The following is a 120,414-nucleotide window of genomic DNA, read 5'->3' on the forward strand; positions in this document are numbered from 1 at the left end:
TTTGTTTTAGTCGCCTTACAGCACCTTGCAGGAAATATATCCTGACAAGAACAGTGCTTTACAATGGTCCAAGTCATTCCTGGAGAATAGTTTCCAGAAGGTGGTGTTAGAAGACCATTAATTACTACTCCCTTGTCCTTTGGCTTGTGCCATTCCACAGGGTTTCTTCTTGTCCCCATGCTATTTAATGTGGGCCTGCTAGAGAAGCTTGATTGGCAATCTGGAGTGATACAAGAATGATATTGACATGAATAAACCATTAATTTGAACGAATGGAAATCATTAAAATACAAAATTGAATCTACTGGATAGGCTGGATGTCCATTTACTCTTTGCCTGTGGTTCTCACTATCATTTGTGTCAAAAGGCACAATATGTTGATATCTTATACCCGTACTTATTTAACAAAACAACTGCAGTGGGGTCCCACCCCAGACCCACTGAGCAGACCCCTCCCTGGTTACAGAGTGACTGAGAGACCAGCTCCCACTAAAGGGACTGATCCTCTAGGCTGGAAATAATTGCTGCCACCACCTTTACTTTAGGGTAGAGTCCTTACTCCCCCTCCCCTTGGATATCCTGGGCTGTGTAGACCCAGGCCATCCATCATCCAACTAGAATCAATAAAGACATCTTATAGGACAGGTACAATTGGTGACTTCTGGGCTCCAAAGTTCGTCATCGTGGTTCTAGGGAACTTTCCTCTCTTTTCTCACAGAACATTCCGAAACACTTTAACAGAGAGGGGAAAAAGATGTTTTAATTCTCTGATGATTGCTGAGAAACAGAAGGGTTGGGAATAGGAAAAACAAATTGGACTGTAGGATTCTCAGACACACTAGAAATAAAAGAAACAACCTAACACCTCTAAGAACCTTTCCTACCTCTATCTTCCTTAGATGGCAAGTCTTCCTTAAGGTATTTCGTATACTGTAGCTTTCTCTTCAGCTTTCTCAGTCTAGTCCTCCCAATGAAGACCTGGGAAGAGAGTGCAACTCCAGCCTTTTCTGGCTGCTTTCTCTTCAGCTTCCCGCAGACAGAACAAAACAGAAATTAGCCCCAATTAACTGAGCTATTAACCCCTTCTCCCCAAAAGAGAGGAGGGAAACCCTTTCAAATTTGATTAGTCTCAGGCTGGGCCTGGCTAGCAATCGCAGGGCTCCTGTGCAGTGTTCCCTCTAATTCGTTTCATCTGTGTGCAGAATGAGTTTTGTTCTGGGCAGTAGTAACAAGGCAGGCAGTATGTGTGCACATGCATTCAGAGTGGGGCCTTCCTAATTCAATCTGAGCAGGATCTAAAATTGAGCCAGCATGAGAATGCACACATGCACACACCTTAGAGTGAATACTGCTACAGTGGATTTCTAGGCCCTGTTAACCCCTAGCCACCCACTACAACAGTCCAATGCCTAAATACAGAATTTGGAAAATAGCAAAACCAAAAATCAATTATGTTTACCCATACATATTTGTCCAAATAAGCAGATTTGAATATCTGATGTTTTGAATATATAATTCTGGAGCTCAGGCATATGAACATAAGGCTTTCAAAATGCTACATTTATTTCTAGCAAATGAATAACACTTATGAATTATATAATGTGCAGGATTACAACCATAAGGCTGAAATTGTCTTTATTCAAAAAGTAATTTATTTTTTAAAGAAAATTTTATAAGCATGTGAATTATTCAGAAAGACATACATTCAAATTTTTCTTTCAATATTATTGCAAATATAAACTTTCCAACAGTGGATTAGAGACAGGAATTATTTTTCATGTTTGAGACCAAGTACAATAATGTTGCAATAATTTAATGCTAAGTCATAGTTATTGCAGCTCTCATAGAAAAATAAAACTATCTCACAATATACTAAAGTGACAAATAAATAAAATGAAATTAAAGTTAGTCATATATTCTAAAATACACTGTAAAACAAAATACATAGAAAGTTAACCGACTTTATGGCAGTGATTTATTTCACTGTGTTTAAAAGATTATAAACAAACCATGAGAAATTACAATTGTATTCCAAACCGCTCTCTTTCCTAGAAAGATTCTACATATTAAACACTGAATTAGTAACATGAGACTCATCCAAATTTGTTTTTACAAAAGACAGTACACATGAAATACACTAAAAACAAAAATATCTGAAATCACTGCAAAATATACATTTCAAATTAAGAACTATTTTCTGTTTAAATTATATAGTAACTTACATATGAAAACAGATCATGGCACAGCAAACAGAAGAAAAACCTGATGCATCTCTATGAAGAAATAGGCATTATGATTTTCATAGTGATAGTTTTAGTGTTTTGACACTGAGGACACAGTGATAGTTTAGTGTTTTGACACTTTAGTGTTTTAACACATCTGTTAAAACTGTCCTTAACAGATGGGCTTAATGCAGAAAGTGGTTCTTTCAAGCCCCTAAACAGCCATGGGGAACCCTGATTTGGAAGAGGAGCAGGGAGCATGATGAGAGGAGCTTAACACTCTCCCTCTCTGTGGTGATTGTGTTAAGAATCGTCCTCTGAAGCAGGGATTTGTGGAGATAACAACTTTGGAGGGGATTTTCAGCATGAAAATGGAACAGGTGGAGGAGAAATGTTAATTCTCCCCCCACCACCAAGCTTTAGGACCTTAAATGGGTCACTTCTGGTTCACTTCCTGCTTTAAGCCCACCAATTAATGATAGGTTAAGGTAATGTTTCATTTTGCCTAATTGGGGTACCTTTTTTCAGAAGTGTGCAAAGCAAAAGAGAAAAATTGAAAACACAAAACAAAGAAATAAGTTACACAGGAACATAGGAAGCTGCTTTATACCAAGTCAGGCCATTGGTCCATCTAGCTCAATATTGTCTACACAGACTGGCAGCAGCTTCTCCCAAGTTGCAGGCAGGAGTCTCTCTCAACCCTATGTTGGAGATGCCAGGGAAGGAACTTGGAACCTTTTGCATGCAAGCATGCAGGTGCTCTTCCCAGAGGAGCCCCATCCCCTAACAGGAATATCTTACAGTGCTCATACACGTAGTCTCTCATTCAAATGCAAACCAGAGTGCTTCGCAAAAGGGGCAATTCATACTTGCTACCAGAAGACCAGTTGCTTCAGAAAGAGACATACATTCTAATCCTAAAAGTGCTATGATTGTGCAGTTGGTGCACTGAAGTGGAACACACTTCCAATACCTCCATAAAATAAATAACTTTGAATTCTGATCAAAAGATCCATGAGGTCACAAAGGGCAGTATATCAACATGTACAGACTGTCCCATTCAATCCAATATCAAGGGCATCTCACAGAGCTTCTAATGCCATTGCAGAATCAGGGTGTGAGCTACATGAAGGCATGGAGCAGCTGGGTCAGGCTTTTTAAAAATAATATTCTAAATCTTATGTCCAGGATTACAGAGACTTTAAGGAATCTGATTAATTCGACAATGTATATTTTTAATGCTATGAGTGGTCACCCATTCTTTCATTACCCAATTGTCATCTTCTCATGTTCTTGCCTTCTTACACTTTCCAGTGCTAATACAGTATATCCAATCATATAAAAACTAGTCAAATTGAGTGGAATGTTTTAAATGTATTCTCAACCATATATGAATAAATTCTATAAAATTGCTACAAAATGTTAGCTTTAAATACAGTAGTAATCAAGTCCTTGTTTATTCCAGTCTTTTTAAAGAAACAATTCTATCCAATTTTAGAAAGACCTCAAAGAAAACAAGATCAGAATAATTAGTAACTATAGAAGTAGAGGCCGAATATGTGCCGTCTTGGAGTTTTATGTAGTGCTGTCTGAAAAATACCATAGTCAACAGTTCTATCATGTGATTTGCTCAATCACACAGAGCAGTGGTTCTGAAGGTGTGAGGTGGGTCTTTGTCTCAATTGTGTACCCTAGAACAAAGTCCTGCTGATACCTGCTGAGCAGGAGTACTGACATTTGACTTATGCCAGCAAAAATTTTCATAACAAAGTTCAGGAACCTTGGCGGTAGCTCAAAATTTGTGTTAGCTATCTCTAAAGTGAGATCAGTGCTTCTGCCACACAACTCTATTCCAAAACTAAATAAGTTATAAAACATTAAAGTGCTAGGATGCAAAGTAGTGTTGTAGACTGACAGAAAGCCCAGTTATGCCCCAATAATCCCAACTGAAACCAACTTGGTCCTATTAGTATCAAATGGGACTGAAATGCCGCCAGTCCAAGATTTCAGCTTAACTAGGCTAGTTTGTTAATCAGTAGTTTGTGCACTTTTGTCTTTCAAAACGGAGCAGCTCTATTGAAACCTAGTCATGCTATGCAACTAGGCTTTCAAGTCAGTTTTTCATTACAGTATTTTAACCCATAAACCCCAAAGGATCAGACAAGACCTTTCAAAAAAGCTTCTTGACTTGTGAAAACAAAACTCTGAAGAAAGCAGTCTGTCTTCAGGAGTTGCATTTGAAAGTTTCATTTACTTGTAACTTGCTGATGTTGATGTTTATTTCTTCAGGCTTATCGCGTCTGTAGGTTACTGTTTTTGTACAAACAGTAGGTAAGAACATCTTATCCTTGAAGGAAAAGATATAACTGGTCAGAACATCCAACAACAACTAGCATTTTATATTCAAGAAAAACATAACATTATGGCTCTCTGACTAACAGTTACCTTTTTTGTTGAGGATACTCTATAATCAGCTGAAGATTTAATTTTGTTGTTGTTCCACTGCAGAATTATCTGACGGATTATAAGCACATTCAGCAGTCCAATCAGAAACGTAACTATAAAGATGATAAAAAAGATTCTAAAGTGGCTAGGGTCATCAGAATCGCATTCTGCAAGGAAGAAGAAAATATGCGAAGTGTATATTGTAAAATATGCAAACTGTATATTATTGCAATGGCCCCTGCCATAAAGTTAACACACCTCACACCACTCCTCATATGCTAAAGTAGGGCAGCTCTACTTCCCTCCTGCAGGTGTTAGCCTACAATTCCCATATTCCCTGGCTATTGGCTACTGTGGCTGGGAATTATGGGAGCTGTAATCCAAAAACAGCTGGGGAGGGGTCTATGTTGAGCAGGCCTGTATTAAAGTAACAAAATTACCATTATAACTTCTGCTTCATGGCAGAAAGTTACAAAAAATGCAGGAATGCAGGAAAAATGCAGGCCTGTATTAAAGTAACAAAATTACCATTATAACTTCTGCTTCATGGCAGAAAGTTACAAAAAATGCAGGAAAATACAGGAATAAGACCATAGAGCATGCCTTATTTGGAGGAAATTGCTCCTTGCCATCTTATTAAAGGAGCAGTACTCCCTTTTTGGCACTTGAGCAGGAATAATAAAGGGATCTGTGTCCCTCCCCAGAAACATTGTGACTGGAAAAGAAGAATCAGACTATTTGACATAATGGATTGCAAATGGACAGCTTGGTTTGTCACTGCAGAGCTCTTCCCGCACTGTTCCCGATAAGGCAGTTGCTAGGGCAACATTTTGCTTGGCTTCTAGAAGCCCTAAAACAGCTTTTTAAAATTCCGATGTATCTGACAATTCCGACAGAAATCCAACACAAGTGAAAATTCATTCCGACATTTCCGATACACTAGCATATACGAAAGTTGGGTTGGAATTAATCTGACATTTTCTGATACAGTCAATGTCTGATGGACTAACTCTACTGCACAACTTTAATATTTAATAAGATGCCCATTCAGAATTATTCCATTCAGGTACATAGGAAGCTTCCTGGGGACCTGGATGCAATGCTGCCCTAGCCATACCCCCTGCATCTGACGTCAGGCACAGGGGCATGGCCATATGTGGAAACAGAGCCGTGCAGAGCCATTTGCAAGGCGCTTCAGCCAGCACCAGATTTGCAGCATGGCTAGAGTGCCTTCCCTGTCTGGAAAGGCAGAAATATGCATTGCCAGCCAGGCTGGGAACCTAGTGCTGGCAGAAGCATCTAACAAACGTTTGTGAGGACCTGTCCACACAATGGAGGCTCCGCCCCTGATTCCATTTGATTATCTACATTGATAAATAATTAAATGGAATCATCATTCTGCATGGTCAACTTATTCTTTAAAAAGGACTGAAATAAAGGAAAGAGCATTAAATTAGGAAGATCTGCAGCTATGCCATCACTGATATGTATAGTGAAACAGCAAATAAAAAGAATCAACTGAATTTAGAATCTTGTGTTGCTGCTGCTAGCATCCTAACTTACATAGAAAACCAAGGACAAGGCAAGGAAAAAGTGACTTTGTTGAGTTCAAAGAAAAATTAGCTCATGTTCTCCTGACTATACATTTTAGTGCTGTATCTACTTGACCAAAGTAACTTCCTATGGCCTTTAGCATGTCTTCTTCATTATAAGTTCCACTACCCATAGAGAGCATCCAGAGAGGTCCATCTTCAATTGCCACTAGTTCGTTTGGTGGCTATTCAGGGATGGGCCTTCTCTGTTGCTTTCTCGAAACTTTGGAATGAACTCCCTGTTGAAATAAGAACCTCCCCATCTCTGACAGTTTTCAAGACTCTTAAGACACACTTATTCACCTAAATGTTTTAACTAGAATTGTGGTTTCAAACTGTTTTAATGTTTGTTTTAACTTGTTTTATATTTGTTGTAAACTGCCCAGAGACATGGGTTTGGGATGGTGTACAATATACAAAATAAGTAAATAAAGAAAACATATGAAAGTGTTGAAATTCCATTGCAAAATTTAAATAAAACAATTGTCATTCAAGAATGGGAATATCAGTGGAAGACGAACATTAAATTCACTGCAAACAGCAATTTAAGAGAAAACTGGTACAAAATGCTTTTTCGCTGGTACAATACCTCGGTGACTATTAATAAGATGGATAGAAATTATCCAGGAGACTGTTGGAAATGTAAACACCACGCGGGGACATTTTATCATATGTGGTGGACTTGTACTAAAGCTCAACAATTTTGGGGAAAAAAATTCACTATAAGATGCAGCAAATCTTAAATATAAATTTCCCTTATTTACCAGAGCTCTTTTTCCTAAATGTGACTAAACCTAGCATACCCTCTAAATATACAGAACTATCTTTAAATATGATTACTACTGCTAGGATCCTCTATGCTGCTAATTGGCGATTACAGATAACTACGACTCTGGACAAATGGCTACTAAAATTATCGGAATACACTTCAATGGCTAATGTTACAGCCTACTTGCGCTATAACTCAGATGAATCATTTGCGTTAACCTGGGAACCTTTTATAAATTTTAATATTTCACAAGGTTATCACCCACACCCAAGACTTGGCTTTTCTTGATAATGATGTTTGATTTATATTATTTACATTTTTATGTTTGCCTTAACTTTTTATGGGATAAGGGTTGGTAATTGGGTGGAAGAAATTTTTCTGGATTGCTATTTGTAATACTCTAAATACAATCATAGTAATCTGGAAGTTCAAGAGATGACAATGTAACTATGTTCTTTCCTTTTCTCTTTATTCTTTAAATAAAAAATTCTAACGAAAAACAAAAGTGTTGAAATTCCAATTTCCATTTATGATCACCCTTAACATAAAACTACATCTGATTAAATGCTCAATTTGCATTAAAGTTAAGTTTGCCCCTCAATTATTTGAAAACAGGAATGACAGTCTTCAGATCATGTACTCCAGAGCAGCTTTTAAGCTGGGTCAGGCTACTAAAGCTCTTGTACAAAGCAGAGTTTCTTAAAATCTCATTATTCAAAGATCCTTCTTGGCTTCAAGATGTGATAGCAATGTGGTCCTCAGTCCTGGACAGGGTGCCAGCTGCCTAAACTAGGTGGACTGAGAGCCAATTACCACCAATGCACACATTCATGCAATGGTAGCCCAATAACCTGCTCGCTTGGGCTGTGTAGAGAACAAAGATTCAATTTATGTCCTGGAAATTTGAAGAGGATGCAATTTGATTGCCAGTGGACATAGATCTAGTGAGCTTCCCCTGGGAAGGAATTCCACAAAATTAGGGCCACCACCAAGACAGCACTGTTTCTAGTGGATGAAACCCTTGTCTTCAGTGGTGGCAAAATTTGTAACAGGGCCTTAGAATGTGGTACTAGAGAAAGGCATGCTGTTCTGGTAGCTCCAGGTCTTAACACTCACATCAATTTTGGAGGATGAATACAACTGAAGGAAGCCCGGGCGGGTGCGCGGCTGAGGGAGTCAGTCATGTGACTTGCCTCGGGGGGGGGGAGCAGTGGGCCCCCAGACAACTGTCTCCCCTTGCCCTATTATAGTTATGCCCCTGCATACAGCAGAAAGAACTCCCTCAAGTTTAAAAACAAAATTGTTTTCAGATGTAGATTCTACTTCACTTGCTCCTGCCTGCTAATGTAGAATATGGTAGCCTTATATGGAGAAACACTACATACAGATAGCAATATCAGGCTTATAGAAATATTTCTTCTCACATTACTCAAACTGGTTTCGTCATTAATAGAATTAATTTCTCAAGGGTCTAGAAATGTCTGCCAATTACATTTCCTGTTCTTATTGATGTTCCACTTTCCCCAGAGAAAAGGGATTTGTCTTTTAATTCCTGCATGAAAACATAAATACTAGCTAGAGCAAAGAAAACCATCTATTAAACAAGAAACAGTCTGAGCAACGGTACTTCATTTCTAGGACTTCATCCCATGTGAATATTCATCACAAAAACCCTGAAAAATCAGTCCGATTGTGGTGTAACCAAGACCTTTCTGAGCACAATTCTGACAAAATGCAAGTGGAAGGATGGACAGAAGAAGAAAAATGCGATATCAAAAATATACTGCTTTGACTACATTTCACAATTCACCATTTGCTGATAGTGAGGACACATATTTAAGCTATGAGGTCCTGTATCAAGAACCACATATGCAAATCCAACAGTAGAGGATAAAGAAATGTTTCATGAAGAAGAATTATTACAGGTCTAGAGATAATTCATGGCTGGTTTTTTTTTTTAAAACTTACCTGAAGGTTGTTCATTATAATGCATCCTGTAAGCGCATGTGGTTTTGCATTGGTCAAGTGTGATTCGAGACAAATTGGTGCGAGGACAGGGCACACAATTCCTGTAAAGCAAAGTGAAATAGAACAGGTCCTTTAGTGTATTTTTGCCCTCTGGCCATAAAGCTCTACCAGCTTTGTTGAAAAGCAATATATAAATATTTGTAGTAGTAGTAGTAGTAGTAGTAGTAACAAGCCAACTGGGGATCTTAAATTTGTTTTCATAATCTTATAGTAGTAGGTTCAAGGCTGCTTAAAAGACGAGACCATCCAATGTTAAAAATGAACCATAAACTGGTGCCTTACCACTTTCTCACTGCAGTATTTGCAAGAGAAAAAGGAATGGGACTTAACAGAGAGCAAAGGCCTACAAGAAGCAGGGCAAACACTTTATGGTGGATTGGGCTGCTCCCATATCTTCTAGGTTCCTAAATATTAAGCCACAAGAAACATACCACTTTTCACTGCAAGATGCCCTGCAAGTAGGGCAAAATTCACACAAGTGTCCAAAGGTGCTGGGATCAGTGCACTTGCATTTGCCACACACACATGTTCCTCTTCCACTGCAGATCTGGCCATTTGAATTCATGCAGTGCTTTTGTAGTGACAACGAACATTGGCAACGATCACCTTCCCAGCCACCAAAGCATTTGCATTTGCCAACTTCACATTCACCATTGCCTGCAAGAGGAAAGAATGAGCGAGTAAGACTTGACCATGTTACTCACTAGGGAGGGTTCTTCTCTTCCATATCTTATATGGATTCTGAAATGATACTTCACTAGGCAGAACCCATTCAGAGGAATTTTCAAACACAGTGTCTTCCCATATTTCTCAGTGAAGCCATTAAAAGTGTTTGTCAAGAAGAAAATACTTGTGAGATGAAAAATATATTTGATTTGGCTGCAATACCAAGGCTAGGGTGAGTGGGTGGGAAACAAATTCATGCATTTGCTTTTTCAATAACACTGAAAACCAAGTATTTTCTGACCCATGCACATATGTGGGTCATAATTAAAAATTCTGGGTGTTTTGACAACCATTTAGTAAAGGAGGCCCATGAATTGATGGACAGTAGATTCAGGATAAAGAAAAGAAGGTACTTATTCATGCAATATGTAAGATATATGATGGCCACAAGCTTAGAAAACTTTAGAAATTTTCTAAGAAAGGGATTACACAAATTCATGAAGGGTAAACTTACCAACAGCAACAATAGCCAAATAAAACCTTCTGGGTTCTTTCTGAGCCACCTTGCAGTTATAGGCCTGAGGGGTGCTGTACTGAAATGACTCCAGGCTTTCCTGGATGGTAGGTCTCAGAAGGTAGTGCTGGAAGTCTGTTGCTTCACCCCATGGCTGTTCACTTGCAGAGTGCTGCAAGGTTTACCTAATCCTCCACATTATGCAACAGCTACATGACACTGCTGAATAAGATCATCCAGAGATCTGGGCTACAATGTCATCAATTCACCAATGAGACCCTCACTTTCTTTTCCATCAGGTCCTAGGGAGGCAAGAGAAAACCTAAACTGGTGTCTGGGGCCAGTGACTGACTAAATTTAGGTGAACAAGCTGAGAAGCTTAATCCAGAGGTAGTGAGCCTCTTTTCACAATTACAGAGAAGGGCTTGCGGGCGGGCTGCGGGGAAGACTGGTTTCACCTGCCTTCCCTGCAGACAGTCTTTTCCCCTTCCCTGGGCAGGCGGATCACCTAACCAGATGAGCGGTGGCTCTCCCAGCAGCTCCAGGGATCAGGGTGCTGGGATGCACTGACATGATTCAGTGCGCGGTGCATTATGGGAATCCCCCGCCCCTAGTGTGCCAGCTTGATACACAAGCAAAGAAAATGGGGATAAGGGAACAGTCACTCCCTCAACCTCATTTTTCTGGGTGGCTCAATAGGCTGGTTTGCCGCTGTGGAGCTGCAGCCTCACTGTTGGACTGAGAGTTCTGGTGACCAGGAATTAGATGTACATCCCTTCCTAGAAGAATCATGTTTGCAGCTTGGGGGTACTCCTGGATGGTCAGGTGGTCGTGTAAGCTGGAAGTACCTTTCACAAAGGCTTTGGCTGGCATGTCAGCTGCATCGTTGCCTGGAGGACACCAGGTCAATGCCATTTCTGCAGTTACATCCAGGTTAGATTGCATTTAACATGCACTACATAGGGAAGCCTCTGAAGATGGTTCAGAAACAAAAATTGGTCAAAAATGTGGCTGCCAGATTTGTTAACTGGGGCCAGTGCATTGAAGCATGTAACTCTGATTTTATTTCATTTTAAATGGTGTTTTGTTTTGGTTTTGCGCCATTCAAAATGCTGCTTTAGGTATTTAAAACCCTAAAAAGCCTAGGGTTTTGGATAACTTACCTGAGCACAGAGATCAATTTCGTGGCCATGCTCTGTGTCCCAGCACCATTGATGCTGTGGGAACAAGATAAAGCACCTTTTCAACTGTAGCACTGAGGCTTTGGAATGCCTTCCTGAAGGAGGACTGTTTGGCTGCATAGATGTCTATGTCTGATTTTCATCTATGTGTGACTTCGGGTAGGCTGTGAAAGTGTGGCTATTCCAAAGAGGTTTGGGGGCTTCTGTCTGCTGAGATGAAAATTTTGCTCAGAGCTGTGCTTTTTATTTTAAGGCATGCTATTTTTGCTATAGCTTGCATATTTTAACTAATATCTTCATGCTGCGATTTTAGTGTTGTTTTAAGATTATCTTTGATTCTGCTGTGAAATGTGGGTTATACATTCTTGGACTTCCCTGTTTCAAGGCAGTATGCCACTGAATGCTAGCTCCTTAGTGGGGTGACGGTGAGGAGGTAACAGCAGGAGAGCATTTTTGCCTTTATGGGTGCTTGTGGGTGCCTTACATATGGAATATATGAAGCTGCTTTACACTGAATCAGGCCATTAATTTATCTAGGTCAGCATCTTCTACACTAACTGGCAGCAGCTCTCCAAAGGTTTCAGGCCCCATAACAAATTATTCTCTTGGTGGCTTACAACATAGCATTAAAACATCAAGTTAAAACACATAACCCATGAAATCACAACATCCCTTCCCCCACAAAAAATACAATACAAAACAATTTAATAACTTTTTAAAAGTCAGTTTTAATCTGACTTTTAAAAGGCAGATTAAAAATCAACATTTAAAAGGCCTAAGTGAACAAAAAGGTCTTTACCTGGCATCTAAAAGAACAAAGTGATGAAGCCAGGTGAACCTTGAGGGGGAGGGGCTATTCCACAAATGGAGTACAACCACCAAAAGGTAGTTTTCTCTCTTGTTGCAGGGGCCCCTCATTTGGCAGGGGCACTTGGAGCAGGGACTCCAAAGAAAATCTTAAGGTCCTAGTCGAGATATATGGGGTGAGGTGCTCTCTCAGGTAACCCGGTCCCAAACCATTTAGTAGACATGGACCAAGAAAAACTCAGTCATGGATCCACTGGGTGGGCTTAGAGCAAGCTACTATCACTCAACCTGTTTTTCATTTCTAAAACTGAAACAATACTGACCTATTTCATAGACTGTTGTGGGAATTAACAAGGATGATAAGACTGCTGAATTGTAACTGTTGCTCTTGGGGAATAATTTGAATATGAGTACAGACACATAATAGCTGGCCAGGAAAATCACTTGGCAGGAGGCCCTTCAAATGCTATGCCTTCCATTATAGAGAACCTTCCTGATACCCGATTGCAGGTGAAGACACCAAAGGCGTCACCAAAGGTCTGTCACTGTGGGGGATAATTCTTGAAGTCAGAAAAACTGACTTTTTTTTTTTTGAGGACAGCAGGACAGTTAAATAACGACTGTAAGTGTGAACTATGAGCTCTATTCTGCCTTTTTTTGAGAGAGAGAGAGGTGCATGCTGATAACATAAATTGGTGTTGGTTCTGGTTTTTTCAACTGGACAGGAGGATGGTGATTTGAAAAAGGGGGAGGGATTTGTCATCTATGCCCTTGTCATGGTCAGATGTTCCTTCTGATGTTTAGAGTGTCAGGGGCTACATCACTCTGTGTGGGTGGGTAACCTATTAAAATGGTCTACCCCCAGCGACTGATGGACCAACGGACCCTGAGGGCTCTGGGGGCCAGCTGGTATGGCAGGTGCTCTTGAAGCTCTAGTTGCTCTCTGGAATGGAAAGATAGCTTGGGCAGTTGATACAATCACTCCCAAGTGCCCTCTCCCACCTTGGTATACACCTGAGCTGAGGGCAATGAAGCAAACTGAGAGACAGCTGGAATGTATGTGAAGGAAAACTCTGACGTATTTGCACAGCACTTTGAGGGTAAAGTAGCTCACATTCGCCATGAGTCGATGCAGTGTCATTGGGAGAGGTGTCCAGAGTAACAATTATTGGTACCCGAGGATGCGGACAAGGTGTTTAGTCAAGTCTGGTCGACCATGTGCATGCTTGATCCTTGCCCTTCATGGCTTATTACATTTAGCAGGGAGTGAATTTTTAGCTGGATCCAACAGGTTCTAAATGCCTCATCGATAAGGGGAATGGTCCCAGCTCCATTGAAGGAAGCTATTATTTAACCACTCCTAAAGAAACCCAGTCTAAAGAAACCCAGAGGATATAAACAATTATAGGCTGGTGGCCTATATTCCCTTCCTGGGCAAGGTGCTTGAGAGTGTCGTGGCTAACCAGCTCCAGACACTCTTGGAGGAAACGGACTATCTAGACCCATTTCAATCAGGCTTCAGGCCTGACTTTGGAACAGAAACTTTTTTGGTCACCCTTTAGGATGACCTATGTGGGGGCGGGGGTTGGGGGTGGGAGGAGTGCAACCCTCTTAATTCTCTTGGATCTCTCAGCAGCTTTTGATACCATTGACCATGTATTCCTTTTGGATCGGCTGGCCAAGTTGGAGGCACTGCTTGGAGATGGTTCCGCTCCTACCTCAAGGCACATTTCCAAAAGGTGGTGCTGGGGGATTACTGCTCAAAGCCTTGGCAGTTATGCTTTGGGGAACCTCCGGGTTCCATTCTTTCCCCTATGCTGTTTAACATCTACATGAAGCCGTTGGAAGGGGTCATCCGGAGATTTGGCCTGAGGTGTCATCAGTATGCAGATGACACTCAGTTGTATCTCTTCTTTTCATCAGATGCAAGTGAGGCGGTGACTGTCCTGAATCAGTGCCTGGATGTAGTAATGGACTGGATGAGAGTGAACAAGCTGAGACAAGACAGACGTACTGTTGGTTGGTGGTTCCTCTGCCTGGGTGAATGATGTTCTAGGTGGGGTTGCACTCCCCCTGAAAGTCCAGGTATGCAGTTAGAGGGTGCTCATTGACCCAGCATTGTCATTAGAGGCTCAAGTGGCCACTGTGGCTCAGAGCAGCTTTTATCAGCTTTGGATGATATGCCAACTGCAATCTTACCTGAATAGAGATAGCTTGGCCACAGTTATCTATTTATCTATCTATTTATCTATCTATTTATCTATTGTCAAATTTGTATACCGCTTTTCTCCAAAACAACCCCAAGGTGGTTTACACAAAAATTTAAAAACAAGACTATAAAAACAACACAATTAAAATATTAAGCTAAAATATAAAACAAATCTGACTAAAAAGATTTAAAATACAAGCATAAAAACTGTACAAAATACATAGCAGCAACAGTAGAGACAATCATATAAAAGCCTGGGTAAAAAGCCAGGATTTAACACGCTTTCTAAAAACTGTGATGGAGATTCATGCTTTGGTAACCTCTGGCTTGGATTACTGCAATGCACTGTATGTGGGGCTGCCTTTGAAAATAGTCCAGAAACTGCAGCTGGTACAAAATAGGGCTGCAATATTATTAACTGGGACTGGATGTTTTGATCATATTACACCATTGCTTCGTCAGCTGCACTGACTCCCAGTCAGTTTCTGGGCCCAATTCCAAGTGCTGGTTTTAACATTTAAAGCCCTAAATGGCTTGGGACTGGGTTACCTGAGAGAGCGCCTTGCCCCATATGTCCCAACTCAGACTTTATGGTCATCTTCAGAGGCCCTGCTCTGAGTGCCCTGTCAAATGAGGTGAGATGGGTGGCAACTAGGGAGAGGGCCTTTTCGGTGGTTGTACCCCATGTATGGAACAGCCTCCCCAGTGAGGTTCACCTGGCTTCATCACTTTGTTCTTTTAGCCACCAGGTAAATACCTTTTTGTTCACTCAGGACTTTTAAATTTTGATTTTTAAGACTGACTTTTAAAAAGTTTTAAAATTGTATTGTATTTTGTTTATTTCCTTTTTGGTGTGTTGTGATTTCATGGGCTATGTGTTTTTAATTGATGTTTTGGTACTGTGTTGTGAGCTGCCCAGAGGACAATTTGTTATGGGTTGGCTAACAAATGAAGTTTATTATTAAATTATTATTAGCTACAAGTTGGCAACCTTGTTTTTGTCACCAAGTGACAAAGAGCCACAGATAAGGGTGACGAGCAAACCTTCCTCAAAATATAGGTGAGAAAGAGCCAAGTCACCTTTAGTGTCCATAACAGGCATCAAATATGTGGCCATTTCGGCATCTGGTGTAAACATACCTTCCTCAGGACTCCCCACAGCAGGAGCTTCTGGAGAAGATTAGATGAAATTTTGTCAAGAGTGCTGTTGAAGGACTTCATGGCCAGGTGACCTTCCTGGACAACTGTCTAGTGTATGATTGTTTTGAAGTGCTGCCAAAGGTCAAGACACTCTAAACAGTAAGACTGCAATCCTGTGCACACATGCCTGGGAGCAAGGCACTGAATTCAGTGAGACTGACTTCTAAGTAAACATGTAGAGGATTGGCCTGCTATTTTTAGGAAGATTTTTCCTGATTAGCTTTTTAAATTCAAACTGCATGAAATGTTAAATGACTGGAGTTTTCTCTGTTGCTTAGAGCATATTGTGTTAGGTATCTAAGGATGTATTTCAATTTTAGTTTGATGGAGATTTTAGTCTTTTGCATATTGTCAATTGTTATTGCAGCTGCATCAGAATCCCTTGAGGTTAAGATGGAGGGAAAACCAACAAAATAATTAGTAGTAGTATTACCCAGGCTGGGCCTTAAGGATTTAACCAGTTACAAATCTAACTAAAAGCTTAGTGGCTGAATAAAGAGAAATTCTGGAGCTTACCAGCACACAAGTTTCCAAAGTGATATGGGCAGGAAAAGTCATCCTTTTCACAGTATTTGCCATATATAGTTCCAAGTCTGGTTGTGTGACAGACACATTTCCCATCTACACAGTCTCCTTGACCACTGCAGAATGGATGACTCTTTTGCATCTTGCACTGCTCTAAAGAGAATTCATCATTGAAACTACAGATATTGCCCTTGCAGTTAGAAGTTTCGGCATCCTGAGAGGGCTTGTCAATGCATATCCTTTTGTGGTCCATGGTGTCTTCACACCGACAAGCACATCTTTTGTTTATATTAACTCTGGTAGATTCATTGAAACCAAGGGGTTTTAGCACAACGTATTTTCTTCCTTCCGTTGTACCGCATCCTTTCATGGCAATTGATATGTTGAAAAGCACCTGTTTAAAAAAATATTTGGACAAAATATAAAGCATGTCAAAAAACAGCCCTTTTATTGGAACTTTTATTGAACTGTAGGAAAATGGAAGCTATTTCCAAATGTGTTTGCTTTTTAAAACATTGGTTTCAGAGGGAAAAGCCATCTGCAACAACATTCATGGTTTTGGCCACCATTATGCATGAGATAAGTCATACCATCAGTTCAGAATACGTGCTTGCTAAATCTTACATCTCTCTTAAGGCAGCTTTCTAAGTGACTTTCCTCTCTACATCAATATAATGTGTGGGTAGGAAAAAATGCCAAGAATTTGCACATTGTTACAGAATGATAGCAGTTTACCAGCTGCATGGGGAAGCTACTTCTACAGAAGCAGTTTCCAAGTAAGTGTATGCATGGAAAATGACACTTTGCAATCTTCACACAACCAGCTGCACTGAGGGCCATACTGGAAACCAAACCTACCTATGCAAACAATGCTTCTGGGCTCCCAAGTCAGGATTGGGATCATGGCAGGATTAAAATCCCTATCCCCACACTGTAGTCTTAATCTGGAGTGGGGTACCCCATGGATGCTGTTTACATTTTTTTAAAAAACTAATACAAAGGACCAAACAATGCAATTAATGTCATGTCTTGGCCCTGGGGTCACCATCAAAGAAAGTAATTTATTTTATATGTGAGTGTAACCGTGTGTGCAGTGGGTGCTTTTAAGAAAATACAGTTCCTGAGAAAGAACTTGCAACAAGCTACTGTTTGTTTTTAAAAGTGGGTTTCCTCTGTGAAAGTGGAAGCTGCCATGGCAAAATTTCAAAGGAACTGCACATGTGGCACCTTTAATTGTGCATAAACTGCTGCTTCTGATGATCACAGTCATGGTTTGGAAATGCATTCTAATGTCTCAAACCCACTATTGGCATGCACTGTGATTTCATAAGAATGCCTCAATCTGTGAAGTCTTCCTTGTTTTAGCAGAGAAACACTATGCATCTGCTTGTTATTCCCTTGCACAACAAGGGAAGCTGGTAACCAAGAGTTCAATGTGTAACATTTGCAGCACCCATGGAATGTTAGACACGGGGGCCGGTTCAAATGGACAGCAGCTGCTACATGTGAGAATGTCGGGGCTGTGGCAAGAACATGTCTGCCCCATCATTAAAGTATGTGCTGATGTCATCTCAGCACATCCTTTAATATATGTAAGGCGTGTTCACTGGAATCGCTGGTCTATAGTAAAGAATCGCTGGTCTATAGGTAAAGTAAAGTGTGCTGTTGAGTCAGTTTTGATTCCTGGTGACTACAGAGCCCTGTGGTTGTCTTTGGTAGAATACAGGAGAGGTTTACCATTGCCTCATCCTACACAGTATGAGATGCTGCCTTTCAGCATCTTCCTATATCGCTGCTGCCCGATATTAGGGGTGTGCACAGAACCGCCTGGCCCGGTTCGAGGCCGGACCAGCCTCGAACAGAACCGGGCCAGTTCGGTCCGGCCCCCATCGAACCCCACCCACCGGTCCGGTCCATGAACTTTAATTTTTTTAAGCTTAAAACAAGTACCTGTAGCCCCTTCGGGGGGGGGGGCTTTCTGTAGCCACCGGGGGGGGGGGGTTCCGCATGGGTTCCATCTCCCCCCACCGTCCTTCCTCATCACCACCGTGGCCGGGTAAGCAAAGCCTTTTTGGCCCTTTCAGGCCTCCGTACAAGAGAGCGGCTGTCATTTTGGCAGCCGCCGCACATGCGCAAAGGGCATTTGCACATGTGCAGTGGACGCCAAGATGGCGGCCACTCGCTTATACGGAGGCCCGAAAGGGCCAAAAAGACTTTGCTTACCCAGTTACGGCGGTGATGAGTAAGGCTGGCGGGGGGAGAGAGAACCCACACGCCCCCCCATGACTACAGCAAGCCCCTCTGAAGGGGCTACAGGTACTCATTTTAAGTTTTAAAAAAAATTAAAGTTCATGGACCTGACCGGGGGGTGGGGGCCGGACCGAACTGGCCCGGTTCTGTTCGAGGCTCGTCCGGCCTCAAACCGAACCGGGCCAGGCGGTTCTGTGCACACCCCTAATATTGGGCAGCAGCGATATAGGAAGATGCTGAAAGACATCATCTCATCCAGTCCCGGACCAGTCCATTAACTGTAGGACTGCGGACCACCGGACCGGTTCTGCACATCCCTACCCGATATAGGGGTTTCCCATAGTCTGGGAAACATACCAGTGGAGATTCGAACCGGCAACATATAGCTTGATAATCAAGTCATTTCCCCACTGAGCCATTAGGTATGGTAAGGGGTAATTCAAATGAACATTCCTCACATGCAATTAAAGGATGTGTCGAGGTTGCATCAGCAAAGTGATGTAGGGGCAGGCACATTCTTGCTGTTGACCAACATTATTGCAAGTAGAAGATGCTCTTCGTTTGAACCAGCCCATGCATAAGAATAAAAGGAAATTGAAATAATGTGTGTCAGAATTGCTCTGAAGAACATACATTAGAGAAGATGAGTGCTCTTTAAAATGAAGTATCCACATGTGGTTATCTACCTGAAATAAATGCATGCCTTTCCACTTGCTGTTCAAATATTTCTGTTGATGAGAGCTGTGATGCAAAACATGAGCAGACAGAATGTCTTGACTCTGGAAACACAAATAAATTCTACAAACCTTTAGGCAGCTACTAAGCTTATTAACATCCATGAGCAGAATTTTTTATTATTGGATTTAAATTTAAAATAAAACTCTAAAAAAGAGCAATGCAGAGTTTCTGGGACCGACAGAAATCAGTTTCTCAATCCACAAAAAGATAAACTGAAAGGCTATTCTAAAAACATTTAAAAATATTTCATCTCCTTTGTGAAAAGAGGAATGCTCATACTTCAGTTGTGGATTTCACATTTTTGCATCCCTCTAAGCCCATTTTTCTACTTCCATCAGGGCAGATTGCAGTAACTTTGACATTTATATCTTGGATTGGGTTATCCACCTGAATTTTCACTTCAGAGAGCAGCTTCTGAAACAACAAACAAAAGAATTCCATCTCACTGAATGCCAATACATTCTACACATTAGTATCCAAAAAGCACTAGCATACTTGACTCAGTGGATTTAACTGAAATGAGAAAGCTTGTCTGTCTCTCTGAATAAAAGAATGAATTGTTTTCTACACAAAAGACTCCATTGTACACCATGCCAGGGGAACTAGTAATCCTAGAGAGGAGGAGAGCCACGTATGTGTTTCTAGCTAGTAACACAGTTGTGTGATTCAGTATTTATGAAAATCCAACATTCTATTCCAATACCATAGGGCTATTTCACACATTCTTGTAAATGCAGTGAGGCACCATGTGTACAGAAGCTTCCATGCACTTGTAGTGGAACTTGGTTCCAAAAGCAAATTACAATAAGCAGCTAGGATGTCTCCTTCCAGCCCTGTCTTGCCCAATGAGCAGCCAGCAGGGAGAGTACCACCCACCTACCACTGTGGCAGCTTACTTAACTTGATTAGAGAGAGAGCAAGGAAGTCACTGTTCTAGCAATTTTTCCTCCTTGTTCTCTTTGATGGCAATTACTTTCCCTTGATCTTCAGCTTCCTTGTATTCTTCTGGCAAGTGATGCCAGATAATACCGGGTAGGAAAACAGTTGTGGTAGTTAATACAAGAAGAAACTAAGCTGCCATGACAGCAAATGTGCAGTAGCTGCTCCTCTTGCTGGGAGCATGGAGTGATGAATTGACATCAATATGGGGATGAGGACGTAGCTCAGAGGTAGAGCATCTGCTCTGAAGGCAGAAAGCCCCAGGTTCAATTCCTAGCATCTCTAGGTAGGGCTGGGAATGACTCCTGCCTGAAACCTTGGTGAGCCATTTTCAGAGTAGAGAATACCGAACTAGATGGACCAATGGTCTGACTCTGTATAAGGCAGCTTCCCATGTTCCAGTGGGTAGTAGCACCCATACCTATAGTGATGCAGCAACAGCAAGTCCTTTTTGTGAAAGAAAGAAGAGTTGTGCTGATGCAGCGGTCCTTGCATGGATGGACTGCTCCCTTTGTTCTCGTGGAAAGAGCTTCCATCAATGGAGAAGAGTACTAATCAGGATGCTCCACTGTGGTTCTATTCTCTCCCCCACTCCTCAATATGATGTTCTAGTTTTCTACACCCAAGGACTTTGTTAATAAAGGGCAGCATCAAACAAACCTGTGCACCCCATCATGCAGTCTTAAATGGAAGAGGGCTACAACCCATGATTATTCTGAATACATACACTGGCCCACAGAACAATAATGTGTATTTTAGAGCAATAATACAATCCTGGCTAGCTTGTGGTGTCATCTTATCAAAAGCAAATGTGCATCATATGCCAATCAATATATAATTTTTGTGCGCTGAAAGTTCTTAGAAACTGGTGGAGGATTTGGAACTACTTCTTTCTTGCAGGACAAAAATAAATGAAAGAGAAACCAGAAGAGTGAGAAAGTCAGTCAAAACTAAAAAAGTAACACTGGCCTCACTGTATCGCAGCTTTTTTCTAAACTTGTTTTGAATTATCTTTACTATTATAAAAGCTACTTTAGCACATTTACTTACAAAACAGGAGGATGGGATTACGAACATATATGAACACTCTGGCCATTTTACTATAGTGAAGCTGTATTTGGAGCCCTTTGTATATTCATTTTACTAGTTGTTTATTCAAAAATCAATATTAAAGAAATAAGAAATACAAGTTCACAATTGTACAAAAACTTCAAAAGCAAATACCTCGTAAGCTTCTACCACTAAATCACTGAGATTTGTTGCTTGTGATTCTATCTGTCTTGCCATAGTACCAGGCAGCAGAGGCAGAAGGTCCTATAAAAGAACAGTGTTCTATTCTCAGTTATACTGCCAATGTAAGTAAGCACTGCTTTTAGAAAACAATCTGTGATTTAAAAATACCTTATACCAGTGAAATTGGATTCCTTGGACTGCAAATATTACATTAATATTGTTGTCTATGAGTTTTTCAGAAAGTTGACCAAGTGAAGGGTGTTCCTGTAAGTCACAAAAGGGATAAATTTCATAATAATGGTGTTATCTAGGTTAAAAGTGAACAAGAAACTTAACACACACAAAGTTACTCTGAATGCTTCTATAGTTCCTGTTCTGGCAGCAACCACACTGCAAAGATAACTTACTTTTGTAAGTCACCTTGCACATTTCTAATCAAGGCAACTCATAAATGTAGACATAAACAGGGGGTCAAAAATGTAATAAATAAGGCTGCAAACTTGAGTATCAGCCTACAGTCTATCTGTAATGATCACATCACATTTTCAGTTGCACAGACATACAGGAAAACATACACAGTATATACCTAAAAAAAGAATGTTTTCAATTGCACAGGTATGCAGCACAGGGAGTTAATATATACCACAGAGTAATGTATTATTCAGCCATAAGTTCATACAGCCAACTGCCATGATTAGGTACATCATTGCTTCTCAGCTTGGATGCCATTTTGGAGTCTTTGTCTGATACAGTAAAAGCTAATGATCTGCAGTAATGTAACACATTAGTTTCCATGGGTGGGTCAGAAGGGATTCCCTACCAGGTTGCATTTTGACCTGAAGACAGATGCACCAGTGGCACATGTACCATTGTTGTTTGTTTTAGAATTTGTATAAGAGGTTGAGGAGGGAGAACACAGAGAGGGGGAAGACAGCCACACAGAGGGGAAAAACTGAAACGTGGTAAGAAATTAATGAGTTGTTCTAGGAAGAACTAACCAGCCTACTTTCCTTTCACTATCTCTACAACTGGACTAAATTTGGTGCAAATCAGGGTCCACAAGTTAGATCTCTTGTGCCTCAAATGTCCACCATCTTGAATTGGGGTGGATGCCATCATCATAAACTAAACCATTGAGGTGTCCCTGTGTGTCCCTACAGCTGCAGCAAATTTGGTTTAAATTGGTTATGTGGTTCACAAGATGCCATAAGATTAACATAATTTGTTAACTTGCCCTAACTTGGTCGACTGGATGCAGAGATGTGGGTTTTCCAGAAAATTTTGTATTTTCTATGAAACTTTTTTCTCATTTGCATAACATTGTATCTCAGAAAATTTTCCTATGCAACTTTTTCTGATGTTTTAAACAGATTATGATATGATTTGGCATGTTATTTGACCTATGTATGTAACAGAAAAAATCCTGCACCATATCAATTTTCCATGCTGTATCTCAAACGTTTTTCAAATAGCCAATAAATATTTCTTTAGGGAAGAAAAATCAATAAGGTTTAAATGTTCTACTGAAACAGATTCAGAGCTCTGTGTGGAAAGAAAATACTTTTATTGTAATTCTCAATAAATCAATAAAACGTATCTGTTGTTTCTCACACACTTTCTAGGGATTTTTCATCTGAAAAATTATACAACTTGGAAACTGCCAAGTTTGCCTAATATTGCATTGGCATCTATTAATTGAATTGTATTGACCAATGAGTTTTAGAAACAATTTAGCATGGAAAAACAAGGTAAAGGAGAATTTTCCATTTTGGAAAGACAGTGATGGGGTCTTTAACCCATCGTTATAATAGAGGATATAGCAGTACAGAAAAGAATGCAGGCACAAGGAACTACATGTTCTTGTGACTATTGTGAGTGTCTCTCTCTTTGTAGGTGTGTCAAGTAGGTCAAGGAAGACATACTGTACATCCCCTTCCCTTCACTGGACTGCTCTTTTCTTCTTCTCTACAGCTTTCATTCATACTGGAATCACCCTATATTAAATGAGTGACAGCAGTCTCAGTCTGGGACTACAGCTCATACCATTAAACACATACCTGTGAGTAGGTTTACCAGCACTAAAAAATATAGCTTGGCTAGATGCGGAGCTAGGGAAAGCCACAGGTATCCTTTAGCCATGCAGATTTTGTGGGGGAAACCCCACCCTTTAGCCAATGTGGCACAGTTCATTGATCCCAATTTCTTTAATTGTGTGTGTGTGTGTCTGTATAATTTTATTTATATGTAAATAAATAATGTATTTATATATAAATCACACACACACACACCCCTTTATTCCAAGACCCCAGGGCGGTGAACAGCAAGTTAAAAGCACACAATAAAAAACATCAGCTAAAACATCCTCAATAAAACAGACAGAGCTACAACTTAAAAAGAAAGCAGGGGGCAACTCATTTGGCAAAAGTCTAGATAAAAAGAGCAGTCTTCAACCTCCTACAAAATACTGTGAGAGAGGGAGCCATGTGGATTTCAACTGAGATCAAGTTCTGTAGCCTGGGAGCAGTCACCAAGAAGTCTCTGTCCTGCATGTGCAACAAATGAGTTTCAGCTGGAGTTGGCTTGACATGTAAAGCAGAGCCCTCACAGCTGACCTAGTCAGGTGAGTAGATCCAGCTGCAAGCAGGCGGTCCCTAAGGTCTAAAGTAGGGCTTTAGAGGTAACAACCAGCACTTTGAATTGTACCTGGAAACAGACTGGCAGCCAGTGCAGTGCCTTCACAATACGTGTGATATTCCCACTGCAGGTGGCTCCTGAAATCTGCACAATCCGTAGTTTCTGAATACTTTTCAAAGGGAATATAACTCCAGTTGTGTGACTCAACGGGGGTGGGGGTGGGTGGGGGAGAGGAAGTTGACACTTGAGCAGAATTCATTATGGAAATCATAACGCGAGCTAATTGCTTTCTACAGGTTTTACAGAACATTTTAAAATTATTTATATTCCATCTTTTCACAATCACATGTCAAGGCAGCTGTCAGCTTCAACAAACAGGCAGACTTTAACACTAATCTGTATTAGCTATTAGGCTTCTACAGAATTTATGCAGTAACACAATACTGTAATCATAAGCTGCTGTTAATGCTTTGTTGCTGATTCAATTTCAGTGCCAAGTCCATTGCTTGCAGATGGTTGCTGGCTTCTTACCACAAACTAATTTGCTGGAAAGAATCCTCCTCTTGTATGTTACCTAGGTAGAGCATCTGCACCCTTGCAGCTCTCCTTTCCCCATTCATTTTGGGAGCAAGATTTGTGTTTTTTTGTTTTTTTAAAATATAATTTTAATTTTTCAAATTAAGGAGTGGATAGAGGAAAGATACAGCAAAAGTATTCAGAAATATCGGGCAATACTAATTGGGAAAATGAAAAAAGGACAGCAACCTCTTCCCTCACTTTTCAGCACACATAATTTGGTAACTGAATAAAGAGGCAACCTTATGTTTCATAAGTACAGATAAAAATGAAAAAGAACCATTTCTATTAAAAATGCCAAGTTAACAAGAGAAAAAAATTAAAAAGGAAATTCTGAATATTTGTATTAAAAAGAGCTTTCAAAGATAATATAATATAGGTATACGTATATTCAAACAGTATTCTTATAAGAAAAATAAAGAGTATCAAACACTGGGTAGCTATACACCCTTTTCCACACTCTACCTTAAGAATGAAAAGGATCATAAAGGGAGCAAGATTTGGAGGATTAAAACAACTGCTCAACTCTACAAGCATGGTGTTTGATTCCAGTGGGCCTGATCTAAGAACATGTAGGGATGTGCGAACCAGCTCGAAGTTGAGCTGGTTCACCGTCGAACCAGGCTGGTTCGATGGCCTGCCCTTGAGCCAAAGCAGGCCTTGTTTGGTTCAGCCTCGAGCTGAAACCCCTGGGCTGGCTTGGGGGTTCTACAAGTTAAAAAAAATTTTTTTAAAGAAAAAACTGACCACTGAGTCCGACAGCCTCCAGTACTGCCGAGAGCAAGGTGGCCAATGGTTCCTCCCCCTGCCAGCCTCCCCCAGTCTCTTTTGGGCTATTTTAGCCAATTTTCGTGCCTTTTCAGCCCTCTCCCTGCTTGCGGTGGCCATTTTGAAGGCCACAACATGACTGTGCTGGCCATTTGCATGCCTGGGCATGCAAATGGCCATTGTGAGCAGGAAGAGGGCTGAAACAGCACTAAAAAGACCTGCAGCAGGACCCCTGGAGGCACATTTTCTTTAATTTTTTTAAACTGTAGAACACCCCTCTCAAGCTGGGCCCAAACTGGTTCGGCCTCGAGCTCAACTGGGGCCTGGTTCAATGTTCACAGAATCAAACTGGGCCCAGTTTGGTTCAATTCGAACTGAACTGGGCTTCCCAGTTCCATGCACACCCTATACTGTGGCTCTATCTATAGCATCAGAGTATTCCAGGAACTGTATTCCATAGGGATGTGACTTCCTAGCATTGCAACAGCTGCCACAGCAGCACCCTTAGCAGGAAGCATAGCCATAAGTTCAACTAGAGCAACTTCAGCCACACTTTGCAATGAAGATTGCAGAATAGACCAGAGCAGTAAGTACAAGACAAGTTAGTCTCAAGGTCAGACATGGAGCTCATCACAGAAATTACCAAGCGCTCTCTCTATCTCTCACTCACTCACTCTCACACACAGCTGCCACTGTCCATTTCTCACCATACTATCACACAAACAAAACAAACCTCAACTCAAGGAAGGAAGGCACCCAAATTCTGCCTTTGTCAATCTGAGGTAAGATCCAGCAAAACCAGATAGGTATAGCAGCACTAGCACAGCATATTATACTCAGTGTTCAGAGAACCACAAAATCAAACCTTCCTCCTTCCATCCTGATGTATCCTCTTCAAGAGAGGTACACTATAAGGCTTTTCTCTGCCTCCCAGTCCCTATACGTTTTGAAAATCACTCCATTTGGGGTTTCCCCCTCCTCCCTCCCCCCCGGGGGCAAAGTTGCCCATGACAACACTTGACCCCTGCTAACTGGGCAAAGAGGCACCTTTTTAACGTGCTGATTCTTTTTGTTTAGTAGGGTGGGAGTAACTGCCCCTCTCCACCCCCAGCACAGTACCCCCAGTGACTGTTCCTGGTGTCTATCTTGAGTTTCTTTTTAGATTGTGAGCCCTTCAGGGACAGGGAGCCATCTTATTTATTTATTATTTCTCTATATAAAGTACTTAGGAAACTTTTGTTGGAAAGTGGCCTATAAATATTTTTTTTGTTGTTGATTTGTATGATAATAAGTTTGTGCTGGTCAACGACCGTAATAAAGATTATTATTATTATGATAATAAGCCAAGCAAGAAGCCAGGAGATTGCAAACCAATCAGAAGTCAGTGCCAGAAAACCAATCAGCAAGGGAAAAGCAGACATCAAAAATGGCACTTGGAATGTTCAAACATTTCCATCAAAAGGGGGTTGTTCTGCTCCGAGCTCAAATCAGGCCCTTTATTTGCTGAAAACACTCGAAAGGGTGTTCAAGTTGGAACGTTTCACCATTCGAACGTTCTGCACATCCCTATGGAATACAGCTCCTGGATTACTCGGATGCTATAGATAGAGCCACAACAAAGGGGTGTGCATGGAACTGGGAAGCCCAGTTCAGTTTGAATTTAACCAAACTGGGCCCAGTTTGGTTCTGTGAACGTTGAGCTAGGCCCCAGTTCAGTTCGAGGCCGAACTGGTTTGGGCCCAGCTTGAGAGGGGTGTTCTACAATTTTTTTAAAGAAATTAAAAAATTAAAGAAAACGTGCCTCCTGGGGTCTTTTTAGAGCCGTTTCTTTCCAACTCTGAACAGGGCTTGTAAAAATCACCTTTACCTCCCCACTTCAAATGTGCAAGACTGGGGAAAAAGACTTCAACACTGCTGTTCTCCAGCCACTCTGCTGGAACCCCTCTTCTGCTCTCTCTCAGTGCTGCAAACACGTGGGTTATTATATTTAAGAGATGCATGCATAAGGGGAAGCATAAGGGGGATAGCTTGGATGACAGCAGTTATTCTAAACCACAGCCCTGATAAAGCAGATCAAGGACAAAAGGGGCAGAGCAGCTCATTGTGAAGTCTTGTAGTTGTAGAAGCAGCAGTAGTTAAAAGGGCTAAGAGGAGCAGCCTACTACTTCTTTTCCAGGTGGTTTGTCTTCCATGCAGCAGTATATATGAATCTCAGTCAATCAACAGAGTCTGAAAAAAAAAGAGTTGCCTCGCTTCACCAACAACCCCTTCTCTTCCCCACCAACCAACACAAGGTCCACAGTTCACACAGCTACTCACACTGGAAGGAGGAGAGCTGGTCTTGCGGTAGCCAGCATGAATTGTCCTCTTTGCTAAGCAGGGTCTACCCTGGTTTGTATTTGAATGGGAGACTATATGTGTGAGCATTGTAAGATATTCCCCTTAGGGGATAGGGCCACTGGGAAGAGGATCTGCATGCTTGCATGCAGAAGGTTCCAAGTTTCCTCCCTGGCATCTCCAGATAGGACTGAGAGAGAATCCTCCCTGCAACCTTGGAGAAGCCACTGCCAGTCTGTGTAGACAATGAGCCAGACTGACCAATAGTCTGACTCGGCAGGTCAGACAGGCAGCTTCGTATGTAAAGAGATTGGCATACTCCTTCCTGAACAATCCGAGCCCTAAAACAGCTTGAGCAAGGCAGAATCTCACTCAGCAAAAGTCCATGTTTCCCCCACAGATGCATCTTCCTATACTTTGGGAACCACAGTCCAAAGCTAGTACTGTATGAGTAGTATATATGAGTACATACACCTTACCATACTGGTTGCTTTGATGTACACGTTATCTTTCAAATGGCAGTTCCCATCATTAGGAATCACTATCCCTGCTAATTTACTGTCAAGGGCCAGATGAGAAGTCTGATCTGTCATCATGAGGAGAAGACGCTTTGCTTCTTTGCGCCAACCAATATCATTCTAGGAAAAGAAAAAAGAAACTCTCAGCTTTATAATCGGAAAATTCAAGTGAAGATGTGGCATTTGAATGTGCTTACATATATTGCATTGCATAAGAAAATGTTCTATTTGAATAAGGCTTAGAAGTAGCTGAAACACTTTGGCCAATGTTTCATTTATATCAATCATAAGACATTTACTGACTTAAAGAGGAATCTAGGATGTACCCATAGTCAATACTTCAGGGATTTGGTAATCTGAATAGATGTTGTAAAACACATATAAGCAAGATTCCATGTAGGAAGTTCTACACTCTTGTGAAAAAAAAGATTTTTCAGCCAAGCTCACTCACACTAGCGGTGTGCACGGAACCGGCTGGTCCAGTCTGGTTTGAGTCTGAACTGGACCAGGCCAGTTCAGTCTGGCACCCCCTTGAAACCACCCTTCTGGTTCAGTTTGTGGGGGTGATTCTCAAATTAAAAAAAAATTTTTTTAACCTTATACCCTCCAGGGGTGTTCTCCAGAAGCTCCATGGACCCCACCCCACTGCCTCAGAAAACACCACCAGAGGGGGGTAAGTTTTTTTTTAATTAAAAAGGAAGGAAGAAAAGAAACTCGTGAATCACTTGAATGGGCCGGGGGGGGGCATGTGTGTGCTGGTCCGGGGTTGGACCAAATGGGATGGTTTGGTTTGACCCTGAATCGTAAAACCAAACTGGTTCGGCATGTTGGACGTCGAACCTGATTGCACATCCATAATTCACATACACCCTTCTTCCAAGAGACTATTAATTAGAGACTACACACTTTCGTGATTATGTGCTTGGAAATTGAATGGAAACTCCAGTGTTCATTCATAAAGCAAACCAAATTGTATATTACCATGGAGCCAATACCTTATGCTACACTTCATTAATAACCAATTTATTATAAGGAAACTTATAGAAGATGATGCCAAAGAAAGAGCTTCTGCTGTAAAGTATGAGGAACAGCAACCAATGTGGTCTCTATCTTGTGCTTTTCTGCAAATGGTACAGAAAACTTCACACAGGTGGCTATTGGGACGTCTTGAGTGGATATCATGCTTGTGCTGGTTGATCTGCACGGGCTCCCCATTTGTTTTCAAGTCAAGGTGCTGGTTTTGACTTTGAAAGCCCTAAAGGCTTAAGTCCCAAGAATCTTAAGCACCCCTACTCCCACAGGGTTCTTACTAACCAGCAAGGTCTTCAGATTTGGCCTTGCATAGCAAGCTGCCATCACTTATGCTGGCTCATTTAATTCACACATGATTCTTCTAGTCAGACCAGGTTCTGGAACATCCTCTCCTAGGAAGTTCATTCTGTCCCCTCTTTTCCGCCTTCAGGTTTTTGTCTGGGTTGTTGAGAGAGTAGGCCTGGTCTTTGTGTTGTTAATAATCCAATCTCTGTTTTTACTGCTTTTGCTGTATTTTATTGCATTTAAAAAAAAATGTTTTGGGGATTTTGATTTGTTGCAAGCCACCCTGAGATTTCATCAATAAGACAGAACAAATACATTTCTTCTCTGTAGGTAGTGCACACAGGGCAGGTTCATATTTGGGCTGTGCATAAAAGATGTGTCTTTAATTGATTTTTAACACTTTTAATTTAAAAATTATAAGTAAGAACAAAGTAGAACCGAAAAAGGTCAACAAATATCACGCTAAAGGAGTCATAATCTACATGGTATTGGCCATGTTTATTCAACTATAAAAAACTATAAAAATATATTGAAAAATATATTTTAAATATAAATATTTAATCTATTTTAAAATACATATTTAATCATGACCAAGCAACAGATAAAAGCCACCTAATGGTGGTGAAGTGGGGTAGTAACTTGCCTAGGGAGCAAGGTTGCTGGTTCAAATCCCCGCTGGTATGTTTCCCAGACTATGGGAAACACCTATATCGGGCAGTAGCAATATAGGAAGATGCTGAAAGGCATCATCTCATACTGCATGGGAGATCACAATAGTAAGTTCCTCCTATAGTCTACCAAAGACAACCACAATGCTCTGTGGTCGCCAGGAGTCGACACCAACTCGATGGCACAACTTTACCTTTTAAGTAACAGATAAGTTAAATAACTGGCCAGAGACCATGGTGAACAGAAACCAAAAATGTGACCCACCCACCCCCACCGCACCACAGGAGATACTGTGGATGCTCAATGTTTCACAGTGCCAAAGGCGGTACTGTAATAATCTGCAGAGAGTATTAGAGGACCATTCAGGAATGCAAACATGAAAGAAAAAAGAAAAGAAAATACACATTCATATATTTTGCCAAATTATTAAATCTTTTGTCATGAATTTCCTCTTACCTGGCACACAGTGGCCTGAAGCATAGCATCAAAGCCTCCTTCGGGTGTGTCAATATTCCCAGAGATTTTTTGATTCTTAACTGCACTTTGGAATTCTGCTATCTTGTCAGTCAGTGATAACACATGAATATAGCCATGAGGAGGCATACAATCTAAGTCATAATCACTGTTTGGAAAAAGAAAACATGCAAAATTATATTAAAAGTATGTTTTCAGAAGGACTCGATGTCTGGATAAAACAAACCAGTCAATAACACCTGTCTGACTGTGTAAACAAGAAATAATAAAAACAGCAAGTGCCGCCTTTGTAAAGAAGCAGATGAAACAGTGGACCACCTAATCAGCTGTTGTGAAAAGATCACACAGACTGACTACAAACAAAGGCATGACAAGGTAGCAGGGATGATACACTGGAACATCTGCCAAAAATACAAGCTACCTGTAGCCAAACATTGGTGGGACCATAAAATTGAAAAAGTGGTAGAAAATGAAGATGTAAAAATATTACGGGACTTCCGACTACAAACAGACAAACATCTGCCACACAATACACCAGATATAACTGTAGTCGAGAAGAAAGAAAAACAAGTGAAAATAATCAACATAGCAATACCAGGGGATAGCAGAATAGAAGAAAAAGAAATAGAAAAAATCACCAAATACAAAGATCTACAAATTGAAATTGAAAGGCTGTGGCAGAAAAAGACCAAAATAATCCCAGTGGTAATTGGCGCCCTGGGTGCAGTTCCAAAAGACCTTGAAGAGCACCTCAACACCATAGGGGCCACAGAAATCACCGTCAGCCAATTACAAAAAGCAGCTTTACTGAGAACAGCCTATATTCTGCGACGATATCTATAACAATTGACAATAAAATTCTGGCATCCCAGGCCCTTGGGAAGGACTCAATGTCTGGATAAAACAAACCAGTCAATAACACCTGTCTGACTGTGTAAACGAGAAATAATAATAGTTTTTAGCTCTAATATACTGCTTATTACACAGGGCTGCCCTTAGAGAGTCCTGGCAGGGTGCAGGGCCTGGGGAAAATCAGGCAGTGGAGGGGGGGGGCTTCCATTTAATTTTAATGTGGGTTAAAAGAGCAGGGCTTGGGGGCGGTCACCCCTTTGCCATGCCCTAAGGACAGTCCTGTCATTACATTTTGTATATGTCTCTCAAGAGAAAAAAAAGACACACTTTGAAAGTAGTATTAATTAGCAAAGACTGCTGAACATGTGGAAATATGTCCCATGGCAAGAAGGTAAGTTGCAACAACATTTATTGCTAGGGTCCAAAGAAGCTCTTGTGAAAAAGCTCTGGCTGACATGTTCCGCAGAGAAACGTGGATGGTGAGAAACCCGCCTACCCATTCAGCTGCAGGGCTCCAATACTGTATACGCGGTGACGCTGCTGTGCAAGAGGCTGTTGTGGTACAGCTCATCCTTACACAACTGCATGTTGTGCAGTACTTTCCTAAGTACCTTCCCCTTCAGTAATGATGACCAACAACTTTACCAGAAATAAATATGGCTTAAAACTCTGGGGGGTTACTTTAAGAATATGGGATAGGTGAAGTTTCTCTTTTAAGTGTTCTTCAGCACTAAAGAAAATTAAGTTCATGTCACACAATAAGATCAACTTGCAAAGTTTTATTTGAGGGATACTATTCTTCCAGAAAACCTGAACATAATACCTATAATGTGGTAAGAAGACTGCAACTTTAGTAAGCTAAATGGTATTTGTCAGCTTAGATCTTTATGTGGGTCAGTAAGCCATTGGCACAGAAGCAACTCATGACAGAAATACCAATATAAGTGTTTGTTTGTATATTTGATAACCACCTTTCTCCCCAAATTTAGATTAAGAGGGTTGTTTAGAACTGGGGTCACCTTAAGTGGTGCAGTGGGGAAATGTTTGACTAACAAGCAGAAGGTTGCCAGTTCGAATCCCCACTGGTACTAGATCGGGTAGCAGCAATATAGGAAGATGCTGAAAAGCATCATCTCATACTGTGCGGGAGATGGCAATGGTAAACCCCTCCTGTATTCTACCAAAGAAAACCACAGGGCTCTGTGGGTGCCAGGAGTCGAAATCGACTTGATGACACACTTAGAATTGGAATGTGAACACAATACCCTTTGGATTTACATAGATGTATATTTAATGCTACATACCTGCATTGGTTATGAATTCTGCCTGGGTGAATACTAATATAAGGTGACACAGTCTTATCCACATAGGATCCAAATCCAAGCCGTAAATCAAGAGAAATATTTTCCATCTTTTGAGATAAATCAAGTCCAACAGATCTTAATTTTTCTATGTTTTTGTGCATAGATGCCGACACATCAACTAAATAATACAGATCCACAGGGTACTTTTCGAGAGGGTGAACTTTCAACATAAAACTGGCTTCAGAGTCTGGTATGTAAAAAACAGAATTATAATCAAACTTTCAAAATGTTCATAATGATATTTCTTTAAAGTCTGGAAGCACTTATTTCTAGCACAGTTTCATTTAGTTTATTCTATTAATTGTAATTCCCAATTGTAACTAAGCTTTAAGTTGCCCACATCTATCACTTCATAGTATTTCCTTCCCATGTCATCTTTTCAATGTTTTATTTTAGACTGCAAGTTTATTGTGGGCAGTGATCTCCCTGCTTTTGCCTCTGTAAACACACCATACACTGATAGTACTGTACAAAATAAGGATTTCTTTTTATAAATGGCAGAATATGACCAGAGTAGAAGAAATCCATTGGATAAGAGCATGGGAAAAAAATACCGAAATTCTTCTCCACAGAAAACTGGACTGATTTTTTTGGCAAGGGGGGGGGGGGAACGACCCAACTTTTTTGGTGATCTGGGAAAATTACTCCCAATGGGTTCCCAAGCCTTGACCAGCTATCTTCCTGTGGTCCAAATCCACTCACTCAAGTTCCTCATTTCTTAATTGCCCTGCAACATTCAATGGGCTCATCTCTTTTCTTAACCTCAACCCCACTGTCCCTTTCTTTACCTGCCTGAACTACTGCTGCCAGAAGTAAAGAAGGCTAGAGATGAAGAGGTTCCTACTGCCCCCCCACCCCACTCCGCCCCTTACATGTTGGCATTTTATTTTTCTCATCAGCAGGAGTTAAGTGCTCCTCCTTCTGGTGATGAAGCAAATAGCAAATGCTAGTAGGAGCAGTTTTCGAACTGGTGGGAGATGGGGTGGAGAGGCTGCAGGTCATCCAGTGCAATTCACAATGCCCACTCTCTGGCTCCCCCAACTTTTAGCCAATCTCACCCCCTCTGCAGCCTTCTAAAAACAGTTGCTAAGGAGTCAGATTCTCCTCCCCCATAATCTGAGGCAATTTTCTTAACCTTGGGCCTCCAGATGTTGTTGGACTACAACTCTCATCATCCTCAGCCTCAAAGGCCATGTCTGGGGATGATGGGAGCTGTAGTCCAACAACATCTGAGGGCCCAAGGTTAAGATCTGAGCACTTGATAGCAGTAGCAGGATGAAGCTGAAATCAATCTATGGTGGGTAGACTGGGTCAAATGCACAGACTGGGCTGAAGCCCCTGCATAAAAGATGGCAGGCAACAGATTTATCATGCTCCTCTTGCCCACCCCCAAATTCAGGGATCCTTTTTAACAGACTCAGAAAAGGGCTCTTTTCCTAGGTAAATTGTTTCAATGGGTTACCTAGGTAACATCCAGACTAATTAGTCATGAGTAACACTGAAAATACTGAGACAAGTTAGTTATCTCATTAATTTCGATGGGACTTAGTAAAAACTAACTTAGTCTGGATGCTGCCCAGTATATTTTAAAGTAAAATATCTATATTAAGCCAAAATATTACATCTGATGAGATGCATGATTCAAATAGCAGCTCTGGTATAGATTTCTCTAGAAAGAAATATAGTCTCATAGTGAGAAAATTAAGTGCGGGAGGAAGAAAGTGAACAAAATTTGCCATAATGCCACTAAATGAAGAAATATATAGAAAGAAGACTACAAAAGTGATTATTTGAGATGGAGAAGCTATAGATACATAAGGAAGAAAGCAAAACATGAGTGTCAATATCTACTGTATTCACTAATCAATTTCTCTCTCTCTCTCTCTCTCTCACTCACACACACACACACACACACTGCTTATTCAAAATTTATTTGTGAAGACATTCAGGTATTCTGCAACAGATTTCAGTTTTTCAAGAAAACCATTCAATAACTCTCCAAGGTGCATATTACATCTAGTACTAAAAGATCATTCCTGCACATGCCCCCTTTACACCTCAGCAATGAAATCTATCTGGTATTATGCAAATTAATAACTATGATTCAAAATGTGGATGAATTTGCATACAAGTTACAGTCATTAGTTCAGGGCTGACAGTTTCTCAATGGACCCATTTATCTGCTTCACAAATGGGATAGCCTCAATCAGGAAGCTGAACTACACATTTAGGTTCTGTTTCAGTTTAAATTCATCCGTAGTTCTCAGCTCTACAGCTCACTGCTTCCGGGACAGCCACAATGACAGCCCAGTTCTACTTGAGGAGCCAAAGAATAGTCAAGAGAACTGCCAATCCCAAAAAGCTCCCCTCTCCCTCTTCTCTTTGGCTTTCTGCCCATGTCCCTTTCTTTGCTTCAGTCCTAGAGACAGAAACAAAGGCTCTTGCTCACCACATTCAGAAGAATCTCCTGGACATTATTGATCCATTCTGAATTAGCCATTGGGTTTTGGCTGCGGGGGGGGGGGGGAGCATGTGGGGGGGAGGAAGGAAGACATGGGGGATGCTTTGGACTCAAGGCAACAGAGGTATTATCAGTAAAAATAAAATAATGAAAACCCTCCAAACCTCTCTCTAGCCTGATTTTTGGATAAGGTTTTGTTCAATGTGTTAAACTTCAGAAGCATTATGTTACAGGTATAACAGGTAACCATGTGAAATAAAGTGCTTTCACTGGCAAAATATATGAAAACCTTGTAATAATTAGTTCCTCATCTACCCCGCCCCCCCCCCCCCCCACACACATTTGCTGTTGGATTATATCAGTATAAGAGAGAGAATATAGAATTCACTGAGATCACATACTGAGGAGATTCTCACAACCCACGGCTAAGGGAGCCTAGCCCACTTCCCACTTTTTTTTTTTTTTTTTTTTTACATTTTATATCCTGCTCTTCCTCCAAGGAGCCCAGAGCAGTGTACTACATACTTAGGTTTCTCCTCACAACAACCCTGTGAAGTAGGTTAGGCTGAGAGAGAAGTGACTGGCCCAGAGTCACCCAGCAAGTATCATGGCTGAATGGGGATTTGAACTCAGGTCTCCCTGGTCCTAGTCCAGCACTCTAACCACTACACCATGCTGGCTTGTGTGCTGCCATGGGAGCCACGCAGCTCCCAGCAGCAAACCCTCCTAACTCCCTTCCCCTTAGAGGTTAGCGGAGTGACTGCCCTGCTAACCCTGTCTATTTGATCGTGTATTGCTGCAGCGTAGCTCCGCGCCATGGCAACACATGAGGAGACCCCCACGGGGAGGCTGAAACAAGCCTCCAGGCCCTGGGGGCGTCTCTCCAGGTGTCATGCCCCCTCTCTCAGATAGCGAGGAGGAAGGAGATGCTGACAGCCCTTCAGCTGATGCAGGGGTTACTGAGGGGCAGAGCCCGGCTGTCGATTCCCAAGAGATGGCTGAGGCAGGTCCGGTTGATGTCTCACAGCAGGCACAGCAGTCTGAGGCAGCAGAGATAGGGACTGACGAACCGGAGAATGAGCTGTGCATGCAACCCCCATTGACTCCACAGCAGAGACAGGTCACAAGGCGGCAGGCACAGCTAGAATCAATCAGGAGAAGTAAGCGCCTCTTGCAGAGGGCTGATAAGCCTTGAATCCCTGCCAGCTGAGAGTTATCAGCTTGAACTATAAAGCACGTCTACAGCTTGCAGTTAACCGCTGGAAAGCAATGTATGTCATCCCTAGTGTCGACAGCTTTCAGCCTGAGCCAGAGAGAGGGAAATATTTCTGAGCCGTGTTTCGCTTCTGCTACCCAGTTTGATCTTTTGTGAACTATCATCCTAGACTTCACTATCGGGTGGCCAGATTACTGACACCAGGAGTGCACGTGCACGGGGCACCCTGGAACTTCCCTGGGGCATGTGGCCCCTGATCCCTGCAGCCCCCGCCGGCTCTGTAATGGAGCCAGCAGTCATGTGGGCGGCTGATCCAGCCACCCAGGATTGTCTGGGGATTGTCTGCGGGGAGACTGGGCTAAGCCCCGCAAACCCTCTTAAGGCGGGTCTCACTGATCATGAGACTCGCCTCGCTGACTAGTTAGTCATGATGAATGAAATGAGTGGAACAAGTTAGTCAGGAATAACAAGACCCATTGATTACTTCATGGGATTTATGACTAACTCAGCTAGTATGTGAAGCCCTGGAGCTCTGCAAATGGGAAAGTAAAACAACTTCTTAATTTACAGGTATATTTTATGTAGTTCATACTACAAGTATAGATTTATGCCATTTGAACAGTAAGCAAGTACAGGTCATAAAAGAGAACAAAAATGTACAGTTGCAACAAAACCAACATAAGTATACAGCAATCCAAATATATCAGAGTCAGGTCTCCTTAGAGCAACCTATCATGTGAATATTCATAAAGGGAAAAATGTTCCTATTCTGAAGCTCTTTGTGTCAAAATATACTTGCAGCTGTTATATGGCACAGAAGACTAGGAGGAGAGTATTTATTCTAATTTGGAAACAATACAAAATCTAATATTGGGAATTGTTTTGCGTACTACTAAGTGGACACCTATTCCCCCCATTCTGTGAGCTGAAACCAGCTTATTGCCAATAGGGATGGGAGAATCGATTCCGGTCTAAATCTATTTGTACCTGAATCTAGCTGATTCAGGCAATTTGGAGACTTAACAAATTGCCCCTGTGGTCCATTGGCTAGATTTGGGTCCAAATCAAATCACACCAGATTCGATTAGAATCACTTCGAGATTTGGATTCCTCCCATTAATTCCCTCAGATTCCCAGCTTTCATTTAAAAAAAACACCAAAAACTAAGCTTTAGCCCTTGTAGAAGTGGAGTTATGGAGCAAAATGTGTGATCACTATTTTTCAAGTGTTTGGATCCTTTGGTGTATAACAACATTTCCTCAATGGATCCCTATGAGGATTCATAACACACCTTCATTTCTTCTATTCATTTTGATTGTCTTTGGACAGTGCCAGCTGTCAACTGCCATGTGCCAACTACACCCCCCTCCCACCCGCAAGGCAGTGGGGTACTACTCGGTTTATATACTAGGAATGAATGTTTAGACTCTTTGGTGTCTAACAACCTTCCTTCATAATGAAACCCTATGAGGATTCATTACACACCAAATACTCTAAACACCTCAAAAATTCCTAATATATAAACGGAGTACCCAGTAGCTTGTGGGTTGGGGGTGGGGTAGTTGGCACATGGGATGCCACAAATTCCCCACCCCCACCCACAAAGCCGTGGGGTCAAAATGAATAGAAGAAATGGGGGTTTCTAAAAACTCCTTTAAAAGAATCTAAACATTTCAAAAATTCAAAAACAAAAAACAAAACTGAGTACCCTAGTGTGTGTGTGTGGAGGGGGGTGGTGTAGTTGACACATGGCAGTTGACACTGTCCAATGACAGTCAAAATGAACAGAAAAAATGAAGGTATGCAATGAATCCTCATAGGGATTCATTATGAGGGGAAAAATTTATACACCAAAGAATCCAAACACTTGAAAAATAGTGACCACACATTTTACTCCATAACTCCACTTCTACAAGGGCTAGAGCTTAGTGTTTTGTTTTTAAATTAAAGCTGGGGATCCATGTTAGGGTTAGGATAGGGTAACTTTGAATCCCCATTCTTTCCTATGGTGGAAATATACAAAACCAGCAAAAACTAAAATAAAAAAAATCATTAAAAACCAACCAAATGCCCCACTGCCTTGAAGTTTGGGTAGTAGGTGGCACCCATGGGGTCCTACCCACCACCCAAACTTGGTGCCCCAGGGGCTTTATAAGTGGTATTTATCAATCCAAATCAAATCAATTCCAAATCAAATCTGGGGTGAATCAGGGGGACAGATTTTGGACACAAAACAAATCAGGGGTGATACAATTCAGGCACAAATAGAATAAAATAAATTGATTCATGCACATCCATAATTGCCAATTCAAATGAGAGCATGTGTACATTTTTAGTTATTGGACTGAAATTCAAGATATGAGAGAAGGAAACTGCCAAAACACTGTCTACAGCAAAATCTTCTTTTCCTTCCAAAAGGCAGAAAGCTTGTTACAGAAAACAACTAATTTGATAGTAAATTCTTTTCACTTTATCCCAACGTGTTTTCTTCTTGAAACATATAGCATACACAGCATGGATCTGATTAACATACTACAGCTATTTTGTAGGGGTGTACATGGAACTGGCTGGCCTGGTTCAGTTCGGGTGTGAACTGCACCTGAACCTGACCGGGCCAGTTCAGTCCGGCACCCCCGAACCCCCACTGGTTTGGTCAGGGGGGGGAGGGGTTGCGAATATTTTTAAAAGAATTTTGTTTTTAAAAAACTCTTTACCTGTTGCCCCTGGGGGGGGGCTTCCTAAAGGTTACGGGGGTGGTGGTCCACAAAGGTTCCCCCTCCCCCGCTGGCCTCCACCGTGGCCCATTTTAATAATCCTTTGTGGCCCATTTGGGCCTCCGTATACTGGCGCGGTGGCCATTTTGGAGGCCGCCACACATGCTCAAATGGCCTCTGTGAGGCCTGGCATGGCCTCGCAGGAACCATTTACGCACACACAGTAGCCATTTTTTCCCGGCGGCAAAAAATGGCCGCTATGCATGCGCAAATGGTCCCTGCATGCCAGTAGCATCAAATTTCCTCTAGTGGAGGGAGGGAGAATTTGCAATAAGCATGATGACAATGGACACTGTACTCTAGCAAAAGCCAATGAGACACACACCACTGCAAGAGTAGCTCAGCATAAGCCCATTCATCGTGCAAGGAACTGGACAGTCACTGGACTACGCATCCAATGGAAGCTGCAAGTTTCCCCCAGCTATGGTTGCAAAACTGACTACATTACCAGTCCTGCTTCTTGTCAAGGAATTATACCATTGCCTTAGGTATTTTGCTACATATCACTAGCACAAAAGATGGGATATAAGGGGGTTTATGAAGTCATGCCACAATGCCTTAACCTGGCAGCTCCCACCACTTACACCATAATATCCACTTCCAACAAAACCAGCTTGCCTATGCCTCTCCACTCATCTCACCAAGGAGACCCTAGTGCCATGGCAGCAACAGGCAGTCTCAGTGCACAGTCAAGGAGCTTAGTCAATACTGGTAAAACCAAAATATGGGGAGGCTAACTGGAGGCAACCTGGTCAATAACTGAGGGTGAATGAACAAGTCAAGTACCCCACTTCTCCAGGGAACCCCACTCCATAAAAATGATTTGAGCAGCTTCACAAGTTTGGCACTGGCAAAGTGTTTGACTCTTTGCCATTGCTATGTTAACTATGCACCAGCTGCAAATAGCCCCACTGAAAAACTCCTGTACATACCCAGCTAATATGGCCAGATGCTCCCTAAAGTCAGCTCTTGAATGAACAGGAATTCAATGTGCTAAAACCCCACAAAGTGTTGGTGGTTTGTTTTGGTTTTTTGCAAATGAAGTTCACACAGAGGTTCCAAACTTTCAGGCAGCTCCCACAATGTGAAATACTTCTATCATGAATACAGTTTTTGTTTCCTTTCCTTTAAATCATCACTTTTAATCCCTAAGAGTCTGGAACACCAGCATTATGAATAAACAATAACCTACTCTATTCTGTTCTGTATTAGCATCCCACAGTAACCGTTTGCAGTGGACCAGGCTCATACCTGTGCAAGTATAAAAGTTGTGAAAGTGATCAGGATATGCTCAGAATTCTACTGCAATTAAGAGACTGAGAAGCTATCCCAGTCAGAGATCTTCAGAGACTGGCAGATGAGTTCCTATGAAGCTTTGTGATGCAGGTAGATAGCTATAATAGAATTCTAAACTCCATGTTGCTTATAGCAAAAGAGGTTAGATAAATCTTCACTTGCTGAGAAGAGAAAGAAGTTTATAATGGAAGAGCATCAAGGAAGGGTTTCATTGAGCTGATAAGGCAGAGGGATTCCTTCTCATCTAATTGGGCAGAGAATGTGGACTGTGCCATAGGCAACAGCTGGTGGCACATGTGCTGGTGAATCCCTCAACATAATCTGTGGGGAAGAGTTTATTTTGTAGACTTAAATTCTTCATGTAATTACAATCTTCTATTAATTTATTAAAGTACACACTCATCTTGAATATGTGATCTTTGGCCCTGTTCCACAAATTCTTACGTTGATCGGTAAACTGCATACACAAGGATTCTGCTTGGATGCACCGATCAGACAGCTGTGGCCAGATTCAACAGCACATTTTGGAAGGGGCACTACATGCACACACCCCTTTTACATACATTGATTGCAATCTAGAAGGGGATCGCTGCACAGAAACCTCACTGGAATTGGGCCATTTAGGCTAGTAAACACACAGACTACCACCTACATGCATGCAAATATGGAAGAAAACAGGTTGGCTGACATCCGGTCTAAATTGCTTCCGAGTAGTCCTATGAAATTAAATAGTACTTTAGACTTCCTAAATTGTATTATTGAGTAATTTCATCTGGATGTCAGCCATTGTTTGCAAGAACAAGGCTTAGGCATGATGCAAAGAAAAGAGGTCAGAGTACTACTCCACTCTGCGCCCCACTCCACCTCTGCAACCTGCCGGTCATGAAACACCTGAGGACGTTTCTCTATCAAATCCACTATTCCAAGATTCTAGCATTATTTATAGGGCTGTTATTATTTGGAGAAGATGGTAGATCACTACCTGGAAAAGTCAACAAGCTGCATGCTTGAAAGGATTTGATTTCTACCTTAAACCTTGCTTCTACACCCATCTTTTCTGACATTAGACTTGTCCAAGATCAAACATTCATTCCAAAATTTAGAAACACATGAAGCTGCCTTATTCTGAATCAGACCACTGGTCCATCTAGCTCAGTAGTGAACTAGGCCATTGCTCCAGTATTGTCTGTATCAATCGGAAACAATTCTCCAGGGTTTTAGATAGGGGTCCTTCTTTGCCTTAAGAGATGCCAAGGATTGAACCTGCGACCATCTGCATAAAAAGCATGTGTTCTGCTCTTCCCCTATTTGTCATCTGTTATTCCATGAGGGAGAGAATCTACAGATTCAGGGCAAGATAGTAGCTGCTGGCATGGCAGTGAAATCATCATGTTTTCTGCAAACTGAACTGAGTGAAGGATCAAATGCTTCCAATCATTTCCAGGAGAAACCAGCTGTGCATTGGGCTGACTCCTGTAACAATGACAAAGTCATATCCTTTCCCACCTCACCATCCAGTTACGCAAAGTGCTGATTGGCTAGCTCTTGTGTCATTCGTGAAACCACTTCTCGCTCTCACCCAGAGCAATGTTTCAAGTTAGAACACAAATGGATAAGCTTTCTTTAAAAAGCCACAGTAAATGTTGAAATGAGTAAACATGCTGCTGGGCATGCTGAAAAAAAGCAGCTTAAAAAAAAGAAAAGCCAAAAGCTTGTCCAAAGAATTGGAGGCTTGGTGGGGAGAGATCTACATTAAAGTTGAAACCATGGACATGTCTCAGTAGAGGAGTGAGGGAAAGGGAGAGAAAGAGCAGAGAGTGCCTCATGTGAGAGAGGGATGTCTGTCATTGGCCGAAGAGGATGCAATCTGTCTGAGATACACAGGCAGACACTGAGAAGATTTGGCTGAAGTGAAAGGTAACTGAATAAAGAGCTATTTGCTGCTAATTATCCCATTTTCAATGAACATTTAATGGAAATTACACAATGGATAATGACAAGGAAAACTGTGAAAGCCAACTGTGTTGCACATTAATAAACTAGACAAAATATAGAATGATCACTAAAGTAGCATATCTCAATGGTTCTTTTTTTAAAGTCTAAGATGAATCAAGAGTGCTTTCAACTCTTCTTTTGAAGGGTTCTGTAAGAGCTCTCCAGGACTAGATATAATTTCTAGTATAAAAAGCACTTCTCTTCAATCTGCCAAATACTCAACTTAAAATATATTAAACGAATGTTTTCTTTTTGATAACCAAACCTGGACGTAGCTGGATTGAAACCTCTCCTGGTGTCACTTGTATATTAACTTCATTGCCGGATACTGTTACATCGGCTTCAGGACTTTCTATAAAATCTGACCTGCAGCCTCTTTTGATTAAATGTAAAACTATATCACATCGGCCCTTCTGCTTTGCTTCAACCATGAAATCCTGTTTCAAAAGAGGAATAAAAATAAGAGTTAGAGAACCTTCAAGTTAAAGCAAAACCTTTCTTTGAGCACAGTCATGTAATCAAAACAGTAAGGTGTGCCAGTATAATTATACAAAGTGTAGTGGGAGATGTATGTTCTTTTTGTTGTTAAAAGCGAAATATTAATCAAATTGCAAGAAGGATTTTAAGGGAACTTTATATTTTCAAATGAAGGAGGGTTTTGAAGAAGAAAAAACTGAACAAGTGGCATTTTTCAGGGTAGACAAATCAAGTCAATTTAAAATACCAAGGGAAAAAAATCACTTTAAACCAACTTAAACCACTGATTTAAGTTTTTTTAAAAGTCCATGTGTTATTTAGATACTTTCTAGATAAAAGTGGAATTGGTTGATCTGCAGATCTATTTATATTGACTCTGAGCAAACAGTAGAGATCAGAAAGTTACTAAGCATAAAACAGAAGGTCACTCAGATTGATTACTGGACAATACTTGCAGTCATTTGTTGATCACTTGCTCCCATTATCAAGCCATAATTTAAGTATATGAACTGCTGATTACTTTCATCCTCTTTCATAAGAGGGTCATAAACATGGTTAAAACATTGTTTTAAGATATCACATGTATGCATTGTTCTGATTTTATTTTAAACCAGTTTATACAAAAAATACAACAAATAAAACTTTAAAATCCAATTTAAATTTTAAAATTGTGACCATAAAAAAAAGAGTCATAGACTCTTATACTGTATATTTGGCATTCAATTTAATAACATATGCAGCATATAGAATTTTTCTCATTGTAAATGAGTTTGTGCTATGATCAATAAAATATATCTAGCTTTATTAAAATATAAGTAGTTCTAAGAAGAACTTATGGAAGCTACTTTCTACTTCTTTTAATGGTGTCTCTTATCCAGGATTGACCCCCACCCCATGTGCTGTGAATTTGGCTTGAGTCTAAATGTCAGCACATGGCTTACAAAGGGATGTCATCTATATTTTGGTTGACATACTGAAACAACAATGTGGACTGGCATACCACCTTATCAGGGTCCTCTAGGACCCCCTCCCTTGGAATGATTTAGATCCAATTATAAAAAGCAAGCATTCTGGGACACACACTCACACACAATGATCTCATAACCCTTCGGAAAATACACTAAAGATCCATTTTTCAGAATTCTAGCACAACATATGTGTATGCACTAGCTGACATCCTAACCCAGCCTCACGTTTTGAGAGGCTGCAGGGACATGATGGGAGCCCTTGTGCAACTCCCCCTATCCCCCTGCACAAGAGCAATTGTGCAGGGGCCCTTCTACTCTGGACACTCCCTGTGCTCTAGTCTAGAGGGGCTCTGTAATATTGGAAATACAACAATGACCCCCAGTGACATGTTTCTGATGTTGCAGAGCCCTTCCAGGGCATGAGGAGTGTTCTGGGGTTGAAAGGTGCTGCACAACTGCACTCACACAGAGTGATGGGGGAGCTGCACAAAGGCTACAAACTACATACAATGGGGGTCCATCTAGGAAAGCTTGCATACAGGTCACTAGGCACAGTAAGCAATGGATGGCGCGTGCGCATGAGAGAGATTGACCAAAAATTCTGCCTTGCATCCTAACTCTAACACTCATGGAAAAAAGTTCCAGTATAGGAACTTCCTTGCCCCCTCCTGCACACAGTGGGGTCCAGCAGTACCCAAAAAATCATGCCCAAGGACTAGGGGACTCTCAGGAACATGATGGGATGTGCCATGGGGGACAGGGGAATTGGTGACAATTGCTGTTGCACAGATAATAAGGTTTTCCATTTGTACGAATACAGGTAAGGCTACAGCCCTCTGAGTATCCTTAACATCTGTACATATGCAAGTTATAGGTTGGACATTGTTTCCTATGTGGAGTGGTGAACCATAAATAATAAGGAATTGTAGACTTTGTAGTTGGGATATAAACGTCTGCTGTAAAATCTCACGTCAACTGTGCATAAATTGCATCAAAGTTCTTTAGAGCATATGCTAGGATTAGTTCTAGTTCAAAGTCTCAATTAGCAATTCTTATCCCCAATTATGTAAAGCAATGAACTACAAAGGTCTGTTTTTTAAAAGCTGAGGTTTTATTTTTATTTTTTTAGTGGAATCCATTTGTTTGGTTAACCTTTTATCAGGTATAACTTTCTTCCAAACTCCAAAAATGAAAGCCAGACATAGTAAGCATGTTAGGTGGCTGTTGTTTTTTAAAGAAGATACCTATGATTTGCCAGCACAGCCTCTAAAATTAAGATATCATAAGCTACCGAGAGAAAAATAACCCTTATTGGCTGCAATGGGAGACAAGCTGGGGCCAGAGGCATTATCCACTGAAGCTGCATCAAAGCTGAATTATTTGGGCAGCAAACACATGTGGATGGGGAGCACAGTGGCACAACTCTTATGCCCCAAGGATCGCTATAGCAAAAGGGTGTTGATTCCTATAATAACAGGGATGCTCTGACAATATAAGAAGCAACGGCATGTTTTTAAAAGATTCAGCAGCTCATAGCCAAAATGAATTAAAACTTACAGCCACTTGCAAACACATGAGATACCTGCAACCACTCTTTAAAGCATTAATACTGAGCAGGGTTTTTTTTTAAAGAGGAATATCTACATAGATGGCAAAGGAAGCTACCTTATGCAGAGTCAGACCATTGGATCCGACTCTGATTTATTGTTTTAACTGTTAATTCCATATATGATTTAAATGTGTTAAATTTTGTGTTTGTTTTTGTTACTATAAACCACTCAGAAACGTTGGTAAGGGGGCAGTGTAAAAATATATTCAATAAATAAGTAAGTAAGTAAGTAAGAGCTCAGTCCCGTTTATACTGATTGGCAATGGCTCTCCAGGTTTCATACAGGTCGTTCCTTGTCCTACCTGGAGATGCCAGGAATTAAACCTGGGACCTTCCACCTGCAGAGCTCTTCCACTGAGCTATCCTCCCAAGGCTTGGGAAGACTGAATACCCACATTGTTCCTAGCAACGGAAGCGCTGTTTTTGCTGGGGCTCTTACAGTGCATGTACTGCGGACTCTTGATTAATAGTGGGGAATGCCACACTGCCATGGGGAGCACAGCTGGTCTTGTGGTAGCAAGCATGAATTGCTCCCTTTGCTAAGCAGGGTCAACACTGGTTTGCATTTGAATGGGAGACTACATGTGCGAGCACTGTAAAGGGATGGGGCTCCTGCATTCTTGAATGCCAAAGGTTCCAAGTTCCTTCCCTGGCATCTCCAAGATAGGGTTGAGAGAGACTCCTGCCTGCAACCTTGGAGAAGCTGCTGCCAGTCAGTGCAGACAACACTGAGCTAGATGGACCAATGGCCTGACTCAGTATAAGGCAGCTCCCTATGTTCTTATGCCATTAGCCCTTTTTAAAAACAGCGGTACTTTTTTCAGGATAATCTGCCCATTATAGATTCAAGGATGTGAGCGTGACAAACCACAGAAGTAAATACGTTCTATGCCATTGACAGAAAAGCAACAAGGGTGTTTTGTTGTTTTTTTAAATGGTGGGATGAAGCTGCATGATGAAACTCGAACTCCAGGAATATGAAAAAGTTACAACATATGCAGCATGTTATAATCTCCTTCCCTCCCTCCCACACCATTTCCCCCTCCTCTACTCCAGCTATACATCCCTGTATTTCCAACAATTATTATTTTTGTTTGTCAGTGCAGTGTACAACAAAGCAGTTGAAAAACAAAGAACAAACATTATTTGAACAAGTTGCTGTTCTTTCCTGTAACAATTATTACATTTTTCATGTTTTGATGCTTCAAACTTCTTTTGTTTTAGAAGTGGCAGCTAAGCAGATAAATACGCAACAGGACAACGAATACAGAGAAACAGCATACCTCTTGAGCACACCATCCACATTCTGGCCCTACAGCAAGACACTTGGTGCATGTTCCTGAATTTGAGATGACACATCTGTTTTCTGCTGTAATGAAATACAGTATAAAGCCAGTTAGCAATATGCAGATCTCTAATGGGGTGGGGTGGGGTGGGGTGGGGACAGGACACACACAACACAATCTCTACATGTTAAATGCTGATTGCGAAAAGATTTAACAGTAAATAACAAAGGTTGTGATTCAGAGTAGGGAGACACTAAGAATGCTGTTAAAGAACATACATACATACAGGATTACTGGTGCTTTGTGGATAATCAGAATCGAGCCACTCTACTTGGTTTAGAACCCAATCCTCTGAGCTGCTACATCAGCCCTTAAGTGTTTAGCAGCTACAATCAGACCTATGGGAGTGTAGTGGGGGTACACAGAGAACTCAGCGAAGAGTCTAAAGCTTGTGCCTGCCTAGCAAGCTCACCCTTGAGTATGAGTTTTGGCTCTTCCTCCATCAAATAAAATAAAATAAAAATAAAAATGACAGAGGGATGGCTGTTGTGATAATTCCCTGTGTGGGAAGCCCTTACTTGTTTAGGCTGTAGCTTGCACGTGTGCCTAACATGGCGGGTTCCTTTCCACCCCAACTGCCCAAATCTACAGCTTACTAAATTTTAATTCCACCTTCCGGCCAAAGCTCATAGCAATATGCAAGACTGCAGAGCAAGAGAGGCAGAGTATGAATGTTTGGACCAGGTCCTGGCAATTTTGTGGGTATGCTTGGGTACTACAACTGTTGTACCTGCCACCTATGGAATTTTCTGTCCTTGGATTTCATTCTCGTTAGTTCATGTTGCAAGTGTTTTATTTAAAAGTGAAAGCTGCCTTGCTTTCCTTTTCTGCAGGTGCCAAATATAAAGGGCCTACAAGTGGCAGAAATTCAACTCTTATTACCTCTTACCCTTGGTCATCTATCATAAATGATTTCCAGTGAGTTATGGAAAATGCTCTCTCCCAGCTTTATAACCTGACCACAAGCGATTAACTACTGTGCCTATCTACCTTACAAATAACCATACCCTTCATATGTGTGATGCCTTGCTGCCTGCATTTTTAAAATGGCAGTGTGCCATCCACTATTTTGGATGGCATGTTGGAACTTTGGAAGATTGCCCTTGCAATGCAATCTGTAGTTCTTTGTTCTGTCAGCACTCAAGAGCGTCCAGTGTGGCAACAACGAAGTACTACTGTCTCCACATCCCTAAAGCCACAGAACTCAAGAACTAGGCCATCTTCTCCAGGCCGTGCATTGATACAGGACTGCTACTGTTTGGCTTTTCACAGTTAAACAATGGGCTAACTTTAGACATGAGAAAGTAGGCTAAAGTGCTCAATGCCACCCTTACTTCAGTGAAAAGGTGAACTGCAGGGCATTTGAACAAAACAGATTAGGAGAGGTATGGCCAGAGTAAGAGTATTCTTCCAACCATACACTAAGAGTTCAGCTATATGAACAGCAATGTCACAAGCTACAGCTTCTGCTAAACTTTTTCTTCAGACTGTATGTGGCAGTTTGTATTTAACCGCCCCCTCCGCCCTGCCACCAATACACAAACACACTTAAAACTTTCATCTACACAGAAAACTAGTTGACCAGGGAGAACAATTTTCATCTAGCCTTCTCAATGACAGAGAAATACTAGAAAGAATCCATGCTTTTTGCTGGTGTAGTATCCAGAGAAATTGATAAAAATAGGCACAATTATCCCCTCTTGCATGTGTACGCTTGATAATAGGGAAGCCCACGCAGACGAAAACAGCCCTGAATCTGTGCACAGAGCTGCCAAAATTGGCTTGCACCCAACCACTTTCTCATCAATAAATCAGGCATTAATAAAGGATAAATCTACTAACAACCATAATGCATTCAGTGGTTGTAGTAACATCAAGAAGATGACACCAATCTGGAATGTCTGTAGATGACTCCCTACAGGAAGTTCATTAATACAAGTCACACATTTTTAAAAGTGAGGTGGTTTATATAATTTCTTTCAAATAGGATTCAGAATTTTTTAGTTTAATATTTTGTTCCAATAATTTCTTATAGAAATAACATTTACAGACATGCATTCATTCATAAAGTATTTCTCTTTTAGCTGCCAGCCTATTTTTTGAAAAAATAAATTAGAACCAAGGCATTACTAAATTAGCTGTATTTTTTTTAAACTTACACTAAAGCTAGAAATATTTTTATGAGTTGGCTTAGTATAGAACAGAGACTTTTCTTGCCATTTTACCAAAGAGCCCAGACAAAACTGAACCACCATGTTGCCAAAAATCAAGAGGCAAGCTTCTACTGGTTTTAGTTAAAAGAACCGATATTTGCCAAAAGGTATTTTCAAACAAGACAAGCCACATATTGGCTTAAAGAGAAACTGCACAGGCGTATATACATAATAAAACTTAAATGTAGTTGGTTAGATCATGTTCAACAGTATATCAAATTATGCAATCAAGAAGAATTACACCTCAGTTCCCTAAATGAGGTTTAATGGCTCCAAGTATTGCAAGAAGGAGCACTTAAGAATTAAAGAGGGAGTACACTTAAGACAAGACCAAGCATAACGCACTTGAACAGACTTAGTTTGCATGCCTCACATACTATGCAGGCCACAAAATGTTCAAATTAAGTCTACCGTTTTTAAAGAACTTAATACATTGCCCAAATACTATTGTTAGCACTCTCAAAACCCATCAGCCATGAATGTTCAGTACATAAAAGTTGCTGAATCTACACAGAAATATTTCTGTTCCCAGTCTGCATGAATAAGGGTGGGAAGGGTCCTCAACATGGAAAGCAGGAGGAAGCAGCAGACAGACTTACACTGATGTGACTGACAGAGCCTCTCTCACTTTAAGCATAATGCAAGCCAAACACCACTGACCATGGAACTCCAAGACTCTGGGTTCCAGGGAACTCAGGCATAGGGGTCTATGCCCTATGTTCCTTCCATACTACTGTCATCTACTAAAGCCTCCTTATGCCTTTTAATATCTTTTATGCCTCATGCTGCCATGTTTTTAAAGTCTTCTTATGCCTTATTATACTTGCACATCTCTTCATGTTTTGTACTTTATGCTGGTCTAAGACTGTAACAAAAGTGATTTGAATGTGAAGCCAAATCACAATGAAAGTTTCAACCACCTATGACTATCTAGGGATGTGTCCAGTTGTCCCAGAATAATAGAAGATGAATGGTGGCAGTCAATCATGTCAAAGTCAATGATATGCCAGCTGCGTCCGTTTCTTGAGTTAGACGAAATCAAAACAGTGGTACATCTGCTGGTAACCTCCAGACTGGATTACTGCAATGCGCTCTATGTGGGGCTGCCCTTGTACGTAGTCTGGAGACGACAGTTGGTCCAGAATGCAGCAGCCAGGCTGGTCTCTGGGTCATCTAGGAGAGACCATATTACTCCCGTATTGAAGGAGTTACACTGGCTGCCAATATGTTTCCGGGCAAAATACAAGGTGTTGGTCATAACCTATAAAGCCCTAAACAGCTTGGGCCCTGTGTTTTTAAGAGAACGGCTTCTTCGTAATGAACCCCGCTGCCTATTGAGATCATCAGGAGAGGTCCGTCTGCATTTGCAGATGGCTCGTCTGGTGGCTACTCAGGGACGGGCCTTCTTCGTTGCTGCCCCAAGGCTTTGGAATGCGCTCTCTAGTGAAATAAGAGCCTCCCCATCTCTGACATCCTTTAAAAAGTCCTTAAAGATGCATTTCATCACCCAGGCTTTTAACTGATATTGTTTTGAATGTTATTTTTAGAATATTGTTTTAAAATTTTTAAATTGTGTTTTACATTTCTTGCTTTTAAATTTTTGTTTTGTTTTGTTTTTGTTTTTAATTAATGTTTTACTTTTTAATCTTGTTGTAAACCGCCCAGAGACATAAGTTTTGGGCAGTGTAAAAATATGATAAATAAAATAAAATAAATAAATAAATCAGCATTGTCAAATACAAAATCAAGGCAAGAGCTATTAAGTAATTGCCACAAAAATGCACATTCCCTATTTCTAACTAGGTAAGGTAAAGTGTGCCGTCAAGTCAGTTTCGACTCCTGGTGCCCACAGAGCCCAGTGGCTTTCTTTGGTAGAATACATGAGGGGTTTACCATTGCCTCTGCCTGTGCAGTGTGAGATGATGCCTTTCAGCATTTTCCTATATCTCTGCTGCCCGATATAGGTGTTTCCCATAGTCTGATAAACATACCAGCGAGGATTCAAACTGGCAACCTTCTGCTTGGTAGTCAAGCATTTCCCCACTGCCCCACTTAAGGTGGTATTTCTAATTACTAGGATGCATATTTTGCCATTCCAATCAGTATGCTCTAAGATTAACATATCATCAGAACCAATTAGTCAGATATTATCAATTGACTTCCTCTTATTTGCCATGGCCAAATACTATCAAATATTACATGAAGGCAAGGATTTAACTGTGTAAATGACAGCTCTCCTTTTCAGTTTTGGGAAATTGTGACCACCCTCGTCAAACGCGACCCAAGTATCTGCGGTTTGGTGGGTTAAAAAAAAATTGGTAGTTTTGTGGGAGGGGATTTCCGGTGGTCCGGGGAACATTTCTGGGGTTCTGGAAGTGATTCTGTCTATTTTCTACTATATTCTGCAGTCTTCTCGACCACAATTTCTCGACCTTTCTTGACCAAACCCATTTGCCATTGCTTTCAATGGCTCTCCAACCGCTAATTTGCCAACCGCAAGGTTTTCCAGGAACGGAACTCTCACGGTTGGCGAGTGACAACTGTATCATGAAACTTCTGTAACTGGCTACCGGTTGTAACTGCAGACACCTCTGAACAGAAAAATAAATTGACGTAAGTGTCAAATGTTACTGCCTAGTACCCATGCTTGATGCAGGAGCCAGGGAATTTCTCCCCTACTCTTGCTCTGTAAATCTAGAAAACCAGTAACTGCTGGAAGAACTGAAGCTGGTGGTGTAAGTAAAAACACAATATATTGCTGCAAGTGATATATTTTGTTATGGAGAGTCAGAGAAAGCCAAAGTGTTTTTTTTAATAAAGTTTGTTTGTTTGTTTGTTTATTTAACATATTTTTATACCGCCCCAAATACAAGTTCTCTGGGTAGTTTTAAAATATTTGACAATCTTTGGCAGGTCAAATGCTTAACCTGAGCAAGCTGAATACATGAAACTGCCTTGTATAAACTCATACCATTGGTCCATCTAGCTAGGGATGTGCAAGCTGGTTCAAATTCGAACTGGTTTGGTTCAGTGGTTCGAATTCAAACTGAACCAGGCATTGGATTTGACCTGCTGGTTCGAATTCGAAACGAACTGAGCCTGGTTTGATTGGAACTGGTTTGAACTGGTTCAAACTTCCAAAACTGGTTCTGGTGGTAGGCAATACACCCATGGGTGCCAACTACCACCCAAACCCCAAAGCAATCGGACACTCCTATGATTTTTAAATGGTTTTAAAAATTATTATTATTATTATTCCCTATTTATTATTATTCCCTATGTGGAGTACCCAGGGATGCAAAGGGGTTTGGTGGGTGGTAGGCACCCAGGGGTGCCTACCACCCACCAAACCCAAAGGCAATTGGGTGCCCCTACTATTAAAGGTGAATTTCTTTTTTTAAAAAAATCCCCATAGGGAATAATGGGGATTTGGGGCTGCCCCGAACACCCCCCCCTTTGGGTGGCATGGCACTCCAAAGTGGGTCTGGGGGCACAGCAGGGATGGCCTCAAGCCCCTGGGATTAAATAAATAAGATATGGATTTTTTAAGGTATTTATATTTTCCTTCCAATTTGCAGATTACTTCTGCAGCCTGCAGATTTTGCAAAAACACTTTCACTGATTGAATTGCTGACCTCAGGTCAGTCATTAAGCAATTAAGGTTATCAGTGCTCAGTGTGTTCCCTTGCACCTTTCCCTGCATGCAGAAGGTCCCAGGTTCACTCCTTAGCATCTCTAGGTAGGGCTAGGAGAGACTCTTGCCTGAAACCTTGGAAAGCCACTGCCAGTCAGTGTAGAGAATACTAAGCTAGATGGACCAACGGTCTTACCTGGTATAAGGCAGCTTCCTATGTTCGCATGCTCAGTAAATGAATTTGGAAGCATTCATCTGTCAGTATATTTGGCTTCTCTGAGGCAATATTGGTGAAGCCAGTTGCTAAACCTTTTTTTTTTTTTTTACTGCCTTGTATACCTCAAAGAATTCTCAGGGCATGGATGGATTCCTCAGATGCATGAAGCAATAATAAGTTCCAACTACCTCCTGGGAAGGAATTGGGTATAGTCTTCAGAACTGCTATGCTTGTGGAATTGCTCCTTGTATTATCTAAATGTCAGCTCACAGAATATTTTTCAATGGTGTCTGTTCACATGTTTAGCTGTCAGTCAATTGCCAAATAAAACAATGAAAAACGTACATGCATCAATGAACCCACTTTTTAAAAGACATCTTTGCAGCATCCTTCATAAAAGTGTCATTCACAGCACCTTCTGTACTGTCAGATTTGTACACAACAAGAGTTGTGTTCAGCTGCAGAACTCTCAAAGCGAGACTTACCTGCATATAAAACGGTGCACAGCCACAGGGTCAAAATAAAACACTGAGGTGCACAAATACAAGAGGACCACTACAGGTTTCCCCGCAAAGTTTTTTTTTTTAACAGCTTGCTCTATTTAGCTTCCACATTTAAAAAAGAAGCTTTCAGTTCTGTTTGGGTGGCTACTCAGTATGGAAAAGCAGAAAAAGCTCCAATTGTACACGAGTTACTGCTTGCACATATGAGTCACCTGTGAGTTACATTTACCTACCGTGTTTGTGCAGGCAAGTTTGGAAGGGATACTGGTAATTATAGCTTTTGATGAGGAAACTGAGAAAGACTAAACTAACATGTTATTGGTACATATTTTATAATATGTATGAATGCACGGCTCATCATATCCCAATCAAAACAGATCCATTTAGCAGTTTTGCCATTTAATAGCTCCATTAAGCAGACCCAATGCATTTATCGGTTTTTCAAAAAACAAATCTGTTCCAAATGGGTGAGGTACTGTCATTTTCCTTAAGGTGTCACCAGGAATGCAATGGGACCCATAGGTCTCTAATCAGGCTGCACACTTAGCATGCCTTCCCTGACACCCTCCCCCCCCCGCCCGACACACTTTATTGAGATGGGGGTAGGGTCATGGTGGGACTCTCTATGAGGTCTTGACATTACCATGCATGTCAGCAGCATGCAGAGACATCAGAAATGATATGCATGCTGTGGTGAGTATGTGCAACAACCTCTAGATCTTGAAGCACTAGCATAGCAGTTCCCAGCAGCTCCTCCCACCTCAGGAAATTTGGAAAGGGGTGTGTGCCAACAGGAAGGTTCCTGGGAACTGCTGCAGGCCTAAAACAAAATCAATTTGGATTGGGTGTGGATGCAAAGTGAAACGAATCTGAAGAACATGCTCCAGAAATCCAGTGTTCAACCCCTCCCAATTTCAATGTTGTTTGCTCCATAACTAGTAATTTGGCAGGAGTTTTGCCATGATGTGGTTTGCTTATTTTAAACAAACTGAAATAGAGCCACAGCTGAACCTGTATGCTGTTGCCTTGCCTACCTCAAACAACATCTGCAAATTAACTTCTGAATACGTTAATTGTTTAAACTTAGTTAAGCTATGAAAGAGAAGGAATTCCCAGATTCAGACATTCAGTTTCTTTTCCAGCTAGCTAAACTAAAAGCATCCCAGAGAATTTGTTTTAAGTTGTGAGATTAGTTATAAATGCTTGCTGACCAATTTTTTTAAAAATGCAGATCACTTGCTGATAGTCCAGGAAACGTCCCTGAATAGAGGATTAATGGTCAAGAACTGGAACTAACAAAATGAAATTCAACAGAGACAAATGTTAAGATCTGTACTGAGGCAAACAAAAACAAACAAATCTCACATGCACTGATATGGGATGAGGGATACCAGCTTGGGAGCAATGCATATGAAAAGGATCCTGATCACACAGTGAACATCAGTCAGCAGTGTGATGCAGCTCTAAAAAGATTATTGTGATTTTAGGCTGCATTAATAAAACCACAGCAAAAAATAATAGTAACAGTTTCACTTTATTCTCAACTAGTCAGAACTCATCAGAAGTGCTGTATTATTTTAAGAAGGATGTAGACAAAAAGGGTTAGGAGAATAATAATGAAAATGGTCAGGGGTCTGAAAAGGAAGTTGCATCAGGAAAGGTTAAAGGAATTGGCTATGCTTAGGCTGAAAGAGAGACTCAATGGTGGGGCACGATATTTGGCTCTGGATGCTACAAAAGCATCAGGTGCTATCATGTCCCCTTTTGGATGCTACAAAAGGGGAAGAAAAGACGGACAAGGGGGGCATGATAGCACCTGAAGGGCTGTCATACAGAAGAAGGCAAAGACTTGCTTTCTGCTGTCCCAGAGGACATAACTAAATCTTACTTATGCTGGTCTATAACCATAATACAGATGACTGATTGATTGACTAGATCTTACAGGCTTACGTTACAAGAAGGTAGATTTCAACTGAACACAGGAGTAAGCGCCTTAATGGCAGGAGCTGTTTGACAATGTAATCAATTCCCTAGAGAGGGTGGTGAGCTCTTCCTTTCTAGAGGTCTTCAGGCAGAGGCTAGGCAACCATCGGTAGGGGATTCTCCAACTCTGGATTTCCAGCACTGAGCAGGGGGTTCAGGGGCAGCCAAAGGTATTGCGGCATCTAAGACAAGGTACCAAAAGCTGCCCTGCCCCTGGTGGAGGGCAGCCCCTTTTCAAAACTGATCCTTGAAAGCTTTGAAAGTTGCATGGGAAAGGCTGCCAGCAGTTTCTAGCTGTGGAAGTAACTTATCTTAAGCAGAGGGTAACTTACCTTAAGTATCAACCTGCTGAATGCAGTCTCTGGACATTTCACTAAAACAGTACTGTTAATTAAATACAGCTCAACAATGAGAAGAGTGTGTTTATTCAGGCACAACAAATTAATTGTGTACTGCTCCTTAAGTAGTGTAGTGGTTAGAGTGCTGGACTAGGACCGGGGAGACCTGAGTTCAAATCCCCATTCAGCCATGAAACTAGCTGGGTGACTCTGGGCCAGTCACTTCTTTCTCAGCCTAGCCTACTTCACAGGTTTGTTGTGAAAGAGAAACTCAAGTATGTAGTACACCGCTCTGGGTTCCTTGGAGGAAGAGAGGGATATAAATGTAATAATAATAAGTGCAATTTGGCCTCAAAACTCCTCCTGCCCTTTTAGAGAGGGCAGGAGAAACCTTGCTTCAGGCCTGCATTAATAGACCTGCCCAGGAGTTAAATTACCATACTGATGTAGAGCCTGAAATCAGCTGTCCAAAAGGAGGAAACATGCAGAGGAAATGGTCCCTGGCTGACATAATGGACAGCCCTGTATCAATGTTAGGAACCTACTTGGGCTGCTGCACAACATGAAAGACAGCCCTGAGAGTGTAGCACAACAGGGCTGTTGTGGAATGACTTTAAAGCACTTCTGGGCAGTCTCCAGGCATTTTGGGATGGAGTTTTAAGTCATTCCCCAGCAGCCCATCACACTACACAGTCAGAACTGCCTTTTATGTTGTTCAGCAGCCTCAATGGGTTCCTAAGATCGACGTTGGGCTGCTTGTCATGTCAGCCACTGCCTCAATTCTTTGAAATAATTTTAGAGCGTTCATATTCATCACAGCATAGTAAAAAGAAAATATTCAAACAGTACAGTTACAAACTACCAACAACACTACAGGCATGCTCTCTTGTGTGAAAGCAGCCACATGCAGAGGGATCACCATAGGACCCAATGCAGCTCTACTCCACCTCAAAACTCAAAGTAAATGTCATGATGGAGTTTTGAGTTGGAAAGGAAACACTAAATAGGGAAATGCAAAGCATGCTTGACCCCTGCCCAGGTAATCTCAACGGCTATCTCAACGGTCTATCAACGGCTACTAGTCCGAGGGCTGTGGGCCACCTCCAGCCTCAAAGGCAGGATGCCTCTGAGTACCAGTTGCAGGGGAGTAACAGCAGGAGAGAGGGCATGCCCTCAACTCCTGTTGTGGGCTTCCAGTGGCATCTGGTGGGCCACTGTACGAAACAGGATGCTGGACTAGACGGGCCTTGGACCTGATCCAGCAGGGCTGTTCTTATGTTATGTTCTTAATACGCAGGACAAGGAAATTCACACATTCAGGAAGTGAATGAAGATGGGGGAATAGAAAGGAAGAACTCTGTTGCACCATATGGCAATCCCACTACACTCAGTCCACAAGGGATCATACCCTGTCTGTACTTAGTGACATGGCAAATGAACCCCAAGTTAATAGTCTACCAATCCCCCCCCCAAACCTGTACTAACCTGGTTGCCCCACATACCTACGATAGTTGTTGGTGACACACTGGTGGTCTGAAAGAGTGACCCAGTTATTTTCCAATATACAAAAGCTTACCTGAGTAGTTATTATTATTACATTTATATCCCTCTCTTCCTCCAAGGAGCCCAGAGCAGGGTACTACATACTTAAGTTTCTCTTTCACAACAACCCTGTGAAGTAGGTTAGGCTGAGAGAGAAGTGACTGGCCCAGAGTCACCCAGCTAGTATCATGGCTGAATGGGGATTTGAACTCAGGTCTCCCCGGTCCTAGTCCAGCACTCTAACCACTACACCACACTGGCTCTAGTTGCCTGGAAACAATTCTTAACTGCAGGTGATCTGGGAAGTCTTCAGTTAAAGACTAGGACACCATTTGTAGGGTATGCATGGACTGTTTGGTGTGGTTCCGTCTGAAGTCGGACCAAACTATGTCAAAGTGAAAATGTTTGCTCAAACTAATCAGCTGGGCCTGTCAGTTTGACAAACCAGCACAAAGTGGTTCACAATCAAACTGCTGCTTAAACCGGCCTGATCGGTTCATGAGTGAACCGGAACTGCACATCCCTAACCATTTGACTTAAGGCAAAGTATTGAATCCAGCACTGAAATGTTGGAACAAACATAAAATTCTCAAAAGTATTCATTTTATATAATCATTAAGAGAGAATTTTGGAGTACAAGAACTATGTTCAAAGAACTAATCTTTGTTTACTTTCACCAAAATACTCCACCTCTGTTTATAGCAGGATGGCTAACTTCTCAGGGGTCACTATTCACCTCATGGGCTGTACACTGATTTTGCTGCACAAAATGAGCCCTTTGCAGGTTGTCCGGCTCCACAATAAAACTGGCACCATCTAGCAGGAAGGGCTTCCCTGTTATGAAACACGTGTGCTCAAGCATAGCATTACATAGATGTACGTGCTTTTACATATTAAATATGCACTGCATGTTGCAAACAGGATCCAAAAGAGATGCAACATTAAAGTGCAGAATCTCTCTAACTAGAACACATTTTTCTTTTGAGTGGAACTATGGCCAAACCTTTTTGCATACCTTGATTAAAACTTGGCAGTACCATCAGGAGTCAGAATAAGATTGCATCAAGGCTGAATGTAGCTTGCAGAACATCAGCTGGCTATTGCACACATAACAGGGATGATCCCTTGACTGCCATTAAGAGGTCAAACTGAGTCATGGGACTGCATGCTCCCTTCCCACAGTCCTTTCAAAAGCAAATTCCTCTTTCTCACCTTGATTATAGATAAGATGGGCACCAGCACCATGAAATTAAAAAACTAATCAACACCAAACTCCGTTAGGAATCCTTATTAAGTGGGGATCCTTAACTTGCTAACATTGGTGCAGATGTATCTCATCTCAACCATATATTAATCACAGCTAAGACCAAAAAGGAAGTTTGTTATGCTGAAGGAAGAAAGGCAGGGCTAGAGAGAGAGAGAGAGAGAGAGAGAGAGCGAGCGAGCGAGCGAGCGCATGTCTCAGATTGCTCCTCATCTCAAACGTGAGCTATAGTTTTGTTTAATTCACATGTACCTGTATGTACAAAGATGCACATACAGGTGTGTGTGTGTGTGTGTCTTCACTATGCATACATGTTCAAAAGGGATCATCTTGGTGACATACGTTGATATCATAGCACTCCGAATTGTTCTAGAAATGAGCCCCTTGTGATCATATGCCTAAATTTAAAATACATGAACTCACTTGGAGACAGCACATCACTGTTCTCAACTTGTATAGCCATTTTGCCTTTGCCTCCCTTTTACTATGCCTCCCTTTTACTATGGTGTTATTTTGTGTTTGTGGTCATATATTTTATTGCACCGATTAAATATGTTTATTCAGCTTCATGGATTAGACTTGCCTTTAAGGATAGTCACTCCTGAGATTCTTTTATTAGTACTTATCAAAACATTTTAGTGAAGACAGATTTCAATCTACATAGGACAAATATTAGGATTTCTCCAGAGAATAACTGAATGCATGTCCAACCAGAGTTTTGTCTTTCAATGGTAGTCTCAAAAATTTCAATTCAATATAATGTGCTGTTGTGAGTCAGAGGGCTAGAGAGGTCAAGACATTAGTCATCCCTTCTCTACTGCTCTGACACTATCCCTTTGGTACATAGACTGCAACTCTTAGGGACTTACTTACTTCCTGCCTGACCTGGCCAATTCCTCTTCCGTCTTCTTCCCTTCCTTCTCCCTTGCAACATGCAAGCTCCTCTCTCCCTGCACCATGTGTGCAGAGATGCAGACTCCATCTGCATCCAGCTAGATAGATAGATTAGAGATCCTATCTCCTCACTTTCCTATCTAGAATGGAGTTCTCTAATAAATACTCCTTATACTGATTTGAAACTATGAACTGGCTCCAAGTTATTTTACTCTCAGCATACATGCATGCCTAACCAAATTCTGCTATGTTGTGCCTCTGTGCACTCTGCTATAATGGAAAAGGTTTTCTCTTACCAGAGAGAATTCCCAAGAAGTGCAACAGAGAGTCAGTGGGTACAGAGAAAATAAAGTTGACAAGCCATATTATGACAACTATGGGGATAGCTATACTGCTGTTCATCCTTTAAGAAATAATGGCAGATGTACACTTAGGCAACAGGGAAGCTGGGCTAGGGTTAGATTTATTTATTTGACATATTTTTATACTATCTAAAACCTATGTCTCTGGGCGGTTGTAAATCCCAGTGAGATGTAAATCCATTCCCAATGATGTTACCTGTTCTTAAAATGTTAAGAATCAACAAGGGTTAGGATCACATTTCTCTTCCAGACAATCACCCAAGATAACCACTGGTGAAAAGGAAGGAGAAAGAAAAGGAAATAATTTTTCTTTCTACTGGATTGTTTTGCTTCAAGACTTCAGGGAAAGCAATAGCAAAACTGCTTGAATACTAAACAATTCATACCCATCAGACTATTTTTGGATTCTAAATAGGGGAAATTAAGAGAAAATTATTATGCTGACTTGTCCATGTGGGAAAGCTTCTCAAAGAATAGCATGTGCTTGATTAGTTTTCCTGAAAGAATGATTCTTTGTCCCTCGCTTTAAAGTAATTTCTTCATAGGAGGCCTCTTTGTATACCTTAGAGAAGTAATGAGGTATGAAGCATTTTGTCTTAAAGTGACTGGATACTGGGATCAGATGTAACGGGATTGGCAAATTACCACAGAAACAAAAGACAAACACTTGAGCAGCACATTTGGGGTTTTTGTCACGCCACTGGGACAGATCAGCTAGCATCTCTTCATGATTCAGTCAAAGGCACTTTATCTCCTCATTTCCAACTGCCCCATAAATGTCCTCAAAGCATTTTACTTCCTTAGGACTTTAAAAGCCCATTCAGAAAACTCAGCAGAAAAAAACAAGCCTTCTTTAAAAGGTGAATAGTCTGCTGTTGTGGCGAAGGCAATATACTTGCTCAGGACAAGGTTACAGATGACAGTGCAATGCCTACACGGGGAACAATGGACAGAAGACTCCCTGCCCCCCGCCCCACTTAAGGGACTCTTCAGCAACCACCACAAAAATTCAGTGGGTCCAAACAGTTGAGGCTGCTGAGTGGAACAAGCATTGGAACTATCCCTGCCCCAGAAAACCTAGTCCCAGTCCACAACTGCTCAGCAACAAGAAGTCAGCACTCATCAGGAATAAGGGTGTTTTTTTTAAACCTATTTGATGCGAAGTGAACTTAACTATGCATGCTCCAAAAGGTATTAATTCTGATGCATTGCATGGTGCAAAAGATTTCCCTCATTTGCCTTGCACTGGATCCCATACAGGTAATATCAGTGCATGAAAAAAATCAATTTGACTCATTGAACGTATCAAACAAAGAGGTCTTTTACCAAGTTCAGCACAGCAGCTTAACATTAGATAATGATTAATTTATGCATCACAAACAGCTAAATTGTTGAACTTTAGTCTGCTTACTAAACTGACATCCCATTCTTAGCAAAGACATTGAAATCGCACACTGCCTAGTGCAGTGCAAGCATGCCAGTTTTGATATTTGTTGTTAAATGTATTTCATTTATAAATTCATCATCACATTTTAGAACAAGCCAGACTGTTTTATGCAGTGCTCTTTAGCATGTTTCATTAGCAGAGGTTCTTTTCCTAGTATCAGGTATTTGTTTCAGTTGGCTTAGCTAAACTGCAGTTATCCTTTGGGTAAAGTCACAGAACAAGAGATCCTTTGTCACTGAGCAATAAAGCTGGTCTCTTTATCAGCACTCAGAAGGCACTTATTCTAGGACTTGCAGCTTTAGTACACTGCTGTAATGTTATGTTGTACTTGCCATTTCACCCCAAATTAAGGCTTACGTTCTGCCTTCACTTAGAATAGGTGGACAAGAAAAACTTGAAATAATTAACTATACTTGTAACACAAACTTGTTTATTTTCTCTCACAACTTCATTGGCTATTACAGACTCCAGGCCTTGATTGAAGAAAAGGCTGTAAATTTGTTGTGTTAGCTTATGCAGAAGTGCAGAAATAGCAATTCATGAGATTTAGAGGACATGGGTTAATTTCTATTTACTTGGGGAAATGGCTTACTACAGGCCTTGGCAAATTCTCTTTGGATCTAGGAGCCTGCTCCACAATTTAGGAGTTGGACAATGGATACTTGACAAACTTAACTAGACTTTGTAATGGACAGTGTGGGAGACGAGGGTAAATGGGTTTCTCCTTATCCTTTACAAGGAACATACTTATTATTTTAATCCTATTTTTTAGAACATAGAAATAGAAACTTAGAATAGAAATAGAACTTAGAACAGAAACAGGGTTGCTGGGACAAATAAATATTTTCTTAAACAACTTTGCCTCTGAATACCCTAGTCAAGATGCCACAGTTAGATTTCTAGGTGCCATGGCTCCCTGGCACCTGGGATTTGTTAATGCCTGGTTTACTACCAGATTACATACTGCCAAAAGTCCTCTTCAGACATTATTAGCAGAGACGTTATATTTGGGTACAGTGTCTCAAAGCAGGTTTGGAAGTCTCGCCCTGTCAATCAATCCTGCTCACCTTTCAATCAATCCAGGCAGCATGCTACTTATGGTTACAATGACATTTGTTCAAAGGAGGACACACTGTAACTGAGATGGCTGCCATTTCCATAATCAGCAGCCTCAGGCACCCTGAAGAGGACTCTAGAGAAACAGGGTCTAGCAGTACAGTCATCAATCAGTATTGTCAAACAATTCAAGAAAATTTACCACTAGGACTCCACATTAGTGAGTCCTAAGAGGAGAGAACATCAAACAGAGATAGAAGGAGTACAATGAAAATCTGTACAGCAGGAATGTCAACATCCAAGAAACTCTAGAAGATATTCCCTACTTGCAAGAACCTCTAATACAGGAAAATGAAGTTAGATCAGCATTCCAGTCATTACCAAGTCGGAAGGCTACAGGAATTGATGGAATAGCTACAGATATATGGCAGGCAACAAAGAAGAATCAGTCAAGGCTCTAACCAAACTATGCCAGCAAATTTGGAGAACGACACAGTGGCCAACAGACTGGAAGAGGTCAGTCTACATACCCATACCAAAGAAAGGAGACGTAACAGATTGTGCAAACCATTGCACAATATCCTTAATTTCAACAACAGGTACAGCAACCAGCCTCAGAATTGATAATGAAGACATTGAAGTGGTGGATAGCTTCTGCCTTTTAGGATCAACCATCAACAGTAAAGGATCAAGCAGTCAAGAAATACGCCTCAGACTAGCACTTGATAGGGTAGTAATGAAGGCCTCGGAAAAGATATTCAGATGCTCTGACATGTCTACACCTACAAAGATTAGAATCATTCAGACAATGGTTTTCCCCATGACACTCTATGGATGCGAAAGCTGGACTCTGAAGAAGCAAGACAGAAAAAGTATTGATGCTTTTGAACTTTGGTGCTGGAGAAGACTTTTGAGGATACCATGGACAGCCAGGAAAACAAACAAATGGATCATAGAACAGATCAATACAGAATTTTCACTTGAGGCACAAATGACCAGGCTCAAACTATCATACTTCAGACACATTATGCAAAAACCCAGCTCCCTTGAGAAGTCTATAAAGCTGGGAAAAGTTGAAGGAAAGAGAAGAGGACAACCAGCAGCAAGGTGGATGGACTTGATTACGACAGCAATGAATGCACCACTGAGAGACCTTAAAGGCCAAGTTGAAGACAGATTATCCTGGAGAGAATCTATCTATGTGGTCGCTAACAGTCGATACCAACTTGACGGCACTTAATCAATCAATCAATCAAGAGAAGAGAGTGGCCTATACGATTCCCTGACTTTAGGGAACTTTCCTCAACCTTAAGCTGGAGCTTATTTATGTGGGAAACTATGTTTAGTTCTGTTTTTTCCTGCAGCACTTCATTTCTGCAAAGTAATTGCTGGGTTCCTTGTCATAGCCCCTTCTAATTAGATTCATCATCTAGGTGGTATATCCATAAGCACTTGCATTGCTAATTCCAAGTGTTCAAGTCATGACCATTTCCTTAAGTCATATCATTTAAAGGCATAGGACTCTGTTACACAAGTTTCTGCTTTCTGGTGGTCACTCGACATGTTATGAGAACAGCCTGTTACAAGTTGCACCCCTCTATATAATTTGGAACTGCAGGCTTTCAGTCTTTATCTTGACTACTTGGTCTCATGGTATTGTGAGCCTTCCACATGCCCATGTTTGGTTAGTCGCTTAGCACAAGCCATATGGGGCAGGTAACCCTAGATCATGTAGGACATGTAACTGCAAGGCGATTCCCTCATGCCCCTCTCTGTTCACAAACACAGAGAAGGGTGCTGGCTGAGCAGTCATGACTTAAGAAGAAAGGCTATTTCTCAAGAGAACAGTAAAACTCCTCTTTTTGTTGGCACAAAGGATTAGTCTCACCAAACATCTCTACAGGAACTCAGATAAGGCTGTAACACTCCCACCTGACTAGCACAGCGTTAATAGTCTGGTGGGGACTAGAAGAAGTATAAAAAGAATTCTGATCTTCCCACCTGGAAGGTATTCCTGACCCACAAGATAAGTTTTGAACTCGCCTATTCACTCTGTCCCATACAGGTTTTTCAAACCATTCCACTTTATTGTTCCCCAAGATTGCACACACCCATGAATGAATCATACAGCATGTATTCTTTTGTTAGCCACAGACATCCTCCCTTGCAGCCAGGAGTTGTGACCCGTGTTTGGCCGGCATGGGTTTGCCTATATCTGTCCCAGATGCCAACAAATGGTGTGCTCCTTCTTCGAAACCACCATCTGCATGTACTTTGGCTCTGGCTATTCCACCTGCCACAGCTATTGCTCCATCTTTGCTTCCAGCTCCTGGTTTGGACCTATCTCCTGATCCAAACCACACATCATGCTTGGCTGAATTAGAGAACGATCCTCCCCTGGATTTCCCTGGCTGCTTCTCTGGCTCCCTGGCTTGCGAGTGGCATGCCTGTCTCTCCTCTACCCTGTCCTTCTGCTTGGTCCCTGGGAAGAAGAACCCCAGTGTTCCCTATCCTGTAAGCGTGACAGACCCACAAACGGATTTGGAATAAGGTATTACTAAAAATCTCCCTCCCTCCTCTTCCTAAATATGAATCTGCAATTCAGGTTCTCTCTCTGGCCACCCTTAAGCTATTCTGACTTTTAAGCTAAAACACCTTTTCACGAGTCTCCAATTTATATTGCTAGTTGAGTTTTATTGCCTTTTACCACCTGCCTAACTATTTTTCATTTCCTGTACCCCAATAATCCTTAAATAAATCTGATTGCACCATATTCCTATATCAAGTCTTTATTTTCAGACCAAAGCTTTGCACAAATCGACTCCGTAATGGACTGTTCACTCCAATCTTGCTAATTCCCCACTAATTCTCGCTAATTCCCAAAGTAGTCACGGGATGTTCCACCAGCATTCCAGAACAATTCAATTAACAATGTTTACTGATTTATTTAACATTTATATTTCGCTCTTCCTCCAAGGAGCTCAGAGGGGTGCACATAAGATGTTCAATGTGTTCAAGCTTGACACACTGCTTCAACAGAAAAGCACTTCTATGCCAGAAACAGCATGCAAAGTAGAGATGTGCAAGACATTTTGAGCTCAAAAAGTTTCAATTCAAAATGGGCCGTTCCGAGTGTTTCCAGCTCGAACCCAAAATAAAGGACTTGTTAAAATAAAGGACTTGTTTCCAGCTCAAAACAGAATGACCTCATTTTGATGGGAATGTTTCAAGTGCCATTTTGGAGGCCTGTTTTCCCCTCGCTGGTTGGTTTTCTGGCATTGGCTTCCGATTGGCTTGCTATCTCCTTGCTTCTTGGTTGGCTTGTCATCATACAAATCAAGTGTTGTCATAGGCAACTGTGCCCACATTGGCTGTGGAGGAAGGATGGGGTGAGGGAACAAAAAAGGCAGGAATTTCAAAATGTATTCAAAGGGACTGGGAGGCAGAGAGAGCCTTTACATTATAAGAGGAGGAAGGAATCAAGGAAGGTTTGATTTTGTGGTTTTCCTTTTTCAGCACTGAGTAAAATATGCTGTGCTATTGCTGCTATAACTATCTGGTTTGCTGGATCACAGATTGACAAAGGCAGAACAGTGTTGCAGTGGGAAATGGACAGTGCCAGATCTCTGTGTAATATTTCTTGGTGATTGCTGTGATGAGCTCCATGTTTGGCCTTGAAACTAACTTGTGCTTCTCTCACTGCTCTGTTCTGTTCTGCAGTCTGCATTGCAAGGCGTAGTGCACTCAATCAAAATGTGGCTGAAGTTGCTTTAGTTGGCCTTAATTATGGCTATGCTTGCTGCTAAGGGTGCTGCTGTGGCAGCTGTTGTAATGCTGAAGTAAGGAGCCATAATTGTGTGAAAGTGAGAGAGCAAATTGTGCCAGTGATGTTACTACAGTGCAGACACTGTGGCTGGCAGTGGATTCTGGGTCAGTGATTCTTTTTTGGCCATTTTTGGACTGTGTTTGAAATGTGTGTTGGGAGGGACCGATTTCCTTTTACTGCGTGCTTTATTCTAATCTGCAGTGTTTTTCAAGGCAGGGTTGCAAAATGCATTGCAAACTGCAATGCAAAATTTGTGTGTACTCTATGAGTGCAGCTTGTTCCGGCCATGGGCAACAATGGGGGGACTCAAAACATTCCATTGTTCCCCATGGGTAGCTCCTAGGACACCAAAGTGGGCTGTATGGTAGGGTGCTACCTACCATGAATGGTGCTACCTACCACCCAGCTCACAAAAGAAATTGGCAAGTGGGCAATTTTTAACTTTTCCTATGGGGGTCGGGGAAAAGATTCAAAATTTGTTAAAAATCACCCACTTGCACATTTCTTTTGTGGGTTAGATGGTAGTTAACACCCATCATGTCCTACCACACAGCCCACTTTGATGTCCCTAGGAGCTACCTAGGATGGGGAACAAGAAGTGTTTTTATAAGAAGTTTCCCCATTATTTCCTATGGCCGGAACACTAGAAACACTCGAAATGTTTCACATTTGTTTCATCAAAACAGCTGGCTTGACTGTTGTTTCAACAAAACCATTTTGCTTTGGGCTTGAAACGAAATCAATTTTGTGCACATCCCTAATGCAAAGCACACATGTTTGTTGTGTACAGCCAGCCTTGGAAGCCAAGAAATGCTGAAAAGTTGCAGGCAACAATGAAACATTACTGCATAGCTGCAACTGCATATGGAACATCATAATAATATTTTGCTAACTGGGCAAAGAGGCTCCCCCCGCACCGCAAACAAACAAACTTGGTTGTTCTCTTATTTAGCAGGGGGATAACAATTACGATTATTCAACCCAAAATAGCATCACACCTAGCAGCAGTTGCTGGTGTCTCCTTTTTCATTTTCAGATTATGAGTTCCTCTATAGAAGGAGCCATTTTGTCTTTTCCCCACCCTGTCTCAATTGCTTCCAGAATTTTTATTTGTTGAAAAGAATTTATGTTAAAAAATGCTAAATATATAAAAGTGACACACATTTGTACAGTACTTTCAAGTATTCAGAGTGCTTCACAGTCTGTAAACCAAAGCAGGGCCCCATTTGTTACCTCTTGCAACTCTCCCATGACACAACCCATTCCCACATCTATGGGTATGTAAAAGCCAACTCAAAATAAGTTTCCCCAGGAAAAAGCAAGCACACATGGGCAACAAATAATGTGTATCTTCTATTTCCAATAACAGCTTTCTACTGGAAGCATGAGGCTGGCACCTTTACCTGCCTCTGCTGGTATTCTTCCTTTGCCACAAGAAAGAAGGAACCCTTTTGCACAGTACAACTATAAAGGAAAAAAGAAAATCATAATGCATCTAATAGTAAGAAGCTTTAATGGCTCATAAAGATTAGGCTGCTAGACACCATGAAGTTTTCCTCCCACCCCCAGAACTTTCTCCTCAGCTAGCAGAGCCAGAGGCTGAAAGAGAGTCAAGAGTCTAACAAGCATCAACAAGCACTGAGCAAATCAGCAACAGAAGAAAAGAGCATGTTGATATTGTCCATTGATCTGGAAGAATATCACTTTTTGATTGTATTCAAAGCTTGAAATTCCTTTGAACTGTTCTTGTTCAAAGTTCAAAAGGCAAGGCCAAGTATAAAACAGAGAAAAACATGCAAGCCTGTTAAACACAAAACAGACACAATTCTGCTGCATTGTTTAACTTAATTGACTCATGTGTTAAGTTAACACTGGGCAAATCTTATTGAGTTAGACTTTAAGTTGTCAAATATACAACAATTTATAGGTTCTGATGAGTTGACTATTTTAATTAACTTCAGGCTGAAACTTGGCATGTAAATTCAATGCGTAGGAATAAGATTTATCCCAAAAACAGCTAAGGTTAATTAAGCCCTTTTCTAGGTCAAGAGATACAAACAGAGATAATCAACTCTGGATCTCAATCTTAGGAACATAGGAAACTGCCATATACTGAGTCAGACCATTGGTCTATCTAGCTCAGTAATGTCTTCACAGACTGGCAGCGGCTTCTCCAAGGTTGCAGACAGGAATCTCTCTCAGCCCTATCTTGGAGAAGCCAGGGAGGGAACTTGAAACCTTCTACTCTTCCCAGAGTGGCTTCATCCCCTGAGGGGAAGATCTTGCAGTGCTCACACATCAAGTCTCCCATTCATATGCAACCAGGGCAGACCCTGCTTAGCTATGGGGACAAGTCATGCTTGCTACCACAAGACCAGCTCTCCTCTCCTAATCTTATTACAGAGATAGTAATAACAGTCACACATTTTATTTTGCAAACTAAATGAGCTTGTGTACCCAAAATCAAGTGTGCACACCGCCATCTTTATATGAACTAAACTCATTTTTAAGCCAATTATGTTCTACATCACCACAAGCCTGTAACTGGGTATAGTGTGGCTGAAATAACAGTTGCTTCATACAATCCAAGGTAAGACATCCAAAATGTTGTTCCCATGAACTTGTGTTTCTTTGAATCAGGGGATAAAGTACACAGAAATGTAGCTTCTCTGGCACTGGAAGTAGTCTTTTTATGCTACCAGAGACATTGGGATCAGAGAGCACATGCTCTATAGAGAAGTGAAGCATTTGATTGCACTTATGCATCTACAAATGCAGTCAGAAACTGCAGCTGATCCAGTTGGGCGTTTATTGCTCTTCAGATATTCAAAGCATGGCATGGTGAAGTGGAATAGAAGGGGAGAGTGGGGAGATGGCTTTCTCCCTGTGCTTTGCAATGTTGGCCACCCAGCATTCCAAATCACAGGAGAAAACTCTCCCTCTGCAGGCAAGTATTAAACTCAGGAAAAGCAGTGGGGCACAGCCATGGAGCATGTGAGCACTAGGGACCAGAGTTCTCTCTAAGGCATACGTGCGTCTGCACGCTCACACATTTTTTGATGTCCACTCAGCAGAGGTGCACCTAGGTAATTTTGGAACCTGGACCTCAAGGCTTTTGGAGGCCCCCCCTCCTCAAGTTAAGTATCATTTTTTAACATGTAGGTTCTTGATGGCACAAACCACACCACCCAGGACAGACTAAAGATGATTTGGGGGCCCCCAGGGGTGTGTGGAGGCCCTGGACTTTGGCCCCGAAGTCCAGGGGTAAGAGCACCTCTGCCACTCAGTTAATTTCACATCCTGCTCAGGTTGAATCAGGAAGGCTCCATTCCGAATGCATGTGCGCACACACTGCCTTGATACTGCCGCTCAGAACAAAACTCATTCCACACAGAGATGAAGAAAATCAGAGAGAACACTGCTAGGGACACGCCTAACTGGCATGCTTCTATTCCCTCTGTACTTGGGTAAACTGTGCCCACTTTTTGAACAACTGAAGAGGAATTTCCTCTTTAGCTCTTGGGAATATGAGTTGCAGTATACAGGTCAAGAATGAGGGGAAACAGATTCAAAGCCTCTAAACTTGGTACTGAATTATCACTATTCCTACTTGATTATTCAGACAAACCAGAGGCTGAGATACGACGACAGTAATTGCTCTCATTCTATTAAGCAGTCAAGAAATGTTAATAAGTTACTTATTCAATCTTTGCCATTAAGGTGTCCCTGTGTGTCCCTACAACTGCACCTGATTTGGTTCATATTGGTCCAGGCATTGTGAAGTTGGTGGGGGGACACACACGGTAGGGATGTGCACAGAACCAGTTCAAAGAACCAGCGATTCTGCTGGTTCGACGGTGGGGGGTATCTAACTTTAGGACCGGGGGAGGGTGCACTTACCCCTCCCGCTTCTTTCCCCCCGCCGGAGTCCACTTCTTTCAAACCCCATCGCAGCGGCAGCATACCTCCCTGCCGCCCCATTGTCCGGATATGACCGGAAGTCTCTAATGCGCCTGCACATGCTGGCATGTGGTTGGAGACTTCTGGTCATATCTAGACAATGGGGAGGCAGGGAGGTATGCTGCTGCCCCAATGGGCTTTGAAAGAAACAGATGCTGGTGGGGAGAAAGTGGAGAGAGGGGTAAGTGCACCCTCCCCCGCTCTTAAAGCAGCACCCCCGCCACCTTCAAGCCTCCCCCGCGCAGTTCCGTGCACATCCCTAACACACGGCTGTGATCTCATAAGCCTAATGGAAAATAGGATAAAAACATAATATGCAATATTTCAGACAGCACAAGACCATCATAGTTCTGGACAGGGAAGCAAATGGAATGCAGAAACTTTCTATGAGCCAGAACTTGATCCCAAGCCCACAATCTCTGCATTTCCCTGAACCTGAACTGAACTCCTGAACATGCGAAGCAATTCACTAATCAGGTACCTGCAGAAATCTTTAATGGGTAGGGAGTACACTCTGCTTCATCTATAATTGGAGAAACTGTATTTCTCAGTGAGCTACCTGAAAAGATGCCCTATCAATCACAGGAGCAAATGGTAGGCAGGGTCCAGGCCTTACAGCTCTCAGCTGCTTAAGCACTAACCCTAACCCACCAATAAGTTGAGGATTCTTAAACTGAGACTTGAAGCGTTGTGTGTTTCGTTGGCACTGCAATTCCTCTTTGCTGTCATTTACAATCATAAACAAAGTATTTTCCTGGCTTTTAAAAAATTCTGTTATACGTACTTAGTTTGTAAAAACCTTATAATACAATGTTAAGTGAAATAGCATTACATTCATTTTGCAGATTTGCATTGCCAGCAAAGAATTTCTGTATTATTCTATATGAAATATACCTAAACCTGTTTAAAGCATCTGAACGCATGAACAAAAAAAGCAAGCATCACTAAACCACTTTTTAAAAAATGTGGGGTGTGTGTGTGTGTGAATACAAACTGAACCAAAGAGTTTTAAAATACTGGTGAACCTGACGCAGAACCAAATCTACATTTGTAACAGTTCAACTCCCCAATCCTAATGATTGTGAGGATGGAAGCAAGGTAGGAGGAAAACCCGAGTAGCTTTCCCTCCTACCTTGCTTCCACACAATCATTTCTACCCAGGTGTTCCTCTTATCCTGCTTCCACACAATTGAAAACTGGGAGCACATACAGCTCCCAAACCTGGGTGGAACACAGTTCTTGATTGTGTGAATGACCTCATGGTGTTGCTGGTGCCTGCATTAAGGCTGAAGGTCAGTAAAATAATGTCCTTAGCTTTCTGTTCTGCCCTGACAGGTGACAAACACCATGTAACATGAAAGCTTCCATGTTACACTAATGAAAGATGAAAGCAAATGTCAACCACCTATTTTCTGTCTCTGGAACTGACAGCAACAACTGTTTCTATCATACTCCACCCAGATTTGTATTGCAATTCTTCCCTTATTATTTCAGGGAAGGATGGGAGGGGGTGGCAAATGAAACAACCGCACATTAGCTCTCAGAAATTCTGGCGCAGCAATGGGCTAAATACATCTAATGGAAAAATCAAACGTCCTGTTTATAAGCTGCTGGCCTGCACTTTGCTGTGCCCAGTGTGAGTGAAAACAGTTGTATGCGCACCACTGAAAGGCTTCTTGGGATACTCTGTGGTTAGAGCAACACCACTTTAGACCCATTTTCACCTCTGAACTTTTGCAAGACTCTGTTAGTTACTCGTGGAAAGCATAAAGCGCTGGACCAGCTGCACCTGAATGATGCATTCATCAGCCCACAAGCAAAAATACTTGAAGGCACTGTTATCAGTTGTTTAACAGTTGTCATAGGAACTACCATATTCACCCGAAGCAAAGACCACTCGGAATGTAAAATGACCCTCTTAAAAAGTAGAGGTTAAATACAGGTTAGGAATATAGGAGGTTGCCATACACAGAGTCAGACCATTAGTACATCTAGTTCAGTATTGTCTACACAGACTGGCAGCAGCTTCGCCAAGGCTGCAGGCAGGAATATTTCTCAGCCCTATCTTGGAGGTGCCAGGGAGGGAACTTGGAACTTTCTGCATGCAAGCAGGCAGGTGTTCTTCCCAGAGCAGCCAACCCCCCTAAGGGGAATATCTTTCAGGGTGCTGTCGCTCAAATGCAAACCAGGGCAGACCCTATACCTGCATTGACTCAAAGGGAACCGAGCCCCTGAATTTAAGACACCCTCCCAATTTCTATTATTAAAAAAGCTCTGTGGGGGTGGGGGGAAACCTGGTCTTGGATTCAGGTGAATAGGGTATCAAAGGATCATGACCACATCCTCAAGCAAGGGTTCCCTCTCTGGGAAACGCACCGGACTGCACTAAAGGTTGCCTTCTTTTTTACTTTTCTCCTTCTACACGTGTGAAATGAGAGCTCCCTGCAGGTAGACATACAAGAGGTTTTGCTTGTAAAAGAGAACAGATTTAGATGCTAGGATCTAGCATCTAAACTGGAAACTCGTTTGTTTTGAATGCAACTCGAGATTGAAATGACTTCCATTAGAGTTGCAGTCCTAAACCATACTTACTAAGCAGCAAGTGCCACGGAACTAACTGGAGTTTACTCCCAAGTAAGCCGGTCGACACCGCGATCTTACGGCAGAAAGAAGCCCCACTGGGTTTGAATGGGCCTTAGTCCCACGAAACCGCGTAAAGGACTGCAGCCAGCCAGAGTCAGGTGCACCTTTGCTTAATCTATATATTATGTTGGGGACTTTTTTGTGGGGGGGGGGGATGGAGGTGGATTTGTTGGCAAGGGAAATCCAAGAGAGAACTTACGGCGCTGGCACCAGCCCGGTGTAGCTGCAGCGAGCAGACAAGCCACCCCCAGGAGAGGGCCAGGACCTCGCTGACATTTTTGCAAAGAGACCAGTCCAGCCGTCAGGAAAGCCAAGAGTGGGATCCACATAATGCGAAGCAGGCGGCACCTCCTCCCGCTCTCGGAGGCCAGCCAGGCTCTCAGGAGAGGGGCTCGCGGGGTCGCCACTCCGTGGATCCGGCACAGTCTCCGGCGGCGGCGGCGGCTGAGCAGCTGCACGAGGGGAAGAAGCAGCAGCAGCAGCGACCAAGACTCAGGTGGGAGTCGGAGCAGCAGCAGCACAACCGCATGTCAAGGCGAGCGTGGCGACCCCTGGCCCAGAGTTGGACGGCGAAGGCGGCAGGAGGGGCGAGGTTCTGCTACGCCCGCGGGACTCTCCATCCGCCCCCTGCTTGGCTTTCCCAGGGAGCCGCTGCGGCCGCCGCGCACAAAGACCTTTTGTCTGCCTTCTTCGCCGGGCTCCTTGGCAACAAGGAGAAGCGACAGTCGCTCCCCGGCACAGCAGCAGCCCCTCAAGTGCAAAAAGAAAGGCAAGCAACTTCGACCCCGCCCGCCGCCAACACCGAAAAGGGGGGTCTCTCGCGGGGCGGTCTGTCCCCCTAGCCCAGCGTTCGCTCCCCCTGCGCGCGGCGTGGGCAGATCCTCGCCGCCGAGAGTCCGCTGGGTCGGGCTTCCAGCGCCGAGGCCAACCCCTTTCGCTGCTCTCCGACTAGAGCCGCCGTCAATCCCGGCAGGGGATGCTACGAAACCAGCGAAGGCAGGTTACAGGCGAAAGAGGGGGAGAAGCGTGCGTGTGTTGGGCGCGGGCGCAGGGGCGGGGCGCGGAGTCCTCGCCCAGCCCCTCTCTTTGTTTTGTCGGGCTCTGACTCTGGGCTCTGTTGTTTCTGCCGGGAATGTACCTCCGTGGGCGGGGGGGCGCCTGCAGAACAGTAACCCGCTCTCAGCACGCACACACACACACCCGCCCCGTCGTCACTTGACAGTCAGCCCACGCTTTCTACTCCTGGAGCGTCGCGAGCACCCCACAGACGTAAAACGTCCGGCACGCTGACTGATCAATAGCAGCCAGGAACCCTCGGTGGGTGGGTGGCTGGGGAATTAAAGGGAACCAAGGGGCATAACTATAATTGGGCAAGGGGAGACATTTGTCTGGGGGCCCACTGCCTTGCCCCCCAGAGGCAAGTCACATGACTGACTCCTCCAGCCACGCACCCGCCAGGCTTCCTTCAGTTGTATCCATCCTCCGAAATTGATGCCAGTGTGAAGACCTGGAGCTGCCAGAACAGCATGCCTTTCTCTAGTACCATTAAATGACTTGCATCTTCCACAATGTACAAAACGTTTTTTAAAGATAATTTAGGATGATGTATTGTGGCACATAGGATATATACACACACACACACACACTTTACTGTGCTTTTTGTTACCACTATTCAGCCGCATTTAAGATTTCTTTGCTTCATGAGCTGAGCTTCAGTGAGGGGGGGCCATTTTAAAATCTTGTATGTGGGACCACTCCAACCTTGCTACGCCCATTTCGGGGTTTGGGCCGGACTCAAGGTTCTATCCACAACTTGGCAGCGCAAAAGGTGCTGTCACCTTTGTGGCTGTTGTCTTAAGTGGCCCCTGTACCTTTAACATCTGCATGATGAGATGTTGAGGCAGGCAGAAATGCAACAGGAGAGGCAGTGTGAGGGAAGGAGGCTGCACCTCTGAAATGCCTGCTTGCTGGTCAGACGGCTGGTCAAGCAAAGGCAGCCTTGCTAGGAAAAAACAGGGCGAATGGACAGTTCATGGGACTGGTGATTAACTTCTGGAAAATGTGGGGCTCGGCCTTACCCGGAAGACTTCTTTGTAGTTCCACGGATGTGGAAGCAGAGTTGTGTGCTTGGAAGATGGTGGCAGGCTGTTGCACAGAGTACAGGAAGCAATTCCCCATTCATCGGCCTGTTCTAGGGCTGAGCCCGATGCAGACATTGACAACAGGTTCTTGGGTTAAGCCCTGGGTGGGGTTGCTGCTGAACCCTGGCCTTCACTTTAATCTACCTTTACTTGTCTTCAGGCGGCCAGTTGTGATCCTTGCACCTGGTCTGGATTCCCTCCCTTAAGTGCAGATCCAAGCATTCATAACTGAAGACTAAATATTGTCAGAGCTGGACTAGCCTGAGGTGAAACATCAAAATGGCATGACGCCATCCTGCATTCATTCATATTTTATGGCAGACAGGGATGGAGAATGGAGGCATGAAAACTGTAGGAATCTGTTGGAAATGTTTACTTCATGTTGCCTCAGGGTAAGGCTTGTCCTAAGTATTCTTAGATCAGCCAGAAAGACTTCATTGCTTTTTATAAGTACAACGTTGCATGTACCTGGAGCTATACAGACTGCAAATCTAGGGAAAATAATTGCTCATGCTGATCTACTGCAGTTATTTATGGAATACTGAACAGAAAGCACTAGGGGCGGGAGCACCCAAAATTCCTTACTGTCAGTTCTTCATATGAAACTGCCTTATACTATTCCATCAGACTATTGTTCTATCTAACCCAGTATTGACTACTCTGACTGGATGCAGCTCACCCAAACTCTCTCACAGAGATCTTTCCTAAACCTGCTGCCTGAGATAATTTCTTCCTGGAGATGCTAGAGATTGTTCCTGATGGCATCCAAAACATGTGCTGTATACTGTAGCTGAGCTGTCATAAGATGTGGTGACAGCCAACAGCCTGGATGGCTTTAAGAGGGGTTTGGATAACTTCATGGAGGAGAGGTCTATCAACGGCTACTAGTCGGAGGGCTATAGGTCACCTCCAGCCTCAGAGGCAGGATACCTCTGAGTACCAGTTGCAGGGGAGTAACAGCAGGAGAGAGGGAATGCCCTCAACTCCTGCCTGTGGCTTCCAGTGGCATCTGGTGGGCCACTGTGCGAAACAGGATGCTGGACTAGATGGGCCTTGGCTTGGGCCTGATCCAGCAGGGCTGTTCTTATGTTCTTACTTAGCATTTTTAGGAAGAAAATGAGACTGAGAGTTAACTTCCAAAAAAAGAGTGGATGTCATTCAATGGAATGAAGGCAAGGCAAGCTAACAGGGAATTAGTTCAGATGTCTCTAAAAGCCTAGGCTTTTAGGGACAGTGTCAGGAAAGCTAATGTTCAAATGAGCTGAGGCTAGCAAGGGATGCAAAGAGCAACAAAAAGGGCTTCTTCAGGTATGTCTGAAGGAAGGGAATAGCAGGCCTGCTCTCAGTAAGGATGGTGAAATCTTGATGGATGAGAGAGGTGGAACTGCTGAGCTCCTATTTTGCCTCCATCTTCTCCCAGAAGGGGAAGTATGTGCAACTTCACAAAATCAGCATGAATGACGAGGGGTTCAAGATTGAAAAGAAGTTGGTCCAGAAATACCTTTCTACATTAAATGAGTTCAAGTCGTCAGAGCCAGATTAATTTGAAAACACGTTTTTTGAGAAGCAGTTTTTTTAAAATTAATTAATTATTTATTTTAAATTTCAATTTATTATATCACTAAAAGAACTTGCTAATAATAATAATAACTGTCTCACTAAAAGAACTTGCTGATAGGGCTTTGCTTTGGAACATCTGAAGCTGAATAATGTGCACCACCATTTCAGAACCACATGGTCATTCCCAGTACATCTGTCTCTGCACAGCATTGCATGTTGCAGGGGCAGCTCCATTATGAGAAACAGTGCCAACTTAAGCCCTGGATATGCTGACTTGTCAAAAGTTACCTAAAATTCCATAGCTGATTTGGGATCTGTCTATCTATCCACCTTATTTATATACTTCTTGAGATGTGCATCTCTAGGTGGTGTATACAATTTAAAACACAACAAATATAAAACAGATATAAATAATATAAACAAATATAAAAACAGTTTTTAAAAATCACAGAATAAAAAGTTAAAACAATCTCATGAGATAAAAACAGTTGAAAATTAATTTTGGTTAAAAGCCTGAGAAAACAGGTGTATCTTGAGGATCTTTCTAAAAACAAACAGAGAAGGAGATGCTCTTATTTTAACAAGGAGCATATTTCAGAGCCCCACGACAGCCATAGGGAAGGCCTGGTCCTGAGTTACCACCAAATGAACCAGTGGCAACCATGTCTCCCCTGCAGGGGGAGTTGCTGTGTGCTATGTCTCTGTTAAGAACCTTGCCTCCCCAGAGCAACACAACCAACTTAATCCACAAGAGTCATCCTTTCCTTTATAACTTTCCTGTTCATAATCCAGTCACATATGCTATGCTTTCCAAGGCATGGAAACATATTTTGAATCATTGTAGGTTTCCTAATTCAGGAAAAGAATAAAATTAACAGCCCAATGCTGTGCAGACCCATGGGTGGTGAACGCCATTAATTTCAAGCGTCCCTAAATCAAACTAGGTGTTTCTTGTGGTGGAATGTCCATCTCTAGGAACTGCAGTTGTTAGTAAGCATAACAATTAAGTAAAGGTGGAATTTTTATGTGGAATTTAAATTTTGTCTGTATTGTGAATATGTCATAGTCATAGTCATGTTTATTTACGGTCATAGACCAAAATTTACATACATAATAATACACGTAATATAGTAATAATATATACATAATATAATCAGGAACATGGACTCATCCTAATCAGCAATTTCCCGTTAGCATAATCTGATTTACCATCTGTTGTCTAGCCTTCTTAGCTGCCTCACAGAACTTAGCAACTTTAAATGTTACTTCCTCCTTCTGATCTGAGAGCAGATAGTTGACATAAAATGCATCTGTATGCTCTGGGAAATCAGTCAGTAAGGAGGATATTGTGAATATGTATACTTTGGGGTTTGTTTTTTGCTTTATTATTATGGTTAAAACAATAAAAGCATCTATCTACTACCCTATACTCTAAGAACTATAGGTTCTGTAATCCCTTTATTCAAATCCAGAACAATAGGCTGAAACTCAGTATATCTGTCAGATTACTAGGCAAAACAAAATGTAATTTTCTTGATTCAGTAATCACTCTGCCCCTCTTCAGACATTTCATTGTATGTACTTACAGGTAAATGGTCACATGTACATATTTTGATAATCCTATTCACACATTATGTTTACTGTTCTATAGTCCTGTTCACATTATGTTCAATTTTTGTAAGCTTCCATGAAACATTTGTGTGTGGCAGTATGTAATGAATAAAATAATGTACATACATACAGCCATTCACACATCATGTTGAACGCACTACAACAGCACACTTTCTATCAGTTTCCTGCATTTCAAGGGGCCTATATCCAGGTTCACTTTTTAAATGAACACATGTACAAGACTGATTTGGGTGATAAGCTCACCTGCACATGTGATAACTTCATAGTCCATAGACCATGTTCATCTCAATGTCACCAAATGTCATTGTTAAGCAGGTATTGGGAGTGCATGTAGAGGGGTCATTCAGATTAAGTCATTAATAGATGCCCTGAGAACATGTTGGGATATCCTCCAGTGACATCACAGTGGGTGCACTCTCAGCGCAACCCCAACCTTATATGTGCCGGTGGATGTATCGTCCAAACCAGACCACAGTCATTCACACAACATGTACTTGTGTAGAGACACCTGAATACAGCATAACATCTGAATATGTGAATGATTATACATGCATCCATTTAAAGAATGAATCTGCACTCACCTCAAATGCAGGGTACAGATAGGAAATGTACTATTGAATGTGTGTTGAACATAATGTGTAAATAGATATCCGGTTACCAAGCAAACAAAGCCTTGGATTCAAAGTGTGGTTCTGGGATGCCTATTTTTTATACAGATACTTGAGGAATAAATCTGCATAATTGTGAAACTCTGGGCACAACTGTGGGCTTCCAAATACTCTCTGATTTTAAGTATAGCATTTATACTTTGCTACCCAAATGCAGCATCTACTAATAATAATATAGAATTTTCAGTGTTGGGATTCACTGGACCATCTGGAGACTTTAGATACAAGGAGGATAGATTTCATGGAGAAATTACTAACACAAGGCTTCCTCAAATAAGTCACCAGAGGCCTGTATAATAATACTCTCCATCCTAGGCTTGAGCTGAGAAATAGATAATAAACAACACCACAGAACACTTGAAGATAAATAGATATATAGATATGATTGGCTTCCTTCATGAGAAGGAATCAGGAAACAAACTGCTCCCTGCTTCCTTTTCTTTCTACACATCGACATAAAAGTTTCCATTTTAGCTGATAGGCAAGCAAACACAGGAGAAATGGATTCAAGTTGGCTCCTATTGTGCTAAGGTCCCACCAGCTTAATTTGCCACCTTCTAGGGAGCATTCTTTGGCTACAGTCTGCAGGTAGAATTCTTGATGGCACAAGTGTTTGTCCACATTATGCCACATTATGTAACTGCTGACAGACAATAATGTGTGGTTCATATACCACAGGGCGATACTGGAAGGAAGAAGAGAGATTGTACTGCTGCCAGACCCTTCCTGCCCTGCCCCCACACATGAAGCCAGAAAGCAGGGTCTTTCATCAAAGCTGGTAAAAAGCCATGCCCTTTTCCCCACCCACTCCTAGTGAGTAATAAATCTACTGCTTCACTCTCTCTTTCATTCTCCAGGGTATAGAGTTCTCTTCATTAATTTTATCCAAGGAAGCCCTGTAACCAGTAGTGATGCAACCTCTTTCATTAGTAATGTCCTTGTCTCCATCCCTTTTTATAGTATCTTTTAATATTTATGTAAATTTTATTGTGGCTCATTAAGTTACAGGGGTGGGGAAATTAAACCCACATTACTTCTAAATGAGAGAGTGGAAAGTACCTTCCTTTCATACAACAGCAAGGAAATTCCCTCTTTATCTTTTCAGGTATATATATTCTCTACTCTGACTAATAACACACTGACATCACTAGCTAAAAATTCGAAGGTCAGTATTGCACACTATGCATTTATGGCAGAATAGCCCATTGGTATTCATATTGGTAACATATTACCCTGTATTCCCTTAACTGTGCATAATTTGTACAATATGAAAATGCAAAGAGTTGTGCATATAGTCTATTCAGATTTCTTTCTACTTTTATTTATTGCATTGACCTGTGCATATCATTGGATCCTATAGAATGTTTTCTGACAGCACCTGCAACATTCATTATGTTAAAAATATTTAATTATGTTAATAATTTATATTAAATTATTGGCTGACATGTAGTGCAGCCATACGAGGGCAGAGCAGAAAAGGGTCAGTAAACTAGCTATGTGCAGTGTGCGGGGAAGAAAATGGGGAAGTGAATTTTCACTTCTCTCTCCTCACCACAAAAGCCATCTTCTCTACCACAGATATGTCCCTGATGGCTACTCAGGCACATTTCTATTATTCTCCTTCCTATTAAGAATAGTACTTGCTGTGGAGTAAACATGCAAAGGATTGTAATACTAAAGCAAATGCTGCAGACACAAAAGAGGCTCAGCCAGTCAGCAGCCATTGATCTGAATAAGGATCACATTAGAGCAGGCCTGCTCAACTTGGGCCCTCCAGCTGTTTTTTTGTCTACAACTCCCATAATCCCCAGCCACTGAGCTGTATATGTATGTGTAAATAATTACATCTGAGTAGCTTTATTACGATCATTACATCTGTTAAGCTGCTATGGAACTGCTGTTACCTTGTTTCATCAGATGTACAAGATAGTTACCAACCCTGACTTTAGGGGAAACTGGTTTTGATAGCTCCCAGTGGAAGCAGCTGTACCAGTGCTGATTGACAAGGGCAGTGTTCTTTATTTGCAAGGCCAAAAGACAGTGGTGTCCCCTATTGACCCTAATTGCAGCTCCCTGACTAATAGTTTATAAGATCTGTGTGAGCTTCAGCCAAAGCTGAAGACCAGACATGCTCAACTCCACCCTCCAGTTTTTGGACTACAACTCCCATAATCCCTATCCACAGTGGCCAATAGCAAGGGATTATGGGAATTGTAGGTCAACATTTGCAGGAAGGCCAAAGTTGAGCAGCCCCGCTTTAGATAGACAAACAGCTCTGTTTGCTATGTTGGCCCACACAGCTAGAGAGAAAGGCATGGCAGCAATCTTTATTGAGGGAAATACCTGAAGAACCAGCCAGGCAATTTGAGATATGTTATGATGGGTACCCTCAGTTGACTAGCACATTATAATGAGGAATTCACAAGTTAATAACTTGAGAAATACCCAGTGGATTTTCTTCCAAACACATTGTACAATGGAGGACCTGCATTTGGGGGTATATTTTAATGGTCAAGAAAAAGAAAGGAAAAGAAAGGGAGTTACCACCGCTAAATAGAGGTTGCCCATAAGTGAAATCAGCTTCTTTGCGGTCTGTTTTCAATGGTGATATCTCAATCATTTCATAATGGAGCCGCATGAAATTTGGAGAGATTGCAGTGCTTGTTACCTAGATGCTTCCTGCCAACTATAAGGCAGATTTGATGGATGATTTGATTGTATGATTAACGGAATGTTCAGGACTTATAATGGAGGAATGTAGTATTTACTTCTCATTTTATGCATACATTACTGTGCCTCTGTAATATGACTGAGAAAATATAACAAAAGTACAACAAAAACTACAACAGAACGATGTTAATCCCTTACAACAGATACAGTAATGTTACAAAAGCTTTAAAAGCTTTAAAAAGAAGTATTTCCTGCAAAGTAGTCTGATTATACCAGTCATTTCAATATGGTACCAAGTTATCCCAGCTTTCTATGCAGGGGCATAGCAAGGTTGTAGTGGGCCCAGAGACAAGATTGAAGTAAAGAAATCTTAAATGAGGCTGAATAGTGGTAACAAAAAGCATAGTAAAATTTACACACACACACACACACACACACAACCTATATGCCACAATAGAACATCATCCACCCTGAGCCATTTAACTGCTCTGAGCCATTTTGGAAGGGTGGTATATAAATAAAATAAATAAATAAAATAAAATAAATCATCCTAAATGATTTTTTAAAAGCTTTTTGAAAATTGTGGACAATGCAAGTCATTTAATGGTACTAGAGAAAGACATGCTGTTCTGGTAGCTCCAGGTCTTAACACTCACATCAGTTTTGGAGGAGGAATACAACTGAAGGAAGCCCAGGCAGGTGCGTGGCTGGGGGAGTCAGTCATGTGACTTGCCTCTGGGGGGCCCCCCAAGGCAGTGGCCCCCCAGACAACTGTCTCCCTTGCCCTATTATAGTTACGCCCTATGTAACTACTGCCATCTCAGTAGTGTACTGCAGTGCCATCTCATCAGTGTACTGCCATCTCAGTAGTTTCTATGTAACTACTGCCATCCTCTCTGCATCCCAGAATCTCACCAAATGTGTATGATTGATCAAATATAGGGGCTGATAGCCAAACTAATGACTCACAAGTAATCTCATTGAAATTAATGGGATAACTTAGTTGTGACTTAATTTCAGTGGGACTACTTATGAGTCATTTAGTTTGGCTGTCAGCCAGTATATTCCACATGGCTTTGAGTTAATCTTACATCTGGTCCTACCGTTCTCATTTTTATTATAATATATCATTTATAATGTCAGTTTTATTCAGAGTTCTTTATTATTTGTATCTTATTCAGCCCCTCAAGCAACTGAAGCTGACACAGGAAGGCTGAGAGATGTCCTACAGCTGCTGCCTGGTGTATATTTAGATATGAGAAACATAAAATGACCAATTAGCAGGCCATTGGTCCATCTAGTTTAGTATTGTCTTCACTGACTGGCAGCAACTCTCCAAGGTTTCAGGCAGCAGTCTCTTATCCCTACCTGGAGATGCCAGAGATTGAACCTAGGACCTTCTGCATGCAAAGCAGATACTCTTCCACTGAATTACAGCCCCATCCCCATGAGACCAGACTGAAGTCTCATATATTGCCAACGTCATTTAAAAAAAATGTTTAGCCAAAGCTAGAGTCATTCAGATTTGATAGGTTACAATAGGAACATGTATGGTCTTCTGCATGTGCCTCTCAGCTTTACATAGGAAAGGAAAGATTGTGCCATCGGGTCAGTGTTGAGTCATCGACTCCTATTGATCACATTCCATATGATTTTCTTGGTAGAATATAGGAGTGGTTTACCAGTGCCACCTCCCTCACAGTATGAGATGATGCCTTTCAGCACCTCCCTATATCGCTGCTGCCCAATATAGGTGACTACAAATATATTTAATAATGAGGTGTTATAGCCAGTATTAACATGAAAATGATAGCATCTTAATGGTTGACATTTTGAAGTTTCAGTTTGTTTTTGCTTTTGTGTTGTTTCTTTTAGTAGCAAATCCTTTTTTGGTAGCATACTACAATCTACACTATTGTTGTTTTTATTGTAAACTGTCGGGGTGTGTGTGTGTGTGTGTGTGTGTGTGTGTGTGTTGGGGCAGTGGGCAGAAATCAGAGGAATAAATAAAATAATAATAAATAACTGAAGTTTCAAAACAGAATTCTACTATTTTTCTTGGCAAATGTATATGAAGCATGCTCAGAGGTTGTTCTTTTCGTCTTAATTTCAAATGGGATAGCTGCCATCTGGCCTATCTTAAAAATTACATGCTGGCCCCAAACCAAAGAAAGTTAGTCATGCTTAAGTCCCATTGAAATCACTGGGGCAAGTTATTTGTAACCAACATGGATTCTATTAATTTCTATAGGACTTAAACATGACACAGGATGCAATTCTGCACACACTTACTTGAGAGTAAGTCCCATTTCACCCAATGAGACATGTTTCTGAGTTAACCTGTGTGTTGTATTGCTCTGAACATTCCTCTGGATCAAGCTAAAAACTAGACTTGCTTTGAATAACATTGTCTAGGCCAGCGATGGCCAAAGTTTCAGACTCTCCAAGTCAAACAAAACAATCTCCAAAAGTTTGAAAGTCACAAGATGTGCACAACTTTTATGCACACATTAAATATTAAGTTTTACATTGATTAAAAATATTAAAATTATATTTAATGTAGCACAACGAATTACTGTTAGGGTATTGTGGGTCTTCATATTGGAGAAGCATGGAGGAGATGTTGGTCAGATGTTGGTCAGATGTTCATTTACAAGGACTGCTCAACACTTAATTTTCACAAACTTCATCATGGTATACAGTGATTCACAGCAATATGTTGTGCCAAAAAGTGAAATAAATCACACACCAGTTTTCTTCTGTTGAGTATACTTTATTTCTGGCACCTCCTTCCAGAACTTGTCTGTTGACTCTGATTTATGCATAATCTTTAGAGCCTGGTCCTACTAAAGTTCCAAGGGCTGTGTTTCTACTGCTGATGTTTCCATAGTCCTAGTTTTGGGAATTAGGATCCATTATGATCATGTCAATTATAAATATTTATTTATAAGAAATTAAAGATTTACAAGAAAGGCAAAGTAGGATCTCAGCTTTTGTGAGTCTTCAAACTGGACCAGAAAACTAAGAACGACTTCTTGCAGTTAATGCCTAGATTCCTTGAGTCTGTGATCTCCCACTATCATTTCAGGGGATACAATTTTGAGACGGGGAAAGTAGTTGAACTTTCTTGATCTCATGTGTTTTGCAGAAGATTTAACTTGTTCTAGAAGCTGATGATTATCTATATAAATCAGAAATAATCTTTAAATTCCTTTGGAGTGCCAACTGCCAAAATGAGAATTATGCAGTTGCTATATATCAGTGAAAACATCAGATCCTACACCCATACTTCATCTTCCAGTTAGAAATAAGACTTTTCTCTTTCTTTAAGGAGAACACTGCTAGGCTCCAACAGTTCCAGAAACCAATTTAAGACATTGCTGGTAGGTAACCACTTCACAACACAGTAAAAAGACAGTGGTAGGTTTGTCTTCCAGATCCAGCTCTTTAATAAAAATTCTGAATTGACTATCAGTATTCTCTGAATTGACTATACAGTATTCTCTTTCAAGTGAATGCAATTGACAATTCCCAGGACTGTTCTGATAACATTTTCAAACCTGAAGTATAAGTATTTGCCAATGAGACGTTAATGATGGATGATGCAGTGGACATACTTTGCAGTGCAAAGTATGGCAATTTGGCCGTGCTTTTCAAGAGTACGATAAGGCCTACTTTTCTTTCCCCACTGCAAATGCTTCATCTGTCACAACATTTAACAGGTTTATCCAGTGACCCATTGATGTTCATCCGTACTTTGTCAAGTGCATTCTTTATATCAACTTTACAGGTTGTTTCTTTTAGTGCCATTCAGTGTTCCCTCTAAGGTGTGCGCAACTGCGCACACTCACACGGTTTTTTATGTCTGCTCAGTTAATTTTAGATCCCGCTCAGGTTGAATCAGGAAAGCCCCACTCTGAATCCATGTGCGCACACACTGCCTTGATACTGCCGCCCAGAAAAAAACTCATTCCACACACAGATGAAAAAAAATAAGACAGAAAACTGCCATTAAATCCAACATTTCTTCTTTCACAATTATATCTGCTGAAATACATCATACAAAGATTGCATTGAGATTTATCTCACATGACCGTGATTGCATCAAGAGCTAGATTGCATGCTAGAGAATTCCCAAGGTCATTTCCCATCTTGTTTGCAATATCAGTACTGATTAGGAAGACAGATCTCTCTGTACTGTGGCACAGCATTTGAATTTTTTTTTATTAGCCACTGGAATTTTGCATTGTGGTATTCTGGGCAACTGCCTTCTTGGCAAATTTTTCAACTGAGTATAGATTATTTAGCATGGGCAATGTTCCCTGCTATAGCAAATTTGGCTTCAGTTATGTTGTTTTCATACTTGCATCTCTTATGACTTGATGATGTCGTGGTTTCTTGCAGGACTCTGCTGTGAACAGAAGATAGGAACATAGGAAGCTGACTTGTACCAAGTCAGACCATTGGTCCATCTAGCTCAGTATTGTCTACACCAGGCCTGCTCAACTTAGCCCCCCCCAGCTGTTTTTGGACTACAACTCCCATAATCCCCAGCCACAGTGGCCAATAGCCAGGGATTATGGGAGTTGTAAGCCAACATCTGCAGGATGGCCAAAGTTGAGCAGCCTTGGTCTACACAGACTGGCAGCACCTTCTCCAAGGTTGTAGGCTGGAGTCTCTCTCAGCCCTATCTTGGAGATGCTAGGGAGGGAACTTGGAATCTTCTGCATCAAGTGTGCAGACACTTTTCCAAGAGTGGCTCCATCCCTTAATAGGAATATCTTATGATGATCACATGTAGTGCATTTGAGGGGCTGGTGTCACATGGATGGTCCTGGCTTGAAGCAGGAAGTTGAATGAATACCTTTCCACCTCTGTTATTATATGCACATTTGAAAATCCAAACCAGAGAGGACGCTGCTTAGCAAAGGGGACAATTCATGCTTGTTCCCACAAGACCAGCTCTCCTTCCACTAGACCAGCTCTCCTCCCTAGAATCAGATGTAGAACTGGACATCACAGCAAGCTCCAGATCAGATTAGAAAAGGTGCACTGTGAGGTAGTGAGATGTCCAAAGTTTGCATACACAAATTTGCCACACAAGATTCTTTTTGAACAGTACAAACAAGCACTGCCAGACCATTTCTACCGTACCAGGGAAAGTACTCCTCCCACTGTCTAGGTGAGGCCTGCAAGAGCATGGGCGGAGGGCAAGGATCTGGAGAAGGTGCAGATCAATTCCTCTCTTGGTCTAGTGGCCTGTGAAAAGGGGAAAAGGCTTTGAAGGAGGGCAGATTCCCCCCTTCCTTGCTGAGGCCTGTAAAGCATGTGGAAATGGCAAGGAGAGAAAGGTCCCATTAGCCTGGCCCTAACTACAGTCAGGGATCACAGGTACTCAAAAGCAGGTAACATTGAAACATTAGAAGCTGCCTTATAGCAAGTGAGACCATTGGTCCATCTAGCTCAGTATTATCCAAACTGACTAGCAGTGGCTCTCCAAGGTTTTAGGCAGGAGTCTCTTTAATTCCTACGCTGAGATGCAGGGAATGAACTGGAGACCTTTTGCATGCAAGCATGCAGATGCTCTTCAATGGAGGGGAATATCTTACATTATTCACATGTAGTGAGACATCCAAGTGCAAACCAAGGTGGACCCTGTTTAGAAAAGGGGACAATTAATGCTCCCTACCACAAGACCACCCCTTCTCACCACTGTACTCACCTATTACCCTTCTGCATGCATTGGCCTTTTCTTTCTCTGTCTTTGGTTTCTGTTTGTGTCTTTCTGACTGAGCCTGCACTCTCTCTTTCTCTTTCCCCTCCACACCTCTTCAGCTGACACATTTTCCCATGCCATCAATGCCTCTAAGGCAGCTGTTTCTGTTTCCTCTCTCTTCATGCTTATTTAGCAATCTCCGCCCCTCACTCTCCATGCTTCTTTCATTTACATAAGAGATTCTCCCTCTTTGCCCTCAGAAGATCCACAAGTGGTTGCTGCAGGCAGGGACTACCTGATCCATTGACATATCTGAGAAAATCCCGATAAGCCACAAAGTGCATGGAAACCTTTGTTGGTTTTAGAACCAGAGCTGAACTGTCAAAAAACAATGTGTGGTTCCCAAATGTGGTCTAACCATTGTGGCTGGGAATTATGGAAGTTGTAGTCCAACAACATTTGAGAATGTTCCAAGGTTGGGAACTCCTGCATTACTGTATTATAAACACTACATCACTTGTTAAAAAATGTTATGGAAAAGATAGGTAGCTAAGCTTTCTGATCCATCACCGAACCAGCTTGAATGAGTTAATGATTTGTCTAGAGTGTAGAAACTAATCCAAGTTTGGTTCATATAGCTCGGCGGGGGGAGAAGAAAACATGTACTCCCCTAAGGACACCTGTGATCTTTGAGTATTCCTCTTCTTCTTTTAAACACTGTCTACAAAATGTAATCAATCAAGGGACATTTGTGGGTAATCTAATTTAATGTTTTAATGACAGACAATGAAAGCCATGAAAGCTCAGAGTTACCACTGCTATGACCTTTAGTCTTATCTACATATCAATATTTGGAGTCACTGTGAATTATTTGCTCTGATTTTGGCATGTTGTGATCTGGCTTATGAAGGTCAGTCTGTGAGTGCTGGTGTCACATGGATGGTCCTGGCTTGAAGCAGGAAGTTGAACGAATAGGTTAACTTTTCCATCTTTGTTATTATATGCACATTTGAAAATGCCACATAAATACTTCTAATAATTAGAGCTCAAAGTGAACAACATACTATTTTAAACAAAACCTCATCCAAATAAATCATACTAAAATATATTCACAAGCCTACACTTTATGACATCAGTAAAGTTTCAAAAGTTATGGAAATATGAATGATGGTAATTTGTTCTGAATTGGAGAGGGGGGAAGAGTCATAGCTAAGTGTACCTGGCTATGTCCACCTCCATAATCTGGGATTCCAAGCACAAGTAGACTAGGAACGCTCTGTGGATATGGACCAAAGCTGAATTTCAGGGGCACCATTAGGGGATGGTCCATGGGACACGAGCCCCAGTGAATTGCTCAGACTCTAATGTCATCAGCCACTTCCCCCCACCCATGGCGTCTTACAGAAAGGATGTGCAGCCATGGAGACACCTGCACAAAGCATGGGAAAGAAAGCTCCTAGCCTCATTTAGCTCTCTGCCATTTCCACATTTATAGGTGCTGTATTATCACATTAGAGACTCTCAGAAACATACATAATTATTCTGGTGGCAGCTTATGATTGAGTTTAATTATCAAAAGGTGGGCTGTGGACCCTGATCTATTAAGAACCTAGCAACGCCCCTGCTGAATTCTATCCATAAGGAGTTTTCCTGTCATCTTTGTTATTTCCTGGATGGTTTGATCTATACCTGGATTTATCCTTGTTATTTTTTAGTCATAGTAAAACTGGAAAGGTGCCACAAATTCAAACACAAAAGGTGGCTTTCTACATTATAAGAAGGAGCAAAAGGCAGGTGCATGAGCGCACATAAGCTACTCCATCTCTTCTTATAGTGTGCAAAACAGGAACTTGTGCATCTTTACTATGGGGAGATGTCTGAGCTCCACATGCATCTGGAGCCTTTATATCTCTCTGCAAGGGAGATACACCAGTCTTTTTTCAGAGTTTGAGAAGTGGCCGAATGCAGCTGTATGAGGGCACTTGTCTATCTTTTATTTATTGTGGCACTGCCAAGTGACTCTCTCTGAGCTAAAAGCTGTCCCTGAGATTAATTTATAATAATCATAACTGCAGCAATGAGGTAGACTGCATTCAGGTCCCACTTTGCTCTGGTAAAGTCATTATGGTGAAAGTAGATGGGTAGGACAAATCAGAGTAGACAGAAGAGGAATGGAGGCAGGGCAGAGAAGGATGGTGCTTATATGGAAAAGAACCACAAAATTCTAGTTGCCCACATGGTTTCGCCATCTTAATGTTATCGGAGCTGCACGGGACTGTGCCAAGCAGAAGTACTGTACGTCCCATGATGGTACAATAACAAATGAATCAGGCCATAAATTCTGAGCTCTTCCAAGTCATTGGGTGTATTTCCAAGCACCAGGGCAGCCAATCCAATTTCTCTCTCCTTTCTTTCCTAAAATCATTTCCCAAGAGATTTGGCCAAATTTACTCTTAATTCTGCTAAAATCTGTGGTGATTGTGCATTTGCAGGATACAGGGGCAAGTGTTTTTGTAAGTTTCTAATAGTAGCATTGGAGCTAAATATGAGGAATCTTAAAGGTTCCTTCTTTCCAAAAGATGGACATGCAGCACGGAGTTTACCCACTTACAAATGTTTCAGATTGAATTGTTTTTAGGCAGATCAAAATGTCCTGACCTATTTTAGCCAGAAACAAGTCTCCATGAATACCTTGTAAAGTGTGCTCCTTGCAAGAGAAGAAAATACCCCTCCCCATCTAAAGACTACTTATAAAAAGGCTTTCTAAAGACTTGCATAGAAACAATGTGAAAATGTAGAGATACTGGCATAGATTTTAAATCAATGTTGTCGTCAATACCATGTTGCTATCCAAAATAATTTCCTATTGAAAATTGTGCAGTTCAGTATATTGCATGATACTCTGCCTTGCCCACACATGTTTAACATTATTGGGCCAGGGAAGGGAGTAAATCTTTGAACTATACAGGATATCCTTATTGAGACAGTAAAACTGCTCCATTTTCTTTTTTTAAAATGGTTTCAGCACCTTTTCAACTTGAAATCAACAACCGGCCTCCGTAGGTCACACATTTAGAGCTCTCTCTCTCTCTGTGTGTGTGTGAAGTTGGCAGGCACATGCATTATTGTGGACTGTGGACTCATGGGAAAGGACAAGGAACTGTCTCCAGCCCTTTGCCTAACAAGATAAATCCCTTTGCCTAGCCAGAGCCCCAGTTACTAGCAAGTAACTAGTAAGCCTCCTTCTATACAACACAGTTATATTTACATGCTTTGTGCTTTAGGGACACATTTGTACTTTTGATGCCACAGATGTATATTAACACATCTGTGAAGGCTTTACATAACATTCTAATAATTGTATGCAGGCCTCTTTCCTCCATACCTTTTGGACTTGTCCTTCATTTCCTTAAGTCTGTTTCTTTTACCTGCCCACTGCATCTGTTCTCTTCCCTTACTGCATTGCTTACCTTCACTGCTGCAGCTACCAAATCATTCTGTATCTAGCAATGGTAAAGGAGTCATTCTGGTTCTGTCCTCAGTTGAGAACCACCCACCCACCCCACCCCCACCCCCACCCCCACCCGCTACACATTCAAATTGGTACAGGATTGAACCAGGCAGTCTTTCTCCTATGGGCCCTGCCCATCCCCCAGCTGGGTAGCTTAAGGTCATTAGCACAGTATTGTTAAGCTGCCACTTGGCTTTAGCATGAGATACTGACACAGCTAAGCCAAGGCCAAAAGCAAACATGCAACAAGTTGTTCTAGTAAGAACAAATCAGCCTACTTTCCTTTCACTATCCCTACAACTGGACTACATTTGGTCCAGATAGGTTAGGAAGTTCACGTTAGCCCATGTGTGACTCAAAAGTTCCTGCATCTGCTATCTTCAATTGGGGTGGATGGCATCATCACAAACTACTGCAATCATAAACTCTGCCATTGAGGTGTCCCTACGTGTCCCTAGAATTGTACCCAATTTGGTTCATATGGGTCCAGGCATTATGCAGTTGATGGGTGGGGAACACAGACAGACACACACAGAGACAGAATGCTGGGTGATCTCATAAGCCTAGCAGAAAGTAGGCTAAAAACAGGGTGAGTGTGGGAGAGGTGGAAGCAGTATATGGAAGTGGAAAGCAATAGAAAGTGTAGGATCAATGAAGCTAGGGACAAATTGGGTGGGGGAAAAGAAAGCAGAGTAAGGCCCTCTTCCCTATATAAAGGCCTACTGTTGCTTCGTTTATTTTGATATGTCAGACTTCCCGGGGACGAGGTGGGCTAGCTCCTAGCCTTTCTTGAACTCCAGAATGATGACTGGGTAAGCACAAAAAAGAAAAGAAAAGGTCAGCCTCAGGAATAGCCAGGGGAGGAGGTTAGCTTGTCACCTGAGTCCTCCTCCTCCTGGTTTGCTGCATTCAGCCAGTTCCCTCTGCTGGAGAACTCCTGGCTCCCATATTCAGAAGCAGCCCCCTGATCATCAGCTGCCTTGTCCTTAAATGTCCCAGTGCAGAGCTGACAAGGCTTAAAGCCTACTTCCAACCCCACCCACTTCCTGACCTTGCTTTCTGTTTCCTGCCTCACCCAACCTAGCTATCTCCCCGGAGCTGTTTGCTGCAGCTCTCCCTGCCTTGCCCTCTCAACCCCACTGGGATTCGTCCAGCCTGGACCCTTCTCATCCCTACCACCCCTTGAAAGGAATGAAAGTCCCATAGGAGGGATTGCCCTCCTCCAGACTCCACAGGGCCACAAAGGAACCAGGTAACATGGCATCCCAACATGATTATGGGGAAGGAATTCTGCATTGCTGCTTTCATGCAAGTTGGGGGCCTCTGCGATTCTCTCATGATGTAGATACAGGGTCAGTTCAAGATTTTGGGGAAAACCTTCACCAACTGACTTTCTTGGATCCCTTCCTACCTGGGTGAGCCTCCCCCTAAGGTGTGTGATGTGCATACCTTGGAGGATGGGCTGAGAGACAGGAGGTGATGACCAAATGGCTCTCTGGCCAAGAGTCTCCCTCTGCCACTGGACAAAGGCTATGGGCACAGAGGTGGACTGAAGTATTGGCAGTGGGCCCTACTGCTGCCCAGCAATGCCAGCCCCTGCTGCTGGCCCCATGTGCATATCTCATGGATGACATGATGGCACCCCTTCATAGGTTGCCTCTGTGTACACCCAGTTTTTCTATATTATAGATTTCTGCCCAATTTGAATATGAAGCTTTCCCTACAAAGTAAGATCTGCATGGGTATAGGGATCAAAATGGAGTTGGTCAGCCAGACTGTTGCAGTTTTTGCAGAAACTAAAAATGGCTTTTTTTAGTGGAGCCACTATTGCTTCTTGGAAATGGCCACTCAGGGAGTTTCATCTCTGACTCAAGTGACTCAAGTTTGGAAATTATTCTTCCAAATAAAAGAAAGACAGTGTTGAAATTATGGCGGTGGAAGAAATTGAAACATTCATCATCTCTTGGTAATTGATGTCTGACGATGCCAATTCATATCGTCTTTTCCTTTGTGCAAATGACCGGGAATCACTTTTGAAGAAGTACAAAATGTTCCAGTGGCAAGTAGAAGAGTGATAAGGCGTCATTTGCTGACTCCTCTGCATCAGAAGACCTTTGAATTACGCTCTCTCTCACTGAAAAATTAGAGAGAGAATTCTTTTATGGGCATTTTCCATATGACGGTTTTCTACAGAAAAATAATTTCTCTGCAGTAAATGGCACATCACTCATGTCATGTACACAGCCACATGTGATGAACGCACATATATTTATTTTGGTGCATGGCATTCTAACAGAAGGGGACAGAGAGAAATAGACGTGTACATGTCGATGGTGTAGGTCAGTGGTTCCCAACCTGTGACCCACTAGATGTTGGAGAACTCCCATAATACCTAGCCATATGGTGGCTGGGGGTGATGGGAGTTGTAGTTCAACAACATATGGAAGAGCCCCCCCAGTATAGGCAATTCTTTTCCACTGAAGAGATATGTAAGACATTTGCCAGATATGCAAGTTGTCCTTAGGATATAAGAATACAAGGACTGTATGTGTGCTGGGCACCCACAACACAAATTAACCCACAAGTAAGTTGACGTTTGTCCTGATTTTAAATGTCATCGCCTGGAACTGTGCAGATGGTGAGAATTAAATTTATGTATAATTGTAAATTGTACAACTGTTGGTTTTCTTTTCACTGAACTCTTGCTCTTGTGACAAGTGCATAGATGTTTCTTCCTTGTCTAACGAGAGGTGAATTCTTTTTGACCAAAATGTAATTTTTAACTGGATAATGTCCCTTTATAGTGACACATGAAACCTTTAGGTGGCAGCCAAGGGCTATAGTTTTAACTTCTAAAGGTAAAGTCGGTGTCTGCTAGATGTACTCTAATGCATGGCTCATAGTTTCAAGTGGTAACAGCATTCAGAATACTTAGCAACCTAAAATATACTTGCAAAAATGATGGTCTGGTCACCAGCCAAATATAATCACTTTTGTAGTATGCATTTTGCAGTGCAAACTGAGCCATAATGCAATGCTTCCATCATCTGTGTGCTATATTAGGCAAAGTTAGTGAAGTCAGCAAGGTAGTTGAGAATTAAGGAGCAACCCAGAAACTGTTGAAGCAACCGCCTTTTCTCCCTTCATGTATCATTACAGAAAGTAAAGCTCTGATAAACTCCAGATATAGGGCTGGGAAACTGCACAACCCAGTGACCACACAACAATAACTGGTGCTGCTGTGATTGTCTGGAGCAGTTGCAACAATAGGCTTGCAACAGGCTTTAATTGCTCCCATCTTTCACATCAGCATAGCTGGTGCATGGCAACTTGGCTATGTGGTCCTGACTGCATGTATGGTTGGAACTTGCTGTAATTTAAGGGAGTTGGGGTGCGAGAGATGACATTGGTGCAGAACTTCACAATGTTGCATAGCACAGCAGGACTGTGGATTAGGCCCCAATGTCCACAGTCAGTTGTGGGAATTCTCTGCACCCTTGATGTTTCATTTGTTTAGTTTTCTTGATGGTGCTGGGATGTAGATACAACTTGAGAGACAGGAATAGCACTTCAAGGGAACTGTGGAATCTAGAGCAAATAATAACTTTGCATTGGAGCACTTCTGAGTGTTCAAAGTACTTATCATCCTGTTGTGATCCTCACAACAACTACCCTTTAAGGCAAATATTATCAACTCCATATTGCATCTTGGGAGCTGAGGCTGAGAGGTAGTGGCTTACCTAAGGCCTCAGTGTGTTTTTGGTTGAAATCGTGCCTCTGCCATGGAGTTCTTGATCTCAGCTACTTCTTCAATGAAGTAGCACTTTTCCAGAAAAAGTTTCACTTTTCAACAAAAGTTCTCAAAATGGTTTACATATAATAAGGTTACCAGAAGAGCCTTTGCTCCATGTGCCGACACTGAGAGAGGCTAAATTGATGTGCACATGGGACAGGGCCTTCTCTTTTGTTGCCCCCAGGCTCTGGAATGCTCTCTCAGTGAATATCCACTCTTTGACATCTGTGGCTGCTTTAAAAACAACAACTAAATACCTTTTTATTTGTTCAGGTCTTTACCCCTTAGGGGCTGCCAGGTCTTTCAGCTTTCCTGCTTCTGTTTCTCTTTTTAATGGTTGTTGGTTTTTTGGTGTTTTGTGGTTTTTACTGATTAAGGTTTTAAATGTGATCTTTATGAACTTTTATTGTATTTTAATTTTTGTAAACTGCCTTGGGGTGCCTTATGAAAGGCAGTATAAAACTGAACAATAAATAAAATAAATATAAATATATAATGCAAGCAAGAAAGATGGCTCCCTGTCCCCAAAGGGCTTACAATCTAAAATAAACAACCTCTGGAGGGATGCTGTGCTGTGGCTGGATAGGGACAGTTGCTCTTCCCCTGGTAAATATAAGGGAGTCACCACTTTAAAGGTGTCTCTCTGCTCAGTTAACAGGGGTGACTCTTCAACATGACCTAGTTTCCCAAGTGAAGTCTCCCTATCCCTGACCATAGGTAGCATCAAGCTGGGCCTGTTTGAGGGCTTACGGTCAGCCCCAGAGCCCAAATGTGGGGGTGCAGTAGGAGGCAGTGGTGGTTCAAGTCTCTTGCCCTGTGTATTATTTTCCCCACCTGCCTCCCCATCCACAAATGGGAATGCCACTTAAGAGCTGCAGGAAATCCAATGTAAAGCCCCCCTTTTCTGCAGTGAAAACATTGGCACTTGCACTGCTATTCTTATTGCCGATGCTGGGCTGGATCCATTGTCGTTCCTCTAATCCTCATCTGTCCTTGTGGTGTCGTTTTTAAATTCACTAGGAACCAGGAAAATTAATGACCCCTGTAGAATGCCTGAAAAAACATGTTGTATTGGCCTAGCTCAAGATGATTTGGGCTGGTATCCAATAGACAGACTGCTTGGGAGGCTGTTTATACAGTACTCCCCAAATGCATTTTTCTCTTATCTTACATAGCCTTCACTAACCTGGGTTGCTTCTTGGCCAGCCAATCATATTGACGAGGATTCCCACAGCTTATTACAAATATCTGAAAAATTAAGTGCTGTTTTAGACAAAACTATCACAGTTGTTTCCCTGTTCATACCACCTCTCTCATAGCCTGCCTCTCCCTGGCATGCGGATAAAAAACATGCTACTGAAATTCTCACATCTTTTCAAGGTTACATAAGAACATAAGAACAGCCCTGCTGGATCAGGCTCAAGGCCCATCTAGTCCAGCATCCTGTTTCGCACAGTGGCCCACCAGATGCCGCTGGAAGCCACAGGCAGGAGTTGAGGGCGTGCCCTCTCTCCTGCCATTGCTCCCCTGCAACTGGTACTCAGAGGCACACCCTTGAGGCTGGAGGTGGCCCACAGCCCTCTGACTAGTAGCCATTGATAGACCTCTCCTCCATGAAGTCATCCAAACCCCTCTTAAAGCCATCCAGGTTGTTGGCTGTCACCACATCCTGTGGCAGAGAGTTCCACAAGTGGATCACACGTTGTATGAAAAAGTACTTCCGTTTGTTGGTCCTAGACCTCCTGGCAATCAATTTCATGGAGTGACCCCTGGTTCTAGTGTTGTGTGAGAGGGAAAAGAATCTCTCTCTCTCCACTTTCTACACGCCGTGCATGATTTTATAGACCTCTATCATGTCTCCCCGCAGTCGTCTTTTTTCTAAACTAAAAAGTCCCAGGTGTTTTAGTCTTGCCTCATAAGAAAGGTGCTCTAGGCCCCTGATCATCTTGGTTGACCTCTTCTGTACCTTTTCCAGTTCTACAATGTCCTTTTTAAGATGTGGTGACCAGAATTGTACGCAGTACTCCAAGTGTGGTCGCACCATAGTTTTGTATAAGGGCATTATAATGTTAGCCGTTTTATTTTCAATCCCCTTCCTAATGATCCCTAGCATGGAATTTGCCTTTTTCACAGCTGCTGCACATTGAATAGACACCTTCAATGAGCTGTCAACCACAACCCCAAGATCCCTCTCCTGGTCCGTCACCGACAGCTCAGATCCCATCAGCATATACTTGAAGTTGGGGTTTTTCGTTCCAATGTGCATCACTTTACACTTGCTAACACTGAACCGCATTTGCCATTTTGTCGCCCACTCCCCCAGTTTGGAGAGATCCTTTTGGAGCTGCTCACAATCCGTTTGGGATTTCACTACCCGGAAGAGTTTGGTATCATCTGCAAATTTGGCCACATCGCTGCTTACCCCTGCTTCTAGATCATTTATGAATAAATTAAAAAGCACCGGTCCCAGTACAGATCCCTGGGGGACCCCACTTCTTACTTCCCTCCATTGTGAAAACTCTCCATTTATACCTACCCTCTGTTTTCTGTCTTTCAACCAGTTAGCAATCCACACATGTACTTGTCCCTTTATTCCATGACAGCTAAGTTTCCTCAGGAGTCTTTGATGAGGAACTTTGTCAAAAGCTTTTTGGAAGTCCAGGTAGACTATGTCAACTGGATCACCTTGATCCACATACTTGTTGACACTCTCAAAGAACGCCAAAAGGTTGGTGAGGCAAGATTCACCTTTGCGGAAGCCATGCTGGCTCACTCCCAGCAGGGCCTGTTCTTCTAGGTGCTTTACAATTTTATCCTTGAGGATGCTTTCCATCAATTTGCCTGGAACGGACGTTAGGCTAACCGGCCTGTAATTTCCCGGATCGCCCCTGGATCCCTTTTTGAAAATCGGTGTTACATTTGCTACTCTCCAGTCCTCTGGTACAGAGCCCGATTTCAGGGATAAGTTAAATATTTTAGCAAGGAGGTCGGCAATTTCACATTTGAGTTCCTTGAGGACTCTTGGATGGATGCCATTCGGCCCTGGGGATTTGTTAGCTTTCAGTTTTTCCAGACGGTTTAGAACATCATCCCTTGTCACTTCTATCAGACTCAGCTCTCTAGCCTCCATCCCTAAAAAGCCTGGTTCAGGAACAGGTATATGCTCAGTATCCTCTGCCGTGAAGATGGACGCAAAGAACTCATTCAGTTTCTCTGCAACCTCCATATCCTCCTTAATAATCCCTTTCACTCCCTCATTGTCTAATGGCCCAACCGCCTCCCTGGCAGGTTTCCTGCTTCTGATATACTTAAAGAAGTTTTTGTTATTCCCCTTGATACTTTTGGCTAAATGTTCCTCAAACTCTCTTTTTGCCTCCCTTATTGTCACCTTGCATTTCTTTTGCCAGAGTTTGTGTTCCTTTCTGTTCTTTTCATTTGGACAGGCCTTCCAATTTCGGAAGGAAGTCTTCTTCCCTTTTATGGCTTCCTTGATGGTACCCGTTAGCCATGCTGGCATCCTCCTGGACTTAGTGGTACCTTTCCTCCTTTTGGGTATACAATCTAACTGGGCTTCTAGTATTGTGGTTTTGAGTAAACGCCATGCACTCTGGAGCGAAGTGACTCTCCTGATTTCCCCCCTCAGCTTTCTTTTCACCATACTCCTCATTTTGGAGAAGTTTCCTCTTTTGAAATTTAAAATGTCTGTGTTTGACATCCTTGGTGATTCTCTCCCCGCATGTATGCTGAATTTGATGGCACTGTGGTCACTGTTCCCTAAAGGGTCGATGACACTGACGTCACGCACCAGGTCCTGGGTGTCACTCAGAATTAGATCCAAGGTCGCCTTCTCTCTGGTCGGTTCCATGACCAACTGTTCTAAGGCACAGTCATTTAGCGTATCTAGAAATTTGACCTCTTTGTCCTGACTTGAATGTGAATTTACCCAGTCTATGTGTGGGTAGTTGAAATCACCCATAATTAAAGCCCTGCCTCTCCTTGATGCCTCCCTGATTTCCTCCTGCAACTCCCAGTCACTGTCAGCATTTTGATCCGGAGGGCGATAGCATGTCCCCAGTAGCACGATTCCTTTCCGGCCTTGTATAGTCACCCACAGGGTTTCTGTGGAGGACTCCAGTCCACCTAGGTTTTCTAGCTTGTTAGATTCTATCCCTTCTTTAACATACAGTGCTACCGCTCCTCCAAGGCGCCCCTCCCGGTCCTTTCTATAGAGTTTATACCCAGGGATAACAGTGTCCCACCGGTTCTCACTGTTCCACCATGTTTCTGTTATGCCCACTATGTCTATTTCTGCATTAGCAACCAAGCACTCCAGCTCACCCATCTTGGCTCGGAGGCTTCTGGCATTGGCATACAAGCACCTATACACTGAATCTTTCCCCTGATGTATGCTATTCCTTTGACTCTTTGACCTGCTGGCACAGCCTCCCGTCTGTTCTTTATGCAGTTCTGCTCCGTCCCCATCTGTTTTATTTGAATTCTTTGCAGCCTCACACTTTAAAGGATGGCCTTTGCCAAACAGGATACTGCCCAGCTCCCATCGGCTGTTCCCCAGGTGTCATTTTAAAAGCTGCTCTGCAACCTTTTTGATTTTAAGCGCCAGCAGTCTGGTTCCATCTTGGTTCAAGTGTAGCCCGTCCCTTTTGTACAGGCCTTGCTTGCCCCAAAATGTGTCCCAGTGCCTAACAAATCTAAAGCCCTCCTCCCGGCACCAACGTCTCATCCACGCATTGAAACCCCTCAGCTCTGCCTGTCTCACTGTACTTGCGCGTGGAACAGGTAGCATTTCTGAGAATGCTACCTTGGGGGTCCTGGATTTCAAAATGCTACCTATCAGCCTAAATTTGGCTTCCAAGACCTCCCGACTGCATTTCCCCACATCGTTGGTGCCGACATGCACCACGACAGCTGTCTCCTCCCCAGCACTGCCTAGGAGCCTGTCTAGACGCTGCGTAATGTCCGCAACCTTCGCACCAGGCAGGCAAGTCACCGTGCGGTCAACACGTGGGTCACAAACCCATCTCTCTATCCCCCTAATGATCGAATCACCAGCTACAAGGAGGCCCCCACCCCCCAGAGGAGTATCCCCTGTGCGAGAGGATATGGGCTCATCATCCACAGACGGGGTCCCTTCTAAAGGAGCATTTCCCTCTTCCTCAGACCGATGTCCTCCTCGCCCAAGACCTTCATTCTCCCTGACAGCAGAGGAGCTACCAGCCCTGGAGTGGGATGCCTCTATCACATCCCTGAAGGTCTTGTCCACATGCCTCTCTGTCTCCCTGAGCTTCTCCAGATCCGCCACCTTGGTCTCAAGGGAACAGATTTGTTCCCTGAGAGCCAGGAGCTCCTTGCACTGAGCACACACCCATGACTTCTGCCCATGGGGCAAATAGTCATACATGTGGCACTCTGTGCAATACACTGGGAAGTGCCCCTTCCCCTGCTGACCTTCTATCTTCATACTGTTTTTGTTAGCTGTTTACAGTATTTAGGGAGCTTATTGTCCGTTTATTAGATAGTTTATTAGGATAGGTCTCAGCTGTAATGGTCAGCTATTTAACTGTCCAAACAGCCTTTCCCAAGAATATGAGGGATACGAGGGAGGGATATGTACTTACGTTCTCTTCTCCACCAGGCTCCTTGTGATCGCGGGGGCTTGTTCCAGGCTCCCCCGCACACTTCCCGCTAAACTCCTGCAAAACTCCTATGTCCTGTTGGCTATCCCTGTTCACTATGCTCTGTTCGCTATGCTCTCGGGCCTACACCTCATATGTAGAGTTGCCTTCCAACTGTCACACAGGATGGGAGTCAAATGAAGGAATGTGGGGCCCCTCCCAGCCCTAGCTGACTCCACCCCCACTACTAAGTAACACTGCCTTTAGGTAACCCTAAGAACTCCTAGCCCTGTTATATGTTAACCCTAACAAGTAACCCTAACAAGTAACACACACAGAGATAGAGAGACTAAGACCTACCCCTTAGAGAGAAACAGCCCCTGCTAAACTCCTCTCTTGGTTTGTTTGAAGTGGAAAAGGATAGATGTTTAGAAGGGCTTGCTCAGCTTCTCAGCTTCTCAGCTGTGTCTGCTCTTCCCAGAGTTGCCTTCCAACTGCATTCAGGTTGCATTCAGAGATGGAATGCAACGTAAGAACTGGAGTTTGGGGCATCTGGATCAAACAGGCCAGCAGAAGATGAACCTGGTACTCTCACTAATGGGTTCTAAGGTTGGCTTGATGTGCTGTTCCCTCCTCCTTTTTCTGCGGCCTCCTTCTTCCCCCCCTGTACCATGGGAACTCGCTCTCTCCAAGGCCATGCAAGGCCTAGACCCATAAGTGCCATCTGGTATTAATTTCCTTTGATGTAGTTATTTGCAATTTGCAAACATTTACATGCCAAATCATTAGGGAATGATTTTTCAGAAATCCTGCCAACAAATTAACTAAAAATAAGCAATTTTAATATCATGCAATCATTTCATTACAAAATCCCATTACATATGCAACTTCTTCAGAGTCAACGTAACTTTGGGACAAGAACCAGATATGGCATTGGTGCTCTGAAGAATACCCGTGGTGAATGGTGCATTTTTGCTTTCTTTTCTTGTTTACACATTATAGGGAAGAGACTGGCACTAAGAGCTGATCCACCCAGGCAAAGAATATACCTTGCTTCTTCTACTGAAATGAATGGATGAGCTGAACTTTAGTTGCATGTCAGGGTTCCTGCAAGCACAGGAAAGTGCTAGAATGGTGTAGATGCGTTTTTCAATCTTAAGCAATGACACAGCGTATTAAGTTGATTGCAACAATAGGTAGACATGTGCACTGAGACACATTTGCTTCATTCCTTGCCATGGTAAAACCATAGTTGCATATTTCAGTATTGAGCCCTTTCTCATGACCAGTAAGAAAAGGCAAGAGGATTAGCGGGAGGAAGGCTCAAAAAGCTTACCTCCCTGCAGACGAGCAGGTCCTTCCCCCTGGAACTTCCATAATGCACTGCAGTGCATGGTGCATTATGGGGATCTCCCCTCCCCTCCCCGGAGCCAATCACGAGCCCCACAGTCGGCAGATAATTTAAAAAAAAAACTGGGTTAGGAAAGCGCTCCCTCTCCTAACCCCATTTTAGAGGGAGGCTCCATAAGTGGGTTAGCTGCTGCGATGCTGCCGTGATTGGGCCCGATTCCAGCGGTACACATGCGTGTGCAAAACCGGGCTGGGCTTCCTTAGCCCGGTTTTGCATGCGTGTGTGAATAGCTTCATTGTCTAACTGAGACAGTGACACATCCTACTAGCAGATCAAGATAGAAATTATACATACTTGGTATTAACTTCTGATGGAATTTCAGTTTTCCTTGACACTAAGTTCTGTATGCAGCATAAGTAGCCTTCTGTCTTATATCACTCACCCATTCTCAGAGCTAAACTAGAAGAGTCCATAATCCGATTGTTGACCCTTATGAGTTTGCTTCCCCCCGCTGCATAAATAGTATGTGTGGCAGCAGAATCAGTACCAGGACTATGGCAGCAGTAGGACAGCTTCAACGCAACAACTGTTGCAATCCAGATCAGCTCCCCTGCACATGCTAAGGTAAAGTGTGCCATCAAGATGATTTTGACTCCTGGCACCCACAGAGTCCTGTGGTTTTCTTTGGTAGAATACAGGAGGGGTTTACTATTGCCATCTCCTGTGCAGTATAAGATGATGCCTTTCAGCATATTCCTATATCGTTGCTGCCCGATATAGGTGTTTCCCACAGTATGGGAAACATACCAGCTGGGATTCGAACTGGCAACCTTCTGCTTGTTAGTCAAGCATAAAAGAGAAAAAAGAAAGCCCATCGGAGCCAATGACATGATTAAAGTTAGTTTTGCTCTCAAATGTGGACCCTTGATATGTATGTTAGCTCCTAATGCTACCTGTAGTATTTTCACAAATGTATTATTCCATGCTACATCTGGAAATGATTTCCAGTTCCTTACCTCAATGTTCAGAATCCCAGCATCAAGTAGATTTCAAAAGCATTCCTTATGGACTTGTGGTCTAGTAGTTAATTTATAAACGATGGTGCTTTGCATAGGCTTTGAGGTAAAACAGCATCTCATCACAGTCTTTGTTTAAAACTGTCAGTTAAATCCCCAATATTCATTTTATCCCTTGGTTCTGTCATCTGCCCTCAAAGTCAGATCTCTGCAACTTATGTAACAGAGGTCCTTGCTTCCTGTGCTTCTTGGCAAAGACTGTGTATGCCAGCAGAAATGTGGACAGTATCATCACTGGGAAAGAATTTGTAGACAGCATTCATCCTATTCACAAGAATAAACTGCAACTATTTAAAAGATTTCAAAGAATGAAAATGGGGGGGGAGATAGGGAGGGAGACAGAGAACTCAGCAGAGAAAAAGTACAGGTTGTGACTGCTCATCTGTGAAAACTTTTTTACATGTCAGATGGACTCAAATAATTGGCATAGAAAACGAAAGCTTCATTACCTCCAGATGAAGCAGATGCCGAGTCTGTCTCAAACTATTACAAGAGTGCTTGGACTCGGTAGCAATAATAAATTAAATACCAGGAGGGAAGTGCTGAGGCGTCATTGCCTGAACTGCATTTAAACTCAAAAGAAAGGCCCTTTTCGTCCCTTAGTTTACAAACAGACTTTGAAAACGGTAGATTGCACAATACAGGAAGGCTGACTGAGATCAGGCAACTTTGGCAATTCCATGAGGATTCCTGGAATTGCTGCCCAAGAACAGAAGTGGCTCATTTTAGTACTAAGTTTCTAAAAGATGATCATACTACCCATGGAAAGGCTATTATCAGATTGGCTGTTATTTTGTATGTGCTAAAATCGAATGGACTTGTTCTTAATCAAAAGTTTCTTTAGAACTATTTGTATTTATTTAGTTCAGTTTTAAAACAGCCCTTTCTTCCAGGAGCTCTGGGCAGTGTACATAGCATTCCCCCTCATTTTATCCTCAGAAAATCCCTGTGGTAGGTTCGAATGAGAGATGGTGACAGGCTCAAGGCCATTCAGCGAGCTTTGAACCCTAGCCTTCCACATCCTTGTCCAACACCCAGTGGTGTAGCAAATTTGGATGGGGCCTTGGGATAAGATTTGAAAATGGCCTCTCCAGCTTTGCGACCCCCTGCCTTTGCCATTTCCTACATGTTGGGACTTGAGCGCTTCTGGCCTCTTTGATGGCTGAACTCAGCTCCAACACTGTGCCCGCTGCTCTCTGGCTGAACTGACATGGCCTGATGATGTCACCAAGCTTGGTGAGGTAGGGCTGCCCCAATGCCAGTGAGAACAGGCAGCCCCTTTAAGGCAGCTCTGCATTGCTGAGCTGGTATAGTTGACATGAGTTGGGGCGGAGCACCTAGTGCAGAGGGCGGGGGAGGTTGCAAGCAGCCCTTGGGAAACTTGCCGTCCCCAGACATTCACCTCCCTGTCTCTATGGTATCAACACCCCTGCCAACATCTTAACCACTTTGCCTCACTCTCAGTATTTTAGGCCCATTTGTAGTTACCCAGTTCATCAGAATACCCAGCACATGCTTATGGTCTAGTATTTTACATTCAGGATTTATATCTGCATTTTGTAACGTGATGAATTCTTTGACCAGGTTCACAGGTTGGTGGCAACAGGAAGACAAAAGGGCTGTTATTAGACTTGTTCCTGCGCAACATGTTACCTGTAATCAAGGTCAAATTAAAATGTTAGTATAGTAAGTTCGTACAGTCATATACTGAAACACCAACTTTAGTGGTTATGCACCTTAGACAAGCAAGACATTCATTTTTACAACCAATATGCTATAAGATTTGCATATTGCAGATTGTTTCCACTGTCAGGAGAAAAGGATCATTCAAAGCAACTATATCGTGTTTCCATGAGCATAGTCATGGAGATGGTGCAGATATCTTTATTCGGAGGCACTCTTAACCCTGGACTTCAGGGCCAAAGTTCAGGGCCTCCACTCCCCCTGCCCCCCCCCCATCCTCTTTAGTCTGTCCTGGGTGGTGTGGTTTGTGCCCTCAAGAACCTACATGTTAAAAAATGATGCTTAAATTGCAGCTGGGGTGTGTGTGTGTGTGTGTGTGTGTGTGTGTGTGTGTGTGCGCGCACGCTCTCCAAAGGCCTTTAGGTCCAGACTCCAAAATTACCTAGGTGCACCTCTATTTTCTTCTTGCTTCTCCACAATACAAGGTCTTACACCTCTCCCAGGCTTTGTTACTTTAAAAAAATGAAGAATTAACAATGAGAAGAAGCAAAACTGCTGATTTCAATCCCAAGGAATTTTGAGAAAGAGAGGAACGAATGTATGTTGCTCAGCAAAAACTCTGGGAATAAACTGGGGAATACAAAAATGGATTTTGCGGTCCATGAAAAGAGGCCCAGTGTGGCTAGTCTTCTTTATGTATGCCTTGAGGCATTCAGTACAATGCAGGGAGAGTGATATTGTTATTGGAAGCCTTGGGGGATGTTAAGGGATGGATTAGCATGGCCTGGGGGTGCCCTTGGCTGGTTCTAGCCCCCATGACACATGCCTACAGGACTCCAAAGCAGCAAAGGGACAGGGGTTATAACAATAGTCACTCAGTATGCAGAACCATAGAACTGGCTAGAGATAACAGTACTGCTGAGTAATCATTATAGTTTTAAACAGAGGGAAGGCTGCCCTCCATATGACACCTTTTCAGAATTCAACACAACACTTTGCATACCACATGCCAATGTACTTCCACACAACATGTCAAGTCCATGCTGAAATAACAGTACATGTCATCACTGCTGCATAAACCTGTTCCAAACATCAGCATTAAGAAATTGAAAGCCTAATCAAATATGAATATTGAAGATTTGTTCCCCTACCAAACCAGAAGGAACTATGTTCTTAAAATGTAAAGGTTCATTTAAAAACATTTTTTAAAAAATCATCTTGTTTCTCCATGGGAGCAAACAGGTTGCTATGGAGACTGACTGGAGCAGAGGCAAAGTTATAGACAGAATATCCCTAGAGCAATGAAATGAGCACTGTATACGTCACAATTCACATTGCACTGAGACAGAACAAAAATGCCTTCCCTTAGATACTTCTCAACTCAAAGATATATGGGATATATTTTATGGAATATAAAATATTTGTTACTTATATCTACAAATCCCCTCAATGGCTAGCTAAGAGTGGTATTTTTTTCCTTGCTGACCATGAGAACATTATGCAATAGTTATTTTCTTATTACACAATAAGTAATAACTATAACTATTAATCCACCAGTGATGCAACACGGGAATTAATCTGCAAATGAGAGTAAATACCGAGCGCTGGTGCTTGCCCCTTGTCATGAGCGGCATACGTAATCACCTCCTGGTCACAACAAGCAACTCACAAGGTTTTCCTAAGCCACCATCTGGCAATACTAATCCAAAGGCATTTTGGGTAGCAGGACTGATGAAAGGAGGGGCTGTGTGACTTATCTATGGGAACAATCTCTTCAACTTGCCTACAGAACCACAAGAAGCTTGTTGTAAAATTAAAGCATTCCTGTAATCCATGGGATGAAGTCCAGTCCTTGGAGATTCAAAGATGGCCTGAAGTTGTTATTTTTAAAGAATGGTTTAGTCTTCTTGTCCTATGCATTTTCTATCAAACATTTTAAAAAACAGATCAGCACAAAAACTAGCTTGACATGTGAAAGAGACAGAGAATATAAAGAGACTTTAGAAATGAAAATATGCACATACCCACAAAGACTGGGAAAGCACCTCTAACAGTAAAGACGTATACACATCCTAATCTACTGTGTCAATGATTTAGACTAGAAATAGAAAAATCACAAGAGGTCGTACCAGTTCAGCATACATCAAGCGTATCTGATATGAAAAAGTACAGTAGATAATGCTGAACCATTTCTAGAAACACAGCAGCAATATATTAACATATTAAATCAGCCAGAGGAAGTGTGAAGGGAGTAATTTTGAAAGGTTAAGTCTAGTCTGGTGACACATGTCAAAGGCTACTGTGATGACTAATGACTATTATGAAACTGAAAACCAATAGACTCTAACATATGCCACTAGTTCAGGGATGGCTGAACCATTGAACATGTTAGAATGATGCACAGGGCACCAATCCAGAAAGACAAGTCTATCTTTGGTTACGGATTTAGTGGTGCCAAGATAGCCAGTAGCTTGCTGAATGAAATCCCCACCCTTCTGCAGTCTTTGACCATTTCACTTTGTCCAGTCAAATCATTTTGCTGGCTTGAAGAAGGGGAAGGGGCATAAGCACACTTTGTGCATCAATTTGAAGATATTAGGGAGCACATTATGTATTTGCCATGTGACCACAATGAGATGTGCATACTTCATCTCTCCTTACCGTTTGAGGAACTCAGTGTGAGGATGGTGAGGAGTAGAAGATTCATTGAAAAGCAAAAGAGAAAAAGGAGGAGTTTGGGAACAGTGGGCATCTGGCATTGTAAGGCCCCTCCCCATCAACCCCAACTAATTGTTTATTGCTCCTGTGTGAAGCTTCATCCAAAGCTGAATACTTTGCACAGCACTACCACCACCCCGCCCCTCCTGGCAACATGTGTTGTGTTGTGCTTTGCCCAGCACATTCCCACCATTCAGTGCTGTGCTTTGCCCAATGCCAGTGTACTTTAAGGAAATGGAGCCTTCTTGAGCCCCTGCATCATCTTAACTGAGCTTAAATCCAGACAAGGTGTAGGTACTATTGGAGAGAATTACCTCCATCCAGACAAAATGGAGGTAATTCCCTGCCATGGGATGTGTTGATGGCCACTAGCTTGGATGGGTTTAAAAGAGGCTGAGACAAATTCATGGAGGACAGGTCTATCAATGGGAACTAGTCTGGTGACTATAAGCCTCCTCCAGTCTAAGAGGCAAGATGCCTTAAATGCCAGTTGCAGAGGAGCAAAAGCAGGAGAGGGGAAATGCCTGTGGGCTTCTCAGAGGCATCTGGTGGCCACTGTGTGAAGCAGGATGCTGGACTAGATAGGTCCGGGCGGGGGAAAGAGGGGTGCACAGAAACGGCCTTCCCTGCTAGCCTCCTCTGCTCGCCCACCTCCTCGCCGCCGCCTCCTCACCGCCGCCTCCTCTTCGCCGCTATTATTTTTTTGAACTCTTGTGTGCTCTTGCGAGAGTTCTGTCTCACTGTACTATTTATGGACGATTCCAAAATATGGAAAAGTCCAAAATCTGGAACTTATCCAGTCCCAAGCAGTCCGGATAAGCGGTACTTGACCTGTATTAGATTTCTGAATCAGAAATGTGGGACAGGTGGGCAGTGGAGGGAAAGCTACTTGTCTGAGAGGGCACTTGCCTCCCACTCTGGAACCACCCCCACTTCAAGCATTTGAAAGGCTGAGAAGAGTCAGTAGGTCAAATTCAGGGCTTCTGAAAACTGTAATGTCCACTTATGCACAAAAGGGAATGCACCATACCAGCTACATCCACTGACAAGAATGGGGCAGAATTTGTGGGTACAGGATCTTCACATATTTACCAAAGATCCCAATCAAATCACTATACTGTTGAAAAACATTGTTTTTATACATATATCTCTATACATAGAGACATAAGTTTGGGGCGGTATATAAATATGTTAAATAAATAAAATAAAATAAAATAAATAAAAATAATAAATTGATTCCAATCCGCAAAAAATAAAAATAAAAATAATAAAAAATGTCAGGGAGGCCAATGTGATCTCCCCAACACTATAGTAGTCAGAACTGGGACAGAGTTGTCCCAATATTTTATCAATATGTCTAACAGACCCCACCCCCACCCCCTTAACTTTAAGTTTAGAGTCACTGCCACCGTTCCAAGTCACTATTGCTACTGGGCCTCCATGGGAGGTCTTAAGCACTGGACCCGTTGCTGCTGCTGGCCATCAGACTGCTCTTCCAGACCACATCACTAGGCCTCCATCAAAGTGCCTCCTCCGGCACTGGCCCTGCTGCTGCTGCTGCTGCTGCCGCCGCTGCTACCTGTTGCTCTGCTGGGCCTGGAGGCCTCCAGCACTGCTTCTTCCACGGTCAGGTGGTAAAGAACTTCTTTGATAAACAGGGAAGTGGGGGGGGGGCGGGGGGGGAGAGGGTATTTTTTTAAAGGCAAGTGCCATTGGCTGCATCCCCTAGAGAAACTGCAATCCTCACAGCCCAGAGTTCTCCTGAGCATTCCTTTTAAAAATGTCCTTTCCCTCCAACTCCCCCTTTACTGACAGAAGTTCTTCACCACTGCAGAAGCAGCAGCAGCACTGGAGGCCTCCAGGGCTGGTGGAACCGCGGTCGGTGGTAGCAGTGGGGTCAGTGCCAGAGGAATGGCGCAGCCTGGGAGAGCACCCCAATGGCTGGAGGCAGCAATGGAGCCAATGGAGGCCCAGAAGTGGTAGAGACCCAGAGTGGCAGTGGTGACTCTAAACTTTAGAGGTAAGGGTGGGGTTCAATGGGCATATTGGAACAATGACTAATTCTGCACCAAAAGGAGGGAATTTAGTCAGAGTTCTTACTCTCAGGGGCCCCTCTCCTATCCATGTGGGTGTCCACAGGACTTTTCTGTGGGGGAGCAAACCTTGCCAGTGGCTGGGGAACAAGCTCCTGCCAGCAGTCCCTACCCCACTGTAAATGGGGGTGTGTGCACCAGTGCATGTGCACCCTAACCACACCCCCTGCATCAATGTCAGATGCAGGCCAGTATTGGGAAGAGAAGACACTTCATTCCTCTCCTGATCCTTGCAGTCAATACTTCCCTTCAAACTCCCAGTCAGTGCTTGAACAAAGCACTGTCTGGTGAGGATAGGGAGGGGTGGAGTAGGCCCTCTTTCCGATACTGGCCAGACATGCCCCTGTGTGGCTGGGACTGACTGAATTTGGGGGGGCAGCTGTCTCCCGTTGCCCTCCCCCCCAGTTGCCAATGCTTCTATAGGTTGCAGAATCATTGCTAATAGTACCAATTTGGGGGCTATCGGGTCTGATATGCCTGTCAGACCTATCAGACTGCACAAGCCTACTCCTGCTACATTTCAGATTAGTACAGCATCGTGCTTTCCAGATTACATGCTACAACAGCGGTCTTTTACTTTGGCTTGGCAGGATCCTTTAAAACCGTAAATAAAGGGTGTTGCACAAAGCCACCAGCAGGGGGAGCAGTCTTTTCTAGCTTGCGCAAACCTCCTACAATGGGAAAATGCAGCTTTCCCCCCACCCCCACAACATTGTCGTACTGTAATGCAAAGATAAGACCTGAAAGGGGGCATCGGAAATGTGAACGGCACCTTGCTGACAGTGCAGGAGCTGTGATGTCGAAACACAGGAAGTACAGAAGCATACTTAGCAGGCACGTAGTGACACTGTTGTAGTGTGTAATCTGGAAAGCACCCACGTATAAACTCAGTGGAGGTGGGGCGGGATTTATTTTTACCAATCTCTCTTTCCTCTTGAAGTGCTCTGTGCAACCCAAAAGTAGGTCCTTGAGGGTTGTGCACAACCCTCTAGGACTGTGTACTTCTAGGTCACAGGAAGCACTTTCAGGGGAAGGGGAGATTGTTGAAAATTGCCTCCCTGTGCAGATGTCAGAGCTATGTTTGTATGCAGCATAGCAATACCAGTGCTTTTCACAAAGTGAAAATCTAACAATAAAAGTGCTAGTGCTTCATTAGGCTGCATGTCAGCCACTGTTCTTGTTTATATTGGCTGATATATCATGCAAGGGTACACCAGCCCAGTAATGTTGTGTGCATGCAAGTTGCCCAGTTGTGCAAATTAGGCAAACACAAAATTGCACAAGACACATTATGCAAGTGTAAGCCCACTGAAGATCATAGGCTTACTCTTTTGTAAGCATCAGTTGTGTAATTTTTGGGTTTCTGCAGTTTGTGCAGTTGCTGCGTGCTTGCAAGTTGGGCAACTTGTGTGTTACTGGGTTGATGTACCCTTACATGGTAAGTCAGCAATTGAATTTTTACTGACTTGCTATCTTAATGTTCCTCTAATGGATAGTTGAGGTTTTGAATCTTTTTAATATTTGAATTACATACGCAACTTCATGTCATTATGTTATATTTTTTGATGGTTCTGTTACTGTTGTAACCCTCTTTGAGCTCAACGGGTGAAAAAATAGCATATGGCTACCAAATGAAATATGTAGAAACAAGAGAATCTACGGAAGCTGTGCTATGCTGGAGGTTCTTTCTGTTGGTTGCCTGTTTGTTTCTTGGCACAATTCAAGGTGCCGATACTTACCTTTGAAGCCCTAAATGGCTTGGGACCAAGATACTGTAAGGACTGCCTTTCCTATAAGACCTTTTAGATCTCTGATGTGATTTTATAAGATCTTCTAGATCCTACTGCAATTCAATTGACAGAGACATAAGCATGTCTTCACAGTAGCCCTAAGGAAAAAAAAAAGTGCTGCTAGCATTCACAAATATCTCCTATGCCTTCTTGCTTATCTCCTCCCAACCATGCCCCCCCCCCTGCTAATTTGTTTAGTTGGCTTTTAATATTTGACTGTTCTCGTAGATTAGCTTTCTGTGCTGCTTGCATCTTGTGCCCTTTTTTTTAAAAAAGATCATTTTAAATTCTGTCTTGTAAGCCATCTTGGGTCCTTTTGGAGAAAGACAGGGTATAACATTTTAAAAGAGATAAGCAGTCTGTAGGCTGGAGAAGCCTCAACAGTGCTTTGCCAGGCTTCAGTGGAAAGGCTGCCCTGCAATTCTATTTTAAATGACAAAAATCAACACAAATTGGTTTCTTAAAGATGATCAGAGGGCATGATGAAAAATACAGGATTGTAATCATTTGGCTGTGTCTGAGTTCTCTGTAAAAACTACAAGAAGTAAGTAAGTATAGAAAAAGACAAGTGTGGAAGCACTTAGGACAAACTATTTAAATGAATGGTATATCTACAGCAGCAAATGGAAACATTGGTGGCAAGAGAGGCTTCACCAATGTATTCCAGTAATGACTAATGAGGGGGCACATATGTAAGAAGGAGGTTATTGCAAGTATGGAAAAGTATCCATTCTGTGGTGGAGAGCTGGTCTTGTGGTAGCAAGCATGAATTTCCCCCTTTGCTAAGCAGGGTTCAGCTTGATTTGCATTTGGATAGGAGACGACATGTGAGCATTCTCTACTGTAAGATATTCCCCTTAAGGGATGGAGCCATAGCTCACTGGTAGAGCATCTGCTTGTATGCAGAAGGCCCCCAGGTTCACTCCCTGGCATCTCCAGGTAGGGCTTGGGGGGCTCTTGCCTGAAATCTTGGAGAGCCGTTGCCAGTCAGTGTAGATGATACTGAGGATATCATCCTCAGAGTTGGTCTTGTGTTAGGAGAGCTGGTCTTGTGGTAGCAAGCACGCCTTGTCCCCTTAGCTAAGCAGGGTCTGCCCTGGTTGCATATGAATGGGAGACTAAGTGTGAGCACAGTAAGATATTCCCCTCAGGAGATGGAGCTGCTCTGGGAAGAGCAGAAGGTTCCAAGTTCCCTCCCTAGCTTCTCCAAGATAGGGCTGAGAGATACTCCTGCATGCAACCTTGGAGAAGCCACTGCCAGTCTGTGAAGACAATACTGAGCTAGATGAGGTGGGCAGAGCTGGGAGGAGGAGACGGGATGTGGCAGCAGTGGGGAGAAATAATGGCGGCGGCGGATGGTCGCCCCATGAAGGAGCCCAGCAGTGGCGCACCCTGGCAGAGGAGGCAGGTGGACAGACAAAAATGGTGGGGAGGGAGCCCAGCGGTGAGAGAAAGTACTGCTGGGGGCAGGGAGGGAGAGCTGCCGATGATGGGAGGAGGACGGGGACCGCCGGAATTACGGAGAATGGACTGGGGTGGAAGGGAGGGGGAAGTGGCAGGGAATGGACTGGGGAAGGATGAGGAATGGGGCGGAAGGAAGTGGGGAGCGGTGGGGAGAGAAAGTGGCAGACCCTGCCTGGACAGAGACAAATTAGTGGCACAGATGCTATGTGCCGGGTCTGCTAGTTGCATCATTATTTGGGGTTTAAACCCCTCCCCCCGCCTAAAGCTCAATCTTCTTCAGGTTACTCTAGTGGGTGATAAAGGGCTCTTGGCAAAGTGTACCTGGAATGGCCCTTACAGCTTTCAAATTTTTGTAGCAAACCACTAAAAATTAAGGCCAAATGATCACCAGAGGGAGACAAACTTTTAAGTTAAAAAAACAAAAGCAAAACCTGAACCCACACTTTTTTCATTCTTCACTTGCAAACACAACCATATTTATAGTTAAATATTAAACTAGGAAATTCTTATCTAGTCCTTTTCTTAGTATAGAGGTGTTGGTTATGGAAATGAGCTGTGTGACAACAAAAAAACCCCTGGTTCAGGTTATGACCTTAGCCATAAACTTGTTGAGATGTCTTAGTCAACCTATTACTTCTCAATCTCAACTCCCTTGTTTGATGTGGGAATTATGCTGCTGTTCTGCCCAGCATATCCTTGGGCATGGCAGATTTTTCCCTCCCCACCTCTAGGACAGGAGATGGGAAAAAGAGCAATCCAGGTTGGTTGGTGCTGGGGGTGGGGCCATTTCCAGACACCATTGGGCGGGTAAGCAGGTTCCCTCCCATCCACCCTTGAGTACAGTGGTCACAGCTTCACTGGTCATCCATGTATTGGCACCTTCAAGGAGTCTTTTTCGCCTACCTCACACTGCTCCTCTTAGGTAGATAGACCTTCCTGGTCACAACTAGCAGGTGCAGTGTGCATCTGTGGACACCTAGGCTAGACTATTGGTGAGCACCCATTTGCTGCATATCATGTGTAGCAAGAGATCCAGCCAGTCCCTAGAGGATTCGTACATCAGCGAAGCATGGTTGGGGTTTCTCCTAATTGGGAAACATTGCCAACTTCAAAGGCTCCACGGCTTAAGGCAGGGAGGGGGGGATGTTTCATGCATGTACCCTGACCATCTTGTTGTTGGGTAGGGTGAGCAGTCCCAGCCTTTTTGCTGTGATGTGCTTCAAGCCAGGGTGAATTCACCCAGATTGACATTCGGCAATGGTCTCAGAGTAGGGCCTTGCTTTAGCTTTGATCCACACTGCCAGGTGTGAGTGTGCATTCGTGTTTGTGAAGCACCAATCCCTATGCTTGTTAATTCAAAACAATTCAATAAAGTTGCTGTCCTTTTCTTCCAACTTCCTGCCTCATGTTCTTTTGGGGTGTAGGGGCAATAAAGGCGATTTACCTTTATTTACCTAGATAATATATTTCAGTGCTTGACACACTTTACAGAAAGTGCTATATCAATACTAAGGATCTTTATTAGACTCCTGAATTCAACTCATGTTGCCTTTTACTCTATATGAAAATTTTTTATATCCCCCCTTATTGTTTTGCATATGATTCTACTGAGGTTAAATTTTCTGTCTCAAATGGTGTACAGAGCTTATAGAGACACAATGTATAAAAGGCTATTAGTTCAAACTGAAGCAGCTGAACAAATTCCTATATTTGTCAGCAGCAGAGAGAAGTAGGGAAAAGATATTGTCTAGGTAGAGGAAAGGGCAGCCATAGAGAGCAAGAACATTGTGCCTCTCCGATATTGTGAAAACCGCAAATGCTCAGATGATAATGTGTGAGAATAATGAATTATGTGAGAGTATAAAAAGTAAAGCATTCTGAGGCAAACTGGCAGTGGAATACGGCAGGAGAGGTCATGTGACTTTAGAGTTCCAAGCCTGTCTACTCAATCAAGCATTTTAATATCCCCAATGGCATCTACAAATTGAAAATCAGCTACAGTCTCTCTGCTCCACATTGAAATGGATTAGCACAAATTGATCTGTAATTTAAACATATGCCAATTCATTCCATATGAAAAGCACACCTGCATTATGATGATGATAGACCTAAACTCAGAGATATACATAGTTAGCAGTCCCAAGAGTGCCACTACCTTAGTGGTAGAATCCAGATGGTCTCCTAAAGTCACTCCCTGCATTATATAACATTATATATATATATATATATATATATATATATGCCAGAATTACTTACATATATTTATAAATCCACTAGGTTAATACACACTAGTCTACACCCTGTAATGTTAATTATTGGTTTTCTTATACATCACGGCCTCTACTGTTAAATATCCATCTTAGGTCCATCCAATTGAGTCAAGATGGTACAGGAATATTGCTCAATATACAAGACTTGCGTTTTGGGTGGTATAAAAATGTAATGAATGAATGAATGAATGAATGATTATGGCAAATTTACCTATAAGAGTAAGAGTCAGAGGTGTAACTTTAGGGGGGGCAGGGGGGGCACATGCCCCGGGCGCCATCTTTTCTGGTCACGTGGGGGGCGCCGCCATGACCAATTTTTTTAAAAAAATTTAAATTTTTTTTGTTAATACAAATGTTTCCTGCTCAGTGCAGCAGTGCTGCAGCAGTCAAGGGAGCGCGTCGGTGCCCCCTTCCCCACTAGCGGTCCCTTCTGCGCCGCCTGCGCCCCCCCATTGCTTTGCTGGCGCCTGGCGGCCAGTCAGTGGCCTGGCCTGGCGGCGGCGGCGGACGCTTGTGAGGAAAAACCTAAGGGGGGGGCGCGGTGAGGGGGGCGCCATTTCAGTGCTTGCCCCGGGTGCCGTTTTCCCTAGTTACACCTCTGGAGAGTTGATTTTGCTGGGGTTCTTTTAGCTGCAATATTCAAAATACTGCATAATAAAATACTGTAAATAAGCAATACATATATAAAAATCACCATACAAGTATCTAATCCTGAGCCACCAGTGCTTTGTGCCAGTAGGAGTGCCCTCTAGGTTTCAGGACCAGCATGAATGCTGTCAGTTGCCTCCACAGGCCAATTCAGATCTACCAGGACCTATAAAGTCTTGATTTTTCAGCTAGCCTCAGTCCAAGCAACTTGCCATTTGGATAAGCTCTTGAACTTGTGCTTGGGATAAGCTCTTCGTCATGCCTTGCCATGGTCCCTCTGTCTTTGTCTGTCTGTCCCAGAACCTCAGCACAGGGCCATCTTAGATCAGGTCATCAATCTACCTCTAGTTCTTTGGATTAGTTCTCCATCAGTTTGTTCTCAGACTAGAACCTCAGGCAGCCCTAAAGTACATGGCTTGTCTCTGAACTTGACTGAAGCTCAACAGGTCCTGAAAAGTTGGCGTGACTAGTAAAGTGTTCACCAACAAGTCCTTATCCTAAAATGAATCTAATGCAATAGTCTCAAGAAACATTTTTTTTAAAATCCATAAGAAAACAAATCCTTTTGGGTCCAAAGGATTATATATTGGACCTTAGAGGTCCAATATATAACATCTGTCAGATGTCCAAAGAGGAATATATCCTGTATTGAAAGAACAATTATCTATGCATCAACATTTTAACTTTTAATCTCATTGAATTTTAATGTAGCATGTGTTTGTTTGTATGTATGTATGTAGCATATGTCTCAGGACAACATCTGGGTTTTTACTTAATTTTAAGTACTTTCAATCCCACTTAAATAAGTTAAATCTGCTCCCGATTGGCAGACCTATCTTGGACAGCTCTGCAGTAAATTAAGCTCATAATAGGTCATTGTTAAGCTATAATATTCAATACCCATATTGGTTTTTTTTAAAAAAATAAGTAACAAGTAATTATTTTCTTTATCCTAAGGCATGTTGTGTAAATTTTTTCAAAAATCAATATTTATCCACAGTTACTATTAAATCTCAAGATAAATGTAACATTCTCAGATAACAAAATAATAGTTGATAATAGATATATTTTACAAAGAAGAGAGATAATATTCCCTTTATGTTGATTTCCACTAATGGAAGTGTGGTGAGGGTGGTAACCTCAGAAATCTCTACATAGTGCAGTGACAGGAATGAGTCCAGTTCTCAGCTCAACCCATTTGAGTGAAGAAGGGGGATTGGACTCTATAACTGAGCAAGTGGTAAATCTCTTCTGTTTAGTAGGGGGGGAAGCAACAGGGGGATTTAGTAGGCAGAGATTCAACCTCAGCACAACTTAAGGTGTCTACCTTATGTTTCTTTTTAGATTGTGAGCTCTTTTGGGACAGGGTACCAACTTATTTATTATTTATATTTTTATGCAAACTGCTTTGAGAACTTCTTTTGAAAAGTAAAAAATGTTTGTAATAGTGTAGTAGAAGGCCAGCTGGAGACTATGAAACTGATGAGGCCCTCGATAGGTGCCAAACCATAGAATTTTTGTATATTGCTTTTCGATAACCACAAAAAATTCTCAAAGCAGTTTACATAGAAAAAAGATGGTAGTTCTCTGTCCTCAAATGGCTCATGTTTTGTATCTCCTTCCCTTATAAACACAAAACATCTTATGTAGATTTAACTGATAACTTTATTAGGAGAAAACCCAAGTTGTCCTCCGGACTCCACCCATTTACTCTCTACCTTTTTTTTCTTAAACTCTCCCTTTGTATATCCATTTTATTTATTCATTCATTCATTCATTTACATTTATAAGCTGCTTTTCCTCCACGGAGCTAGAGTGGTGTACATGCTTATTTTTATCCTCACAACAACCCTGTGAGGGTAGGTTAGGCTGAGAGATACATGACTGGCCCAGAGTCACCCAGTGAGTTTCATGGTTGAATGGGGATTCGAAATCAGGCTTTCCCAGTCCTATTCCAACACTCTAACCATTATACTATGCTGACTCTTTTAGTAGCATCTTTTTGCTGCTGATGCACTGGGAAGCCCATTGGTAGCTACAATGCTGCAGCTTCGTGTGGTGTGTGTGTGTGTGTGTGTGTGTGTGTGTGTATATATATATATATATATATATATATATATATATATATATATATATATATATATGAATTAACCCACCCAAGGTAGATACTAGCAACAGCCACTGAAAGATACTGTAGGGGTTAGATAGGAACAGCTGCTCTCCCACTGCTAAATATAATATGGCGACCACTTAAAAGATTCCACTTTGCCTTGCCCAGTTAGCATGGAACTTGTTTAACTGCATCCCTTGCAAACACGAAGAAATATTATGCTGGCTAAACTAAGGCTTATGAATATGACAAATATTTATATTTTGCTTTTCAGCAAAAGTTCCCAAAGTGGTTTACACACACACACACACACACACACACACACACACACACACACACACCCATAGGGCTCCCTGTTCCCCAAGGGGCTCATAACCTAAAAAAGAAGCACAAGAGAGACACTTAGAAATACGTATTTCCTAGGAATACACGTGTGTGTGTTTGCAGTATGAAATACAAGGATTGGAAATGAGTCAGGAGCACAGCACACTAGATCAAGCATTAATGAATAATAATATGTAGCTATGCAACACCTACTGTCAAATACATAAACAAACATTGAATGTTGCTCAGTGTTAGCATGTTTTAAAATAATGGATCCACAATTTTTTTCTTTATGAGGGACTGAAGGTAGACTGACAGCTAAAATACTGATGGTTTTATGTTTGAACGTGTTCATATATGTAACTTTTCACTTTGTTCAGCCTTTGTGTCAGCCAGAAGCCGCATGGCATAGAAACATCCTTACAGACTTCCATTTTTGCATCATATCCAAAAACCTTTGCTCAAAACCTTGGTACAATATTTGCTCAAAAGTGTTTTGGTCATCCCACTATTATTTGGCTTTCACACAGGACCACTTTTTTTCCTTTTTTTCTTTTTACAGTTATAGGGTCAGTCAGAGCTTTCTGTAAAAAATGTTTACTATACAAGGATTTTAAAATAAAATAGTATCTATAGCTCCAAACAGAATGTGAATCGTAACCTTTTAAAGGACTTATTTTGCATTATTGAATGGCTAAATTATTTAATTTTAAACACCCACCAACTCTTGTACTAGACCCTGAAGGAAAATAACCAATGCTGGGAGGCCTGGTGTAAAAATGGATTTGTACTCAGTGACATCACAGCTACATTTGGCCTGTAGTTCTCCTGTCGAAACATATCTTCTTTTGTCATTTCTCTCCTGCAGGGTTTATGCTTTCTCCTTGAAGAACCATTTTTAAAAGTGCCAAAGATAATTTTGCTTTACCTGTCAAGATATTAATTTCAAAGGCAAAACAAAACCTAATCTGCAGATTGTTCCCTGAAACCATTCATGTCTCTTAAAGAAAACTCAGTGAATCCAATTAGTTCTTCTCACCCTTGCCTACAAAGATATGACGAATGTCAAACTCATAGGAAAACAAAAACACACAGTAACTGAAACACACAATGAAATTTGGAAGAGGCAGTCTTTCTCTCTCTCTCTTTCTCTGTGTCTGCTATGTTTGCAGAAGTCCATGGCATTTAGAAGATCTGGGGTTTGCTTTCTTGATAAAATCTCACAAAATAAGAGCATCTGTCTCTCCTTTGTTAATAATAGCCTGTTTCATAGATAATACAATTGCTTTGTAACGCTTCTGAATATACAATCTGGGCTCATTGCCAGCTCATTGGCTGGTATAAATCAATGTCGCTCCACTAACTTCATGACCTACATGCAGATGTGCAGTTACTTCTTAAATCTTATCAACTTAAGATTGGGTTTTAAGTAGCTCTGTAAATCTAGTTTAGCTTTTTAAAAAGGCAGAGCAAGTGCAGCTAAATGACTGGCATGCATTAGGACTGCAAATAGGGCTGAACACTAGAAACTGGGATGCTACCACTGAAATAATTAAGCATCCAGAGACGAAGGTTTGGGGCGGTGTACCAATTGGATAAATAAATAAATAATCTACAGCCTTGCCTGTTTTCTCAGAAGTAAATCCCATTATGTTCAATGAAGTTTACTCCTTGGTAAATCTCACTGGACTGCAGTGGTAGGTATATAAGAAATGAGCCAAGCTGTACATTGTGATCTTCTCTGGCCCTTTCATTAAGCTTTTATTAAGACATTCTGTCTTTTTTATTCATTTTATTGAATGACATTTTATTATACATTCTTTCATGACCCCAAGACCCTCTTTTTCCAGGGCTAGCCCAACCACTAAGCAAGGTAAAGTAGGCTGTTTCAGGTAGTGGCAGAGGCAGCATGGCAGTGTCCCTCTCCACCAGCACTTTCTCATAGAAGGCCTGCAGAGGAAGGACGGCAAAATAAAAGAAAGGCAGGGGGAGATATTTGGAAGGAAGGAAGGATGAGGGGGTGGGGGTTAATACCAGGTGGGAGGAGAGAGGGGTGCTTCACCTCAGACAGCAAAACATGAAGGACTAGCACCTTTTTCTGGATGATGAGCTCCATGACCTCCTAGATACCACCAAAGGGACTCCCATTGTGGAAAGACCTGCAAGCCCTATCTATGATGCACCTTCTTCCCGACATGAACCACACTTCTATACCAAAGATCAGTCTCCCGTGTAGTGGCAAAATTACCTTTCTATGAGTGCTCAATTGGTGTCTAGTTGCTATCTTGAAATGTCGCAGACGGCAAAGATTCTGGTAGACAGGGGTGGAGCCACCATTGGGCAAACAGGTTCAAGGAACTCGGGCCGTGCCCAATCAGGGGCCACAAGTGTGGCCCCAGACATGCCCCCTGCATCTGATGTCAGATGTGGGGGTGTTATGTCGGTCCCAAATGGGGCCGCGTGGCCCCATTTGGAGCCGAAATTGGCCTGCACTGCATTGGCAGGGAGAGTCTCCCTGCATTGGGGGTGCTGCATGGCCCCATTTGGAAGGGAGACCACCCCCCTGCATCTGACATCAGATGCGGGGGCATGGCTAGCCGAAATCAGCCCACGCTGCATTGGCAGGCAGAGTTGTTCCGGCCCATGCTGCTCAAAGCAGCATGGCCCCGTTTGGAAGGGAGATCATGCCACCGCATCTGATGTCAGACACGG

General features: G+C 42.3%; 1 protein-coding gene and 1 long non-coding RNA gene across 4 annotated transcripts; both read right to left on the reverse strand.

Annotated features, from left to right (window-relative positions):
• Window positions 1-1,618: 1,618 nt before the first annotated feature.
• ITGB8 (integrin subunit beta 8) lies at window positions 1,619-73,200 on the reverse strand. Of its 3 annotated transcripts, none has more exons than XM_053263483.1 (14): window positions 73,051-73,200; window positions 46,907-46,989; window positions 42,835-43,006; window positions 32,768-33,014; window positions 30,594-30,759; window positions 28,113-28,271; window positions 21,487-21,582; window positions 21,310-21,399; window positions 19,426-19,560; window positions 16,150-16,552; window positions 9,488-9,713; window positions 8,997-9,097; window positions 4,668-4,834; window positions 1,619-4,569 (listed from the first exon to the last, which is right to left on the reverse strand). In XM_053263483.1, the coding sequence occupies exons 1-14, from the start codon at window positions 73,178-73,180 to the stop codon at window positions 4,447-4,449; spliced, it is 2,298 nt and encodes a 765-aa protein (XP_053119458.1). In that variant the 5' UTR covers window positions 73,181-73,200; the 3' UTR covers window positions 1,619-4,446. The 3 variants fall into 3 exon arrangements, with proteins under 3 accessions (XP_053119458.1, XP_053119459.1, XP_053119457.1); XM_053263484.1 differs by having other exon boundaries at window positions 4,668-4,780; window positions 46,907-46,992; XM_053263482.1 differs by having other exon boundaries at window positions 46,907-46,992.
• A 12,305-nt stretch (window positions 73,201-85,505) lies between these two features.
• Window positions 85,506-87,380, reverse strand: LOC128329192 (uncharacterized). Its single transcript, XR_008309555.1, has 2 exons — window positions 87,245-87,380; window positions 85,506-85,933 (listed from the first exon to the last, which is right to left on the reverse strand). It is a non-coding gene; the product is annotated as an uncharacterized LOC128329192 (long non-coding RNA).
• Between the last annotated feature and the right edge of the window lie 33,034 nt (window positions 87,381-120,414).

Source organism: Hemicordylus capensis, chromosome 6 (genome assembly GCF_027244095.1).
Source record: "Hemicordylus capensis ecotype Gifberg chromosome 6, rHemCap1.1.pri, whole genome shotgun sequence".
In the NCBI taxonomy this organism is placed as follows: Eukaryota; Metazoa; Chordata; class Lepidosauria; order Squamata; family Cordylidae; genus Hemicordylus; species Hemicordylus capensis.

What these genes read in the sequence shown, in the direction of transcription:
- ITGB8 (XM_053263482.1), bottom strand. Translation starts at nt 73,180, where the DNA reads ATGTGGATCCCACTCTTGGCTTTCCTGACGGCTGGACTGGTCTCTTTG. An exon ending in ATGTGAAATCCACAACTGAA is followed by an intron (nt 16,553 to 19,425) that starts GTATGAGCATTC and finishes TTTTTTAAACAG; the next exon opens with GTGCTTTTCAACATATCAAT. An exon ending in GCATCTTGCAGTGAAAAGTG is followed by an intron (nt 9,098 to 9,487) that starts GTATGTTTCTTG and finishes TTTGCTTTACAG; the next exon opens with GAATTGTGTGCCCTGTCCTC.